The sequence below is a fragment of the Lycium ferocissimum genome, chromosome 2 (assembly GCF_029784015.1).
Source record: "Lycium ferocissimum isolate CSIRO_LF1 chromosome 2, AGI_CSIRO_Lferr_CH_V1, whole genome shotgun sequence".
Lineage (NCBI taxonomy): Eukaryota > Viridiplantae > Streptophyta > Magnoliopsida > Solanales > Solanaceae > Lycium > Lycium ferocissimum.
The window spans coordinates 70164137-70303684 of record NC_081343.1 but is presented as its reverse complement, the minus strand read 5'-3'; the positions used below and the strand labels follow the sequence as shown (position 1 = coordinate 70303684).

The window sequence follows — 139548 nt, the reverse complement described above, 5'->3', positions numbered from 1 at the left end:
ACCCCGACGGCCATAACGAGGGCAGGGGCTATCCCGTATAGGGAAAAACCCCCGGACACAACGTAAAACCGAAGCAACGAGGACCGAGAGAAAGAAGAGAGGAACGTGCCCGATGGCATTCGAGCTAAACCGGGAAGCGCCGCACGGAGAGCCGAGTGGGGTTACCATTTGTTCCGTGTAGCCGTTGTCCGTCGCCACGGCTCCTAGCCGTTGGTTCGCATAGCCGCCGCTCCGACGGATCATTTGGTTCGTATATCCGTTGTTCCGGTGTACCGTTGGTCCGTACCCGCGTTGCACGAGAGCCACGCGTCGAAGGCCCCCCCGCCATGGTCAATCGCCAACCTTGCGTGTGTCGACGTGGCGCCGTCGGGCCTAGTCCCACCAAATCGTTCGCACTGTCCTCGCTATGATTATTTTATTTATTTTCGCATTATACGAGGCCCATGGAGTAAACACTATAAATAGAGGACATCCTCCTTTTTTGAGAGGTTGGCTCCCTTTATCTTCAAAAGAATACCTTTAATAGAAGAAGCTCATATATCATTTTCTCCTCTCGATTCATCCTTGACCCGCTACTGTTTCTTCTTAATATTGTTGTTAATGATATGATATATTGTTCATGACGTTTATATCTTTAGCTATCTTATTGATGAACCTTCAAACCTCTACTTTCTTTTGTCTTATCAATCTCATGAACTAAGCACATATCCTATACCCGCATATAAATTCAATTGATTATCCGATTTCGGGGTAAACAAATATAACGATGCGGTTGTAATGGAAAATTATACTGATCAAGGTGGTGTGGCCAGAAAAATACACCAACTAGAACAAACAATTCAAGAACTAAAAGCATATATTCATCTTCATAATTTGTAAGTTTAGAATTCTTTATATTTTTTTTAGTATATGTAACTTAAATTTATTTCTTGAGTTTGGAAGTTTCAAAATCTTGTCCGTGAATTTAATCTATATTATTTATTTTCATCACATTTGCATTTACGTCATTTTTTTTCTTGTTAATTATAGTTACTCCACTACTGTATGGGTCCCACTGTATATCGTCATTTTTTTCACGTTATTTAAGAAACAATGATTAAGATAGATATTTTACCACAATACCCCTATTAACTAATACTCAATCTCAATAATTGAAACCCAAATTTCCATACGTAATTAACTAGAACTTTACAAAATTTCATCCATCTCTTTAGTGTTTCAAATTCTTTGAGCCAAACGATGCTTGAAGAGGTTTGTGTCAATCTCAATGCTATGCATTGGTTAAGTAAAATTGACTATTACGGCTTTCTAGAAGTCTTGGTAAAATAAATTAAGGGTAAAACAGGAAAAAGAAAATTGTCTAATCTTGATATGTGAAAAATGACAAGTAAAAATGAAAATCTATGTTAGAAATAGTGGACAAATAAAAGTGAAGGGAGGGAGTACGTACATTAATTGTGCAAATGGGTATTTTTCTTTTTCCGTATATATATAAAAATTTGAATTCCTTTGACACAAGAATTTCTTTAATCGTTGAAAAGGTTGGTTTAATTACGAATTGCTTTGGTTGTGACATACTCCCTCCGTTCACTTTTACTTGTCAGTGATATACTCCCTCCGTTCACTTTTACTTGTCACGTTTTGATTTTTCACGTTGTTTAAGAAACAATAATTAAGATAGATATTTTACCACAATATCCCTATTAAATGGTGTATAATTGTATTGGAGTTGGAAAAATAATTTGAAATGAGTAATAAATGCCAAGGGTAAAACAGGATTTTTTTTTGTCTTACCTTGATATGTGAAAATTGACGAGTAAAAATAAAAATCTATAAAAGAAATAGTAGACAGGTAAAAGTGAACGGAGGAAGTATATTAGTTAACTATAATTAGTAATAAGGGGGCGTATAAAAGACACGATAATATTAATTTGATTTAAACATTTACTAAAAATGATGCAATTGAAAATTGAAAATTCCAAATTCAAGACAGTTACACCGGTTGGACACTTTTCATGTATCCGTGAATTGCAGGTTGGTTGAAATAAAGGGATGATGTGATAGCATTTTCATGTCCGCTAATTTGTGACGGTGACAAAATATCCTAAGCAGTCGTTGGTGACGCGGAATAAGACGGCTATTCAAAGACAAAGTTTTGATATTAATTTTATCTTGCTTATACAGCGATAAATTTATCTCGTGATAATGTTATATCTTGTACCAAACAGAGTATAAATGAAGCCCAAAAGTAATCCTGGGATATCCCACCTTATTCCATCACAGGGATTATTTTATCCCATCTGAATCCCACGTTTCAGATGGGATAAATTAGTCTCAGGACTATAATTCCAGGATTATATCTACCTGTAATTTGGTCGCATACCAAACGACCCCTAAGTGGTCATTTGGTACGTAGACAAAATTATCTCAAGATAATAATCGTAGGACTAATTTATCCCATCTTTTGGGACTAATTTATCCCATCTAGGAGATGGGATAAAATAATCTCAGGATTAATGGGATAAGATGGGATATCCCATCTTTTTAAGTTTGGGATGCACTTTATACTTTGTTTGGTACAGGAAATCTATCCCGTGATAAATTTATACCTTTCGCCAAACATGGTACAAAATTAATCTCACAGTTAGTGCTGAGATATCCCAGCTAATATCGTGTACCAAATGACCCCTAAGAGTTTAAATTTGCTGCATTGTCAGTGTTATCATTTTCTTACACCATCAGGTAATATTAACTTGTTATAAAGAGGTTACCAACTTTCTCCTTTTTTTTTTTTTGCCCCCCCCCCCTCTTAAAATTTAGGATTGTTCTTTATTCTCTTCCCTTCAAATCCTATCTGGTCTTTCTTCCCTTTAACTCCTATGTCTTCATCGTTCCCAGAAATTTTGATCGGGTCTCTTGTCTTCTTTCTTCTACCACCGTGAGCTTTTATTTCTTCTTCAAACCCTCCTCTGATTTGTTTTAAAGTAACAAACTTTACAAACACATATCGAAAAGTGATATAGGTAATCAAAGCTTTCTATTGTTAAAATTAGAGACGGATTCTAATTTAAATTTAATTGTTCATGTAACGATTTTCAACATCAAAATCCTTGCAACGTCAAAATTATGAATTCGTATCTAATATTTATTGAGATTTTAATATAATGGATTGAACCCGTGTAGCCGAAAGACTTACGCCCGCCTCTACTTAAAAAATTAGTAAACATTAATAAAGCTTCAATTCTTACGGTTCCCTTCCAGCAAACTAAAGAGACAATAACCTTCAAATGCTTGCAGACGGAACACAAACTTCAAAATTTGTTAATAAACACTTATTGTTAAACAAGAAGAAATTCCTCAAAGTTCACAATATATGAAATGCTTAAAGAATTACTTATTACAAAGTTCACAATATTTGAAGGATTAAAGAATTACTTCAGCAAATATTTTGAGAGAGAAAGAACGCCAAATTGTAAACAAACTTTGAGAAGGAAATAATTGATTGGTAGTAAAATTAGGAACTAATTTTGGGTAGAGTACAAGTAGGATTCAACTTTCCTTAATTTTAATTACTCTACCATAAATTACAATTACATTACATATTTTTTAAAAAGGTAAACATATTTACTTAAGAAAGTTACTGTATTTACCTTTCAAAATTATCTGATAGTGTAAAAATATTGTACACCGACAAACCACCAAACTTAAAACAAATTATCCTTTTACTCTGCACTTTTTTGGGGTCAACATGTTCCTTATGATAAATTAAACACTTGAACCTGACACTTACTGCGTTCTTTTTCTTCCTTCAAGTATTTAAACTACTATTCTAGTGAGGGAAAGGGTAGGTGATACAAATGGCACCTTCTCTTTTATCTGAATCTCTTTCTGTTAGAAAAGAGAACAGAAAATAAGTAAAATAAATATTGTCTTGTCCTTTTATTTTTTATTTTTGAATTTAAGCACAGTATTTTAAGGTTTGCACTTCATTAACCACTATGAGCCTGTTTGGATTGGCTTATTTTAGATATTTTTTTACCAAAATAGTTTTTAAGCACTTTTATAGTATTTGAGTAAAATAAAAACGTGTTTTGAGCACTTATTTTTAAGCCAAAACAATAAAAATAGTCAAAAGCCATAAGCTATATTCCTAAGTTATACCAGGCAATGAGAAAGCTTTTACCAGAATTTTTACTATTTTATTTGCTGTATTGTTTGTAATCTCTAAAATACCTTTTCAAAATCAAAATCCTAACTCTCTCCCCACTTCTGTTGTGTTGCTTATCCTTCTCGTTTAAAGACTGTTTAATTAATAATTTTTGTGATTAACTTTAAAGATAATTTAATCATTTCAATCAACAGTTTTTTACAAATAAATAATAGCTTATTATCGGATTCAATATTTTTATCTAAACATAAAGATGCTGCTTATTCATAAATTTGTTTCGAACACTACTTATCAAGTGTTTTTCACAACTTGATGTTTATCAATCGCTTAAAATTAATTAAGTAAAACGTACTCTAGATCAAACAAATGACGTAAATCATGAACCTTTGCTCCTAAAAAAAATAATCATAATTTAAGCTGTAGTACACGATCTTTGGTGATTACACAAACTATAAGACTAACTCGACAATCAAATTAGAGTAGTGGAAAGACAATAGGGGGAGATACATACACACACAGACATATATATATATATCAAGATAACCCCTTCATGAAAAATTATGTGTAGAAAAGGAAATAAAAGAAAGAAAGAGCGAAAAATCATCTACTTCTTAATAGAAATATTTTAAAACTTTGATTATGTGTAGAAAAGGAAATAAAAGAAAGAAAGAGCGAAAAACTATCTACTTCTTAATAGAAATATTTTAAAACTTTGAACTAAATTACTCAAATTTTCATATTATTAAATAAAGTTTTTACAACAAAAAACCAAGATAATGTATTTAAAACACATGGCTAACATCTTATTAACTTGAATTAATGATCACTATTATATATACTATATGCAAACTATACAATATAGTACTAACTAGTTAACAAACAAAATCTATAAAAAAAAAGAATAAATAAAAAAAAAAAAAAAGGAAATTCGTGTATAGAAAATCTGAGCGAGGGTTTTTATAGAGAGGCATTTCAAGAATTCATCGCAAATCCTATGTTGGGCCTAAAATCCATGAAAACCATATTGCAGCAACTTGTTGTTGAACCTATTCAGTAACCTGTTGCTGCATTTGTTGTTGTATTCTAGTAACTTGTTGTTGAAAATGTCCAGCAAACTGTTGCTGCACTTGTTGTTGAAAATGTTCAGCAAACTATTGCTGCACTTGTTGTTGTATTTGAGCAACTCGTTGTTGAACTGTTCGGAACTCGTTGTTAAAACCACACTTGAACCTTAAAGGAACCAAATCGCATCCATCTTTTCTCTTCTCTACAGTTCAACAAAATTACCGTTTTTGGCAAATCTACCAAGTTAAATAATCACGCTCGAAAGAAGACAACAAGTAAAGATCTTGGGAAAACACGAGTTATTGCGCAGCTTAACTTTGGAAGTCCCGAACCGTTTACCGAAATAAGCCGAGCCAAGCATGTATTGAAAATCGTCTCTAATATGTACACGACTTTAAAGGTCTCTCTCCAATCTGGCCCTAAGTCTCCATGGCAACCGCGTCTCTCTTATTTTTTTTCGAAAAAGTCTGCCCTAATATGTGCACAGACTTTAAGGTCTCTCTCCAATCTGGCCTTGCCAAACTGCTGGACCATAATAGCAAACTGATGTGCTTTCTCTGGTGGAAAGTATGGTGTCCATGGACAGCCATTACACGGTTTCATACATGCACATTTTTTTTTTTTTGGGAGGTTTAGAGTATGAAGTCTTGGAGTCCTTTATTTAGAGTTCTTGTTCTTCAACTAAGGGAGCTTGAATAAAAAGAATAACAATATATTCAACTCCTAAGAAGAATTGACGAAATAGTTGAGAATGATATTTTTCCTTGTATAACCGACAAAGAAAAACTATCAAAAACTTGAAGGGATAACTAATTGGATGCAGAAGAAACCATTTAAGTAATTTTTTTTTTCTTGAATAAAGCTAGTAATTAATATACATAAGAAAAAAGTTATTCCATTAAACATCTGAAAGGGATTACTGTGCGAAAAAACAATTCATACGTATAGATACACCCATTTAAAAAATTCATCTTTTATAATTTATTGGTAATAACTCTTTAATTGAGCAATTGTAAAGAAATAGGAATATCTGCGTGATTGTTATAATTTTTGTAGTAATTCATATATTTTGTGCTATTTTTTTCAACAATTAAAATTACTAAATTATTTTTTATATTGTTTTTATTTAGTAGAGTTCATACTCATGTATAGCAATATAATGTTATATGTTTATAAGATTACTTCAATATATAAGTGTACACTCGAGCTAAAAGTGGTCCTATAACGCAAAAATTATTGGGTGCATCTTTACAACTCGAAATTGGCGGTTCAAATCACGTCAGTCTTGTTATATTTTCCTTTCTTTTTCTAGAATTGAGCCCGAGGTATTTTTTTCCTTTTCCTTCTTTGTTTGTTTGTTTGTTTATTCTTTCAAAAACTATTATCACCGTAAAAATTGTATAACTAAACCAAATGTCTATATTAAAGCTAGTAACAATGAAAAGATTTAGCATATAGTCTACTTGTTCAATTGATTTCAAAATTTTCGGGTTCCGATACGTGTGTATATATATATATGTATATACATATGTATAGATATATACATACATATATATATATATATATATATATATATATATATATATATATATATATATATATATATATATATATATATATATATATATATATATATATATATATATATATATATGTATATACATATATATATATATATACATATATATATATGTATATACATATATATATATATATATACATATATATATATATACATATATATATATATATATATATATAGACACACACACACAACAACACATACATATACACAAATGCGCGCGTGCGGGGTGTGTGAAAATTACTAACATTGTAAAAAGAATTTAATTTTGAACCAATAATTTCAAAAGTGTAATAAAGTTAATGTTAAACCCGTCAAATGTAAACTTTTGGATTGGTGTTTCATATATAATAGCGCACTCATCCTGTTGAAATTCTAGATTCGTCTCTGCTTTTGAATATGCACCAAACTTCATTTTACAACATTTCTTTTAATACTCTTTTTCATTAATAAATTTGTTCAAGAAATGGATCTTACACTTCCCCTCTAATCTTTTTCCATTTACAAAAAATTAAAGATACATCCAAAAAAGGAATGAAGATATATTAGAACGTACACAGGAAAAAAAAATAGTATAAAAAGAAGTAGGCCATACCTTGCTTCTGGTGGAGTAAAATGAATATTGCTATCTCCATATTGTCAGTAGTGTTAAAGTAACTATTTCATGCAAATATCATACGACAAAAATGAAACATGAAAGAAATCATTCATATTACTATTATGTAAGAATTCAGATAATACAATACACGTACGTATATGTAAATTAAAACAGTAAAATACTTAAATTGAAACACTATTTCTCCTGATTATGCTTATTGTTACCGGATGACTTGCATTTGTTTCATCAAAATAGCACATTGGGGAAGGCTTCAAACACAAAGCAAAAGAAAAACACGAAGCAACAGGATATGATCAGATTCTCAATAAATTGGGATTGAAAACATGATATGAAACACCTATGAGCACTATCTTAATTAGTCGGTATTTATAATAGAACACTAAATGTGAATTTATGAGAATAGAGAAAAATGGGGAGGTGAAAAAGCATCTAACTGATATGCAATTATAATGATCATTGAAATGTAATAAATAGGTTAATACAACGTGGGAGAGACTTTTGGTAATTCAATTAGTTAGGAAATTATTGTGTTATTTTATACAGAGAAATGGAGGAAAATGTCAAAAAAAGGAGAAAAAAAGAAAAATAGGAATGGTGGCCATAGAGTAGCGCGCTACATCACCTTATCTATGCTTTATATTATATATAGATATAGATTCATTTAGATTACATGCTAGTTTGTTCCTTTGTGCTTTTTCATTGGGTCATATTTGATTGGATATAAATTATGAATTTGATTAAATGAGTTTGATGAGTTAAATAAGTCTATTATTTCAAATATATGTGGCTCTAATGACGTGACATGTCAACTAGGAGAGAAATACACTTTTGAGTGTGTAGGTACTTTTTGAGGAAAATAGTGATACATGAGTGACTCATTGTCCTAAATGAAATAAAAATGACTTTTGTAGAAAATTCCCTAAACCTGAGTGACCATCTGGGCAATTAACTCAGAATATAATGTTGTTTTGTGTTTTTGAAATAGGGTTAAGCGTTGATGTAGTAATTCTATTTATAACTTTGTTTGAGAGTTAATTCCTTCGATGATCATCCAAATTTTGGGAATTTTCTAAAAAAATCACTTTTGTTTCATTTAGGACAATAAGGTCACTCAAGTATCACTATTTTTCTCAAAAAGTACCTAAACACCTCAAAAGCCTCCTTTTTTTTTAGTTGGCATGCCATATCACTAAAGACCCATTTTTTAATTTTATAATAGATATATTTAACTCATCAAACTCATTTAGCTAAATTCATATTTTATAACCAATTAAATATGACATGGTTGGCGGCAAAAGAATCAAACCATACTTTCTATTAAGCCACTTTTTTTAAATCTTTTTTTTTAATCTCGATTCAAATATATTATCTTTCAATTTAAATTAAAATTCAAGTGATTTAATCTTTCTATTCAAATTCAAGTTTTTTCAAATATCATTTTTTTTTTTTTTTTTTTTTTCCACATTAAACAACATATTCTTTCCACCTTAAAATAGAGCTACGCATAATACAAATATTACATTCGTATCGGGATAAATTTAAAAAATCTAACTAAATCGTATATTTTAAAAAATAAAGTTAGTGTAAATTTTTCCTCTTTATTTTTAGTTATTTGTTCTTATATATGTATTTTGTAATTTTTGGCATTTCCATCTCGAGTCCGGAACCAAAATGCCCCCCCAAAAAAATCATTTTGAACCCAAATACCCCAACAAAAAAAAATGTTACAAAAGTACCTTTAGCGCAGTAAAATACTGCGCTAAAGCACTTAACTGTAACGGCTCCGTTAAGTGCTTTAGCGCAGTATTTTACTGCGCTATAGCACTTCTATTTCTCTCACCTTTTATTGCGCTATATCACTTATTCTCTCACCTATAGCGCAGTAAAATACTGCGCTATAGCTTTCCACATAAAACCCATCGGGTTCCACCACTGGTCCCTCCAGTGGTTAAAAAAAATTTCAAAACGCCATTAAAGGCAAAATCGAGGTGGTCCCCACATCCAAAAACGTCATTTTCTATTAAATTTCGTCCGGAAAGTTTAGATTCTCGGTATATTCAAGTCGAGGAGCAAGATTCTAAGTTCAAATTTTGGAAAATAGCGGCGTACAACTCGATTAAAAAAACTCTACAAAAAATTTTAGATTAAGGTTTTTTGCTATGAATTTTTGTTATTATTTTGTTATATACATTATATTCTAAGCATGCTTAATATTTAATCCTTGCTATTTTCCAAAAAAAAAAAAAAACAATATTTTTTTTTGTTCTTGTTCGGAAATGGGCGGTGGCTTTTGCCAGCGTTCCGTTTTTTTTTTGTTTAATTCATTATTTGTTAAATGTTTATGAATTGTTAATTTGTTAAATGTTTATGAATTGTTAATTTGTTATATGTTTATGAGTTGTTAATTTGTTAATTATTTATGAATTGTTAATGAATTATTATTTTGTTAATTGATTATTTGTTAAATATTGATTATGAATTTATTATTTGTTAAATATTGATTATGAATTTATTAGTTGTTAAATATTGTTTATGAATTGAAAGAAGTTGATTGGTAATGAATTATTATGTTGTTAACACTTTGTTTGGATGATTGTTATGTATTGTTTTGACATTTATCGTATTGTGTTGTATTGTATAGGACTAAATCAGTGGTTACATAAAAAAGACCTTTTGTCGTTACATAAAAATAATATTAAAGTAACAATCAAAGTAAACATTGTATTTAAACTAACAACATAATATAATACAATAGGTAACAACCATCCAGACAAGTTGTAAATGATTATGAATTGTTAATCTATAGAATTTTAAAAGCGTGAATATATTTGTTAAATAAAAAAAGATTATCTTAAAAAGAATAGTTAAAGTTCTTCTTTTCATAAATACATAAGCTAACAAAAAAAATGTAAAGTTTGTAGGAAAATATGTGGTCGACGAATATACTCTTTTAGTTTAATTTTATCGTAGTTGTGTTGGCTATTTGGTCAACTAAAAATATATCACATATTCAAAATAGAGTTCTAAACAAATATTACTGCTGAATTTCGATTCTCAAACTAATTAACTTAACAAGTCTTTGCCATCACATAATTCAAAAGTAATTAACTTAAAAGTCTTTGCCATCACATATGTGTCCTTACTATCACATATTAAATTTACTGCATATCCGATGTTAATTATTCACAAGATATAATACTACATAATTCACATATTCCCTACAAATTATTAATTAGTTAATATAATTTATCTTTCATTTCAAGAATAATGACTAATTTTGTTTGTACAGACCGGACTCTTTCATGGATTCGAATGTTTCCTCTGGGCCCGATGCTCACGCGGGGCCCGATGATTACTCGGCTCCCTCTGTTCACCCGGGACCCTCTGATAGATCAGTATTATCTTTGCAAGACAATCATAGGTCAGACTTATTATGGGTCGGTACTATAGGGATATCTACTAGGCTCCGCCCCCGTAGGCTGCAGAGAGCTTGGACTCTTTTACGCGACACCCCCCACACCTCGCGTCTTGGAGATATTATTTCGGGGCGGCATCTAACGTTGCGTGTCCGTTGGTCGGGTACAGCATGATTGGGCGCTCATCACGGCCATGGTTGAGCGGTGGAGGCCAGAGACACATACCTTCCATCTTCGTACTGGTAAGGCCACGATTACACTTCAGGATGTGGAGGTCCTCTTTGGATTGCGAGTAGATGGAGAGCCGCTATACACTCGGTACGAGCCTCCTCCTGGTCAGACGTGGGCGACAGAGTTGACTAGGCTCACCCACTTCGTGCTTGATGCCCAGGGCCGGTTTCGGGACGAGTCGAGTTCGATTAGTGCACTCGCACTTATTTGGAGGGTCCGGATCCGGTTGAGACGGCACCCGCGGCAGACGATATTGATCGTCATTCCGTTTGTACCTGCTTATTATATTCGGGGGTATCTTGTTCCCGAACTCATCGGGTGCCGTTGTCAGCTTACGTTATTTGGTTTTCTTGCAGCATCTGTGTCACACCCTAATTCCCGATAGGGCGTGATGGGCACCCGACCCTTACTTAGGGCCGAGCGAACCCGCTGACTCTCGTCATACTCATAATCATGCTGGGCCCTTAAATCATGACATAATGCATAATGTAAGCTTTTCGAAAGAAACATACTTTTCATCTTTCTCAAATCAAGTGAAATCTGTAAACATATGAAATCTGTAATATAATGCATATTGATACATCGGCTTACAGAGCCGCTTACAAAACTGACATATTATATACATGACTCTGTCTGCAAAGTCTCTAACATAACTCAAGATACCATAACATACACACTCTGACTCGGCAGCACTCCGGGAAGAAATGGAGCTCGCCAATCCGGGCCAGAACATCTTCTACTCATCTATATTCACACGCGTGGCATGAAACGCAGCCCGGAGAAAAGGGGGTCGGGTCATGCGAATATGTACTGAGCATGTAAAGCATGAAACACAGTGAACAGGATCATACTGGAATAAGAAGCATAGAAAACCGGTACAATAACCAGAAAACTGTAAGGCTTACCTCTGAAGCATAAATCATATACATATGCATGCATAGCGTGTCCCGGCCCTCAAGTGAGGGACTCGGTAAATAAAATCATCATATACATATACATATAGCATGTCCCGGCCCTCTAGTGAAAGACTCGGTGGATAGAATCATCATATGCCATCCTGGCCACCATCCCCATATCATCATATCATCATACATATATATATATATAAGTGTCCCGGCCTCTAGTGAGGGACTCGGTGAACAATGCAGTGGAACGTGCACGAATGCGTGTCCTGGCCCGGGTCTCAGTGAAAGACATATTGAGCTTTGCACGAGCAGAGTAGTGAGAAACCATATGCACATAAATCATCTTTAAGACTCGATAGATAAGTAAATAGTCGACGCTCGAGAGTTAAAACGGAAGTCATGTTAAGTTCTTTCAAAAACAAGTCGTTAGGACTATACAAAGGAAAATCTCGGGGACCACGGATGTGCATCAAACCAATGCGGGCCCGCCCGCATGAAAGTTAACGTCATTTACGTTATAGAATCATTTGCGAGCATATCAAAGCAATCCGGTTCCGTCTATGAAAGTTACGGACATTTTCAACATGAAAATCCTTTTTGAAGCAAAACTCTTTATACCACATTTGAATTCAATCATACAAAGACATAAAGACCATGGTTCTACCACATTAAGAATGCTAACGCTAAGAGGTGGATAAGAATCGTAAACATGCTCGGATCATAAGAGTAGAGTTACCCCGAGGATCGTATCATAGCTTACTTACACTAAGACATGCCAAAAGAAAGAAAGGGGTAAGCTTCACATACCTCGTCCGCTTCCTAAGCTAATCCAAACTCAAGTCTCGGGCTCCCGAAGATCTACAATACGTCAATAAATACCAAACATTAGCTATAGGCACTTAGGAATTCAATCCTAAGTTAGCATTTGTCTACGAAAATTTGGGCAAAGATTTCCCCGTTTATATACCTAGCCCGAATTCTCGGTTCGATGACCAACAACACCAACAACAATACCAATAGTATTAACATCATTTCCAATACCGACGTATGCCATAAAACACAGCACTTTTTTGTTTTCTAAATTTCTCAACCAACCAAATTTGCGATATAACTATTTAATAATTTTATTTCCGTAAAGGAGTCGAAATTCATATGAACAACATCAATAACAACAGGCCTTCACATTTTACAAGGTAAATACATTTATTTTCATCCAAAATTCTCTTCAAATCTCCTTCCATAATTCACAACACCAACAAACGAATTTATCGGACTATTTTATCCGTGCTAATCCGTTAAAATTCTAAATAAACTCGTTAACAATGAAAAGGAACCGTATTCATACCTTAAGCATGCAGCCCCCCACGTTATCACTCTTCTCCTTGGTTGATTTTTTGCTCAAATTGAAGACAACGCGAGCGTACGGCACTTTTCTCTTCATGGCTTCGAATTCGGAGCTCGATTTTGGTCAAAATTGGTTTTTCTTCTCTCCAAGGCTCTTCTCTCTCTCTTTCCAGAATTTTCTGGTGTTCTTGGTCTGAAAAATGAGAGGAAAGGGCTGAAATTTCACTTAAATAGGCATGGGTCATGGGCCTAACCCGATTGGGCCGGTTTGGGCCTAGCCCACCGACCTTTCTGCCTTAAAACGTCCATATCTCCTTATCCCGATGTCACCTGTGAGTCCATGACCTATGGTTGGAAAGATAATTCAATTATCTACAACTTCTATCTTTGGTATTTTTCCAAATTCCAAACTTATAATACCGTTTTTGCCCCTCGAAGTCAGATCACCCGAAAACGTTACTTAAAAATATTTGCTTGGAGGACTTCCACTTTGATTTGGCTCAAGGGTCCTTCTTGATTTATGTTTAACTTCACATATGTGATTCATATAAATTGTCGCATGTCCCAAAAAAATCTCAATGTGTGGGCCCCACATCAGCTTGCGAATAATCCGACGTACAAGAATACGAAATATAATACTGTCAACGTGAGTTTAAATTATGAAGCAACAACATGATTGTCAGTTTTTAAGCACGTTAATAAGGACCTTCCAATTGGTTGGAACTGCTAGAAGAAAATAATTTTTCTTGATCAATTCCTAGAGCACCATATTCGGCCAAGCCATGGCCGAATGGTCTCTCTCTCTCTTTCTCCATGCTTCTTGAATTTTCTAAGTGTGGAAGGATGAATAATATGATTAATTTGTCACCTTCCGTTACATATATAATTAGCACATGTGGCCTATGGCCCACTCCTATGCCACACGGCCATATGGCCTTGTATTCATGAAATATTAAGTTTCAATAATTCACTTTTAACCCGAATCTTTTCCTTAATATTCCATGCCAATAAAATTATAAGCAACTTGTCTCTTAACACAAAGTCGGAAAATAGCCTTGTCCTTAACTTTTCGCAATTAGCTCGGAATATCCCAATGCGCAAAATACGGGATATAACAATCGGACCGCACTAGACTACGGTGGGGCGGTCTTTGTTTTGGCGTATCTTTACAGATGCCTGTGCCGAACGTCTATTGGTGTTGTCAGAAATGTGTGTGGATTTTTTGTTCTTCTCCAAGTAATATTTTAAGTGTGCCTTCCTTTAATGTAGACAAACCTCTTGAAATGACGACTTAAAAATCGTATTTTCTAATATCGCTTACAGTTATGGGCATAGGAGAGGATCTTGCCTTTTCGGCCGTACCACGGCATCACCTCGAGATTGACATGCCTTATGCGAGGAGGTGGACGGCGGATTTTGACCGGGATGTGGATACGCACCCACAGTGTTCTTCTATTCGGGACCGAACTTTGATCATATAACAGACGATGCGGTAAAACTATTTAAATTTACATTAATAATTTAATTAAACGTCTTTTCAACTTGGTGATCACTGATTTGTATTTATATGTTATGCAGCTATTTATATATGGACGCCGTACTGTATGCTATATTAGATGGTTTGCCGGCCTTACGTAGGGCGGTCGGGGGTTTGGAGGTCGCGGTGTCCATTGATACACACAGACATCGTAGAGGAGCACGTGCCGAGCGTTTCTTACGACGGTTTGGGCATACACGAGTATACCCCCTAACGTCCGTCATGAGCTCCGACACTACCGGCGGGACGATCGGGTGCCGTTGATGATGATTTTCGCTTTCATGGATGTTCGGCTCCGCCGTTGGGAGAATAGGTTGGGCAACACAGCGGTGGTCGGCCGTTTGACTCCCGTTGAGCATTACATGCGGCGGTATCATCGGATCACACGTCGATTGATCGGCAACCCGGCTTTGCGTCCCCACTAGGGATGTAGGATACTCGACGCTCGTGGGGCGATGCGAGGCATTGGTAAGTTTATCGTATTTAGATTTATTTAATTGCATTAATTGTTACGTTTTGAAAAATAACTTTTTTTTTTTTTTTTGCTGTTGAACACAAATGCAGCTGGTGGCCGTACAGCGTTTAAGCATCTTGGGGTTAGAGCATATGCCTTACCCTGGGCTTGCGGCGGAGATGGTACAGATATCGGAGAATGGTATCCGGCAGGCAGGCGAGATTAAGCGCGAGGAGGAGCCTATTTTGGAGGGCGGCTATCGAGCGGCGCCGGGGAGGAGGACGGGTGCTCTCGGATGAGGCGGCCGTGGCCGCGGGACGCCGTCTTTGCCGGGGGGGGACGCCGTGCGCGTAGATGCCCCGATGCTTTGCTGCTAGGGACACCATCGGGAGATGAGGCGGATGAGGCCGATCCCATTCCGAGAGGGCGATCACGGTCTAGTCCGTACGCGGCCGTTCCCGAGCCGTGGCGGCTCCGGGGACTCACCTACGTTTACGCCGCGCTCTTACTTGTTGAGATACACGGGTCGTCATCACAGCCGAGCCAGAATGCATACATGGAGGAGCGTGATAACGTTGATTGGGCGGCGTTACGCGCTTCATTAGCTGATAAGCGGCCTGCGAGGAATTTAGAGGGAGCCAGAATTATTGACTTCGATGAGTTTTTGATCCCGGTTAGTATTTAAAATACTTATTTGTTCATTTAAATTATTTATTTTAAATATATATATATTACTCATTATTTAGTAATATTTTATATTTTAGGATTCGGCGCCAACGGGTCCACACCGAGCCACCCGCTCGGGCATTTTCTCATGGGTCGCCGAGCCGGCGGTGTCCGCCTTACACATGACTACCGAGCCACATGTAAGCTTTTTATTAAAATTTCTTTTATTCAATATAAGGTCAATATTTAATATATATATATATATGTGTATATATATATATATATATATATATATATATATATATATATATATTGATTATTTAAAGTACTTATTTTAAATATGTATGTTACTTATTATTTCATTTTTTTGATATTTTAGGATTTGGCGCCGGTGGGTCCACGGAGCGACCCATTCGGGAGCATTCTCATCAGCCTGCCGAGGCAGAGATGTCTTCTTATGAGACTACCGAGGCGCATGTAAGTTTTTTACTTAAAACTAATTTTATTCAATATAAGGTAAATATTTATTTAATTTTTATAACCTTTACTTGGACTTCGAACAGCATCTCGTCCAGGAGACTACCTCATATTCACTACCACACCCATCTCAGGAGCCTACAGACCCATCTCAGGAGCCTACTCAGGCGCCCGTTGACACACAGATTTGATTAAATAAATAACGTTAATGTATTCAATATAAATAAGAAATGGTACTAATTATTATATACTTTTCAGGTTCATCCTTCGGCGCCTGAGGTGGCGACTCCCGACGAGGAAGATGTCGAGTTTCCAAACCTAACTCAACCTGAGGTTCTGAGCGTGCCAGCGGGACCAGATCCCAAGAAAAAGCACGTTCTAGTCAAGGGCGCACGAGCCAGGGGAAGAGATGATGATCATGACTTGGAGCGCCCAGTTATTAAAAGGAAAAAGGGCGATGGAGACAATGGCGAGGGCGGTGGGGATGGTATGAGCCTTAGGCCTAGGGATAGTCTCCGGCATACTACATGTGAGACCCATCCTCGATAGTGTATATACATTAGTGTTGTACAATTTATCGTAAATATTATATATTTTTTTGCATATTTATACATATTATCTTAGTCTTTATTATTGTTTATCGTTTCACATCCTAAATTGATAATAAAAAAAAAAAACGTGACACATTCGAAATAAAGTTAAGCATTAATTGAAAAATAAAGACGAAACCCTAAAAGATAAATAACGTAAAGCTAATGACTACAAGTCTTCAAACAAAAAAGGACTTCGAGCACTTTTCAATCACTAAAATGACAATCCAAAGTATTGCGTATTCTTGATGTATTGATCCTATTTTATTAATTGTTCAAATATAAGTAGGGTTCTATATAAAATATTGAAGTTCGGAGTCTCAAAGCATGATTAATATACGGCTAAACTACGTAAAAAGGAGTGAAAATGTAATAAGAGGTTGGTTTTGGAAAATGGCGGACTCTTATAGCGCGATAAAATAATGCGCTATAGATGAGAGATAATCATGTCTATAGCGCATTATTTTACTTGCGCTAAAGGACGTTACGGTTAAGCTATAGCGCGATAAAATACGCGCTAAAGCACTTAACGAACCGTTACGGTTAAGTGCTTTAGAGCAGTATTTTCTTCGCGCTAAAAGATTTTATAACATTTTTTTGTTGTTGGGGTATTTTGGTTCAAAATGATTTTTTTGGGGGCATTTTGGTTCCGGACTCTTTCCATCTCCATACCATTGAGGTCTTTTTATTTCTCATGCAAAAAGGTATAGAATTTCCACTACTATAATACTTTATTTTATGAAATTATATTATAACTCTTATTTTTTATTTTGAAATATTATACTATTAGTCTTATATGAAATATAATTTATTCTTAATTTATTGCATGTTATGATATAGATATTCCAACTTGTCATGTTAATATCTACCAATATATTAAACTAAAGCTCTAAAGTAACTCAATTTTTTTTTTCATTTTTAAAACTTATCTACAGATTTAAAAAATTCATCTTTTAATTCTAATGCATTTAGATTGCATGATAGTTTGTTCCTTCGCCGCTTTTTAACCGAGTGATATTTGATTGGATATAAAATATGAACTTGATTAAATGAGTTTGATGAGTTAAATATATCTTGTAGTAAAATTAAAAAAATTGGGGTTTAGTGACATGACATGCAAACTAGGAGAGAAGGAGGTCTTTGAGGTGTTTAGGTATTTTTTGATGAAAATAATGATACTTGAATGACTTTATTGTCTTAAATGAAACAAAAGTGACTTTTATAGGAAATTTCCTAAACTTGAGAATACAAGGAACTAACTCCTTTGTTTTGTTGTAGAAATAAAATTTGATTCCTACAAGGATTGGACTACTTTTTTGTTTAGTCAACGTAAAAGGATTCCACCGTATTCAACCAAAAAAAAAAAAAAAAAAAAAAAGGATTCCACCGTATGCTCAATTTTAACCTAAATAATTCATTATTTAAAATAGTTACAAAAGTAGCACAAGTGGGTTGGATTAGCTTTGCAATGCCAAAATTGACTTTTTTTTTTTTTTTGTCATTGTGTATTTTTCATCTCAATCTCTCCAAGCAGATGTGAGCATCGAATTTAAATGGCAAAACGGAACTTGTTGATTTAGACAAGGTCCATGGAAACTACAGACCAGAACATTAATTTCTTATGGCTAACAATCCATGGAGTGATAAACAAAGCGCCATTTCTGAAAAGGAAATAGAAACCGGAATTAACGCATCCTAACCTTTTAGTGCATAATACGTAAGAGGATTGATCGCATGTCAATCTTCTTGTATTGATGTTCCAAAGAATGGGCATCCGCGATATACTATCTCTTAATTGACATTGTCTTTAAGCAGATTCAAGTTATTTGAGCCTTGCAAGCAGATCCGCACAACACTTCTATAGCTAAGAAAATGTACAAATATTTGAAGACAAGACAACATTAATGCCGAATGTATAATTCAGTTTCCACCCCGTCTTCACAATCTTTGAGATGTTCTTTGAGGCTTTGTCCAGGAATATCCCACTTTTCACTATTCCATGTTGAATCTGCTTCTGGCAATGTATAGTCGTCAGGTTTGAGCGACAACTGGAATTCTGGAAGATCTGGCAGTACTTGAAGATCTCTGCAATTGCAAAGTCATCACATTTAAATGTAAGAGCCCATTTGGATTAGCTAAATAAAAGTAGCTAATACTAAAAGTACTGGAGCTGAATTTAAAGATAAATAGATACATGTTTGCCTAAAAGTGCTGAAGCTGAAAATAAGTAGTTCATGTGTTTGGTGAAAAAGTGCCACAGTAATAAACACTATTTTCTGTTAAAATGACTAAATATCCTTAAAGTTGCTAATACTAAAAAGGGACTGACTTTGTAAGCAGAAGAAGAAAGTATCAATATTATGTAAGCTGTAAGCCTCACTTTTCTTGGTCCAAAAGGTAGCCATACATCTGAGACTTCTTGGCAGCAGTTTCGGGGACTTTTTTGTTCAAATGTTTCATAACACCCCATGCTGGAGGAGTTCTAGGAAAACACAAGAAGGAATTAAAGTTAGTATTTCTGTAATGGTCTTTGTTTGCAATGTAACTAAAAAGAGCAAAGACATAAAAACCTGGTGACAGGTTCTGCAAGGCAAAAACTTAAGGAGGCCTTTTTACTCTCTGCAAGTAGTTCTTCAGCTGCGAGGAAACAAAGATACTGCACTGACGTGGCAGGAAGGTTCTGTGCCCTTGTCAACGATTATACCATGGTAGTAGTAAGTCGCCTGACAATGCCGTTAACATATGTATGAGCAAGCAACATGAGAAAAGCATAACAAGAAATCAACAATTTTGGTAGGAAAATAAACCTTTGCTTCGAGGTACTTCCATTTGATGAACGACATATGCTTTTTCGCTGTTCCATGGAAATTATTATCTCCAGACAAGCAAAGAAAGAGCTCGAAGGAGTTTAAAAAAAAAAAAAAAAAAAAAAAAAAAAGGAAAGAAAAAAGTTAGATATACAATCATATGATGCAAAAAGCAAACTAAGACAAAAATGAATAAGCAGGAATTGTCAAGTTGATTTGGAGTAATAAGGGGAAAAATTTCCAGCAAATAAATCAGCATTGATAAGTTGTTAAGTACCTGGCCATAGTAGCTTACTGCTTCACAAGCCAGTCTCCTCTTCACTGATAAAGTCGCATTCTGACTTTCAAGAGCCAAACCTAATTGAATTTCGGTTCCCTGAGATAGAGGAATCAGTCAATGAATTTTCTATGAATTTCAATAGCTTCTGATACAGCCTATGATGAACCAGCTAAGTTTTATCTTTTTATTGGCATCAATCTGTCCAAGCTAATAGTCATGGAATTCTACCAGAACAAGCTGTTAAGAAACTTGGATCTTATCATAAACTGAATTAACCAGTCCTGTATAAAATTATTTGGATTCATCTATCCCACTTAATCATCTTCTTATTGGAGATTGTTCTTATAGTGATCTGACTGGTATTTCCATTTCCATTTCTCCCAACTCTTTCTTAATGTGCTGCTTTGCAGTAACTACATGGATAGCAGTTGTGTTTTCATTGATTTTACTAGCTAAGGAATCAAAACTTGTGTTCCAAGTAATCATCGAGTAACATAGCATATACCTGGGCTAGTGCTTGGTTTGAGGTGGCTTCAAGAATACCCTGATGCAGATCTTTAGGTAACCTGTTCCTGGTCAAATTTTAATAACCTAATAAAAATGACAAAAAATAGATATATCCGTAGAAATAAGGTAGAACATATATTTACATACTTAACATCAGGAGGTAGGTGGACAAGAACATCTTGGACACAGAAATCCAAATAACCTGCTGCTTTCAGCAGCAAATCAACCACATCCCTCATGCAATCTGAAAAGGATACGCCATTAATAATTTCTGATCACACTTTAGAGTTTTTAAGATTAAAATTCATAACCATAATACCTCCGGATACAACCCGTTCAGTCATGTGACTGTCTTTCGGTATCAACTTCATATTTGCCTCTACTAATGTTAACATTGCCATCATGTGGAGGACAGACAGTAGTTCAAACCAGGAGTTTGCTACAGATATTTCCTGCTAATTATAAAAGAAGCAAAGGATCATATATAATGTCAGCAAGTGACAACCAGTCAGCAGATTCAAGAATTGATAAAGAGTTTGAACCTCTTGCCCATTTTCCAAGTTCCTCCACTTAAATCCAATCAATTCTTGAAGCCCGAATTCTATAAAATGATATGATCGATCGATTAGCACTAAAATTGTACGTTTGAAAGTGGAGATAACAGCATGAGTAGTGTTGAGAATATAATTAAGTAAATAAAAGTGTGCTCTCCCTAACAACTTAAGCTTTTGGATGAAATGGTCGCACAATTCAACATGGTTTCGGTGAAGGCCGAGGTCCTGAGATCGAATCTCACCACCACCGGTTATCAAAGGAAAGGGTGCAAACCTTTTCTAGTGAGGCCAACAAGAAGAGGCAAATACTCCTCGAGCGCTTGTTGTAATTCATCAATAGCAGAAACATCTGGAGAACATAATGAAGTAATCAAAAGATCGATTAGGTACAACTGATATATGTTCAAGTTCCCAATTTCAGTCCATATATACTTGTATCTTATGCGATCAGCACAATCTGGTTCCTTATAGAAGTTAGTCTATCAGCAAGATCGTTAGGAATCACACCCTTGAGTGTACTCTGTAGATCACATTGAACAGGAACTCGCATTGACGGGGCAAATATGCTGACCTCAGGGATAGCACTCTTCTTATTCTTCTTTTTTCCAACCACGTAGACAGAAACCGCACACCCCATTGTTCTTCAAGGGGACAAATCTCAACTTGTAACATCTTTCATATCAGCTACAAGGTGAAACTATTGAAAACATTGACACATTTATTGACTAGTAATGTTGATAAGAATGGGGAAGAATCCAGTTAAAACTATTTGTAATGTACTAATAAATGTTGTGAGCTTACTGCCAATGCCAGGCTGCTAGTGTGGGCTGACATCAAATGTTATCAGTATCACTATCACCTATTAAGTGAAGTGAAGCTTCCAGGATGGTTTAATTGATATACATTTATATATAACTAATTAAAAGGAAAAGAAAGATTGCTACTTGCTAGTGGATCTACAGTTATATAAAAAGATTAGATATCTGAGATTTGGAAGCAAATTAATGAGGATTACGAGAAATAAGCCACACGCGAATGCGCAGGAAAGACTTACAACTAGTCCATTATTTGTTGGGGATGACAAAAGTCACTGTCGCTTCTCGGTGGAAAACGTTTTGGATCCGGGTCCTAATTGTGGGTGGGCTTTATATTGGCCTATCACTATTTAATGGCATTTAATAGTAGGTCGCTACTTGTTTAAATTTAGGGCCATTTACGTATATATACATATGAATAGAGGAAAATATGTTTTTCAGCACAAAATATAACAATAGATTTCTTACAAAACATATACAAAAAAATTTCACTCAAGACTTGAAAAATTCGCTCAAATATTTGTGTATGAAATGTGTATATTTCGCTCAGGGCTTAAAAATTTCACTCAAAATTTTGTGTATGAAATGTGTATATCTCTCTCAAGGCTTAAGTTCGCTCAAATTTTTGTGTATGAAAACTGTATGAAATGTGTATATCTCGCTCAAGGCTTAGAATTCTCACATTTTTCGTATGTGAAAATTGTATGAAATATGTATATAACTGTGTAAATTTTGTTAAGTTCATGTTAGATTTTTGAAAATTCAAAACAACTACAATAACATTGTATACAACTTTTATCCAATATTCATACAAATTTATACTACTGCAGCAACAACAACAACATAAAAAACTTAATTTACAATTACAAACTCTACATACAATTATTATACAACTTAAATACAAATTTGAATCTCGCTTCCAAAATTAGAAAAAATCACGCTTCAAATCTCACATAGTGATGCAATTAAAAAGCTTTCTCACTGCTACACTAAGAAATAACCGAATCCAATGAAGGGTCATCAACCAAATCAAAAGTCTTTGATAAAAATGACGAAATTGATGTTTTTCCATATCTGTGTTCTTTAGATATGCAGCCAGAGTCATCAATCTATACTCTAACAGACACAAAGACTGGGAGAAGGGGAAGGTGGTGGAGTTCTCGGAGGAAATAGAACGGGAGAAGGGGAAGAGAAGTGTGGGCCAGATATGTCGAAACAAAGAATAAGGAAAGGTGGGGAAGGGTGGGGCTGATACGAAACAGAGAATAGGAAAAGATAGGGAAAAGGGGGAGGGGCGGGGATGGGGATGGGGGGTGGAAGAAGAGATCTGTTGAAACAGAGAATAGGAAAAGAATAGGAAAGGGGGGAGGGGTGCAAATCTGTTGAAATAGAGAATAGGAAAAGGGGAAGGGTGGGCTTACCTTTTAATTTTTTTAGATCTGGTATATTTTGTAATTTTGTTGGTATATTTTATAAATAAGGAAAAGTATTTTTATATTTTGTAATATATAGTCTTAGGTAGTATTATTAGGTAATTTTCCCTTAAATTTAAGGGATCGTTTGCACTTCTGTTCCTATAATTACTTAAAGGGAAATTTGCAGGATTGTCCTTCGCTGGGGGTGGTCTTTAATTTTTGGCCCTCAAATTGGTGGTCTTTAACTTTTGTCATTAAGGTCCAAATTGCATTTAGCAGTTTTGCAAATTCTGTCTTGCGATTTCTTTTTATTTTTTATTTTTTTTATACTAAGCTGGGGATCGAACCCACAACCTCGGGGATTAGGCGAAGGCCAAAACTTAAAGACCACCAATTTGAAGGCCAAAAATTAAATACCACCCCAAATGAAGGTAAATCCGCGCAAAAAAAAAAGTTACTTAAATGCACAGTTTGTTCTTCAAATGAACTAGTCTTTAAATTTTTCCCTTCAAATGGCTGGTCTTTAAACTTTTCCCTTCAAAATCGAGCTTATGCCTAGCAGGGCATAACTTATGGATATTATGATGTGTAATTTTGAAGGACAAAAATTAAAGACCGGGAAGGACAAAAATTAAAGACTAGCACAAAATAGGGACAAAAGTGCAAATGACCCTATTTTGTGCTAGTCTTTAATTTTTGCCGATCATAACAAAAAACTAGTGGGGCATAAGTTTATATTTTCGCATCATAATATCTCACAAATTATGTCCTACGCCCTTACAGAACTTACATTCACTAGACATAAGTTCGATTTTAAAGAGCAAAAATTAAAGACCAACCCATTTGAATGGAAAACTGTGCAATTTGTTCTATTTTGATCCCCGGGATCTTTTCATTAGAATAAGCAAATGATAGTTGCAATTTTAAAATCTTACCCGCGTTTAGTGTTTACCCCAAAGTAATAAATTAATAACACATGCTTCAATATTACTCTTATTATTATATCATAGTTCATTAATGTACATTATCTTCTTAATATAATTTAATCATTATCTTCTTAATATATAATTTAATTTTTGCCAATTGGTGGTCTTTAAGTTTTGCCCCTCACCTAACACTCCGAGGTTGTGGGTTTGAACCCCAGCTCAGTTAAATTAAAAAAAAAAAAAAAAACTTCGCAAGCTGCACTTTGCAATATTCTGCCTGAAGCAGAATTTTGCAAATTTGTCCAACGAAATTCTGTCTCAAGGCAGAATTTGGGCCGCACAGGCAGAATTTCTGTCCATGCAAATTCTGCCTTGCATGGACAGAAATTCCACCTGTGCGGCTCAAATTCTGCCTGAAGGCCAAAATTTAAAGACCACCATTTTGAGGCCTAAAAATTAAAGACCACCCCCAGCGAAGGGCAATCCTGCAAATTGCCTAGGATTAATCAGCATTATCATCTCATTTGCTCTTTATCTTAGTCCTAATCAAACTAAATATTTCATTGACTGCGGACTTTTTTACTCGCATATACTTTTCTCAATGCACTCGATGAAATATGAGAAAGAACTCCTATTATCAAATTTCATGATCATTTGAGATATTAGCTTTTAAACCGTTATTGATATATTAAGCAAATCATATTAACGTCTTAGATGCTTAACTTGATCATTACTATTGTAACATAAAGAAATAGGACCATGATGCTTCATGCAACTAAGTCTGAGAATTTTAGTTCTCTATTAACTGAAAATGTAGGATAAGATTGATCTCCGGTAAGTGAATTTAGAGACTGCACTGAATATTCGAATATAGCTCTCCGAAAAATGTTGGCAACATGAAAGAGAAACATAGTAGTACTACCTTTTACTAGCTAGTAGTAGTGTGGGAGGGGGTACCATGTTAGTTGTGGATTCAGCAAAATTTAATAATTTTATTTAAATTTTGTATGTATTAAAGAAATTTATTGAACATATATAAATAGTAAATTGCAAACCCAATAATCCAAATGATTATGAATTCAATGACATTCCAACCGCAAAATTTCAAATTTAGAATCCGCTCATGGTGACTAGTAGAAGATTGATAAAATAAAAGCTCAAAAGTAGAAAGGAACAAGAGCAAGTCGTATCAAGTAGCAAGTTGGAGCCGTCCAGCCAAAATTGCTGAATGATGAGGACACCTTCGTGGCCTACTGAACGTGACACTTAGGCACTAACTTCTTTTTCTGAATTTATATACTCTCTTTGTTTTAATTTATGTGAACCTAATATATTTGGGAAATTTATGAGGTGGTACTTTGATCATATTTTCCTTACATTTAACTTGTAGTACCACACTTAATAAATCTATGTCAAGATTTACAAAGTTTAATCTACTTTTATTTTTAATTGCCAAATTCTAAGCTTAATCACTCTTAATTCTAAGCTTAATCATACTTTGTATAACGAAGAAAAATCGTTTAATGATGAATATATATATATATATATATATATATATATATATATATATATATATATATATATATATATATATATTTATTGTAATAGTGTATTAAATGATCAAATATTTGGTCAAAATCTCTACACTTATTATTGGTAGTCATAGATATTCTATTTTTATAAAAATGGTTAATTATTATATTACTAAAAAAAGAATATAGCTGTTATATGGGGGGGTAAATTTACAAAGAGCGTATTGTTATAAAGTTGGCTGTTGCGACAATAGGTGAAATGCTGTTATAGAGAAATAAAATATAACATAAAAATCGGTTCCAAAAAAAGTTGGTTGTTATAGAGAGGTGCTGTTATATGCGGGTGCCGTTATAGAGAGGTCTGACTGTATATCATATTATGATGTATGGTTAAAATTTATCCTAACCGATTGATGAAGTACTTTTATTACATACAGTAGGACTTTAGCCTCTTAAGTGAGCCAAAAAAATGAATTTTGAGGTAGGCGGAAAATGCAGTGGGAGCATAATCGTGAGGTCTTAAGTTCAAATTCCAATAGAGACAAGGACCCATCTGGCTAAGCCTTGGGGGATAGAGTGATCCTGCAGTTGTTGCTAGTGGGAGGTAGCAGGTATTCGATAGAATTAATCGAGGTGCGCGCAAACTGACTCGGACACCATGGTTATATATAAAAAAAGGCAACGATAGGAGCATACGCTAATATTAGTTAAGAAACAACGTAAATATACATGTTCTTTTATTCACCAATTTGTTTGGAGTAAGGGTTGATTACCGAGGCGGATCCAAAATTTGAATTTTATGGATCCTAAATTCTAACCTTTTTGTTATTAAATCTTAAATTAATGATTTTTACATATTAAATGATTTTTTAAAATAAATACAACATTTGAATCAAGACTATTGAATTTTTGCATACCCATATCTTCAATGAATGTCACCTTCAGCGTGCAAGTGTATCTAGGCCATTCCCTAGTCAGAATTCCGTAACGTCAGAAGTTGTGCCTTCACACAACTTTGCTAAACACTTCCTTGATGCTTCAAAGGTGGATGCTTTTGGCGGACAAAATTTTAAGAGATGGCAGGAACGTATTTTTTCTGCTCTTGGTGTGGATGGTGTGGCGTCTGCGCTAACAGATTCAAAACTTGATGAGTTTTCTTCTACGGAACAAAACCAATGGGTTTATGCAAACAAGGTATGTAAGCTCACTATACTAAGTACTCTTTCTAACGAGTTGTTCGATGTGTATTGTTCTAATAGAGAAGCAAAGGAAATTTGGGACTCGCTGCATGCTAAGTATACTATTGAAGATGCTACCAAACAAAATTTTGTTATTGGTACTTTCTACAAATGGGAGATGAACGAGGACAAAGACGTGAAGATACAAATCAACGAGTTTCACAAACTAGTTGAAGATCTTAAGTCGGAGAAAATTATTTTGCCGGAGCAGTTTGTGGCTGGTATGTTGATTGAAAAGCTACTGCAATCTTGGAGTGATTACAAACAAAATTTGAAGCACAAACAAAAGCAACTATCTCTTGTTGATTTGGTGAAACACATCATCATAGAAAATACCAACCGAAATCAATCAATTTTTGCCAAAGAAAAAGAAATCACTACAAAAGCCAACCTTGTGAAAGACAATAAGTCTCGCAACAAAAATACCAGGTATGAAAAGGAACATGGTTACAATCTCAAATTCAAGAATCAAACTTTCAAGAAAAAAGGCAATTGTTTTGTGTGTGGCAAACCAGGCCATCATGCAGCTCAGTGTAGAAATGAGTTGGGAATAATGACAATCCTACTAAGCCAAGAGTAAATCTGGCTGAAGCAGATGATATTATTGTTGCGGTCATTTCCCAAGTGAACATTGTGGTCAATGTGGGTGGCTGGGTGATATGCTCTGGTGCTACTAGGCATATTTGTGCCAATAAAACTGATTTTGTGTCTTACACCTAAGTCAACGAAGGAGAAGAAGTGGTGTATCTTGGTGATATTCAAGGACTGCTCAAGTTCTTGGAAAAGGCAAAGTTCTTCTCAAACTTACATCTAGAAAGGCTTTGGCCTTAACTGAAGTGTTGCATGTTTCAGTGGGATTATTAGGAAAAGTGGGAGTGAAAGTGTCATTTGAAGCCGATAAGGTTGTGTTAACCAAGAACAACGTGTTTGTGGGCAAAGGGTATTTTAGTCATGGTTTATTTGCACTCAATGTTTCTCAAGTCATGAGTGAAAATGCTAGTACTTAATTGTTCTCTTTAAGGCATACTAGAGTTAGAAACTTATGGAATAAATAAGTTGTTTGTTTTAAGGCATGCTAGAGTTGGAAACTTGTGGAATAAATAAGAACTTTAATTGTTATCTCTCTTTATGGTTTAATATTTGTTATTGGATTTTTACTATATTAGTTTATTTTAGACTATACTGACTTTGGATTTTGAAAGTTGTATTTGACCAAGTGGATGGCTTTCATATAACAGTAACAAAATGTTGGAGAATTATATATATATGCTATGACTTAGAAATTGTTTATTTGTTTTTAAATCATTTCATCCATTAAAATATCTAAAGTCAATTGTTATATTAGCGGCACATGGGTCTTAACGTTATAGGTTATTCAATCTGCAATTATTTGAGTCCGTTCCTTCTAAATGTCAATTTATTGCTTCAATGGGATAATTAGTTGAATTCTCGTTTTTCCATTTTTGGTTTGTACCTACTTATTTTGATGGTGTGAAATGTGGTTTAGTGTTATGGAGAAAGTTATATTTTTTAGGACAATATTCTTTATTATAGTTTCCATACAAATGTTACATGTCACTGAAACAGCTTTAAATGAATTTGAATGGCCTTAACAATATTATAATAATGAACAGTGAAATACATGTTGCATCGTTATTAATGCTTGGGTTGGCAGTTGGTAATTTTTTGCAACTGCTTGATATAACTGTGAATATGCTACATGATTTTCGGGGAGAAAATCTATATATCTATATAATTGCAGAACATAAGCCCGGTGACATGGCGCTCTCACAGATCAGAATTGGCATTTATGTTTTTTCCTGTTTTTTGGCCTTTTCCTCACATTTTCTATTAATAATCTGTTGTTTACGTTAAAAAATAAGGCCGAACATGTGCAACTCTTCACAAAACGATGTCTGGTTAGGAACAGGGTTAGTGGTTCAAATATGTTTCCATTGAAAATTCCATTTACGCTTCCGCATTAATTCACTCTTCCTGTTAATCAGTTACAAAATAACTTCTCCCCAACAAATGAAAAGGTCCATCGGAAATAACTTGAGGCTTTAGTACAAAGAAGATGACGACGCAGAGAGCAAAAGGTCGTTAAAAAGGTTAGTTGCAATATTATATAGAAGTTGCAAAATTCATACTTTATTATCACTTTCATCTCACTATTTGTTATCCATGTCAGTCCATATCTGTTTTCTTATGCCAAATTGGTGTGATAAATTAAAAATAAAAAAAAAAAAATCTTACAATATTCTAAATTTCTGATTTTTAATTGTGTCATCGACTCATCGTGATCACTTCTCCCCTATTTTGGTTCAAGTTCTGATTTGATTAGCCTTTTTCAAGTTATTGAAAATTTAAGCTTCGCAAATTAAGGTACATTTGCGGTACTCTTATAAACTTGTATGCTTACATTATTTTCTAAAAAAACTTAAAGATGTTCTAAATTTTACAAAATCTATTGTTTGGTTATTTTAAGATTAGAGTATTTACAAAGTATCGTTTCATAAATTAAATTTTTGAAATTCTTAAATTGGTATAACAAATTCTACTAATTGTATATGCCATCTTTTAAGATATTTAATTTTTGTTATTTACTAAATAAATTTATTTTTCTAGATACTTGAGGAAATGCTATGATGCCTTTTTGTATATTCTATATATTAATTGGAGGTAATTATAAAAACCACCTTTCTTGTTTTACTTCATAACACTAGCCTTTCATGTGATTCATAAAATTACGCTTACCTCTCTTATTTTGACTTCTTTGTAATATAGTTTATTTATTTATTTCTACCATTAAAAATTAACAATATAACAAATTTACCTTTGCCATTGCCGTACCTATATATACGTAGCTAAAGGAATATATAATTTTTTTTATTTAGAGATCAACATGTACATACCAAACAATACAATGCGGGACAAGGATAGGTCAAGGTTTTGCCATCTTAGATTTTCTTCCTCCTTACACTTATGCTTCAAAAGAGATGGATTCAATGATTAATGATAGTGAAAAAGAAATCGCTTAGATTGTGCGCGGACATGAGCGTGAAATTGACGATTAATGAAGAACAAGAAGTCCTCTTTGACCTTAGAAGGTTAACTAAATGCATCGAGAATATTTTGGTTTTACCTCTTAGGCTCTTATATATTACTCTTTTACAAAGTGAAAATAAATTAAAATAGAAACTTGAGTTTAAATAGACTTTTAGTATGAAAAATGTATAAATAGTGTGTTCATTTTACTAATTATTTGTTCATGCTTTAATAAAATCATTGTCTTCTAAAGATATTAGGTAAAGAGAGTTTAAGTCTTTGTTTGCGTAATCTTATTGCAAGATTGATAACAATATTTCTTAATAGCGTTTAAACAAGAAGCAAGAGCGAGAAGACTTATATTACATAACTTTTCTCTCTATAAAATAACAGTTAGCTTCCCTTCTCAATAGAATTTTTTATTTATTTGAATTTGTGATTTTATTTTATTTTTTGCATATCTATTTTTTCCTTATACATTTAATTTTTCATCTTATTAATGTTTGTCTTAGATTAAATATTTTTATTTTTTGTATTATAACTTTTTTCTTATCTTCTTTACTTCTATTAATTACAAAATGAAATGTCTAACCGCACGAAGCGCGGGTCAATTAACTAGTTATATATATTTGAAAGGTGTCGCATTTATGATACTAAATATTGTGAATTTTTCCTTATTGTACTAGAGAGGTACAAGGATACTAAGTGGATATCAAAATTAACATGTAATCATATGTTTATCCTTGTAGAGATGTGAAACATAAATCACCTAAAGAAAGTTTATTATTTTGGAATCGGCTGGTAATGAGGTTAAGAAACTTCTTAGCGAGAATTCAAGTTGAGATTATAAAATTAACGTGTCTATATATTGTGGTTACCAAGCAGCGTTAGCTGCAGTGCAAAAACAAATCTTTTGTTTGAGACATAAAGTGATAAAACAGTTGTTGTGAGATGAAATATTTACTTAAATAAATTATGTGGAGTCAGAGGTGAGCTTGATCAATTCACGGACTATTAGAAATATCGAGGGGAGTGAGACTTTTGTCAATTTGAGAAGATCAACAATGGTGGTAACCCAACCTATGTGATTGGAAATCCCATGAATTAGGTTCATATGGGTAATAACAAGTCATTAGTTGATCAAAAGTATGCACTATTAACTTATGTCCCTCCTATGATGTGTGAATATAGTGCAATTCCGCAAGGCAAAATGAGGCTAAGTTAGACTCTTAATCCAATTCACATCATTTCTAGGTGGTGTATTGCTCTGCAGAATACACTTGATAATTGGAACTGTATGAGTGTGGGGTGGTGCCGCTCCTATGAAATTGTGACAGATTTCTAGAGCACTCATGAATACCAGGACACATGCACGGCCTCATAGAGCAAAACCGCAATAACGACAAAGATTGTGCGGGTAAAATGTGATAGAATAAGACCCTAGGCATACAAAAGAATTCTTGGTTCATAGAAGTTCTAAACTTCACCAATTATTCTGTGAGTTTAATCTTATTTTATCTAGGTCTGGTTCATAATCTACAAGACACCAGATTCGACGCATTATACTCATATGAGAAAAAATCCAGCAAACTTCTTATTTTATTTTTATATTTTATTAGTCTTTTTGAGATAAGTGGGGGATTGTCATAAAAATTGTTTTAATATCTCAAAAAGAAATGCCTAGATTCATTATTTAATGGGTATTAATATTTTCCTCAATGGTGTTTTAAAAGTTGGCAGATTGTGTCTAAGAGACTATGAGGAAAAATTGTGAAATTATCTGAACGTTTCTATTATCATTAATAGCCATTATTGGTCTTTACCACTATAATTTATTGTATTCACTGCTTGATGCTATTTGGTAGGGAGCTGTTAACTGCTTGATGCTATTTGGTAGGGAGCTGCGTTTTAGCTATTAACTGCTTGATGCTATTTGGTAGGGAGCTGCGTTTTACAAAAGATCTGAGATTTACATGATATTTATGTACACGCTATTTACATATTAACAAAATTTGATGCATTGACTTGAATGTTAGCCGTTGTGCGGACACATTTGTGATAATCTTTGGTAAGAAGATTGGGATCTGTTATATAAGGCAGGCAAAGTGAAAAGTTAATGTTTGTAAAAATGTAAGATTGCAAAAAGGATTGAATTACAGTCAAATGTCGAATGATATTTACCAGGGACATTTCTTGAAGTAGTCCAAAAATGTTTCACATTCTAGGAACCATTTTAACCTGTATAACATGAATACGAAACGCATTTCAGCAGCTTGGTTGAGCTACTAAAAAACATTCAAGATGGTAAAGAAACCAGATATGAAATTTAAATCAATAACGTATTCAGAGTACGTCAAGCAAAATCTAGTTCTCCACAAATCAAATGTCAAGTTACGCTATTTCAGAGGAACCTACGGGCGGGAATGAAGCCATGTTTATTTGAGATTCTCCAAATCAAAGTCAAATTATACGATTTGGAGTATAAAATAGTCGAAAACCAACAAAACTTAAACTAACAAAGCAACAAAGAAAGAAAGAGATAACAGGAAGAAAAATGCAGAGCAGCAAACAAAAAAAGTTAATATCATACAAATAACACTACCTGAATTCTGAGATTGTTTCCCCTTCTTTTGGTAACCTATCAATTTTCACATAAATGTCTGCATTGGCTGATCTAACTACTACTAATGGAGGTTTTGAATCTCTCAAGATTGCTTGATATGGGTTTTCTGAAGCAAACCAAGAGCTAGGTTTCACTTTTCTTGAGAGAGGGTTGTAGTGACTCTTGGCTACCCTTTTTCCGTGAAAATATACAAGAAAATGGAATTACTTGGTCTCTTGACTGCCCTTTTTTCATGAAAATGGAATTACCTTACTTGGTAGATGAGCATTTGAAAGCCAAACAAAATTCATGTTAGTAAACAAAGGGGACCAAGACTTTTGTAACCCAAAAATAAATTTTTGGAACCAAAATAACCTATTAAAAAAAAAAAAAAAAGAAACCAAAATAGGCTTCACGCACAGAATATGTGCATAAAAGGACCAAAGTGTACATTTACACCTAAGTTCTTTTACGCACAGATTCTGTGCGTAAAAGCACTGAAATCCAAAGATTTGTTCTTTGAAAATCACTCAAAATTAAGTTTTTTTCGATACTTTGTCCGAAAAATAAGTCATGTTTCTAAACTCCAGAATACAAATATTTTATATAGAACTTAATATCTTTTTTAGCTTACAATAATGTCGCCTCATTACATCACGTATACATATATGTTTGAATCGTCGTTTTAGGAGTTGTAAAGTGCTCCGAAGTAAGTTTGGAAACTTGTTATCTTTAGGTTACGTTAATCAATGTCTTTATTTGCCGTCATTATATAAATGGTGGTCAACTTTGTCGACATGTAACATGCAGATTGAGAAATGTGGCTCCGGAATTATGGTAGATGAAGATATCAAGCGGGAAAAGTTCGTTATAGAGTATGTCCAAGAAGGTGAAGTTCTTTCACTTTGTTTATATTTTATTGAAGTATTATTATGTTTTTGTGCATTCTAAAATTTCATTCGGTAAGGAAATTTAAAAATTCAACTTCATGCAAGTTAATGTTCAGTGCTTTTGGGAATAACGAAATTCTTTGGTTTTGCTTGTGTAAGATTAAGTAGGTGTTTAGCCATGAACATCAAATATTTTTCACTTTATTTGAAATTTTGAAGTTGGATCACATATTTTTCACTTTATTTGGAATTTTGAAGTTGAAGTTGAAGATGGAATTGTGTTTGGTTATAGTAAAAAAAAAAAAAAAAAAGTTAAAACATGATTTTAGGTTTTTTCCAATTTTAAAGTTGTATTTGAAATTTTCCCTGATCAAACATTGATTTTCAACTGGATATGTTATTGTTGTTGTAAACATTAATTTTCAAATAAAGTAAAAAATCCGGGAGAAGTGAAAAAAATCTGATGGTCATAACTAGAGTGTTGGAATGAGAGGATATGAACAATTGTGCTTTTGGGTAGGCATAGAGCTGGTCACATCAATCATTTTGGTCCTTTTTTTTCTTCTTCTTTTTTTTTCTTAATTTTAAAAGTTCAATACAATTACTTAGCTTTTTCCCTTCCTTAACATTTTTATTTATTACATATATATTTTAATATTCATTTCGGTTTTAAACTTCTTCCTTCCATTAACAATTTATTGCACTTTTAGTTTCTCTTCTAATGGTGTTTGACCTTATTTTCTCCTTTTCTTTCTAAACTGTTTTGTTTACTTTTAAATTTTAAAAGTAGCTTGCAGATATAAATTTATTACATTCTTTCTTATATTGTATTTTCAAAAAATTAAAATTTTTGAAGAGCTTTATTTTTTATTTTCTCTAACCATTTCGTTTTAAAAGTTTGCAAAAATCACAAGTAGTACGTAAAACCACTAAATAATCATTGAGGAGGCAAAAACAATAAGTATGATGGATCATTAGGATGTGACCCTCCTTAGATCAATTTTTTTGGGGGGGTTTTTGCACGTAAATTGAGAAAAAACCTCTAAAATCAATTACTAAAGCAGGTTTTATTTATAGTAATATAGATATATAGAATTACGATTTTATACTATAAAGCAGATTTTTGATAGTAATATATAGATATTGATCATATCTTTGACTTGCATATGACATATATCTTTGACAAAGAAGGATAGTGTTGAATTTTAAAGAAGTTCGTGATTGGGTTAATATATTACTTACTACGAAGTGTGACAACTGGTTCAGATGAATTCACAAAGTATTATTTCCTTGACCTATTAGAGCATAATTTTAGAAAATTTATGTCTCACTAAATGTTTTTTGAGAATTGAGTAATATTAAAGAGGAGCACTTCTGTATTAATGTTAAGGGCATAATTGAAAATCCTTGCCAATTTTTGTCTTAAATTCTTAAAGTGACTTATATTTTGAGACAATCTTTTTTTTCCCACTAAGGTGACACTTGTATATATTAGGACGGAGGGAGTAGTTCATTGTAGAATCACGAAGACATGTAGCACAACTTTGGGTATAACCAAAGCCACGAAGGATTCGAAAATGTATTACGATTTACCTCTACATAAAGGATAATACACGTGGCTTAAGGGCAAAAACGTTTTCAGTGTCTCCAACTAGATAAATCTTTGATCTCCGCAGATCTTTAATCTTTAACAACAAATATTTGTACGTTGCGAATTGAATATTCAATAACCGCGCGAAGCGCGGGTAACTTACCTAGTTTATATATATTTATCTACATCTATCTATCTATATATCTACATATCTATATTAAAATTACGAATAATTTTGGCTAAATATTGAACAACAAAAATATCCTTTAAATATTGATTGACTTTTATGCCCTTAATTATTTGTACTATAGTGGATATAATTGTCCAAAAATGACATTCCTTTTGAAGATGTCTTTTCAATTAAGGACTCATCATTCGTTTGTATTCTAATAGGGATCCTTACCACGATAACAGATGGACTGCTATCCTCATTCCTTTGGACTGAAATTTAATACTTCTCCTTGGACTCCATCTTCTACTTCACTATTTCTTAACTTTTGCATGCTATTTTTTTTAATAAAGTAAAAAAAGCTAAAATATTCTTTAACAAAGTAATATCAAAGTTGGATAAATTGTAATGGAAAATTTTCCCACGTACTAGGACTCTGAATTCTTAGTTATTTGACTAAAATTATGAAATTAGAATCCTAAAGCTAATATACTACATGTACCCACGTCATAACTATTTCAATAGAAATAATCCTAATTAAATACTATCTCTGGATTTTGGTGCCTAAATAAGATCAACTGCTAATTCTTTTAGCTCAACATCGTTTTTTTCGTCTGCCTTTAGAGACGATTAAGATGAAGAATCTGATGTTAGATCTAATTCAATGAGATAATCTTTTTTTTTTTTTTTTTTTTTTTTGTTGAAAACTTACTCTAACTGTTTTTTCCTTTTAGGTGTTTGGTCGTGCTCCAAACATTGATGGGATTACAGTTGAGGAATAGCTAAATAAACTTTATGATGGAGAATGTTGTTTGCTCGGCTTTGGATTGGCGAGTAATAGTGAGGGCATCCTTTCAAAGTACGTAGTTGTTGAAGGTTTACTTTCATCAACTTTTCACTTAGTTTTATTGGTTTTTTAGCAGTATTATTTATATCTGTTTTGATATGATGATATTTTATTCTTTAATAATAGGTTTTATCGTCCATTGTCGCACTAAAACAACACAAGTCTTTCTAGAGGTAATTAATTTAATTTCTTTCATGAATTTTCTCTTAAGAATAATTAATTTTACGTATCTATCCTGTGGAGAAAAACTAGAGTATATCGGCATGTGCAGTACGTTGTTCTTTCATTGAAGATGATTTTTAGATAATATTCATATTCTTTGTTTTGAGTGATCAGACGCTTCACTGGAACAGATCCAGTAGGAAAATTACTAGTATAATTTTTTGGCATGTTTCTGCAAATTGGGGCATGGAAGGTATCAGTCATCCAGTATACCCCTTAAAGGAACAAATATTATAGGGCTAAGACATAGGTGGTCCCTAAAACTTGGCTCTAGAATTCGTCATACTGATACAAGTGAGAAAAAAGGAAGCTTGGCAGAAAGTTATTACTAACTTCTTTTTTATTCCTTTTTACAGGGAGGTGGAAGGGAAGGAATGAGAATATTCTTAGCAATCGGCCTAAGAATTTTTACGGGTAAAGGATATATAGAATCATAGTTTTAATTAAGGTTTTCTCATTTTCTTTTGCATGGGGTGGTGGATAAGAACAAATATGTTTTTGCTTTTGAACTGTGTCGAGGATGTGTGCAGTATTAATTAGGTATATTAAAGAGTAGATATATGCATGCATTGTGAACTGCAAGTATTAATTAGACGACAACAAATGATAGTGGGTAGAGCACATATATATGTATTGTCTTCCTATTCGTGATTTTTATGGGAAATAGTTCGACCTCCCAATGGGGTGCGACAAGCAAACTAACGCTTTCGCATCAAATTTGTGTATCGTAACATTGAATTGTTGGTTGAGAGTAATGAAATTGAAAGGGATTTTAGTTCAGACGATTACGACATTATCCATTACTTTACAAGAGTTACAAAAAGTACTAACCTTAATCACTTTTCAATTGATAACTATAAATCTATAATGATCTATGCTAAAAATATCGAAGGTACAAATTAGAGTAGTTCTTGATAAAGAATTGGACATAAAGACTCTCAATAGAAAGCAGTCAAACTTCAATCTACCTCACCCATCTAAAAGCTTGGAGTTACTGCCTTTGTTTTTTGCGTATGCGGATGAGGAGTCCAGATGTTGGGCAGAAAAGGAGTACTTTTTTTTTTCTTCCAAACAAGGACTATTTTAAAAGATAGTCGCCCTTTTCAAGAATGTGTGATCCCATTAGAGGAAACCATCACAAGTGACTGGTAAAGCAAATCATGCATAAGTAGACCTCTCTAAAGTTAGGGGTGTATCGTACCTGTTGACCTCTGTAACGTAAGAGGAAAACTTAATTAAGACCAAAGTATTTTAATTTTCTAGTAACTACTTCACTGGTAATGATTCATATTGAATAATGATTCGTGCAAAAAAAGGTTTATCCACACTAGAATGTAAGGCAATTTGAACAAGATTAGCCGACCAAACAAAATATGATACGCTAGCTAGCAAAACACATATCGACTACTCTTTTATTTTAACCTAAAAAATTTTTAAAAAAAATTAAAAAAAGACTACTCTTTTATTCATAACACCTCTTCTTGTTTTCTTTTTATGTTTAATCCAGCACATAAATTAAATATCGGTAGAGAATAAAAGAAAAATTTAGAGCTGGAAAAAACAAACAACTAACTACCTTAATTTAATTATTCATCTTTAAGGTTCGAACTATATTGGATTGTGTTAACTTTTGATACTAGCTAGGTGACTACATGCAAGTAAAAGTTTATCATTTTAAGTTTTTAACATAACTTTGTAACAATTGACGAGGGATATACGTGGAACACACGTATCTATATAATGTTAAAGCGCTAATAATGATCAACTAAAATATTCTTGAAATGTTGATCGACTTTTATACCCTTTGAAAGCTAAATTATCTTTTTATAAGAAACAATTACAGGTTGTATAAAATTACGATTTTGACTAATATTTAGAATTTTGAAATAACTAAACAATCGGACATTTAAATTTTGTATCCGTATGGATTTACAATTCCAATTCATAGCTAATGTAAAGTCCAACTTGGAGTTTAAATCAAAAACAAAAAGACACAACTATTGACAATGCTTGACCTGAATATTAGGGGCTAAAGTTTATTGTTGCTTGGTATTAACGAGATATATTTTTAGGTAAGTCTCTATTTCACATGCCATAGAAATCCTATAGAGCAAAGTGTATCATCGATTTAATTTGATGCAAACTCTCCTCTACGGAAAAGTGGATAAAATTAGAATCCCAAATTATTATTTTTTGTTGGTAGATTCAGTTGGCGGAGCCATGACTTTTGAGAAGGGAATTCAAGAAGGTAAAAAGAATGTTTTTAGCGAGTTTCAGACCCACAACATTGGCAAAACATTATGCCTGTCGGTTGCTGAGTTGAAGCTCATATTGTGTTAAAGGGATTCAAAACTTAATATTTGTACATATATAATAAAATTGACCTTAAATATACAATGTCACTTTTCGACAAAGGGGGTTCAGTTGACCCCCTTGCATTGTAGTTCCGCCCTGAGTAGATTTCTATTGAAACTTTAAAATTTTAAGAGCTAAATATAATAAACATTAAGCAATAAAAATCAATTTTTATAAAGTTCATAAGTGTGTAAAATGCAAGCTAAAGGGATTTTGAAATTTATGTTGTCTTAATTCAAAGATCAATTTCAAGGAGATTTAGGGACTAATAACAATTATAACACAAGGATCAAAATTAAAATAAAGATATAACACAAGGATTTAAATTACCTTTTATTTTGTTTTAGGGAACTGTTTATTAAACTATGCACTTTGTACATATTCAATAATATGAAATTGGAAATTTATTATTTTGCACATATTCAATAATATGAAATTGGAAATTTATTATTTTCAGTCGGTATTTCTCGTGCAACGCACGAACATAGAGACTAGTTTTTTATTTTAAAAGCATGAATATAAATATTAATTGATCAAATTATCCTTCAAATATTGAACGATGTTTATGTCCTTAAGCTGTTAACTTTAACTTGTATTAGAAAAGGATAGAGTTGTCATTAAAAAGAGGTCATAACGTAGTCAGTTATTGATGTAAACACAAACTCTAAATTGTCCAATCCTATTTAGTTAGAATTTATAGAGTTTATAGAGGAGTTGTGTTGGTCTCTACCTTCGGCGTGTATCCATTAGCAAATATACGGACTCCGTAGCGTTTGGTTGAAGCTTTGCCTAGTTTTTAGAAGTTTGAAATCAACTACAATTTTGCCATATAAATTTACAGCTAGATAAACACGTCCTTTCTTATTGCATTGAAACGTGTATTCTTCTCTCTAAGTTGTTCTCACTTGTGAACCACATATCTTTTTTTGAATCAATATTTTTTAGAAGCTTGACTAAGCATTGCTTGCAATACCAAGAACAAACTTTCCGTTCGTCTATGTAATTTCAGAATAAAATTTTTATTTTCTTTTCAAATTTTAATAATTCAATTATCATATTTATTATTTTCTATTATTATAAACAGATTACCTTTTTGAAACAGAAAAATAACCGAGGGTCAGTGACACATTATTATTTCAGTAGAATTATAACAGAATATGAATTTGAATTGGTATATACACTATGACAAAAAACCAAGTAAAAAAACTAATTGAGAGAAGAATATTAACGTGCAATTCAATGGATCGACATAGCCTAGGCAACGTGGAATTTATAATATAATGGAGTTTTCAACAGGCTTAAAAATTGGTTGGGAATTAGACCTAGGCCAACGTGTAAAAAAAAAAAAGAAAAAAACTTCAATCCATAAAAAGAAATTATACCCTTTGAAAACTAAAATACACCGCATTGCATATAAGATAAAAATATTCTCAAATATTGAGCAACTTTTATACCCTTCAAAAAGATAAGTTATTGATCAACACATATTTCTTAAGTTGGATAAATTGTAACAACAATATAAAAGTGTCTATGGAGATATTAATTTCCCTCATGTATTTTGGTTAAAAGGTTGTTTTTATTCTTTTTAGGTCTACTAAAATGTTGTGTCACTTGGTAAAGTGGGATAGGAAAACTATGAGTTTTCACCGTTGGGTGAAACTTCTTGTCCCTATGATCTGCGTGAATTATTTGTGAACGAACGTGCTATCATGTATATTGTTTTTATTAGAATACATTTAACTTCTTCGGCAAACAAAATTTGATATTCTTTTAATTTTGCGTAATATAATAATTTTAGGTTTAATGAAAATAAATAAAATATATGGTCACGAGCTCAATTCATAATCTTGGGTTATTTTAGTCATAACATTTTTTCCACGTAGGTAAAAACATAAATGATAATGAGAAGTATTAAGTGGATACGATCAGACGATATTGTTGTACCTTATAAAATAAATCATATGTAATTTCAAATAATATCATCAAACATTCGAGAGATTGATAGGGAATAATGACGTGTGAGGCACGTTCATAGAAACTAGTTCAACAAAAAGTTATAAGTTGGTCATCTTAATCTCACGCGTTTTGAATTTATAAGCACTTTTGAATTGACTAATTTTTTTAATGAAGCTTGCATGCACCTCCATTATTCCACCTCGCACCTGTTATTTCTGACCAATATAGATACTGAATAACTACGTCCATCAAGGTCTAAGCAGCTAAAGAAAAATCACCTAGAAATTTTTACTTTTTGTTTTTGGATTTAAATACTGATCTTCATAATTTGGCACTCACTTTATTAATCACTATATCACACTCTTGAGTGGTCTCTTTAGAATTTTAGGTGGCAGTGAAAATAGTTTAGATAAATTTTTTACTATTTTATTTGTTGTATCGTTTGTAATGTCTGAAATTCCGTTTCCATAAAAAAATCCTACCCTCTCCTTTCCTTTTCCGTTGCCCATCCTTCTCCTCGTAAAGACTATGTTTAATTTATATTTTTTGTGATTTAACTTTAAAGATAGTTTAGTCATTTTAATCGGTCTTAGTTTAACAAACTCATAATAGCTTATTGTCGGATTCAACAATTCACTTCAAATTAGTTAAGTCAAACGGACTCTAGATCAAGCAAAGGATATAGATCATGAACCTTTGCACCTCAAAAAAAATCATAATTTAAGTTGTTTTTTTTGGTTAATCCTTTATTTATTTATTTTTTTTATTTTTATTTTTTTTGCAGGTTTCCACAATGAGTTTGTTGTAGTACACTAACTTTAGTGATTACACAAACTATTAAGACTGACTCGATAGTCAAGTTAGAGTGCTGGGAGAAAACAATAGGCGTAGTTACTTTAGCACGCGTTGCCTTCAATGTACATTCATTCCAACTTTGGCAGAATTAGCGCCATTTTGCTTACTATATAGGCAAGTGAAGCTAACCACCAAAATGAAATAAATATCCATCCCTATTAAAGTATAATTTAAGATAAATCCTTCATGTAAAATTAGGTGTAGAAAAGGGAATCTTTTAACTTTTTCTTATGTAACGCAGCTTTCTATGATTTTCAGTGAATGTTTTCACCTCATCTCTCATGCTACTCCAAAGTTGCAATTACTTTACTTCCAAATATAATATAAGAATATTTGTACATCTTTGTTGATGTAACTAGTACAGTATATATAGTACATAACAGTTCACTTCTGATTATAATACTGTAAGGAACACTTATACCCTTTTAATTAGTGTTCAGTACATAAAGCACAATAGCAAAAACTATATAACCACTAGCATATGAGTTGAGGTGACATTAATCAGTTGCATTTATCGGCTTTTGTACTACATTTGACATCTTTAATTACATATTTTATTTGTTGCACATTGATGATCGTTTTCAAAATAAGACGTGTAGAAAAGATTTGACTAAACTTATAGGCTGAGTCAAACTAGCATACGAGTAATTTTTTACTTAACTACGTACGTTTTTTATAAACATCAAAGGTGTTATAAGTCTGCTTACAAGCCAAATCAGTCATAAGTGATAACTTAGTCATCCTCGACTTACGATTTTACGGCTTATAAACATTTTTGTTTTGACCAACGATTTACCATTTTATTCCTAATATCTTTTGTAATCTCCAATCATTACATCGAGTGTTTGTTTCATTCGGGGAAAAATGATATAAATTTTCTCCTCCAGAGAGATTAAAAGAAAAAGAAACGCTTTATAAGTTTAACGGTGACAAGTTAACATCTAAGTAAGTTTATATGGGTCAAATTTTAAGTGTAGGTTCATATAATAAAATTCACCACAAGCATTCCACATAACAATACACACACACCCTTGAGTGTGATATATATCATACGGGAAGCGAGGCTGAGATGGTCTGGGCATGTGAAGAGGAGAGACACAAATGCCCCTGTGCGGAAGTGTGAGAGGTTGGCTATGAACGAGTTTCGAAGAGAGAGAGGTAGAGATAGGCCGAAAAAGTACTGGGAGAGGTGCTTAGACAAGACATGGCCCAATTCCAGCTTACCGAGGACATGACCTTAGATAAGAGGTTATGGAGGACTCAGATTAGAGTAGAAGACTAGTAGGTAGTCCCGCGTATCCCTTCGTACTAGTAGTCACAATTTTAATCTATAATTTATTGTCCTTTGATTCTTGCTACTGTATGTTATTTTTTGTACTTCGATTATCTTATTTATCTGTGGTACCTACTGCTTCTTTTCTCAAACTGCTTTATCATGGCTTTTTTGCTTTCATTAGTTTCATTTTCATATTACTTTGAACTGCTTGTGCTTATCGGACCTTGTCTCGTCATGTTTTCTCTTACGTAAATTAGTTTTCGGAACACCCTTCCTATCTTAGGCCAAGTAAGGATAAGATCGAATACGCGTTGTGGGATTTCACTGGGTATGTTGTTGTTGTACCCGGATATATATAAGATGACAGGGACCAAAGTCTTAGTCAATTGTAGTTTAGATTGATTGAGAAAAACGATCAATGAAAAATGGAATGGAGAATGCTCTCTCTTTTCATCTCGTCGGGAACTCAGGATTGAAACTCACATTCCCGTCTTAATAAATAGCCAACCCGCTAAAACATTCTTCCCAAGACATCTATGGCATATCCATCAGCAACGTCTTTAGACACTGCACACACATGTATATATACATTGAGTGAAAATCTAGACCACGACATTATATATGGCTTTACAACATGGAAAACAAATATAGAATGACAATTTAATGGATATCGTTCACTCTACTTAACTATACGGTCAAACATTTTTGAGTTTTGACTGAAAATAATACAAATATACAAAAAAGGCAAGACAAATCTCATTAGTTTTTCTTTCTACTTACACGTCTTCCCATTTATTACCTATATTACAATTTTCTGTAGGTAGTCAACTTTGTATATCTTCTAACAGGTGTTGAACTCGTAGATTGATGGTGTACTGTATTATAGATGTCAAGAGTCGCTCGTTTCTTCGTGGAAAAGTCCAAGCACAGACTGCATAGAAACCAGAGCAACAACCATTTGCAAAAATGGAAAACCGGATATGGAATTAGACAATATACAAGAAAATGGACAAAACAGTATGAAAGAAAAACTGTACTAGTATTTTTGCTACAGTGCATATATACGGCACTAACCATAGTGAGAAGCCTCAGAGCTGCAGGACGAGTGAACTTCCTTGCAAAGAGGAAGCAAGGGGCAGGTTTGTCCTTGCTGGTGCACCACTCTCTCCGGTATTCTGTCTCATAATATATGTTGTCTATGTCCTGTCAAAAGCAAATAGATCTAAGGTGCATATTTATCATTTTACACAGGACAATTCAGGGTAAGTCTCAAGAAGTCAACTTTTCCTAAAGTTGTGTGAACACTTGAAATGCCTTACTTCCTAAAATAGCTAATTTAGTGGATTACTATTTCATTATTTTCTCCTAATTGGCAATACATGAGTGATATAATTTCCTAAAATAATTTCTACCAAGTGTTTTACTAGTAGGCCTCCGAATTACTAATCTGCTAGTTGAAAAGAACCAACAGTACCTTGATAGATTGGATTAGTGTGGGAGTAGCATCTGCTAATTTATAGGTAACGGGATGCCATCCTTTCCGATCACGCTCCTTGTTGGCTAAAATATTCCATGAAGTGTGAGTCAGTGTCCTCCGTGTAATTTCATCTTCAAGTCCTTGGTGCTGGATTAAGTGAAAAACTACTCAGAAAAAAGACAAATTTGATACTTCAAGTACTTTCAAGTGAAAACTTAGGTTACATTTTAGAGCAATAGTGCCTCTTGCACTTATTCAGATTCCACTCATTAATAACTTTGCTAGTTACCCAACCTAAGATAGGAATGCAGCAAACTTGAAAACAACCTATAAGGGTTCACAACTAGCTAAACTCAATTAACAGCGCCAGATGAGCTAAACCTAAATTAGTACTTAGCAAAATAATGAAACCGACTTGACACAGCAAATGAGAACAAAACAGAACTGCTAAGGTTCTTTTTCTTTAGGTCCAGTTCAACGTTTAGTCATATTAGGACATTTATTTTAGGTCCAAAGTATGCTAAGGGTCTTCTAGTCCCCGTAGAAAATGTAGATAACCTATAGTATAGATAAACTAATATAATTATAATTTATCTTATTTTTTGAGAATAATATTATACTTAAGACGGGCTTAAAGTGCCTTATTCTCTCCTTTGCAAAACGTATAACCAAACACAACTCCATCTTCAACTCCAACTGCATAAATTTCAAAGAAAGTGAAAAATATATGGAATCTATGGCCAAACGCCTGCTAAATGTACTAGCAATCAGCTCAAACTTGAATTGAACTGTTGTAGAGGGTGGATTGCATTATGCTAGCAATGGTCCATGCAACGGATTTTCTTTGACAGGATATCACAGTTAGAAGTGAAACCTCTGTTACTTAAGGAAAAAATGAAGTTTCTAAGACGGTTTAGATCACGGAAGATAACTTACAGCAAGCAGAGTTTGGACATAGTGTTCGTCAGGTATACAATTATGAATTTTGGATGTATCTGGAGGCTGCAGAACACAAGAGGTATTATAGAACAGTTCAAGATTATATAGAAGAAGATCTTTTAGCATAAAGTCAACAGATCGACTAACAGTAGAAGAGAAGAAATACTCAAATAGCATGGATACTCACCACATACTGATCCCGCCAAAACTCAGGTAGTGGCTTTTTCTGCACAATGATAATGTAATTAAGGTGCGTACATTGAAAATATGAAGGTAACAAATGTTTTAAATTGGAAAGAACTCAAGACCACTCATTTTATTTAAAATTGAAAAAAAAAAAAAAAAAAAAAAAAAAAAAGGCTAAGACAAATTTCCTTTTGCATTGCTCATGAACTCAGGACCATCCATGAGCAAAGTAAACCAAAATTCATGTCCTGATTTTTGGAATAAAACTAAAGCCAGATTTCCAGGAAAAATAAAAAGTAACTTGCCTTGCAATGCAACTGAAACATAGGAAATAATCTTTCATCCTTCACTACAATATCTGCATGCTTTCTGTTTAAAACAGCCCACTGAAAAGACAATGTGAAAATAAATAGTAAGATCGACATTTTATAGAAGTGAAAGATACAGGTTACTTTTTTGCTCCATTTCTCCTTTGAGAATTTCCTTTAAAGGATTTACATTGAACTTCATGAAGCTAGAATTCATATTTCAGACAGTACCTGAGAACCTTTCCTCCAGCTTTGAACGGGAATAATTGGATCCATTTTGGGATTGTAGCGGCCTTGTTTTGTATCAGCAAAGCTGTATTCATGTTTGAAGAAACGACAGTTAGGTGACTGAAGCATGAACACTGTTCCACATTTTAGCCTGTGAAAGTAAGACGCCAGCTAGATATTTGCTAACAAAATGGATTCAGAAGTAATACTCTCTCCGTCCCAAATTATGTGATGGTGTTTTGCTGGGCAGGGAGTGGAGGGCTTTTGAAACTTGTGGTCTAAAATAAGCCATAGATATTTGTGTGGCTATAATCATCTCATTAAGGGTAAAATTGGAAGTTTAAAGTTAATTTGTTACTAAATATAGAAAGGTGTCATACTTTTGGGACCGACTAAAAAGGAAAGAGCGTCACATAAATTGACACGGAGGGAGTAGTTCTTTGAGAATGACTAATGCCCTTCCCAGAAAGAATGAAAGCTTACTTATTTCTTGAGTTTCTGACTACAGAAATAAATCATTTACTCAAGAAAGAGCAGAAATACCACCGTCTCTTACCTGTCAACAAAACTATTTGGCGTAGACATTATGTAGTCATATGTGTAGCTGAAGTTGTACAAAGGTATGCAACTGAAATCACACGAAAAAGCTGAAATAAATTTAATGACATTCACAACACAAATGTTAATATGATGCATATTATGGTAGAGATATCAATTTTGGAAACAACATAACAGATTGGCTCTCTGAGACCAATCTATGATTATGCTCAGTGATTGTATGCAAAAATCATCGTTTGAATAGTTTATTAGAACATTAATTTTGACTATTCAGACAATTTACCAAAATTAGCTTGAAAAACAAATAGGGTTATAACAAGTAAAAAGCTTCGAAAGTAGCTTACAATTATGGTTCTAATTAATAAACAGTCAATTAAGCTAATCAGTAGTACCAAATGAGTCAACTTGTGCTCCAGATTGGATAAATGAAGACATTAGTGAAATGGTATCTCACCTGTCTGAAATAAAAACAAATCGTTCATTGAGAGGATCCATCAATGCGTGCTGAAGTAAAATCCGCTCTGCCTGGATCATGCTTGCTTCTCCCCAATCTACCTGAAGGAAAACACACTCGCTAAATATTGCTGCGCCAGAAGTACGTGAAAGAGAAGAAGAAATATAACTTGGATGAAGTATACAACAGAAACTCAATAGGTAAATTACCCAACTACTGCATTAAGCGATGATGATATTACCAACAAAAAAAGTTCGGAAGAAGAAGAAAGAAACCTGTATACTATCGTTAACTTGGCGATTCAAGAAATACGCTGATCTTGTCGTTACTTTGTTAAATATAAACCCTGGTCGTGAGTGAACCAATATTGAAAATTTGTTTTCCTTATCACCCTGCAAAACATGCACACACAATATATAAGTCTGGAAAGCTAGCAAAAGTATATTGGAGAACTCTAAGCACTAAGCACATTTCATCTGCGCTCAAAGGACACTCAGATAACTTCTTTTAGAGCATACGAGACCTGGGAGGATTAAAATTAACCCTAAATGTTGCTGATGAATCAATGACTGATATATTGGCAAGTTCTCGAACTATAAGGATTTGCTAATGTCATTCAAAAGACATACAATCCCTCGAAATCGATACAAACTTAAGTAAGAACAAAACATAAAATGAAGCAAATTATCTATATAGGCAACAGCAAGTAGTAGGAATTAAGGCTTAATTGTTATTGCTGTACCTGCATCAAGTCTCCGGGGGGGGGGGGGGGGGGGGGAACTTACATTAAGTCGGGTTTTCCAGGAGTTTTTTGAGTCTTCTTATTACGGCTATTGTATATCAGTATAGGGTGTTAAAGTGTGTGACCATTTCATCTAAAGCTTAAGCTGTTAGAAAGAGCACACTTTTATTATTTGATTATATTCTTAACATAAGGTAAGCGCAAAATTTAGAGAAACCTTCAACTTTAGGGACTCCTATTTTTCCTTGAAAAGGCAAATTATTTATGATAGGATATAATGTGCCTGAATAGAATGGTATAAGAGCAAACGAATCATACAACTGATCTCAACTAATCTGGGATTATGGGACAGTTGATTGATTAAAGAGCTCAGCGATGGTAATATATTTGCTCTTCACAAAGCTCCAGGCCCCACTAACACAAACATTGAAAATCATACATTTGATAATATCCTTCCTCTTCAAAAAGGAAATGTCACACACTGCTCAAACACTAATACTAACAAAAGAAAGATAAACAATCAAAAAACAGGGTGCTTCTATTTCACACATCCTGGATAATTTGTTACCTCAGCAAGATCCAGGGTACCCCTAACCCCCCCCCCCCCCCCCCCCCCCAAAAACCAAAAAAAAAAGTCTTGCCAAAAATACTTCCTCTGTCCATTTTTACTTGTCCTGTATTAACTTGGCGGACCCCTTGAGGAACCATAAATAGAAAGACAATTTTACTATATCACCCTAATTTTAGCCCCCGTTTGGCCATAAGAATTATTCACTTTATTCCGGAAATTTTTTTCACTTTTTTCCGGAATAAGCGTTTGGCCATGAAAATTCCGAATACAACTTGAAGTTGTATTCCGGAATACCAAAAACTCAAAAAACTTGTTTTTCAAAAAAATTTCACTTTTTTCACTTTTTTACAACTACATTTCACCAAAAACTACAATTTCAAAACTATGGCCAACTCCAAAATTCCAAAAAAAAAGTGAATTTTTTTTTGGTATCTATGGACAAACGGGACCTTAATAAGTAATCTAATGGGTGAAACCAATAAAACATACTTTAAAAGTTGTGCAACCACTGACAATTCCCAATTCCTTAAAGTTTTTTTGGGCAGCCACTGACAATTCCCAATTTTTTAATTTCATTTTTGGCCCGTTGGCTGAAATTAATTACAGGTGCTAGCCAAAATATACAAAACCTATACACTGATTATTTATATTATATGTATATTTTGTGAATACAATATGTATGTTATATGTATATGTTGTGTATACTATGGTTATCATATGTATATTTATATTTATAAGTAATATGTAAAACTTATACTTTCTGGTTATTATTCTTTTGAGCGGTCCAAAGATGTAATTAGCCCATATTCTTTATCAAAATGTCTCATCTATGGTTTACTTTTCTTTTCTTTTAGTCGGCATTAGGGATTTCTTTGGTGTTTCTGAGGGTAGTGTTCCTGTAGGATTATTGGGAGACGTAGTAGGTGTTTGGCCATAGATTGCAAATATTTTTCACTTTATTTGGAATTAATGGAGTTGGAGTTGTGTTTGGTTATACTTTTTGTGCAAAGAATATATCAAATAGTGTTCATGTATGAACACTATTTGATAATCAAGGTAAAAGAGGTATGAAATGGTAAATTATCTCTTAATTTTCCAAAATGGACAAATAAAAGTTGACATCTATCTTAGTATGCAGTACAAGTAAAAATGGACAGAGGGAGTATAATCTATGCTAACTATACTAATATTGCAAGTCCGTATACAGTTTCATTGGGACTTTTAAGTATAGACTTGGTAAAGAAGCAAAAGTTCCTACAACACTCCAATTTCCAAATATGAGATAATCCAGGAAGTAATCAACGTTAACAAAAACTACAAATTTCAAGAGTTCCCGCACTTAAGGGAAACGACACAAGCATAATAATTAAGGCGAAAAGACAAAATCTGCCCAAAAAAAAAAAAATAGAAAGGTAAGGAAAAGAGAAAAAAACATGAAAAATTAAACTGCCACATAATTAATACCTGAAAAAATGCGTCCCAAACGATGTCCAAAGACAGACGATTCCGAGCTATAAACAGAAAGGCAATTTTGGGATTTTGAACTGTAGGAGTAGAGAGCAACGCTAACATTCTAATTCTACTATACTGCGTCTCCATTATTATTAAAGTCCCGAAGAAAAAAACAAGTAAAATCATAACAAACACCTTTATCTTCCATCTTTGTTGAGATTTCTGGGAATTGGACCTTCTCATCAATTTCAAGCCCATATTCCCAGCCCTCTCTAGAGTTTAAAGTAGCTATTTTAATTACATGAATTGAAAAAAAAAAAATTGGATCTCTAGGCAATTGAGTTGCAAATTGGATCCAACTCCAAAGGGTGGCTCAATAAAAGTAGGAGTAATTAGGAGATAATAGGATCTGTGAAAATATTAGACTTTGGTTCTATGTAAATCCCGTGAACTGACACTATATTGAAGAGAAGAAAGGGACAGAGAACAAGAAAGTTAAAAAGAGTGTGAGTACAAAGCTGACTTGAGTCTTGACTTAGCTTAAGTTGTTGAGGCCTGATGGATTTTTTTTATTGCGTGAGTGAAAAGATTAGCTCAATATCAACTTGGTTGAGTGGATTGCAGGCCCCCTTTTGAATGGTGAAAGTGAAACGAATCTCTCTTTGCCAGCAAATCTACCAAACTTGGGTCTGTCTCCAATTTGAGGGCCACTTCAGCCTTTGCCTTTACTCAATATTGATCCTTTTTTTTTTTTTTTTTTTTCAATTATTAACTGTCTTGTTTTAGACATCTTTTATCTTTTTTCTCATGTAACGCAGCTTTCTATGATTTTCAGTGAATGTTTTCACCTCATCTCTCATGCTACTCCAAAGTTGCAATTACTTTACTTCCAAATATAATATAAGAATATTTGTACATCTTTGTTGATGTAACTAGTACAGTCTAGTACATAACAGTTCACTTCTGATTATAATACTGTAAGGAACACTTATACCCTTTTAATTAGTGTTCAGTACATAAGCACAATAGCAAAAACTATATAACAACTAGCATATGAGTTAAGGTGACATTAATCAGTTGCATTTATCGGCTTTTGTACTACATTTGACATCTTTAATTACATATTTTATTTGTTGCACATTGATGATCGTTTTCAAAATAAGAAGTGTAGAAAAGATTTGACTAAACTTATAGGCTGAGTCAAACTAGCATACGAGTAATTTTTTACTTAACTACGTACGTTTTTTATAAACATCAAAGGTGTTATAAGTCGTGCTTACAAGCCAAATCAGTCATAAGTGATAACTTAGTCATCCTCGACTTACGATTTTACGGCTTATAAACATTTTTGTTTTGACCAACGATTTACCATTTTATTCGTAATATCTTTTGTAATCTCCAATCATTACATCGAGTGTTTGTTTCATTAGGAGAAAAATAATATAAATTTTCTCCTGCAGAGAGATTAAAAGAAAAAGAAATGTTTTATAAGTTTAACGGTGACAAATTAACATCTAAGTAAGTTTATATGGGTCAAATTTTAAGTGTAGGTGTATATAATAAAATTCACCACAAGCATTCCACATAACTATATCCCTACTCTCCTGGTCTATACATACACAATTACACATGCCTCACTTTCTCTAGGAAGTCTATACATACACATGCCTCGCTTTCTCTAGGAAGCTGGGGATCTATTTAAGACATTGCAAGCGAATGATTTTTAAAAAGGGCCCTTAAAATCATGGTCAACAATTTTCCAGTGATTCCATCGGATTTGGCTGTGATAATGTCTTTCATATGGGAAATTTGGTAAGGGAAAAACTGTTACTATACTCACTCGACTTATTTTCAACAAAAACATCAATGATGATGGAGTAGTAAAAAAAAATCTGCTCCATGCCTTGAAAGTTACTGCACAACTAACAAAGACAATGTTCCATTAATGCCCTATCTCTAGGTGCTTGACTTGCTTAGGAGGTCATTGATTTTACATCACACCGCACACCAACCCAAAGTAAGTATATGAAAACTTTAGGTGTGTTTTAATCAAATTACATTAATTTAATATAGTTGAGTGAATATAAATTAGAATGCATATAATGAGCGATGGTTAAATGATAAAAGTGTAACCAAACAGAACATATTACTATTATGTATTATCAATTTGATGTACAAATATATATAAGTTACTTTCATCATAACACAGTTGGTTGGCTAGGTTGCTAGCTGTCTCTATTGATACATGAAAATTGAAGAACTTATGTAAATCCGAAGCTAGCATCATTAATTAACACATTCCATTGAAATAATTATCCAATCTGGTAGGAGCACCTACTTAGCCTGTTTGTCCTTTAATTTATTGATACCCTTTTTCATCCTTCTATGTTTTCTCGCCAAAGTAAAACAACCATTATCTCTCGAGTAAGGTCTTGAGATAATAATACCCTCTGAAGCTCGTGGATAAATTCAAACGCCCCTTTACAGTATATGATACTCTTATTTTTGGAAGTATTTGTGAAAAACCACACCCAAAAATGAAATAAGAAAAAGAGAATGGCATGTGATGCTAGCAGTGATTCACCTGTCTTTCTTTTTCACAATTTTTAATTGTGGCTAAACAATATAGCTCCTACACATATTGATGTATTTTGTAGTAACTGACTTTTCAAACTGGGATCCGAATAGTGAGCTGGATATATTGTGCATTCACTTGCACATGGCGCACCCTTCGATGTTGGATGTCATGTGATAACCGCAATATATATAAATTTTGAATAATTGATTAATTCCCCACTCGTCAGGAGAGTATTTCTCCAATGAAAATAAATGAAGTTTTTGAATAATATAAGGAAAGAGTATCCCCTTCCTAGCTACTCCCAAAATGTTTTAAAATAATATTAATAAGAATCTTGATAATCATAGTGCTAAACAAAACTGGTAAAGACAGAATTTAAGAATCTCGATTATTATAGTACTAAAAAGAAACTAATAAGACAAACTTGCGCATCAAAAAGTTATTAATTAGAATTGGGATAAGATTATAGTAGTAGAATTTTTTGGGGGTATTTGATGTAATTCTTTTACTAGATCACGCTCTTGCGGTACTTTTGTTGATGTGAAAGTAGCCAGAGGAGCAATGTTGATATAAAAGAGGAAAGATTTTGTTTGTGAATATCTATTAAGTCATTACATAAATTATTCCAGCAATATAGTGTGGTCAAAGAAAGGCATGCCAGTTACAAATTTCTTTTGTCAAGTACACAATCATTAATGATTATGTGGTAGTGGAGGTTCTAAACCTTCAGAAAAATAACAAGTATATGGAGTTATATGTTACACCCTTTCTAAGTGATGCTAACCTAAAAAGTGAAAAGACAATGAGTAATTTATATCTTATTAAGATAAGCCACCAATGACCTTACTAGTCGAACTACAAATAGCACATTTTAATTTCGTTTTAATCTAAAATTTGAACCCAGTTCTATTTGTTATCAGTTATATACAGTGCACATGGTAAGTTCCGATTTGAACAATTTTAAACTTTGTAAAATATTCTTTCAATTAACGTGCAGCGTCGAATTAGGATATTCAATTTCCTAAAATGAGGAGTAAGAAAAAGAAAAAGGTATGGACAGCTATTGGCCAGAGGTTGTGGGCCTTTTGGCCCGTTTCGCCATTCAAAAATGGTCTTTCACGCCCTTTGTACTTCTCATTTGGGGACTTGTACGTTTGCTAATGACCCCTGGTGAAATGTTTCTTTCGTGGGCCTTCTCTCTTCGACTGTTAGACAAATACCTCAGATATCGTAATGGGTTTTGTGTAAATTACGGGGCAATTTGCAGGGTTGTCCTTCGCTGAGGTGGTCTTAAAGCAGAATTTACATGGACAGATTTATAAAATTAAGGTAGAATTTGCATGTTAAGGCATAATTCTGCAAGTTTTGCTTTGCGACTTTTTTTTATTGAACTGAGTTGGGTGGTGTGGGGTACTTGTAACTTCGGGTGGGTGGTATCGGCAGGGGGTTGATGACAGCAGGACAAAACTTAAAGCAGGTGGGTGGGTGGTGGGGTGGGGTTGGGCGGACCACCTTGGGGCTAAAAATTAAAGACCACCCCAAATGAAGGATAATCCGCGCAAAAAAAAAGAAGTAAATTACGTATTTTTAGGGCCCGTTTGTCCATGAGAATTATTCATTTTTTTGGTATATTTTTTCACTTTTTCATTTTATGGTATTTGGCCATTAAAATTCTAAATACAACTTAAAATTTGAAAAACAACAAAAACTTATTTTTCACTTTCAATACATTTAGGTGTCGTTTGGCCATAAAAATTATTCACTTTTTTCCGGATTTTTTTTTCACTTTTGGGCATTTGGCCATAAATATTCCGAGTACAACTTGAAATTGTATTCCGGAATACCAAAAACTCAAAAAACTTATTTTTCAAAAAAAATTCACTTTTTTCACTTTTTATAACTACATTTCACCAAAAACTACAATTTCAAAAACTATGCCCAAACACAACTCCAACTTTAAAAATTTCAAAAAAAGTGAATTTATTTTTGGTATCTATGGCCAAATGCCTACAAATGCCACCCCAAATGAAGGATAATCCGCCCATAAGAATTATTCACTTTTTTGAGAATTGTTCATTTTTTTTTTTTTTCACTTTTTTCACTTTTCAAAATTTATTATAAATTACATTTAGGGTGCCGTTTGGCCAATACAACTTTCGAAGTTCATAATATTCAAATACCAAAACCTCCAAAAACTTTTTATTTTTTATTTTTTTACAACTACATTTCATCAAAATTTACAATTTTAAAAACTATGACAAACACAACTCCAACTCCAAAATTTCAAAAAAAGTGATTTTTTTTTTATATCTATAGATAAACGGGACCTCAAACAACTAAATATTCTTTGCAAAAACTATAACAAAAGACAACTGGATCTTCAACTCCAACTACAACTCCAAAATATCAAATAAAGTGAAAAATATTTGATTTTCGTGGCCAAACGCCTACTGACAGCTGAAGCATCTCTATGTACTTTATTTTCTTCTTATCAATACGCACAGTAAGCTTTTCCCTTTCTATGCCATAGTTGTCTCATGGTACTCATGCTCCTCCATTGAAGTAAGAAAAAAAAGATTGGGGGTAAGTCTTTTCAAATTTGATATCTCTTAATTTATTCCTATCTCTTGTTCTATTTTTCATTTTTTTTGGTGTTTGTTTTCATTATCTGGGTCACGTTCGTTTATTGTCTTGGATATTCAAGAGGGACATGGGTCGATGGGTTAGTTTTAACATTCAGTATTTTCGATAGCCGTGCGAGATAGAGAAGGTGGGGTGTTTGATTGTCAAATACTTCGTCCAATATAATTCATCTTTAATTACCAAAGTTCCCAAATACAATATTGTTCCCTCCAAATTGGAAATCTAAATCTTTTTCACTTTTAACTTCAGTTTTTTTCTATTAACCCTACCTCAATACATTTTTGTGTTAATCTTGACTTGTCATACTTACCTGAAGTTATAGTTGATGCAAGATAAGAAGATACTGATGCTAAGATTAGTGGGATATAGGAGCATATATGGATAACTTTAGAGCTGCAAAATTTCTTTTGGTATTAGAAATAATTTACCTTTTTTCATAAACCTCGAAACTTCATTATTGGCCTTACACGTTGTCCCTGAGCTCTCTTTAATGCTGTGTGCTGAGGAGCCTTGCGCAATTGAATATCTGGCTTCATAGCTTTAATATATTCTAAAATCTATATACGAAGAAGCATGTTGATTATTGAACATGATGTAACTTCGTTTTGGCTTTGTAGGACTAGATGTGTTCCTTGTACCATATAGAGCAAAAAGACTTTGCACACGAGCGCTTAGCACTGTAAACGTAAGAATCTGTCTCATCCTGATGCTTAAGAATATATAGTTTTTCCATTGGGAGCAACAACTAAATAAACTTTTAAGAGAAAAAATAAGCGAGCAAACAAACAATACAATGAAAAGAAGTAGGTCAATTTTAGGATTTCTCCATATTTTGGTTGTCATTGGTAATACCCAACTTGAATCCTCAAAAGGATAAGTGATATCGCAAGTATAAAATTGAATTTGAGTCCGAGTCAATCTATGAAGAGGGAAAGGGTAATGGGTCGTCTTTACTTTTAAACTACGCCAAATACTTTGAATTAGGTAAATAACTGCCGACTACAACAAAAAACAAAAACAAAAATGAAACAGTAATAAGTGATTGGAAGAACAAGGAAGTAAAGCTCTAGAGTCTTAAACTCCACTAAGTTTTTCAGGGGCTTCAAAACTCTTGTATAGTGATGATTGCATACTCAAGTGTGGCGATGTCACCCTTCATAATGCTCCAATTCCAGAGTTTCTGCCTTAAGCTTCTTATGTTAAGTGAGTGTTACTCTTCATAGTGCTCCCAATTCCAGAGTTTCTGCCTAATCTTCTTATTTTAAGTGACAACCATAGTGATGATAGTGACGATCACCAGTCTTCTTAATTCCTGTACCTGGCCAATTTCAGTTATGTGACGATCACATACTTTACCCTGCTGATCCTTACTCTTCTTCTTCCAGCATTTTTTCTAGACTTTCTGCTTGAAATGCTTCTTCTTCTTTCCACTTTGACATAGACTTCTTTCAAGACTTATCATGAAATTCACCAAAATATATTATTCAAGTATTAATGATAACTTTAGTGCTTCAAAAGCTCAAAATAGATATAAATTGGTATAAATCCAAGTATCCAACTTATTAGTCGTCGACATAGTTTGCCAATGAATTAGCCTAAAGTGAGGCACAAAATATTTAGTCCTAAATTCTAAAATCATAAATGGAACTTTTAATGTGTTTTGATTGAATCACTGTGAAAGCCAACAATAGCAACTATGCTAGGTGTTTTGGGTTGGTCTAATTATTTTCCTTCTTACTTTTGGGAGCAATTAATACTTGAATAGGAAGTAGTTCGCTGATAAACTTGATCTATGCAAAGGCATGGGATAATATTTCTGGTTTAATAGGTTGAATGGGACCAAATGGGTACTTAGAAGTAGCAGGGCTTCAATGAAAGATTGCACTAAATATGTTTCCCTTATCAATTATTTTTTTCTTATAAAAAAAGAATGATTATAATAAAATAACTAAAAAAATCACATAATAATGAGCCGTCGTAATAAGTTTGCTTGGAGTGGGTAGACTGTGGTTGTACAGCTTGCGTACTTATGTAATTTTTAATAAGTTTTAGCAATTCTTGAACTTGATGGTGTAATGTTTACGGACAAAAAATTCTCTACACTCCTATGAAAAATGTTATAAGGGAGAGATATTATGACCCAAAGAATTCTTGTATCTATAACATCTCCGAACCTTATCAATTGTTTGAATACTGTGACATAAGCTGTGTTTTCTTACTTTGCAGCCACAATTAATGTTTTTTTTTATGCTTTATGGACTTCAGTGCTAAAGATGAATTCCTCATCTTAAACATTGCTAGAATTTTCACTATCTCAATTTATTGTAGGTTTCTATTTGCTTGTGTTCTCAAACAAAATATGTAGAATTCTCACACTTGTCTCTAGTGAGTTTTTAAGTTCCTCTTTTCAATATATTTCATGATTTTTATCATTTCATCTTCAGCTATATATAACAACTTTTTTTTTTTTTTTTTGACATAGCCAGTTGCTTTTACGAGTGCCCCCTTTTTCCTTATTGATGCAATCTGGTTTGTGGCATTTACATTTGGTTGCTTTTAATTTGTCTCTGTTGCTGCTGGAAACAATGATATCGGAAGTTGATTATTACTCGGATATACTTCATATTGCTAATGATGTGAGCCTTTTAATACAATGATATAAATGGGAGTTGTTAGCCTCCAGAAAATGATACTACTAGACATTGTAAATGATAGCCCACAAGGGGAAAAGGAAGTTGTTACACAATATTCATCTTTCTTCAGGAAAATGAGGATACAATGTTCTGTCTTTATTCATGTCTCGACATGAGAAAAGAATTTGTTTAAATTAACAGGCTTAGAAACTGAGAATTTGGAAGTATAATTAGATAGAATAAAGAATGTTCTATTCCTCTTTCTCCACGCTGTTTCTTGAACTTGCTTATATTTGTGTATCATGTCATGTGTTTTCCATAAAATGACATGGAATATATTTTAAGATTCTACTGGGAGGAGCTTGCGTCATTTGGTTTGCATTTCAGTAACTTTAATCTTTTAGTTGTTTTCCCATCTTGGATAGTTAGCTCCTCCTTGCCTAAAGATACATAGACACTAAAGCTCCCGCTATGCGCGGGGTCCGGGGAAGGGCCGGACCACAACGGTAATTTTTCTTTGAGCCAATGAAGCCTTGCTCAAGTGGCAAGGTGGAGGTGCTGACACTTCAAGGTCTCAAGGTTAAGTGACACCAAAACTGCGGGTATGTCCAACCTTGTGTTGGTAATGACAAAAAATCAACAAATTTTTTTTTATTGAGATTGGGCCCCGGCTTTGCACGGGCTGTCAGTCTCTTCAATAATCAAGGATCTTTACATAAATAGCCGGTCGAATTTACTATTTATTTTTCTTAATCCCTATATATAAATTATATACTGATTATAAACAATTACACACACACACACACACACACATATATTATATATCCGCCTGCTATTTTTAGTTTAATTGGTTGAAACGGCGGCTATGTAGGTTAATTCTTCAATAATTATCAAGGCTTCCTTGATTCAGTTGGGCTTCTACGACGCCACAATCCACAAATAGAAAGGAGTTTATCTTTTAGTACTGGCTAATGGAAGGATAATCTAAGCGGTCTTGGAAGAAGTGAATGGATTCGTTGTCTTTTCCCTCTCATCTCAGTTTGAGGAGGTAGTTTATAGTTCTCTTGTGTTTTCATATAACAGTTTCTTCATGTTGTAATTATCATAAAGTTTAATTCTTGATTAGTATTAGTTCATTAGGCACTTTTAACTGGAAATTCGTATGAGTAATTCCTGTTCTTTTGTTTTGTTGAAACGATGAAAGCTCAACCAGTGCATACCCAGCTAGAAAACCTGGAACTGCAGTTCCTGCATTTGTAAAATTGCACAAGGGTCCTCCAAAATCCAGATATTTACCGCAAAGGTATCGTATGGCCACTGCGAATAGGGAGGGGTTGAATGGGATTGAAGAAGGCGATGGAGTGATAATTGTGGATCATGGGTCCCGCAGAAAAGAGTCCAATATTATGCTAAGTTAGTTTCTGGCACCCTTCATATTTCTTTTTTAGTTTCTGTCACCCTTCTTTTTTTTTTTGCCGTCCAATTTATGCTGGTTTCTTATGAGTTGCTTATAGTTGTAGTTTTGATGGTAAATGTCAGATGAATTTGTAGCAATGTTTAGAGAGAGAACCAAATACCCCATTGTGGAGCCTGCACACATGGTAAGAATGTATTATCCTTATTTGATGGCTATTTTTTGGTTATCAAAAAAGAATGTATTATCCTCTTCCTTTGTATGATTTCTGTTGTCAAGCTTGCTGTCTATTTCGTAGTTAAATTCTTGATTCCTTATCTGTTTATCTTTGTTTTACAGTCTGTCTGGAATTAGAATAACATTGAGGAAAGAAAAATGCAGTGGAAAAGGATAAGAAATGAGAAGTCTGAAGTATGTTTGGGTGTTAAAGAGCAAAAGCAAAGGAAAATGAAAATCAAATCTGGTATCAAATCTGCGTATAAGAAAATCATCTTAAAGTATATCTCATGAGAAAATCTAGGAACATAAAGCAAATATTATGGGATTGAGAGGATAGAGGGATCCCTTTAGGGGGGTTGGGAAGTGGTGATAGGAGTAAGAAAATCCTAATATTTGGATGTTAAAAGCAAAGGCAACGGAGCATAAAAATCAAACTTTTTCAGAAAAAGATATCAGTGGTTGAAATGATATCAAATCTACCTGTTGAGAAAAATAATGCAGATTGACGTCACTGAGAGGATAGAAGGACCCCCCCCCCCCTTTTTTTGGGGGGGGGGGGGGGGGGGGGCGGGGGCGGGGGCGGGGGCGGGGGGGGGGGTTGTTCTGTTGGGAGTAAGATTGTAGTAGGAATAAGGAAATTCTAATGTTTAAAAGGGGGGTGGAGGTGGTGGCAGGAGTAAGAATGTGGTAGGAGTACAAAAATCCTAATGTTTTCACTAGCCTTCAAATACAAATATAGATTTATTTTGTTATCCATAAGAATACCTAGTGTTTAGAACACAGCCTTAATCTCTCTATTGTCCTTTCTGTTTAATCTTCTGAAAAAGTTGGGACTTTCATATTTCCTCTGCATCTCTTCTCTGATAAAGATTTCCTCTGTATCTCTTTTACGACAATTAGGAGCTAGCAGAACCATCTATCAGAGATGCGTTTAGTTTATGCGTTCAGCAAGGAGCACGTCGAGTTATTGTGAGCCCCTTTTTCCTTTCTCCTGGACGACATTGGAACCAGGTATCTTTCGTCCCATGTAGTCTGAAGTTGTGCCAGGCCATGTAGAATTTGCCGATGATGTATATTGCTAGGTCTTGACCTGATATCAGAGTTAAAGCCAACCTTATCCCAGAAAAAAAAAAAAAAAAAAAGAGGAGATATCTGAGTAAAAGCCAAGGAGCTTGGTGCAAAGGCTTACGGCGTTTCCCTTTTCAGGATATTCCTTCTTTAACAGCTGAAGCTGCAAAGGAGCATCCAGGAATATCATATGTCATTACAGCACCTCTTGGCCTTCATGAATTACTTGTGGTAAGACTTTTTTCTTCTCTAGCTTTACTTTCTCACCATTTATTCTTTTTATTTACATATGGCAGCCAACAATAATGAAACCTTAGCTTATTCCTACTCCATACTTTGCATTCAAGCTGGTGAGATCAACCAAACCTCGTCCTTATAGTTGCTCACATTCCCCTCTTTCCTCAGCCACTGGCCCTATAACAGTTCTTGCCTAACCTGAGGTTTTGTTATTTTAATTGGTTTGCAGTTTGCCCTTCTTTCTCAGGCTAATGGCACTTGTATTAGAATGCTTTTTTAATGAATGCTTTGTTCCATCTAAGTTATCATTCTGTTCTCTTTTGTGTCAATGGCTTTACAGCTTTATTTTTAAATCCCAACACTTTTATTGCTCAAGTAACTAGCAAACTTTTGTTTCATGGGGAGATTGTGATGGTCAGATGTTTTTGCATTGACATCCTTCCGTAATTTTAATCCTAGAAGTTTGATTTAAAAACAGCTAAATGTTTTCTCATTGAAATTCTTCTATAGAAAGCTTGTAGGTTGAAATTCTAATTCTTGAAGATTGTTATTACAGGATGTTGTGAATGATAGGATCGATCATTGTTTAAGTCATATTGCCGGGAAAGCAGATGAGTGTTCAGTTTGTGCTGGAACTGGAAAATGTCAGCTTCGCCAGTGACATAATTTTGAAGCTTAGCAAGACTTTTTTATGTAGAGAGAATCTGTTGCTGATGCCAGTTGCCTTAGTTGGATCTGGATGCTGAGTTACTGCCGCTTGACAGTATGTTCAATTATCTTCCACTACTCGAGCATCTAAGTTACCACAAGGAATTTGATATTTGCGAGTTAGTAATAGCTTTCAAATACAAATATCAACTGGAGAGTGCTTAGTTTCTCCACACAGCTGATGTAGTTGGGGGAGCTGGACCGCATTTCTGATTATTCTCGTCTTTAATGAAATTTAATTCGTTGCTGTTGTAAATCATTTAGGGTGGTCCAGAGTAGTTATTCTGCTTGTTTTAGCCCCAACTATTGTAAATCGTCATTTGTCCCTTTGAACCCATGGCTGCCCATCAGATGCTAGTAAGTTGCTCTTTTTTTCTCCTCTTGTTGGTGGGCTGCTCTTTATTTCTTAAAATATTGAGTCTTCCCTTAATATCATAAACTAACAAGGATTTTATTCACATGGGTTGTAGCTGAAATTGTTGGGTATTGTATTTAACTTTTCTTGTCAACAAGAAGAATTTTCATTTTTTTCATGATGACAATGCTCGCTGCCATACCGGGGCATCCGTGTTTGAATTTGACACCATGTTATGTGCAAAAATGGATGACCCAGAATCTTTAGATTAGCTTCACCTCATGGCATGCCACTTCCTTCAACCAACTCCGGATTAAAATATTTCATCTCCAGTTTCATTCCTGAACAGTTGCACTAATTCGAGCTTGTACTCTGGCTGGAGTTTCGCCCTCGTTTTGTGTTGCTGCAGTTTCATAAAATTGTGATTAATAACAGAGGATTAAATAAAAGAAGAAACAAAATATACAGTTGGACGAAGCGATTCTGGGTTCTGATTCAGTAGTTAGTACTAGGGTTTAAATCGTGACCTTTACCGCTCAAAGAAAAGGTAGGACTAACGAAAAATGGAAATCCTTCATATTGAAAAGTTAATCTTAGATTAAGGATTGTAGATTACGAGAAATTTTATTTTATGTCTCACATAACCAACACTATTTATGTGAGCTTAGCTCATTGCTTGACAAGTGGATGCTTACTTTATTTAAGATAAAACAAATAAGGCAACATTAAATTCAACCATAATTATGGCTTAATTAGACAACAAAAATAAAAAAGTAAAAATAGAAAATAGAAAACCTTAAAGGATCAACAATAGAAGGTAAAGAAATGAGGACAACTGGTTATCTAACGTCGTAATATTCCCAAAGAACATAGAACTTCTTCACTTTCGTTAAAATTCAGATCTTCCATCCTTCAAAAGTATTAATTGCAGTGGTCAAGAGAATCAATGTTTGAAACTTAACTTGAATTGAGTTTAGAATTATTGTGCTACAAGTTCGAATAAAAAGTTGTTTCAAAATGCATAGATCACTTCTTCACTTTCGTTAAATGGCTCCACATATTCATTGAATTGTCAAAGCAAAAGAAAAATCCTTCATCATAATTATTTGTTTTAAAATCTTATAAAATATTAACAAAAGTGAAGAAAACAAAATCAAGAGAATCAATGTCTTTTAAGATTTTTTATTTTTTACTTTACTTGTTATTATTGTTGTATAATTAAGACTGTGTTTAATGTTGCCTCATTTATTTTGTCTTAAATTAAGTAAGTATCCACTTGTCAAGTTCTCACTCAAGTAGTAAAAGATGCAAAATGTTTCTCATATTATAAGTGCGATTGTAAATCTCAAACATTCGGACAATTTCAAAAAGCTACTGCTTTGTTTGCTGTTTAAAGAGAATAAACAAAAAAGGAAAGTAAAACTGCTCCTTTTCATAGAATGTAAACGGAAGGGGGTGGAATTATTTCAATCACATTGACGGAAATAAAGATGGCTCCAGGGAGCAACATTCATAAACAGTGTTAATGGGCTGGGTTTTTTGACATTAGCTACTTGTGACAAACAAAGCAAAAGAAAAATTTGCAGAAGCTCTTTCTCATCATAATTGATTTGTTTTAAAATCTTATAAAATATTAACAAAAGTGAAGAAAACAAAATCTCTATGATTGCTACGTTGGATAACGTTTCGTTACCTAAAAAAAAAAAATTGGCCAACTTTATTGCAACACTGTGTTATTTTCCATGATCTTTTTTAAGATTTTTTATTTTTTATCTTTACTTGTTATTATTGTTGTATAATTAAGCACTAATTCAAGTTGGAATTTAATGTTGCCTCATTTATTTTGTCTTAAATTAATCTAAGTATCCAAATTGACGACCGTAGTTGGTTGATAGTGGACGCGAAATTTAAGTGAATGCGGGGGTCAATTTACAATGAACTGGGGGTAAATAAGAAATAAAATCTTGACTCTTCATTGCATGAAACTTTGAAGTGTTGGGAGTCGATTTATGACTGGGAGATAAGAACTAAATTAGGGGTAAAACGAAACAAACTAGGTGTCAATTGTAAAAAATAAAAATAAGTAGCAGTAGTTTTAAAAAAAAAAATTGATCTAATGTATAAAGTTAGATTGTACATTGGCTGAAAAAGCACTGACACCAATCTAAGAAAATGCGGGGAAAAGCTACAGATAGCTTTCTTTGCTGTTAATAAAAAGAAAAACACAAGTAGCAGAATAAACAAAAAAACGGAAAGTATTTTCTTCAAACTGCTCTTTTCATAGAATGTAAACGGAAGGCTATATAGTTAATAAATTGCTTCAAATATATCAGGAAAGATGTATTTGATTTTTCAATATCCTTACACCTTTTTTCATGACATTAGGAAATAAAAAAGACAAGCAAGGTGCTGAAGTGGTATAAAAAGGAAGTAGGGAGCAACATTGAAATACACATAACTAAACAGTGTTAATGGGCTGGGTGGAAACTTTTTGACATTAGCTACTTGTGACAAGATATTACAATGCACCGAAGAATATAAGCTTGGACGACAGCTGATTCTTTAGAGCATTGTACTCATCTTGCTACATTAGTTGGTGAAGCTTGATCTGGCACATGATGGTTTATCTTCCGTGCACATCAAATTTAAGTTGGGGGGACGAGAATAGGCCGGAGTTGGTTGATAGTGGACGCGAAATTTAAGTGAATGCGGGGGTCGGGGGTCAATTTACAATGAACTGGGGGTAAATAAGAAATAAAATCTTGACTCTTCATTACATGAAACTTTGAAGGAATGCGGGGTGGGAGTCGATTTACAAATAGACTAGGGAGTAAATAAGAACTAAATTAGGGGTAAAACGAAACAAACTAGGTGTCAATTGTAAAAAATAAAAATAAGTAGCAGTAGTTTTAAAAAAAAAAATTAATACTAATGTATAAAGTTAGATTGTACTGCTGGCTGAAAAAGCACCGACACCAATCTAAGAAAATGCGGGGGAGCGGGTCAATTTACAAATAGACAAGGGGGTAAATAAAAAATAAATTAGGTGGTGTTAATTGTAAAAAGAAAAACACAAGTAGCAGTAAAATTTTTAAAAAAATGAATTATTACTAAAATAGAACGATGGATTCAGGCTGCATTGGCGTAGTGGGTGAAAATTATGGTCACTTCGACTAGTACAACCCCTTATATTTTCTTCATTTACAAAATTCTAAATAAAAGTATTTGGTTTAAGGGGTAAGATAAGTTATGCCATGTAATAAGTAATATATTCTAATCTCACCTTATCCCACCAATAATATCTTGTTTGGTCCCATTGGATTAATAATCTATCCCTCCTACCAAACGACACCTAAGAGTATTGCAATCAAACAATTTTCTTTACTCAAATTACAACAACTACCAAAGATTTTGTCACATTGGCATACAATTGTAACTGATATGGTTGGTATTGTATTTAGCTTGCCTGTCAATGAGAATAATGCTCCTTTTCTCTCACATTTGTATATACATGATGAACATGCTCTTCCTTAACCCAACTCCAAATTGTTGAACTTCTCCATCTTTGGTTTCATGGTAGGCTAGTATTTATTTACTAAAATTGTAAATCTTAACACTGATATAATTTGAAAAAGTTACTTATTCTATAGCTACAGCTTCAATTCTAGTTTAAGAGAGGTTGTGTGAAAAAAACAAAAGAAGAAAAACAAAGAGCTGCTCTGTTTCATATAAAAGGACTAAGGAGGGCATAGAAGAAGTGTGTAGTTTTGTCCCACACAGGCAGAAACAAAGATAGGCAAGGTGATGGAGTGATATAAAAGGAAAGGAGGGAGCAACATTATAACATACTTACCTGGACGGGGTCAATGGGTGATCATGAAGGCCCATGGCCTAGGTTGGTGACCTTTATTGCACTTTGAAGGGGCGCCCGCCTAAGGTCGGCCCAAGTGGCCGAGCCTACGTCATAATTTGTGGCAGAGGGGGCCTGCGTTCGCGCGGCCCCTATCCAGTTCTTAGTTCCAAGATTTTCTTTGATGGGCTTGTAGTTTATTTGTTCTGGCCCAGTATTTAAGTATCAGATACTGCAGTTCTGGTTATTTGGGCGAGTATGTAGATGAGGCATCAGTTTATTTAACGATTACCGGCGAAGTGAAATTTAAATTGCCGTTTCAATTATAATTAAACTAAGTCAATAAGTCCTGAAAATGGGTATGTAAGCTCTTATTTTCCATCTTTAATTCAATCGACATCTGTCCATTCATATACTTCAACCTCTACAGTCGATTTGGTCCCCTAAAGATTTTTAACCTTAAAAACTCTTTTAAGTTTCATGCTAATAAATTTCTTTAAGTTACACGCATGCCCTCTTGATGTGTGTCATGATTGATCTAGTAATAAAATCCCAGCATTTCTTTGTTTATCCTTAAACCTTAATCACATTCTTGGTTCAAATTTCATTAAATTTACCACTTGGCCCTCCTATTTCTTCCGCCAATATCTCTATATTTTTTAAAAAAATTCTTTTAATTTTGGTTGCAAAAGCTTTTGGAAATCCCTGTTACACTTTTGAGTTTTTACAGAAAATGTGTTTAAACTGAAAATCTTGAAAATGTATGGTAACAAGAAATTTTGAACCCAAGTAGACAAGCAACAAAAATATAGGCCTAGCTTTCAGTATGAGAAGTATTATGAGGTCTCTCTTATCTAACTCAAGAGAGAACTTGAAAGATAATGTACACAAGATTGTCTCCATTCTGAAAGACTTCACGGATAAGAGATTAATAGTCCAAGGGACCATTTTTCATGGGCATTTGATAAAAAAAGGCATTTCATCTCAGAAACATATTGCCGTTAAGTTACTTATTATGTACCTTAAATCCGGAAAACCAAATGACATTAATCAGATGCTTAAGGAGTTTGATGGGTTTAACTTAGTTGTGCATAATTGTCTAATTACTGCAAATCTTGAGTGGGGAAAGCTGCATGAAGCTCGTCAATTGTTTGATGAAATGCCTGAAAGAAATGACGTTTCTTGGACTGCTATTATTTCGGGGTTGTTGAGGTTTGGAAGAGTTGAAGAAGCGATTTCGTACTTTGAGAGGAACCCAATTCAAAGTTTGTTTTCGTGGACAGCAGTTGTCAGTGGGCTAGTTCAAAATGGGCTAAGTTTTAAAGCAATGAAGCTATTTGTAGAGATGCATCAATCTGGAGTATTACCCAATAATGTCACTTTTACTTCTGTTATTAGAGCTTGTGGAGAGTTGGGTGATTTTAATTTGGGAATGTGTGTATTGGGTTTGATTGTTAAAGTTGGATTTGAACATGACTTGTCAGTTTCGAATTCTTTGATCACGTTTAACTTGAGATTAAACGATACTGTTTCAGCTAGGACAATTTTTGATAGGATGCAGAGTAGGGATGTCGTTTCTTGGACAGCGATACTAGATATGTATGTTCAGATGGGAGAATTGGCAGAAGCTCGTCGTGTCTTCGATGAGATGCCAGAAAGAAATGAAGTTTCTTGGAGTACGATGATCTCGAGGTATAGTCAGAGTGGTGACGCAGAAGAGGCAGTGAATCTTTTCATTCGCATGGTCCAACAAGGGTTTAAACCAAATAAGTCATGTTTTGCTAGCTTAATAAGTGCATTGGCCAGCCTGGAAGATTCCGTAATGGGACGGGTTGTTCATGGACATATATTAAAAACCGGGATGGAAAAAGATGCTTTTATTGGTAGCTCACTTGTTGACCTGTACTGCAAATGTGGAAGCACTAAGGATGGACGTGTAGCATTCGACTCAATCTTGGAAAAGAATGTTGTTTGTTGGAATTCCATGGTCAGTGGCTATAGTCTCAATAACCAGCTCGAAGAAGCTAAGGAGCTATTTGGAAAGATACCCCAAAAAGATAACGTCTCATGGAATTCGCTAATAACAGGTTATTTGGAGTATGAAAATTTTGATGAGGTTTTTGAAGTTTTTAGTGACATGCTTTTGTCTGGAGAACGACGAAGTAAATTTACTTTCTCTAGTGTTTTATGTGCTTGTGCTAACTTAGCTTCACAGGAAAGGGGGAAGAACTTGCATGGTAAGGCTATTAAACTTGGTTTTCATTCTGACATTTTTGTTGACACTGCCCTTGTGGATATGTATGCCAAATCCGGTGATATTGAAAACGCTAAGAAAATCTTCAAAAGGATGCTCAAACGTAACGAGATTTCCTGGACAGCTATGATTCAAGGGCTTGCAGAAAACGGCTTTGGAGAGGAAGCACTTGCTGTATTTGAAGAATTTGAACGGACCAAGTCCATTGCACCTAACGAGCTGCTTATGTTAGCCGTTTTATTTGCTTGTTCCCACTGTGGCCTAGTAGATAAAGGACTCTATTACTTCAATTCAATGGAAAAGGTCTATAATATACAGCCGAATGATAGGCACTATACATGTGTAGTGGACATGCTGTCTCGTTCAGGACGTCTTTCTGAAGCAGAAAAGTTCATCTTGGATATGCCCTGTGAACCAGAAGTTCAAGCATGGGCAGCTCTATTAAGTGGTTGCAAAACATACAAAAATGAGAGAATGGCAGAAAGGGTGGCGGAAAAGATATCAGAGCTGGCCGAAAAGCATCCCGAAGGATATGTGTTGCTATCAAATGTTTATGCTTCAGCTGGCAGATGGTTGGATGTCTTACACACGAGAAAACAGATGAAGGAAAGAGGATTGAATAAAAGCGGGGGATGTAGTTGGATAGAAGTGCGGAACCAACCCCATTTCTTTTATTCCCAGTATGGTTCTCACAATAAGTCCAATGAGATTTATTTTGTTTTGGAAGTAATGAGGTCAGAAATGCTGCTTACATAGACTGCTTCATGTTTTGAAGGACAACTAATTGAAGCCAGATGCAGATAGGTGGTCAGTTTTGGGAAAATTGAAGGTCAAAGAGCTTTAGAAAACGTCTGTGGAGTAAAAAAAAGGTGAATGGATCCGACTGAATTGAATTGGGTCCATGAATCTATGAAATGGTGAGAATCCTTGATCACCTCAATTCGAAAATCCAGGATTTGAATTGATGTCCTCCTAAATTGAGCGTATAATGAGCCCGTGGATTAAAAGTGGGAATCATAGCTGCAGAAACGCTTTGCCTGAAGTTGTAAAGTGGAAATGACATACAAAGTAGGGAAAGCTCTCTCTTCATTAATTTCAATCCCTTCACATAGTGGTTGAAGGTTTTTATTACTGCCAACAAAAAACAAGGCTGGTAAGTAGGAAAGAAAGAGTTTCCCTCAGGGTTTAGCTCAATTGGCAAAGGTTGGGACTTGTGGTTGGTCACAGGTTACAGTTGAATGAAGAAGGCGGGCCAATCATCGCCAAGTTTCAAAGGCTCTAGTTGGCCCAGAGGGGTCTGCTCCGGAGGGATTTCTCAGTCATCAAAGAGTTGGAAAGAAGAGTCAGCAATAGAAACAAAAAGGAAAGAGCGACTCATCCCAAATAGTTGCAAACGTTCTCTAAGTGTAGTTTTTGACCCTTTTCCCAGGGGCAAAGCGTCTTCAGATCAATGTTCATTGATTATTCCATTATTATATATTTCCTAAAAGATGATATTTGACACAGGAACAGCGATTACTTGTAAATGCCTATAGGAAGTGGCAAATTTTGGATATTCGCCTGTTGAAGGTCTCTAGAGAAGACAGTGCTGGTATAAGACATATCTTTTTTTTTTTTTTTTTTTATAATTTCCAGGATAAGTGTCCTGGGGTGTTGTATATCATTTTATGCAAACACAAAAGAAGGGGAGGGCTAGACCATACCCCTGATATACAAACACAGATTGCAAGGCAATCTAGCAAAAAGGAGAATGTTAAAACTAGTTAGCTATACATTCTCTAATATACATTAGACCTATACACTTTAGCTCACAAAAAAATATTTGTCATATCTTATCCTCATGCTAGGCATTTGACTCTTGTCTAAGTAGTAAGCACCAAAGGCCCCTCTTGGCATCTGTTGAAGGTTATGACTCAATGATGGATTCTCCTTAGATGATGCAAATTTAGCCAGAAAATCAGCAGTTTGGTTACCCTCTCTGTAGCAATGTTTGAAAGTAATCTCCATTTGATCCCCTATATCCATAGTTTCCTCAATGATATCCTTTATAGTAAGATTGTTAGAGGTCCTGTTTGTTAACATTTCCATCAATGAATCAGACTCTATAATTTGTCTGTATCCATTGTTTTTGATCCATTGAGCAAAAAATTGCCATAGCTTCTATCATGTTATGACTAGTACCTTGAACTGGGATTGCAAAGGCAAATAAGTCTCATCTCTAGCTAATTTCTGGCCATGATTGAATAGTGTTAAATTTTCCCAGTTGGTGGCATGCTCCATGTTACTTGTGTAATATTTGCTCTTGGTTTATCTCCACTAACACAGTTGATGCCAAGGCAACTCCATTTTGAACTTTGGGAATGCTTTGTCCATTGCTGCTTTGAGATACCAAATCACTTCTTGTTGCATTCTCCTAATGTAGAATTTTTTCTGATCTCCATATCTGCAAGAACATCTGTTTGTCCACATTACCCAACATATGATAACTGGGATAACATGAATTATCATCTTGTGCATTTCATTTTTGCTCCGGGTTTGCCACCATTCATGTAGAAAAGCTCTAACAGGTTGGACTTGATAACTGATTCCAAGAGGTTGTCCAAAATATTTCCACAGAAATAGAGCAGGCTCACTTTCGATGAAAAAATGTTGGATAGTCTCTCTGGTTGATCAACTGGCATGTCCACAAACCTGCAAACAGAGTTGTTAGTGAATGGTATTGTTTTTAATCAATCTCCAGGTAAGAAATGAAAATTTAAAAGGGATTTTTGTGCTGTTGATTAACAGGTTTTTTCTATGAGTTCTTATCCCATTCCAGGCTTGGTATAAGACATATCTGATATCTGATATCTGATACAGTGGTGTTTTAATAGACAGTAGCACTCATTGATACTCCACTATACTCCCTCCGAAGCTTATGGACTACCCCTTAAAGAAAGCGTCACTCCTAAAAAATTAGGAGTATTTTTATTAACCTACCTCTAATTAAATATCTAGAAAAGAAAAGCTACTTAATGATTCTTGATTATGTAAATAAGGGTAATTTTGGAAGAATAAAATCAATTTTTTCTTAAAATTCTAAAGCACCACTTGTTTTGAAACAAAATGAAAGGCCTAAAACACCATTTATTTAAAAACGGAGGAAGTAAGTACCATTCAATCAACTACGTCTAGTTCTAAATTAGTTGAGGTTGGTAGTATAAGATATACTATAGGTAATTGAAGTTTCTAAAATTTGTTCAGACTTTAAGCTTGTACTTCTCCTAGTAGTTGCTACTCCCCGGTTAAAAAAGAATGTTCACTTTAGTCATTTTCATACCTTAAGAAAATACCAACTTCTAGAAAAAATTATATAATTTGACTAAACTATCTCTAATTAAATAAATATTGAGATTTGGTCAGTTAACACTTAATAAAGATAAATTAGAAAAAACACGGTTAATTCTAGCTTGATTTGATAGGTGAACACTCTTTTTTAACCCAAAAAATAGGCTAAGTGAACACTATTCTGAATTAACACTAAAGAAATTAAAGAAACCCTGTCTGTTAATTATTAGAGAGATGATTTAGTTTAGTTTCCTCAAAAATAATTGATGGAGTTTGTTTGTTGTTGTTGTTGTTGTTGTTTTTTTTTTTTTTTTTTTTTTTTTTTTTTTTTTTCACCCATACAAAAGAAAATAAAATTGTGTTCAGTTGCCGCTCGCCATTAGTCTGTGGGTTTATATAAGAAAAATAATTATAAATGTTAGAGCAACAGAAATTTTCTGAATTAACTACAAACAAAAAAAGGTAATTAGTGAATTGTATACAATTCATTTGGCGTGTTTTCTGGGGCCCATATAGATTTCAAATTCAACGAGACCCATCCAATTTAAATCGGCACCAATTTCGAATTAGCCTCATTTTATTCTCATCGAACTCACAGTGATCACTGAATTTTCTCACAGTAGAATTCTGAGTTGAGTTGAAATATTCAGTTTTCTCCCATTGTGACGGTACAATACGAAGTAAGTATTTCATAATGTTGTTAGTTTCAGATATTTTAAAGTAAAAAAAAAAAGGTAATATATCTATGAAAAAAGTTACAAGCATAAATATTCCGGTTAATGCTTTGTGATTTTTCATACTTACATGACTAGATCAATTCAGTAGCCTGTAATCCATATCAGCGAATGATGACTGTGATCAGTAATAATGTAATGTGATTTCGATTATCTGTTTTTTCTAATGTATTTCATAATGTTGTCGGTTTCAGATATTTAAAAGAGGTAATATATCAATTAAAAGGGATACAGCCATAAATATTCCAGTTAATGCTTTGTAATTTTCATCCTTACATTATTTAGATCAATTCAGCAGCCTGTAATTCATATCGAGGAATGATGATTGTGATAATAATAATGTGTTTTTGATAATGTATTTGATTATCAGGAAATTAGATAATCATGGATGGATTTGCGCTTAAGTCTGTGTTGGACTTGCCTCCTGTTTTCCGTTCAACTTTCAGTTTCAGGTACTACTCTTTTCAGTATCCTATCAATCCAATTTCTATGCGCTTTTGTGTATTCGAGTTCTAAGATATTTTATTGTTTGTCTGAGATATTTTGTGTAAAATTTTAGTAAGGCTTCCGTTAGTCAACGATACTGTCAATTGAATGCTCAAGTGTGCTTATTGTATTGGAATCCTTGAAATGAAAAAGTTAAATACTCTCTTAGCGTCAAAATTTGTATGCACGTGTAGGGATAAAATTGGGATATAGGGAACCTCTTAGTATAGAGATCGATTAATTATTTTGGGGAAAAATTACGCTCTATGTCTACTGGGAGAAAATATTTTGTGCCACATAGCCCATATTTTGAGTTTGTTACCCGGTTAAGCCCATATTTGTGTATAAACACCTTTATACACTTTTATACAAGGTTGATACATTATGTATAATGCTTTTCCCCTAGGTGTAATGTTGTATAATATTGTGTAATGTTGTATTAAATTGTATATTGGGCTACGTGCTGTAATATTTTATATTGGGCTGTATATTTTTGAAAATTTCCCTTTTTTAGAGATAAGTAATTGAGTATTTGAATGAAAAGAGTCCAAATGGGTGGAATGAGATACATAAAGGAATCGTATACTGATCTCAACTAGTTTAGGGTTGAGGCGTAGTAATTATTTTTGTTGTAACATAAATCATTTAAGAAGCTGCTACACATAGACTAGCCACGGAGCATGTACACCGTTTCCAGACTCCTAGAAATGCCTCAAAATCAAACTGTCGAGATGACTGTTTGATCAGCAGCTTCACATCTGCGCTAGGCTATCACTGTATTACATTCTTTAGTATCCCAAAGTAGTTGGTGGTGTTTTAAGTACTGTTGTTTCTACATGCAGATATTTTAACTCGCTGCAGAGCGAATGCTTTCCTGCTTGTTTCCTGTCGGATGTGAACATGGTAATCTCAGCACCAACAGGAAGTGGGAAAACAGTGCTTTTTGAACTATGCATTTTGAGGCTTCTCTCAAGGTTTATCTCAAGAGAGGGAAAATTTATTCACGTAAAGGGGTCTCTGAAGACTGTAAGTTTCTATCCATGTTTTGCGCAAGATAACCGAATTTGCAATTTCAAGGAGAATGATCCATTGAAATGTGCTGGAAAACTTTCATTTATGATGCCTTAACTGCATGCCTTGTATATTTTATTTCATACTTCCAGCTTATTTCCGACTCTCTTTTTGCGACAACTTTTTATCTAACATTTCCAAGCACCGAAAGGATCATCTTTTGGGATGAAAGAGTTAGCGCACCTCAATAATGCACGCTTTTATTGGTCATTCCTACTCACGTCCTGTAGATTGATATATTGTTTCAAATTGCATATGTCAGTCAGGACATTCACAACGATGTTTGCCATTTTTGCCTACTCCTGCCCGTGCAAAGACGATTATGTAGCCATTGGAAATTTTCATCATCTTTTAGTCATTTAACACTACTGCAGCCTCCTTTTTTCTTCTGATATATAGATATATGTTGCACCCTCAAAAGCATTGGTACAAGAGAAGCTTCGTAATTGGAACCAGAAGCTTGGTTCATGGGGGATAAATTGCTTGGAACTGACAGGGGACAATGAGTACTACAAAATCAGTGATATACAGGACGCCGATGTAATTCTTACCACTCCTGAGGTCAGACTATAGATGAAAACCAGCCATCACATTTTTTTTTTTTTTTTGGTTTCTTGTCTAACTATGTGTTCGTCCTTGAATTTTCTATTTTTCTGCAGAAGTTTGATGCTGTGACTCGTTATCGCATAAAAGATGGAGGCCTGAGCTTTTTTGGTGATATTGCATTGGTGCTAATTGATGAAGTCCATTTGTTGAATGATCCTCGTGGAGCAGCTTTGGAGGCAATTGTCAGTAGAATTAAAATGCTTTCTCGCAAAACTGAACTGAAATCAAGTGCTCTAGCTAATGTCCGTTTTTTAGCGGTTTCTGCAACCATTCCCAACATTGATGACCTTGGTAAATTTCGAGACAGTTCAAACAAGCCAACCTTTTATTTTAATCGCTGATATAGTAGTTTGATTGTAAGTCTCGCTTTATGCAGCAGAATGGCTCATGGTCCCCAGGCAAGGAGTAAAAAGGTAGGATTCAATATATATTGCATCTTTTTATTGATCAAAGGAAGTGTCACTTTAATTCTATATGACACTGTCCAATATGCAGGTTTGGGGAAGAAATGAGACCCGTGAAGTTGACTACCAAAGTTTTTGGTATTTACTTATCCTTATGATGGATATTTTATTTGATTCAGTCCTGGTTACACCCTAACTCAAAATAGGTGTCATTTTTTTGACTTTTCGCAGTTTTAAGATCTAGAGTTAAAATCCGCATTGCTTGGTATTAGTTAGGAAGGTGGGCAGGCTATGCTTGGGAGTTTGAATTTATAATATAGTAAATGTAAAACCTAAAAAAAAAAAATGGAAGTGTAAAACTGAGTTCAAACAAAAAAATATTAAAGCAGGTCCTAGTTAGATCTTTGAGTTGGACAATATTGTGAACCAAATGCCAAGTAAATGACAAAGTACTTGGGAGAGAGGATACTTTCTGATAAAATGAGAGGGAAGTACAGTGAGGAAACTGAGTCACACATGTCGGTATAATTCCTATGAGATGTATTAAGCGCCTTTGTAGGATGTGCATTGACATGTCTCCGGGTAACCACTGCCTTAACTTCTTATAAGTTCTGCATTGCCAACCCCTTGTCTGCAGGATACACTCCGGCGAAGAATGACTTTCTATTTGAAAAGGTATGTTGTTTGTTGGCTTTTCTTTTTCAGTTTTCTGTTTATGCCTCTCTTACCCCCTTCAACGGCTAAAAGTTTTGGATGTCTCCCTCCTCCTATCCAATTTCATGTCTTGCTATGTCAAGTTTAGAATCTTTTTTACGGGATGGCTAGTGATTTTCATTATTACACCTTGAAATACCTCTTAATAACATTACCAGTTTCAAAGAACATATCTTGACGATATTGTTTGATTTTCTTTTCCAGCGCCTACAGAACTATGTCTTTGGTAAGCATAGAAGCTAGTTGTGACATCATATACCTCCTACTTTCAATTTATACTCCTTCACTATGTTCTATACAATGTCTAGCACTAAGCATGAGAATTTGTACAGATATTCTCATGCAACATTCTAGAGGAAAATCAGCTCTAGTTTTTTGCTCAACCAGAAAAGGAGCACAAGAGGCAGCACAACAGCTCTCTCAGACAGCAATGACCTTTGGTCATTCAAATCCTTTCATCAAAAGCAGAGAACAACAGGAACGGTTGAGGGAAGCTTCACTATCATGTAGTGACAAACAAATGCAGTCTTATATCCCTTTTGGTGGTATGTACTATCCTCCTACCTTTCGTTGCGGCCCTATCAGACCCCATATTGAAACAAAAATGTGTTTTTTCATTTTATCACTCTCTTTTCCTTTGGGGTGGGAGGTTGAACATGTAGGTGTATTGAGCATAGACCCTGCAGATTATTGATTATCTGTGTTGTGCAGTTGGTTATCACAATGGCGGTCTTTCCATGAATGACCGCAACCTCATTGAAGGCCTCTTTCTAAATGGTGATATTCAAGTGCTGTGCACTACAAATACTCTTGCCCATGGAATTAATCTACCAGCACATACTGTTGTGATTAAATCAACTCAGTACTTGTATGTCAACCGGCAATTATCTAATTTGTTTATCAGTCGCATGTCATCTTTGTAATTGTATCATGTTCTTTCCAGCAATAAGGAAAAAGGGATTTACATGGAATATGACAGATCAACCGTCCTGCAGGCACGCTACTCATCCCTGGGGTTCCTCTGCTAAGTCATTTGTATTCTGCAATACAAAATTGTACTCTATGTCTAGCATTCAGAGATGATTTTGTCCCCACTCGGAAAAACCTACGACTAAATTATATTATTCTTAGTTCCAAATAAGAGCTATATATTGTCCAACTATTGCAGATGTCAGGAAGAGCAGGTCGACCACCGTTTGATGACACAGGAATGGTCGTAATCATGACCAGAAAAGAAACTGTGAGTCTTCTAATTGTGGATAATCTGCTGTGCTTCTCTTGATCATTGCTGCTAATTTTCCTACCTGATCCCTTTCAGGTTCACTTGTACGAGAATTTATTAAGTGGATGTGAATTGGTGGAATCACAGTATGTAATTATTCCTCTTGTTAGTTAGTGATGCTTTCTGATCTTGGGTGCATGCAAAAAGGACTGTCCTACCAAAAAGCTGACGTGGTTTTCTTTCACTTTAGATTGCTTCCATGTGTTACAGAGCACCTAACAGCAGAGATTGTTCAGCTGACCGTGTCAGATATAACAGGAGCAATTGAATGGATGAAATGCTCATATTTGTATGTAAGAATAAAAAAGGTATAGAATCCTGAGCTGATAAATGGAGAACATGATCTATCTGTAATTTCTGTAAAATTTATTCCTAACAATTTTCAGTCAAATTATAGAATCCAGAGAAATATGGAGTAAAGAAAGGGCTAACTGGCGACCGTTTAGAGCGGCATATGCAAGGTGATAAAATGACATTGGGAAACTATGAATTTCTTTCAAGCTTATTTAGCCATATGTGCTCACTTAAAATATATTCCAGATATTTGTGTTCAGAATGTAAATGAGTTGTCAAGGTATCAATTGATTTGGACAGATGAAGATGGTTTCCTCTTAAAGCCTCTCGGTATGGAGATTTCAGAATGCAGTATAGTCTAATATCCATGTTGGAAATCTAAATTTCTGCCTCTTGTATATGCAGAACCTGGAAAATTGATGACGAAATATTATCTGAAATTCGACACAATGAAGCACATCATGCAAGCCCCTGGAAACTGTAGCATAGAGAATGCACTTCAAATTATTTGCCGTGCTGAGGAACTTGCCTGTATCTTCTCATACTCCACAAATTGAAATGTTTTGAGTAATTACAACAGCTGTTATATCTCACTTGCCTGTAAACTGAAGGGATACAACTGAGGCGCAATGAGAAGAAGCTCCTGAATGACATAAACATTGATAAAGACAATCGGCTACGCTTCCACATCATTGGGGACAAAGGGAAAAGAAAAAAGCGTGTCCAAACCAGAGAAGAGAAAATATTTGTTTTGGCAAATGACTGCCTAACGGGGGACCCTTTAGTCCATGATTTATCCCTTAACCAGGTTTCGTCATCAAGTTCATGTGTTATATTACCATGCGCCAAGAACATTGCTATGGGCTAATTGTCTTCCAATGATGTAGGACATGAACTCTATCTGTGCAAATGGCTATAGAATTGCGAAGTGCATGAAAGAGTATTTCGTATACAGGAAGAACTATCGAGGGGCTTTGAGTTCAGCACTTCTAACCAAATCTTTGTATCAAAAGGTCTGGGATGACAGTCCATACGTGCTGAAACAATTACCTGGTATTGGAATGGTGACAGCAAAGGTTTGTGGTTTATATTGATCTGATAGTCCATGCTTTGGGATTCCTAAGGTTTCTCATGATGTAGACTTATCTTCCTGCATAGGCACTGCATTCAATGGGAGTAAAATCATTTGTCTCACTCTCTGAGGCAGATCCAAGGAAAATAGAGATGGTCACTGGCAGAAAATATCCTTTCGGGAATCATATAAAGGAGTCATTACTATCATTACCCCCAGAAGTTGAGATGAGGTTTGAGGAAATTGAGAGGCAAAGGCAAGGGAAGTCCAAGGTTATGGTAACACTGACTAGGCTGTCACAACCTGTGCAAACAACTAAACGACATTATGCTGATATGGTATGGTAATTATAGGGAACAATTCGCCTGCGTGCGATTTGTTACATTTCACACTTATTTTGTTGTAGAATTTACTCAATGACATTCAGTTGAAAATTTTCTGATAGGTGGTTGGCATCGAAGAAGATAATCTCGTTCTGTTTCATGAGAAAATAAGGTAATAGATTCTTAAAGATAAAGTGGGCGCTTTAAAATGCCATCATTTTTCTTGAAAAAGAGAAAAGTTTCCCAACAAAATATGAACATTTCAAAGCATGTTTATATCAGTTCAAATTTAGAATTTCAATATTTTTCTTGAATTTCCTTTCTTTGAGCCAAGGGTCTTTTGAGCCTCTCTGCCCCAGAAAGGCAGGGGTAAGGTCTGTATACATCCTACCCTCCCTAGACCCCACTTGTGGGATCTCACTCGGTATGTTGTTGTTGTATTATTTTTCTTGAAAAGAAAAAAGAAAGAAGGTTTCCAACAATTATTAACATTTTTGAAGCATTTCTATATTAGTTCAAATTTCTAGGTGTCCAGCATCTACGTCGACTAGTCATACGTTTGACGCCTTCTTAATGATTTGCTTTGGCTGTTCAACTTATTACCTTAGTGTCAAGTTTCTCTTTAAGATTCTTTAGCCGTTCGAATGACTTGATTTATTTTTTCTTGCTGCAGGGTGGATGACTTTCCTAGGTACTCTTAGAAGCTTGGTCCTCATTTCCAAATAAGGCCTGAGAAACTGCTAAACAACCAACTAGATTATCATTCATGAAATTCTTTTGAGTTAATGCATATTTAGTAGTGCTCTGCACTGATGTTTTGGATTCTTTTACAGCCCTTATAGCAAGACAGTTATGGTGCCAAGTCCTCAGCAAGGGAAGCTGACTGTTAAAGCAGATCTGATATTTAATGAATTTAGTTAACTCCTCACACATTCTATCTGTAGTTTCATTTATGTGTACTCCTGTGCCCCTTGAGTTTTATGTGACCAGATCACATCATTTTTCTGCAGTTGGTGTTGATCTCCATCAAAAGATTTTATTGATAAAGGAGATGGACCATAATTTTGTGATGAAGTACAGAACCAAGCAACCCTCTTCCTTCCAGAACAATGATGTCTGCATCATAGAGGACACAGAGGATGCAGTTCAAGCTTCATGCCAAGTGTCTCACAGTTTAACTGAAGCTGATAGGAGCTCAGACATGTGAGAGCTAACTTTTCCTTTTAATGGATGTAAGGTATATGATAACCATGATGATTGACAATATGACTGCTAACTTTTGTAGTTTCTGTTTCTTATTTGGATTAGGGGTGTCATATTAGATATTACCTCATATAGGAGTGGCAAGTTTAAACTTTTAGCAAATTCCTACTGTATTTGATGGGACCATATGAAATAATTCTGTGGTGTCTGTTTTGGGGAAACAGAAGGATCCAGATTCTATCATTCTCTTTTACATGTATTGACAGGTTGAATCCCCTTCCACACTGAATACTAACTGGCTTTTGTTTTCTGTTATCAGGCCCAGTTTCAAGCTAATAGACGAAGATCTAGACGAAGGTAGCAATTTAAGTTCTACCTTAAATGTGTTACTGTTTTATGTATGTCAATGTGCCACTGACTTCTGCCGCTATATACATCAATGAAGCGATACCTGCTGCTGCGATTGAAGATGATGAATGCAGAATCATAAACGAAAAGACTATATTTGACCATATACGTGAAAAGGCTAAAAACCTCCCTGCTTTGACCTCACTGAGAGGTACATGCTCACCATCATTAGAGACTTTGAATCTCATCAGAAAGCGCACTCGCGAGAAGCAGCGTCTTGTTGAGAATGAGGTAGGAGTATATGAAGAAGTGAGAAGAACCAAAGTTCCATGTCACAGCATGGACATTCAATCTGCAGAATATATCGATCTAGAAGATAATAGACCACTTTCTAACAAAGATGAGAGACCATATAGCCATCACGTCTCTAATGCCATTTACCTGGCTAGTGACACAGGTAATATACAGTCCTTGGTACTAATATTTATAGATTATATGCAGGCTGACATCAAATTATATTGTTCTAGGTAACTTTTCCTTTGAAACTGGGAGTGTTCCATCTGAAACAATGGCTGAGGAAATGATATTCGAGTATAAGCCTATGGATTCTAAGATCTTCCACAGCTTTGAGAATGTGAAGAACACAGAACCCAAGTTACTCAGTATGTCCAATGAAACCTTCATAATTCACCAACCTCAGCATAATTCTGCCATCTTTGGCTTTCAAGAGACGACAACAACAAAAGTTGCGGAAAATGCAGCAGTTACTATGGATCTTGAGCCTGTGAAGACAAAAGGAAATGCAATTAAACAAATTAAAGAGGTTGAGGATCTAACTCTTCATGGATACACAAGAGGTACAGGTGAAAAAACTGATCTTTCTTTGGAGACCTCAAGAAAAGATGCCGAGGAAGGATCAAGATTGTTGTCACCTGCAGATGCTTACTTTATAATGAATAAAGTTGGATATCCACTACGTTCTCCAAGCTTCCAGGAACAACAGTGCACTTCTTCAGTACAAGTGGGAGAAATCAACCAAGCAAATTCCTTTCTTGGGTTTAAAAGCATTTTTACGTTTCTGTTTGAGTAAGCATGTTTGATTTAGTATGTTGAATCAAATTACTTGCTCTGTCAGCTATATTGAGAACGATAATGAGATATTACTCTAGGAGGTAGAAGTAAAAAATTAGCTGAGAAATTTGTTTGGTCTCCTTTGCTTAGTTAACTAATCTCCACAGTAATGTTCTTTCAGAAGAATCTGTATTTTCATGCGATTTATGATATATATGAAATTTTACAATATCCATGTATTTTAACTTGTTATACCAAGTGACTATACTTATTTTCAAGGTTACTGTTCCCACTTTCTATTAGCAAAGGGAAAAGAAAATCCCACTTTTATGGACTTGTAGTTATCATTTCGATGATCTCAAAGCGTAAAAGAAATTATATATATGAAGTGTATAGAAGTTAAGCTCGACATCTAATAGTGGATCATAGCTGTACTGCTTTTCAACTGTTCTGAGGCTATGCATACGTTTTCGTTTAGATTCTATCATTTTAAATGAACAATATTGATTTAAAATGTTACTTGAGTATACTTCTTTTTTATTAAGGAATGTAACAGAATATTTTAGTGTTTCTTTCCGTTTCAGATAACATTTGAATTTTCTGAGGATAGTTTTCACTGGGAAATGTAATGCTTTTGAAATTTTATAACTGAGCCTAGCATATGTGGGTTTAGACTTTAGCATGAATATGTTTTGTGTTTTATTGTCTGCCTAGTGATATTTAGTGCTTTCGAGCTGGAGAAATTCCCTTTTCTTGGGCTGGCAATTGTTATAACCTAGAAATTCTCGAGAACCTGTGACGCACGGTTGGAAACTTGATGGTTAATGGGTCCGCTACTCTACCCTTCTCCACTTAATACCAAGCATTTGTATGCAACAGCGTTTAAGCCTGTGACGTGAGCCTAATCAAACACATCATAAGTTGTGCTCTTACTATTAGACCCATGGCTGGGGCATGTGGCTATTACGAAGCAGATTGTAGGTTTGTTAACTGCAATCATGAAGTTCTCTCCTTCCATAATCTATGAGGCTTAACACTACGAGCCAACAAAAGCTTAACACTACTAGCCAATAGATGCATACAGTGCAAATAGTTGGTCATAGCTGTGATGATTGTCAACATTGTTTGCTTTAATAGAACTTAGACATATCCAATTTAACTTAGCAACCCATTGAAGAATATGTTCTAGTATTCGTCACATCGAAGTGAATTATCTAGGAGCCGTACGAACTAGGCAAATAACTAACATCTTGTCAAATTTATAGGAAGATTACTTAAAAGAGCAAAAGCCCCTTAGCTCTGCCGGGCACTGGACAGGGGTTAGCTCTGTAAAATGTGTAGAGCCAAGTGTGTGTGGTGTAGTAGTAGGCACTTCTAGGCCCCTTCCCCGCTACTGGATCACTATTTGTTTATTTCCTGTGTTAAAAATGATTGAATGAAGTATAAAGAGAGCTAAGTAAGGGTATATAGTTTGTGATTTGTATAACATCAAGAATAACAGTAATTGCACTTTAGCTCAATGCTGGTGAAATTTCACTACAAATGTTATGTTAAACACGAAAATATTTTTGTAAGCTGGGTCAGAAATCTTAAAATAAGGGCCAACCAACCAAGTAAAATATCACATCAACTGAGTAGAGAAGCAGATATCAGACATTACCCATAAATGTTGGACTAGATTTGGTGGGGTGCGCCAGGCCCAAGCAGCAGTGCAACGCATGGGCAACACGTGAAAGCCCAAGTAGCAAGCTACCTTAATGGACTCTCCCCTTAAAAAATTGAGTTAATATCATGTGAATCAATGGCTCACATATCAGATATTAAACTAATAAGAACAGATACTACACTTGATCTTAGCCAAAAGGCCGAGAAAGGTATGCTTTTAAAGAAGAATGGGCCTCAATTTTTATAGCAGTTAGTGGCTATCTACGCATTAGCTCTTCCCGATGTGGGATGAAATAGACTATACAGAAAACATTCCCGTTGCTCTCTCTGAAGTGTAAAGCACTTGGCTTCATATGTATCGGAGTCTGCCTAACATGAGAATGAACACCTCAGTGGATGATTCGAGTATTTCCTGATGCCTAACTACTAATGCTTATTTCACTTCATTGTGGTACTGCAGATCCCTAAAAGATTCATTCATTGCTGTAATACGAAATTTGAAACCTTCCAAACTAGCTCGATGTCTAAACTTTCTCTAATAACTTCCAAAAGATCCTATATGGATAATGTGTGTATCAGGCAAAGGTACTTCTAGCCTTTTTTTCTTTTTTCTTTTTTTAAATTTAAACTTGTAGTGTATCTTGGAGAATATAATTGCAGTATGTAATTCATATCATACTCGTTTGTCATGAGTATGTGTTAAAATCCAAAACTCAGGTCGAATTGATGAAACAGAGAAGGAATTTTAGAGAAAGGAATAAGGGGGAAATTGTTTTCTTCATTTCATATTAACTGCTTTACAAATAATGAGCTGTACAATATATAAAGGCACTAACCGACCTCTGAAAATATCTTAGATAACTAACTATTGACTAAGCAGCTAACTAATCAAGCTTGACATAACAATTAACAACTAACTCAGGCAAAGATCACGTGGGCTTATCTATAAGATTGGGGTCTTCAGATGGTCTTATAGCTGGAGAAGTAGTAGGCCAAATATTTCTAGCAGTATGTTAAGACAATTAAAAGAACGATGTAACATTAGGCAGCTAATGCAATTACGCAAACATCCATACCATGCTCCACGAGAGGTTCTTGAAGAAACCAAAGAGGGAACCTGCAGTTTTATAATTTAATTAAAGAAAAAAGGAAATAAATTAATAGAGAAAAGACCACGTGATGTTAATTCACCTCACCTTTATTTCCAGGCAGCCAAAGAACATTGAGTGTCCACTCTGTTTTGTTATGTTTGTGAGCTATTTTATGTGGCAGGTTTTTAGTTGACATTTGAGGATCGTTTGGTCCAAAGATAGTGAAGTCCCAACTGCTAATGCTATGGTCCTTCGACCGCAAGCGCTTATCAGCCGAATTGCATATATTATTATATTTCATTCTCACGACATGTCAACTTATTAATAGATTTTCTCAAGTCTTCTTCAAAAATCATTTTCACCATAAAATATTCATTTACTTCATTTTAATGATAAACTTATAGTTTCTCAGCTATTGCCTCAGGGCTTAGGACTAGTGATAAAAGTAAAGCGCATGATATATGGGTCAGGCGCTTATGGGTCAGGCACACATCATGAGTTAGAATCTTGCCATACAATAATCGGTATTTAAGTGGAGAAAGGTAGAGCGATGGCGCATTAGGTAATCGAGTTGTAAACTATACGTCAGTTAACCCTCTGAGATTTCTCAAATTATTAAAAACATCTCATATATTAATTTTGATATTTTTACTCTTGATTTAAAATCACAAATAAACATAATGTAATTGAGTTCCGGAATAAAACTACGCAAATAAGCTAAATATTAATTGTCTCATAAGAGCTACCCTTCAAAACGAATAAGGACAAAAAAGAATTGTCTCCTTAAATCTCTTACAAAATATATTCTTGGGTAGCAAATACTTTCAAGTCAATACGTAATAGATTTTAGCTCGATTATAATTAGACCCACAAAAGCAGGTGGTTGAGGATAATGAATTAGTCGGCATTTAATAGCTCAAAATGGGGTCCAAATGAACCGTCCATATCCACATAATTTATAGTGACAAAAAGTTAGGACAAACGGATTAGCTTTAAGCACTTCGCACAACTCTTCGAAAACGATATATGTCGCTCTGCTCCTGTCTACACCTTTTTGTATCATTACACAGCAACAAATCCAAAATAAATCATACAAATGCACTACTATTTCATAACTGTACAAAAAATATACTGCAAAATTTCCGACTTTTTTGTCCTTGCACTTATTTCCTATTTTCACTCTTTTAAAAGGAATTCATCACTTCTATGTGGTCCAGTTGATGAGCTTTGCATACTAGAGGACCCTGTAGTATTAGTATTATAAGATGATGACTCATCAAGTTTAAAGTGTGGGTTTGAGACTAAACTTCTTATGGTGGATTTGATAGAACCGCCAGCTAATAAACTTGAATTCAGGAAAGGTGGTTGGCATGGTTCTGGTATTTGATAATCCTCACACGTTAACATTTGGACAACTTCACTCATTGATGGTCTTAAAGCGACTGAAGCTTGAGTGCACAACAGCCCCACTTTTAGGACCTTTGATGCCTCTTCTGCTGGAAATTCACCTTTCAAGAGAGGATCTAAAGCTTCAGTGACCTGATTTGCTCTGTAGAGTTTCCACACCTGAAACCAAAAAGACAATATACTTATTTCAATTTATTCTAGACAAGGTTAATTTTCGCGTATTGCAACTGAATTCCACTCATTATAATAGTAAAGTCACAAAACTATTCCTTAGGCACTAACTTGAGTGACCAACTTTGCTCACTGTCACATCAAATTAACAAAATATTACCCACTATGATAGTAAACTCACTGAACTCCGCCCACTATAACAGTTTTATTTTGACATTATAGTGAGTGAAGTTTAGTAGCTTCATTGTTGTAGTCGGTAAAATTCAGTTACTTACATATGATAATAATGGTTTTGTGACTTTACTGTTATAGCTAGAGGATAAAGTCAATGATCATAATGATGATGCTAAAGAGAAATCTAGAGCATTCTTACTGTTTGTAGTAGAGAGCCAGAGTCCTCCGCAAAGGCACTGTTTTTTCTGCCACAAACAATTTCAAGAACAAGCACCCCATAACTGTAGACATCAGCCTTCTCTGTTAGCTGTCCTTTTACGAGGTATTCAGGAGCCATATATCCCCTGTACAACAAGAAAGTAAAAAAAAAAAAAAAGTAAATAACCATCCAAGTACTAAGAGAATATTGTTGGTAAGTTGTGAAAAGAAGTATTTAACTTACAATGTGCCTGCAATTCCAGTGCTAAGATGGCTTTTATCAGGTGCTAAACACCGAGCAAGCCCAAAATCAGCGATTTTCGCTTCAAGATTTTCATCAAGAAGTACATTGGAGCTCTTGATGTCCCTGTGGATGATTCTGATCTCCGAACCTCTATGGAGGAAATCAATGCCTTCTGCTGTTCCAACTATAATACGGAAACGTTCTTCCCAACTTAGAATCTTTACCTTGTTTTTATCTACAACAGAAATTCAACAACTCAATCAGAAGTCTGCGACTGTCACTACATAACGACTTAGAAATGTACAAGTAAGAACAATGCAGTGTCATAGTTTAGGTTCAACTGTCAAGGCATTTTCCGCTCTGCCCCAACCTTTGAGGCCTCATGGTTTTTTCCCTTGGGGCTTACGCCAAAAGACGTCCTGACAATTAAATTCCTAAACTCGCCCTTTATATCTCTAACTACCCTCAGGGGTCGTTTGGTTGTTGGTTAGTAAGTGAATTATTCATTAAAACCAGCATAACTAGTACCTTGTTTGGTAGCATTTTAGTAGCTATGCAGACCAAGTATGGTGTTCCGTTACCAGTTTATAATCCCGCATAACTAAGGAATCTATGTATTATTTTATGCAGGATAGAAGATGGATTAACTAATACTTACATGAATAACTAAACTCTGCAGCACTAATACTTGCATAACTCTAACTAGCAACCAAACGACCCTTTATTGTATGGAATAAGAAAAGACAGATAATTACCAAATATATATTGGTCTAGACTTTTATTGGTCACAAACTCGTACACGAGCAGGCTCTCTGGGCCTTCAATGCTACAACCCAACAACTTGACAAGATTTTTGTGTTCAATTCCATTGATGAGATTAATCTCATTGAAGAACTCATCAACCCATTGCCTTGTATTGAAAAACAGTCTCTTGACTGCAATAACCTTCCCATTAGGCAGAGTCCCTTTGTATACAGAACCATTTCCTCCTTGGCCAACTTTAGTTGAGGGATCAAAATAGTTTGTTGCCTGCTCAAGATTTTCATACTTATAGTTCAAGCTTGACCTGTTGTATGAACTCGATATCTTGCCAAGATTCATGCGTTCTGCAACAATGCAAGTGTACGTATTAATATACAGTTCGTTGAGTGTTATCAATGGTAACAGTAAAGTTATAAAACTATTTTATTTTGTTCTTTTGATTATACCTCGTCTTCGCCTTAGTGATCTTTTACGAGCTGTGTAAGCAACAGAGAGAACCAGCATGGTGAAAGCTGTCACTCCAAGAATGATAGCTACTATCACCCCTTTGCTTAGCCCTGAAAATAAGAGCATTTCATTACAAAATGCAGAAAGATGATTGGCTTTGGGTTTTTTTTTTTTTTTTTTTTTTTTTGGTGTGGTGGGGTGGGGGGGGGGGGGAGGTTGGGCCGTGGTGGGTGGGTGGGGGGGGGGGGGGGTTGTGGTAGACAAGTCTAAAAAGTCTCAAGAGGGGCACAGAAAGTAACGTAGGTAAAATTGTAAATGGCCATAGGGACCATTTTCTTTTTTAACAACCAAAAATGTCAATTTTGTAATAGGAAAAGTTTGAATTTAAGGGTCACGAAACTTTAGAAATTTATGGCACTTCAACGTTAAATCGTAATTAATGGTGCCATCAAAATTAAAGCAAAGCACCAACCGCCAAAAATAGTAAAGCAATAGGAAAATCTGACCAGAGGTAGATGCAGCCACATTTAGTTTTGACATGGAACATATATTTTTGTGTGAAAATTACTAAAATTTAATAAATTTTAAATTTTAAAAAGAAATGAAAGGTAAGTGGAAACGTGCTCTTGAACCAAATTCGCCTTGACAGGCCACCGTTTAATATATTTTAATTAGTACGTCAACTAATAAAATATTAAGTACAAAGTAGTGTAATTTACTAAATTACCCTAAATTTTCTAAAGGGAAAAATAGTTTAAAACATTTTCTAAGTCTAAAAAGGACACTTAAAATGGAAGCGAGTATATGAATCACATAATAATATCTTCAAGTGGCAAGAAATTGTAATTTTTTGCATTAAAATTGTTTTAGCAGTAAAACCCAATTGATTAAACGAAGAAGAAAAACAGATATAATTCGGTTTCAACATTTCCATTAATTTTCAAAAAATCTATTGATTAAACGAAAAAAAATTATTGAAAAATGAATAAGAAATTACTTACCGCTACTACTTCCCTCATTTGGATCATTGATAAAATTCTGTGTAGAATATCTCAAATAACAGCCAGCCATTAAAGCTCTAGCATCTTTATTCGGAAAACAACTCTTAATATCTCTACTTGCTTTATCCAAACATTCTCTACAACCTGTTTTATTCACAGTTTTCCAACATTGTGCCAATCCATAAACTCCATTCAAATGCGCCACAGCATAACCACTGTTATTCACCGCTGTTACCGTCAATCTTTCAATCAAATTACCAGCAGTAGCCTTTAACGTGGTCAATTCTTGTCCACTAGCCAATCCAATTGAGCTACTACAGTTAACTTTATCTTCAGCAGCATCAGTTGTCTCATTGAAAAAATTATAGTAATCGTAACGAAGAAAACATCCGTCAAGATATATTCGACCTGATTTACCAGGAAGACAACGTGGGAGTCGTGTTCGACTTGCAGCGTAACATAAAAGACAATCTTGATGTGGAAGATCTTGATAACAATTTGCTAATGCATAAATTGAAATATTTGGTGAAGTTACATGATGGTTACCCCAATCATGATCTGTCACACGTTGTGAAACAACTTCCATTAGTTTAACGAACTGTGGAATTATGATTGCTGGTGTTGTCCTGTTCGTGCCACATACAAGTCCAGCTTCTGAAATTCGAGGATCGGCTTCACAAATTAAAGCATAATTCACCAAGAAAATCAATATCCATTTTGGGAGTGGGAAATTCATTTTGTTTTTTTGAAACGATACTGGCAAGCTGTACTGGATGCGAACAAAGTTTACTAGAACGACGATTGGAGAAGTCTCGTTCTACTTCTCCTTCGTCTTACTCTATGTGATTACGTTTTGGTAGTTGATATGTTATGATGATGATAATAAGAAAAGAGAAATATGGTAGTTAAGAGATTGGAAGAAGAAGAGAGGAGAAGAGGGCAGTGAAACGAATAAATGAATTTTTTTGACTAGTGTTGTTCAAAAATGATTTGGACCTTACAGCCAACCTTTGTCTGCTACGTGCCCTTTTTATGCGTTCCCATATGCTAAATTTGGACCTCTTTCTACGATTTTACTATTCAAAGTCTTTGTCTAGTCTCTAGATAACTTTTTTTAAAAAAAAAAATCATCTTATAATCTGTCAAAATAGTGGTCGTCTATACCTACTTGCTAATATGTCTAATATTACTACTTGTTAATTACTCAAGTCATAGTCAATTAAATTGTTATTTGGTTGATCGTGTGCGTTGGCCCCTTCATAGTCATTTAATAGTGATTTAGGAAGTTTCTACCTCGCTAGTAGTTTAATAACATGCTTTGTCCCAAGTAAAAACCATTAAAAAAAAATACACAATTAAGAAGAATTGTCGAAAGGCAAATTGGCCATCTTACTTGATACATCACTAATGACATCTTACTTGGATGCCAAGAAAAAAAAATAGATGATGAAGAAGAAAAACGATTACACAATTAAAATGAAATGTCGAGAGCAGGAAAATTGTCCAAAAAGAATCAAGTATTGGTAGTTGATGGTACATCACTAATGACATCTTAATTACTTGGCTACCAAAAGCTATAATTGTAGTTGTAAAAACATATGAAAGTCAAGTAGTTGTATCTGTCAACATGATGATAAATGGCGAAATTCACATGGTAATATTAAAATAATGAAAACAAACAAAAAATGATTCCTAGCTTGCACCTATGTCCATAGATTCTAGTGATCTACACCTCTGTCGGATGATCAGATGGAAGTCAACATAAAGAAATTCCAGTATTATATATGTGTTAAAAATTTAGCCACATTTTTTATTTACATCAAAATAATAAATGCAAAGTATGTGTTTTTCATTTACACAATTAATTAAGTAATATGTTTTACCGCTACAATTTGTAACTACTCAAATTATAGTTTTTGATTTGGTGCAAATACTGACGGTTAAATTTTTATCTTATATATTGCAGTCATGCTTTTCTATACACTATGAGTGCATTTCAAATTATTATAATAGGTGATCTTTCTCATTTTTCATGTTGCAACTAATCCAACATAGTATGAATATGTACACAGACTGTAAATTTTAGGAATGTGAACTCATTTAATTAATCAAAAATCAAAATTAAACTCGGATGTCATAATTTTCTCTATAAAAATAAATTTAAACTAGATTCTCAAAAAATATTTTAAATACATTTTCAATTGTCACTTAGGAGTATATAAGTCAAATTGGAATTTTAAACTCCATGTCTATTGAAATGGTGCAACATAAATAATACTACCATTTTCCTGTAATCTGTCTGTAAACGAAGAGCCAAACTGTGAACGCAAAAGACAGTATAGTAGTTGAAACTACCGACGAAATTTTTTTTTTCTTTCTTTTTAAAAAAAAAAAACAATCAGACAAATAATCCATACAAAAAACAATACTACCACTCGTTGTTTTTCTTAAGATTAACATTGCTTTTGCGTATAAAACCGCTTTTATGAGTCGATTTTTGTGCCATTTAAGTAGAGTAGTAGATACATCGTTCTCGTTGTTTTTCTTCAGGTTTACTTTTAAAATAAAATCTCCTTAACTGTAGGAAAATATACCAATTTTTCTCTTCTTTTTCTCCTGCTCTCCTTCTGGAACCAAAAAAGTAGAAGGTCCCGCTAGTAATAGCAATATATTATTAGGAAGATGAATTGAACGTCAACTAATTACAACAAAAGAAAACTCTTGTTTATTGTCGTAATTAATTACTGTATTATTCAATCCCCGTCATCATCTTATTAGCAGAAGTTATTGACTAACAATACATTTTCTCAGGACAATCTGGGATTAGTTGCAAATTGGTATTGGGTGAGAAAGGAACAGGCTTCTAGAAAGACCGGGGGTAGTAATTAGAATGTATTTGGATGAGTTTAACGTTAAATTAATCACTAGAGGTAAAGCTTTGGGGCTATTAGGGCTATTTATAGTTTACCAAAGTTTATGGCTATGCGGGTGTACACAAATATATTGGGCGGCTATACGTGAATTTTTCCCTATTTATTAGTACGCCCTCCGTCCATTTTTACATGTCCATTATACTAAAAGTAGATGTTCATTTTAGAGAAAAGACATCATTTCCCCCTGGAACTTGGCAGCAAAACTCACTTTAGCAACTAAACTTAACTCTGTAATTATTTACCCCCTAAACAACTTAATCGATAATTATTTACCCCCTTAATGGTGACGTGGCAAGAAAGTGTACTTGTCTCTTAAAAGCGCGTGGGAGGAAAAAAATAAACACTAAAAGTGATCCCAAAAGTCATCTTCTAATGATATATTAAGATTTTCTTAATATTTTATATTTTAAATTAACTTTTTCCTTTTCTTTCTTATTCTTTTCCCTTCTTTCTCGTTCTACTTCAATGTCCCCACTATTTTTTCTTCTTCTTTGTTTCTTTGTATATAGATTTAATTTATGGGTTTGATTTGACACAAATAAAGAGATTAAATTTGTTGAGTTAACAAACCCGGTTGCAAATAGCTTATGATTTCAAATGCATAAAGTTGGCATTTGCATAAAATTGACATTTGCTTTGGGTGTTGGTTTCTCTCTCTAGTGTTGTTATTTTGTTATTATACTTTAATTTCTTATTACATATTCAAGAACAATCTTTGTATTATTGTTATCAATTGAATGCACCCACCGTTTTGTCTGAAGAAGAGGGGGGCGGAATACAGTATCGGGACTATTGTTATTTGTGTTAACAATAACAATGACTCAACTTCTCTTGAACACGAAAATCACCACCAGGTCAATGTATTAAGTTTTCCTAATACTAATAAATGGATATGAGAGGTAACTAAACATAACTAAAAGTAGTAAAAACACAACTAAAAGTTTGATTTAAAAGTCCGCCTTGTTTAGTTAAACACATGCTTAATCTCGATTTACAAATTAATAACAATTAACATAAGGTGTCAAACAAGAAATTGATTAGGTTGACACACAATTTCATTATATCGTACATTAAACGTTCTTTTAGTGTGTTATCCTGACATTGTCCTTTTACATTTGTTCTTTAAAGTATAGAGTAGTATATTTCTCCTCCACCAATGAGCTAATCTAATAAATAATTAACTTTCGTAGAAGGAGCCCAAACAATAAGCATTAAATATCTGGCTAACTCGACCGATTAAGCATGTGAGTTGGAACAATATCTGCATAAGAAGATTAAAATGCAAGCTATATACTTTCTTAGAAATACTTTGGAGGGCACAGTTATATTTAGTTATCACGGATCCTAGCGGACTTTTAGTTTTGTTTAACTAAAAGATTCACTTTTAGTTGTGTTTAACTAAAAGAACTTTTAGTTATGTTTAGTTATGCATCGTTTCTTATATTGCAAATTATTCACAATGCGAGTGGGGTGGGGGTGGAGGGCGGAAGAAGGTGGGTTTGGTTGTTTGGTTGGGGGTGGGGGTTGGCGTGGTGGTGGTGTTCTTCATTAAGAAATCACAATTATGCGAGGGGGTGGGGGTGGAGGGGCGGAAGAAGGTGGGTTTGGTTGTTTGGTTGGGGGTGGGGGTTGGCGTGGTGGTGGTGGTGTTCTTCAATAATGAAGAAATCACAATGCAGCTGGGGTGGGGGTGGAGGGGCGGAAGAAGGTGGGGCGGCGGCGGTGTTGGTGGCGGGGCCGGCAAATGAGGAGAAAGTAGAAGAAAGAGAAAAATAATAAATAAAATGAAGAGTTGGTAATTTTTGACGTCAATGATGTGGCAATGACGTGGCGCGAAAACACTCAAGCTGGTCCCGGAAGCCGCTAAGGGGGGTAAATAATTATCAGTTGTTTAGGGGTAAATAATTACAAGTTTAGTTGCTAAAGTGAGTTTCTTTGACTAAGTTCCGGGGGGGAAATGATGTCTTTTCTCTTCATTTTACTTGTCCAGCTTGGAAAATCAAAAGATAATTTATCATTTCATATATATTTTATCCTTATTATTAAATATTGGGTTGAAAACTTAAAGGAATTGTTAGTGGTTACATAGCTTATGAGGTATGTATGGTTTATAATAATTAGGGGTGATATAATAAAATTGTCATTTTGTTTATTGCTCCTTAAGGGGTGTGCTAATTAAAAATGGATGGACGTAGTAGTAAATTTTGATTTTTGTCCTTATAATACTTTAGTAAGCATTTTAGACCTCAATGTGTGTGTTTTGACCCTTTAGCTAATAGATATATATTATGTTTATATTAAGTATCATTAAAGATTTAACATAACATATGGTTAATACTTCACAATTAGTTAAATTTGTGAAGATTCACTAATAAAAGAATCAAAAGTGCAAGTTTCAATTAATTAAAGATCAAACGCTTCTTAACCAAGTATTTTAACAACCAAATAAGAATTTGTCAATAGGACTAAAACAGCAAACTACCCTTTTTCCTTTTTTTACTTTTCTTCTTATTCCTTACCGTCTTTATCTGGCAAATCTACGAATCTTATAGAAGCTTCTGTCTGTGTTGTTTTGTTCTGTAAATATTGCCTTGTGAAATTTGAAAAAGAAGGTACAAAAAAGACTGTAAAACCAAAATGTAGAAGCAAATTAAAGGAAAAATAAATAAGTGACAGAAGAATCCACAGGGAAAAAAAAAAGGACCAAAAGAAGACTAACAGAGGAATATGAAATTTTGGAGCCACCTATAATTAAACCAAAAGGAAAATCCAAGAACGCTAATAGTAGTTTATATGTGTAGTCGTAGTCTTAATTTGGACATTAAACAGTAACCGGGAGTATATTAATTGAAGTAAACAATTCATTAATAGTACTTCCTCCGTCACCAAATAAGTGTCATCGTATCAAAAAATCACGCCCATTAAGAAATCAATAAATACAACGTGAAGTTTATTAAACTGCCCCCATTTATTAGATGTTTTTGAGAATTAAGCAATATTAAAGAGGACTACTTCTTTAATGCGAAGGGCATAGTTAGAAACACTCGCTAATTTTGTATTGAATTCCTAAAGTGACACTTATTTTGGGATAAATCTCTTTTGCTAATGTGATATCTATTTTGGGAAGATGGGAGTAGTACACATATGAATCCAGGATTTCATGAGGATGAGCTCACCATTACTTTAATATAAGATATAAATTTTTATGGGGATAATTCACATTAAAAATATCAGGGAATCGCACCCTTCCAAATTTGTAATACATAGAGGAATCACACCCCTTTTGCATTCAAAAATAAGGGAATCACACCCTTCCAAATTTGTAATAAAATAGAGGAATCACACCCCTTTCTCATTCAAAAATAAGGGAATCACACGCTTCCAAATTTATAATAAAATAGAGGAATCACACCCCCTTCGCATTCAAATATAAAGGAATCACACTCTTCCACATTTATAATAAATTAGAGGAATCACACCCCTTTCGCATTCAAAATTATAGAGAAGTGTTCATTACCGTCTATCGACCTCGAAATTTAGTGCAAATACGATCTAAGAGATCCAAAACTTTAAGGCCACAGTGCAAATGGTACTTCTCCTTCAAAACAAAATGATGACTCTAACCAAAAAATGAAAATTTGTCAAATTCCTTAAAACCCATAAATCCCAAAATTCAAAAGAACCAAGAAAATAAGCTTTCAAAAGTCAAAACCCACAAACCCCAAAATTTAAAAACTCAAAAAAAAAAAAAAACAATAAAATTCAAAAATCAATTAAAAGACCAAAAGGGTGTTCGAAATTCGAATTCAAGACTTACCGGACACTTTGTTGTTCTGAGATATTTTGTTTTGGGATTAGAGAATAATAGTATAATAGAGAATAAATATGGGAATGGAGAATAGATTTTGCCTTTTGAAACTTGGGACTTTAATTTTACTTGATGGATTTTGGTAGGTTCATTGCTAGCTTGCAGCTAAGCTATCAACTATGGGTTTCTAAGTTGGTAAAATACATCAAAACCCCCCTGAACTATACCCGAAAAGTCGATATCACACCTAAACTATACTAACGACCTATTACACATCTTAACTTAGTAAAATTGAATTAAACTACCCTCGACGGACCAAAACTCGGGCGCGTTATTATCCACATTTTGAGCGCGTTGAGCCGTAAAAGGACGTATAATTTTTAAAAAATGGAAAATTTCTTGCTAAAACCTAATTAATATTACCGTTCAAATCATTTTCATCCACCCTACATTTACTTCACCCACCCACATTTACCATACCCGTTTAAACCCTGTCTCCTAAATTTGGTGAAGAACACGCCCAAATCGGAGCAAAAGACCAGTTGTTTTTGAATCAAAGGTAACTAAGTTCAACTTTATTTAGCTTGTTCTACTGTATTTTGCCCGTTTTCTGTCTCTTTTTTTTTTTTTGTTGCATTTGTCTGTACTCTTTAATTTCGTATGGAGCACTTGTTAAGTTGATTTTTTTTTTGTTCTTTTTTCTGTTAAAGATTGTTATGCAATGGCTAAAATAGGCTTAAGTAAGTTTTGTAAGCAAGAGGATGATCATGAGTTGAAGGATGTGCGATGCAAACATGGATTTCTTTTGCCATTGTTGACTTCTTGGACCCCAAGGAACCCTGGTAGAAGATATTGGAGTTGTCCATATTATGGTGTAAGTGAATTTTATTTCAAAAATTGAACTTTGAAGAAGTGAATTTGCCTTTGAAATATTGAACTTTGAAAAGTTGAAAGACTGATTGTTTTTAATTCATTTTATTACATTTTAGGGTGCTAGATCATGTGATTTTTATCTTTGGAAGGATGCTGACATTGATCCAAGATCCAAATTTGTTATTCCTAAATTGGTGGGAAGAATTGGTGAACTTGAAGCATCATTGGAGTCTTTTGGAAAAGTGATTACAAGCCTTCTGCATGTGGAAAGCAAAATTGATATGAACAACATAGAAATTCAACTAGAAAATTTTGGAGAAGACATTAAGAAGATGAAAGGAAAAAAAGAAGAAGTGGAAGAGTAAGTTGGCTAAGTCCAAGAAAAGGAGAAAGTTCTTTTGATTTCATTATTGTGTATTTGTATAGTAGTAGTAAGTTTTCTATTTCAAAACTTTTTTTTTTAGAGGTGTTTCAATGAAGTTGCCCTAAGCTCTTGTTGTAGTTTGGCATGTCGTTAGCGGCATTGCACTTGTTAGTGTTGTAAACAACTTGTTAGTGTTGGCATTTTGTGAAATGAAATGGCAATGTTGGCTGTAATGTTGTTGTTGTGCAATTCTTAGTCTTGTGCAATTGCTTCTCAAAATTAGTAAGTATAAGGCATAAAACAGTGACAACATTTCATTTAACATTGAAAGAACTTTCATTAATCGAAGGCATAAAACATGAAAATAAATAAAGAGACCTATTCTATGATTACGATCTCCCGGTGCCTTCTTATTAACGAAGAAGCATATGCGCCCGCCGACCTCGCAAGCTTGAAATTCCAAAACATTTCCTCTTTGCAGTCGTTGTCATCAACAAACGCCTTCCATCCTTGGCAAAGGCGCTTGTATGCACCCACTTTATATTGCATATAGTAGGCGTGAGCATTGTGAAGAACAACCGCTTCACGGTCATGGTTTGGAAGGAATTCGAAAGTATGGAAAGGAAATATGAAGTCATCCTTGTCAACGTATGATTTTGTTAACTTCTTCTCAAATGTTGTTAGGATGGTAGTCATTTTTGGTTTGAGGGGTTGTAATGAAAATTAGTGGAAGAAGTATGATTTAATAAGAAGGCGATTTGGGTGAAGCATTAACCACCAACCACCTCACTTAAAGAAGCCAAAGGAAATGGTCAAAATCTTGAATTAAAAACAGAGTACAATGACTTCAAAAAGTGTACCAAGACTTGACCAAAACTGAACAAAATCAGTGCCATTCAACCCAACAATTAAGGCTAACAAAACTGCCAACAATTAAGGCTAACAAAACTGCCAACAATTAAGGCTAAAGAACTAACGTTAAATGCAAACACGGTGATACCCATTGATCAAAAGAGAGTGACTTTACATAGACAAGAACTAACGTTAAAGTACACAATGCTAATTCAAGTGCGGCATCACAGCTGCTTAATTAAAGTGCAGTCACAACATAATTCAAGTGCGATCAAATACAAATGCCTAAAACAAACTTAAATACGCAACATATCTACCAAAACACTACATATAAGGCAAAATACATCAAATCACAACTTAAACTACCCAAAATATAGATTTGATGTATTTTGCACGTAGTAACCCCAACCAAATGCATCCACACCGCCTAAACAAAGTATTTAAAAACTACATAAACAAATTCACAAAGCATTCAAAAACGATCAAGAGAGAGATAATGGTCAAATTCACAAGGCAAGGTGTTCATTTGTACGCTTTAGTCCTGGTTTGACCTCGCTTTTTGTTCCTTCCTTGTCACCTGGAGGTCATAGCTTGTCTTCCTTGCCATTTCACACCACCACTTGCTTTGTGCTGCAGTTCACCAGTGACAACTGCACTAGATTTGATGCTTCGAACCCTTTCACTAGGCAATCCAGGCTGCTCAAATGAATAGAACTACTTGTTAGTGGTACTTAATTTCGAAAAATGTTATTTAATTGTTAAACATAGAACGCACATTGATGCACTTTGTGTGTGCAACACTCCCATTCCAACCATCTTTGGCCTTTTAGTAGCAACACTCTACAAATTATACCAAAATATTAGCAACTAGTTCAACAACGAACACATGAAGAATATGAAATTATTTACCTTTTCGATCCTTTTGGCCTACCCCTTCCTCTACCGGTTGAGGTAAACTTGAACTTGGGCGGAAGCACTTGCGCTTGCACTTGGGCGATTCAAGTTGAAACATTCGGCCCATGTTGTTGTCTATAATGTCACACTTTGTGGTATATTTCATGTAAACCTTGCTCCACCTTTCGTGTTGTAGTACATCAACTTATCAAGGCATTCTTCTCCCAACGGTTTCATGCAAGCCTAAGTTCTCATTCAAGAGACTCAAAAGTTGACTTTGCACACCTCCGGAAAGCAATTCTTCCTCTCAAGGCCTCACGTATTTTTGGGACCAATTGGCTAAAACATGCCTAGCACACATTCTATGTTCAACATTGGGCAAATTGCTCGTTATGGCACTTTTAAGACCCATGAGGAATAAAAAATAGTAGCTTAGTAAAGTAAAAAGAACATTAGGGTAAAGAGTTATGAAATGGAGTGAATTCAACACTTAAATCTTACCTTCGCATATCTCGTTATAAAAAAAATTTCGATAAACCAAGTCCAAACCTCAACTACCGACTGTGCCAGCTGCATCATCTCGATTGTTTCCATCTTTACAAACAAAGAACAAGTAATTGACCTTTTGAGATTCCCTTTAAAAAGCAACCATCCAAACCAATGCACTTCCTACAACCAAAAGTATGACTTCTTCATTGCATCAAAACATATGTAGAATCCTCTAAACATTTTTTTCCACCTTCAAATGTCTCATCACTAAGCCTAACTACACATGTACTACCCGGATTTGATCTTAACAACTCATCCCTATAATCTAAAATCCTCCTAAACTCCAAAACATGGTCACCCCTCAACTCGCCCAAAAACCTTGTTTCTTGCTCTTCTACTTCCTAATGTTTGGTTGTTCCTTTATTCTCTCATTATAGTGACTAGATAAGAATTTGGTATTGCAAAGCTTGTTCCTATTGGTAGTGGTCACACATGTGAATTGGATTATGGGTCTTCACCACAAAGTTGTTAGTCCTAGAGTCAAGACTAAGCAAATAAAAGCCAAGACAACCCTCTACACACCTAACCCTTACCCTTGTAGGTTCATTAATACATTTTTCAATGGCAACATGCTCATGGATCGCATACTTGGTATAGTACTTAGCGGTTCTAAATTCATTAACACTTTCAAATTGGAGGCTTTGTTTCCCACACTATTTTCTTGGGGTTTATCAAACACAACTCGTTTGTCAACTTCCTTCTTTTTTGCTTTTACTCTTTGTTCAACTACTCCTTCATCATCATCGTATATGTCATCCGGATCGGTCTCAAAACTCGGCGCCATCCGAGGGTAATAAGGCTCATCACCCGCCAACTTACCTTCCATGGTGTCTCTATTAGCACCTTCGTATTCATCATACCCCACATCCGGCCCTTTTGGTCCCGAACCTAACTTAACATGTTCGAACAGCTCTTTCACCCTCTTTCCCTTCTTTTCTTTTCCGGCTCTCTTCCTCCCTAAAACCCCTTAGCTCCTCATCTATCATCACTTACTTCTCCTTCATCAAACAATCCATCTAGGTATGAATCTAAATCACTACCGATTTTAGGAGAAAAAGTAGGGGCATTGCTAGTATTAGGGGCGGGATTTGGTTCGATTAGTATTAGGGGCGGGCTAGTATTGAAAAGATTTGATTCGAATTATCAACGAGTTGGAGGAGTACAAGGGACGGAACTTGGAGAGTTAAATTGGAGAGGGGCGGTATTTTAGAGTTGGTTCAAAAGGAGGTTCATTGAATGGCTCTAAATCAAAGACTCAAAATGCATCGAAAAGATGGAACACCACTACCCCCCAAAGTCTTGACCGTTTATCAAAAGAAACATCACTTTCCTCCTCCACATGGGTTACATATTCTAATAAGGGTGGACAGCTAGGGGGCTCCATGTGACTTGTACAAAATGGCTATTAGTCAAACGAAAAAAAACCTGACTAGTGATTTGGTTTGACTTGGTTTGGTGTTGAAAAAAAACCCTGACCATAATTGGTTTGGTTTGGTTTTAGCTAAAAAAAAGTCAAACCGAACCAAACCAATCCGACATTACATGTATTCAATTTTAAACATATTTTATACAGAAAAATATTTATTTGTAATGTAATTTATAAATATTTCTTAAATTTTTTCGGTAGTTTTTAATCTATTATCATATTATTCAAGCTTGAACTTAGAATTTTGAATGTCAATAAGTTTTATATCCTATGGATGTTAGTAACTCATATAAAGTCCAAACCAAAACTAACTCAACACTAATACTAACAAAAGAAATTCAATTTACCACTAGGAATGTCAATAATGTTGGATATCTATTCTTTAGTTTGCATAATTAGTTTAGAGAGTGAAAATACATAACTTAAGTTTTTTTTCTTGTCATGTAATTAATACTTATTAGCCGTATTTATTTTAGCATGACTTAGTATTTTTAGTTCATGGTCATTTTCTTTATGGCTTATTAATTAGCAATATTTATTTTAACCCATTTTATTATCTTTTGTTGAGTATTTTAATACAATGTCATCAACCTTCTCACATTTTGTGTTATTTTCTTATGAAACACCTTAATTATATAGCTGTATCTTACTAGGACTAAAGAAATATTTGAAGTAAAAGTTATATGTTTTGTATCAAGACTATTCCGAAAAAAAACCCGAAAAACCCGAGAAAACTGAATAACCAGAGAAAACCCGAGGTTGGAAAACCCGAATTTTATTGGTTTGGTTTGGTGTATAAATTTAAAAACCCGACGCAATTGGTTTGGTTTGGTGTTTAAAAAATCCGAACCAACCCGGTCCATGTACACCCCTACGTGACACACAAAAGCCTCCAAAATATCCCCATCCCCCAAACATGCAGCAACTCGGGTTGTATCCCTATCACATTTGATTTCTACCAATACCACACTATCGATAAATTTAACATAAATGGTGCATTTATCAGGGTCATACCCTAATTCTTTCACACAATCAAGCAATTCAAAGTAACAAAATCTATCTAAATCCATACGTGTAAATTCGAGTTACTTGTCCACCAACGTAGGGTTTTTTTGTCGGTCGTTAAATTACCACCATGGTAAAATTGCAAAGTAATCAGTTCATAAGACATATTTCCACTGAAAACAGTACAAATACTTCAATTTCATAGTCAATGAAATACACAACAACCAAATCGGCATTTACATTTTCAAGCATTTACCCGATCATTTACACCGTGTAAATTTGCGAAGAAAAATTAAAGACGCAAAAAAAAAAAAAAAACCTAGTTCTAATCGCACAATACAGAAACAAAATGAGACAATGGACTAACCTTTTAGTAGCACAGCCGATTTTTGTCCTCCAAACGTCAACAAAAAACCCAACTTGGAATCATCCAAGTTCAGACAATCACCAACACTTCGATTAAAGGTTTACGATGAAGAAAAACTAAAAAAGCGTATGAAATCCGACAATATTGAGCAGGTAAACTATAAAAATATATGATTTAGGACGAATATTGAACGATTTATTGTTTTGTCTTTGTCGTTTGATTTTCTACATTTGGGCGTCTGATGTGTGTGGGTTTGGGTGGGTTAGGGTGATGAAACGGGTTTGGGGGTGTTAAAATGGGTATGGGGGGTTAAAAATGGGTTTGGGTATTAAAATGACTTAATTATGTTAAATATATTATTATGACGTGATTATAAAATAAATTAGTTCATTTAATACGTGGCTTCATCTGGGCGAGTGTGCCCACGACATTCAACGATTGGGGGTTTTGGTCCGTCGAGGGTAGTTTAATTCGGTTTACTAAGTTAAGGTGTGTAATAGGTCGTTAGTATAGTTTAGGTGTGATATCGACTTTTCGGGTATAGTTCAGGGGGGTTTTGATGTATTTTGCCTTTCTAAGTTCCTTGATTATCATGACTCATGAGTTCATCGTTGCGGTGCAGCCATGGATTATTATTATTTTTTTTTACTTTTTGGGACTTGGTAACCCGTGACCTTGAGAATACAAATATAACCTTTGAGCAGTGCTCCACTCAGCCTATTATGATCATGTGTTCATTTAGTTAATATTAGATATATTTTCAGAATTATACACACAATATATCGAGATTAGTCGAGTGACCATGTGTTCACGTGACCCAAAATTTACACACAAATTCGCCCCTGCATATAGCGATAGAGACACCCTTTAGTAAAACTTATCGCGATACCGGCTCCCAAAAAAAAAAGGCTTTCTTATATATGTGTGTAATAACACTATACCAAAAGAGGCTTTTAGTGGCAATATATTTTCTTTTTAGCGGCAATAGTTATTGCCACAAAAACATTTACCAGCAATTGGTTAATGCCATTAGATCAAAGGTCGCTAAAGCCTTTAGCGGCATTTATTGTTAGGGTTAAAGTTTGGTATTGCCGGTAATAATTGATTCTAGAATATAATTAGCGGCAATTAAGTTATTGCCGCAATTTAATTGCCGCTAAAAGCATATTCTGTTGTGGTGTAATAGCAGTTTCAAAAATTACATGTATACATGCAATAGGCTGACAATACTTAAAACTAATAAGGATTTTACAGATCTGAAAAATGTATCCCATTTTCCAATTTGATCTTGCTGAAGCATATTAAAAGGGATCATCTGAAATATGTTTTTCTACATAGAAAATGGTAATTCGACTAGATAAAAGACTTGATACGAACTCGTAATTCGTAATATTACGATTCAAATTGTGATATTATGAATATTTAGCTGTCCAAGTTAGGTCACCTTAAGCCTTTTTGTCTAATCTTATCAATAAGACTAAAACAATCAGATAAGTTCAAAGTAGGCATACCAAATAAGACACTGAAAAAAATTGAATCCTTTGATCATGTGAACACCGAGCCAATTTGCGATAATTAGCCGCTATATACTTCCTTTTTTTGGAGGGGAAGGCTTGCTGGAACTTGTGGCAAAACTTGTTCGGTTTGAAATATTCACACTAGATATTATAATAGTAATAGATATTTGGTATATATTTTTATACAATTTTTTTTTTATCACTTATGCATGATTATTAGCGTACATTCTAACCTCATTTTAACACTTAACTATAAAACTAATCCGTCAAAGTAATGAATGTGCTCAAAAGCACCCTAAAGCATGAAAGGAAGAACAATATATATCCAGTCCAGCTGCTTTAGCGGGTGCAAAATCTATAACAAAAATTGAGAAAATGTTGTTGATATGGTATCATATAAATATCGAATGTGAATAAATGCGATTTGTTGTTCAGATAGTTGTTTTTAAAAAAAAAATCAAATAACACTTTAGCCAGTGATAACTAGACAACAATTTCTCTCTCTCTCTCCTATTTCAAGGGAATGTAGAAGACTCCACTGAACAATAATGTCCATAAAATTAGCACTTCATGTTGATTAGGAAGTCGTCTCCAATTGGACCCGGAGCAGAATAAATGGACTTTTTGCTCAACAAAAACGCTATCGGATGATAACAGTATTTATCTATCGCGTGTAACAGCAACAATGATAGTACAAATTAATGGATGGGAGGAAACAGGGATGAAATTATCGAATCTTAATCAGAGATTTTTTGTTCGAGCCTTCTGGTTTAGTACTGGACGTTATGTGACGAAGTTTTAAATTAGTTGAATCAAGAATTTCAAAAATCGAATGCATAAAGGAGAAAAAAAAAAAACACACATTGGTAAACATTGCACCTTATATTAGTACCAAGAAGAGTGGGTCGACATGTTTATTTTGGATTGATATTGCAATTTAGAACCAAAGTCAAAAAAAGAATATTTTTACAGTCATTTTCAGATAAATGGCACACGCACAACGAGTCTTTGAAATGGCGAGTAAACGCCAATCCACTAATATTGAAAATAAAACATTTTTGTGATGCTTGAGTACGTTGAAAATTTTTTTTTTTTTGACATTTCTAGTAAGTCTTGCAAGTTGGGATAATAGTGAGGGATGCTGAAAAATATGGCAAATTAATTAAGAAAATATACAAACTAAGTCTTGGCTGAGTTTTGTTCTTCTTTTCGGTGGGTTGGTCAAGATTCCGATTTATGAAACTAGAAATGACTTCAAAATTCAAAAACATCGGCTGTTAGATTGAAGGTTAGTGCTTCTACTTTTCGTCCTCTTTCTTTTTTCCTTTTTTCCTCTCTTTTAATAATAATTAAGGTGTTCAAGACCGCTTCTTGTGCGATGCGACAATTTCCAAAAGCATTTGTAGATAATGAAGTTCAAGGTCAACCGAGCCCCACATTGAAGACATAAAACTTAGATATATGCGTGAAAAATTACTAAAAATTTCAATAAATTTTATATTTTGAACTCACATTTTAGAACTACAATGGGTTCGGAGGTAATAACATAAAGATTTTGTACCCGTCATGTTTAATATATCATTAGATCCGCTTGCGACTATTCTATCGAAAAGATCACTACTGTTTAGCTATCAGCAAAGGTATTGGATACGCACCAAAACTTGGATAAGTCAAAAGTGATTAGCTAGCCTTTTTTTTGTCTTTGGTGAAATTTGAACCTAGATCATCCATAATTCTTATCTCACTTCCTTTTTTTTTAGGAAGAAGTTTCTACTTTTAATGAGCGACTTGTTCTATAGAAATGATCGTTTGGTCTCAAAGACCGCAAAGAAACTGAGAGCACAATGGAAGACTATTTTGTCAAAGTCTCGAGTCTTGGAGTACACTGCACAATGCACAATGAATAGTATAGTGGAGCATGGAAAAGGAATAATTAAATGGTAATGTGCAACATATTACTAGGATATTTTCACACTAATATTTTAGGTTAAAACTAAAAAAAACCATTGTAAGTCAATAAAAAGTTTAAGGCTTTTATTTAAGGGAGAATAGCAATTTTGGAGCCTCAATTAATGATAAATTCTGTTTTTGATTATTACGATATATGATTCAAAGACACTTAACCTTCAACTAATTAAAATGTATTTTTGATCCCTTTATGTAGAAAATACGTTATATTTGAACTATTTTTAAAAGTATATTACCCTCAAATATATAGTAACAATGCAAGCTTAACATAATACATTGATAATTAAATAGTGGAAGGATTAATAATTCTAAAAATTTGTAATATTCATAAGAAAGTAGATCAAAAGTGCATATTTCAAGTAATTAAATATTAAACGTACTTCATCAGATATCACAAAGATTAAAATTAAAATGATCTCTAGAAACTTTAGAGATCCATATTTAACTAATATTCAAGTTGTTCAAAATGTTATATTCATCTAAACTTTTGAGCTCATTTTATTTGAATATTATAAAATTGATTTTTAAACATTTTTCTATATTACTTTTTAAGGGTGAAACAAGAAACAAAAGTTATGATTACCGTGTGGAAGCAAGACTGACGGCATAACCAATTTTAAGTAAATCCACCACTAATTATAGCCAGGTGGAGAAAAATGATCAGAAAAGGTTAAGCGTAATCATATTATTAAACTAATCAAACTTCTTTTTATCCCAAAATTTCAACATACTTGAGCAAAAGGTGTCACTTCTCTCGTTTTTAGATTTCCAAATCTAGTGCGATTTGATTAGCAACAAATTGTCAATTTGGATTAAAGGTTTATTATGATATAAACGCAGATAGAGGCAGCTGATTTCCATAACTTTGCTTATTCAATTCCCAACCATCCAAAAGTTGAAAAACATCAAAAGAACCTTTATACATGTCTACCATAATTATTTCGACTTGTTTGGTTAAAAAAAGACAAAAGTCATAGATAGCCTCCAAACTTTGCCACATTTTTCTCTGGGGTACTTAAATTGAAGGTTGTACCTATTGGTACCTAAACCCTTCTGAATTTGTACCATATAAATACTTTTTGCTGATGTGACAAAAAAAGTGAATCACACTTTCCTTGAGCGCGTGACCCACTCTTAAATGTTATTTATTTATTTATTTTTTGATTAAAAACTCACCTCTTTAACTTTAATTAAATTTAAGAAAATAAAAAACATTGGCCCCACTCTTCCCCCTTTCCCCCTTGCGTCAGTCATCTCCCCTCCTTCCCTCTTCGTCTTCTCCAGTTCTGTCTTCTTCAGTTCTTCTTCTTCTTTTTTTTTTTTTTTTTTTTTTTTTTTTTTAGTTTCTTTATATTTTGTTTATAAAAATTAACTTAAAAAAAAGGAGGAAGACAACTGGATCGGTCTTACTCCTCAATTCCTCCATCCAACTATTTTCCCATCCCTCCATTTCCGGCGAAGCTCCATTTTTTCCTTCCTTTTTTTTTTTTTCTCTTCTTCTTCTTCTTCTTCTTCTTCATTATAACACTTCATTTCTTTTAATTATTTATAGAAAATTAATTTGTGAATTGGATGTTATTTCTTACCACCAATTTTTTGTTTTTTTTAGATCTGAAAAGTAGCATTATCATCTTGTTCACCGGAAAAAGTGGAGATTCATCATTACTATGACTCTTTTTTTTATTCATCATTAAAGGTTGGTGGGTCTTGTAAAGACATTGATAGATCTAAATAAGAGAAGAAAAAGGGAATAAATTATTGGTGGGGTGAGGGGATAGCGGTTGGGGGTGGTGGTGCGGCAGCGGCGGCTGGTTTCTTTTGCAGTTGGGGGGGGGGGGCGGTTTGTATAATTTATTTTTTAATTATTATGGTGGACCCACAGCCACGTGTCACGTTTTCATTTGATAAAGTTATCACGTCATGGAGAGTGTAATACACTCTTAATTTCTTGATTATTGTGAAAAAGGTACCTAATAAGATCGAATTTGGACTGGTTTAGGTACCCATGGTATAACCCTCGATTTAGGTAATCAGGAGAAAAAATGTGACAAGTTTGGGCTTTATCTATGACTTTTGCCTTAAAAAAAGAATGACAATAATCCTATATGAAAAGTGAGACGATTTTTTAAGTATGGTGGTTAATTTATTTTTTGAAAGATAAATATTAACTCTAGAGCTAATAGCACTTTTACTCCTCAAAATTTTAATTTTAATTCTTATTTCTTATGATAACTGATTAAGCATATCTAACCTTCAATTACTTGATATGCCTTTTTGATTCACAGATTTTCAGAATTATGAATTATTTTACCATTTATTTTCCGAAAGATAGATATTAACTATAGAGCTAATAGCACTTTTACTCCTCAATTATTGGTAAATTTTAATTTTAATTCTTATGATAACTGATTAAGCATATCTAACCTTCAATTACTTGAAATATGCCTTCTTAATTCACAGATTTTCAGAATTATGAATTATTTCACCATTTAATTAGCCATGTGTTATGTTAAACTTGTATTGTTACTTCATATTTTTGCGAGTAATAACTTTTAAAAATAGTATAAAACTATAAATATAGCATAATTCATACATAAAGGAACCAAAGGCATACATTTTAATTAATTGAAGGTATGCATTGAGTCATATATTATGGGGACAAATTCAAAATTTACCAATAACCGAGGGATCAAAATATTATTATTCCTTAAGACTATAAATACTTAGTTATGATAAAGTCCTTTCTTAGTTCCCACGTATGTAATTTTATGACTAGTTTCTGACTTTCTTTATTAATTTGGAGAGTTGTTTGTTTCCTTGACATAACGTATTAATGTCAAGTCATGCAATTATAAGTATCTCACTGCAACTCAACTCTCTTCCAAGTTGTCGACAAGTATAGAAGCAAGTAGTAGCTAGCCTGTAGTACTCACTTCAGTTCTTAACAAAAGCTGTACAACAACATAAAATTTTTGAGAAATCAACGTTCAGCATCTACTGATCTAAGTCGAACGTCTCCTCTCACCTGAAAATATATTCAAGCATTGTGTAAAAGTGATACTAACAACTCCAGTATCATAGTCTTTGGTATCGATATAAAAGTGTCATTATTAGGAGAGAAAAAAACACATATTAATGAGACGTAGCTATCACTACAAAAAAGCATCCCCAAAACCCCCCCAACTGTTTGCGTAGACAAACTTACTATAGAAAGAGCCATTAAAAGAATGATTTACACAATTAAAACCTACCACCTGTGAAGGGCTTGGAACAACCCCGTTCCGGGAGGCTACCCCATTTTAGGAGGCCTTCTTTTTTGTTTATTCTCGCGATCCAACTCATAGCAACGATCTGCAACTGCTCTGAGAAATGCAGGCTCTTGAAACAGATTTCACAAGCATCGACGTCTTGTGATTTCCTGTCAGTATTTTCTCAGTTGACGTTTTTACAGCCTGCAGTTTTATGCTTTACTTTGGAATAATAGCTTTAAATTACTCTTCTTTCACCAAAGATAACACTGGAATCCCTTTGGTTGAAAAACTTGAACACTTCACTCGCAGCTCATCACCCACCTCAAAGTCCCTCTTTGCACCAGACTGCACCAAATAGGAAAAATTTCATTGAACTTGGAATTAGGATCTCCAGTTGAGATAAACAGGAGAAATTCTATTATGAACATCTAAAAGTGGTGCAATGCAAAATAAAACCTACTAGGACCATCATAATATTTACTACGGCTTTTGTGACTATCAGATGGTCAGACAGAGGTGGATAAAAGATTTAAACTCTAAGGGTTCAAAATTTAAGGTTTTTAACTGTGAACCTATTCTATTTTAAAATTATGGGTTCAGACACTAATTGGTGCAGTTCTAATGAATTTTTACATATAGATTTATATTCTACGTCGAAAGTACCGGGTTCAGATGAACCCACTGCTATAAGGCTGGATATGCCTCTGCTTGCAGAGCAGAGCAACGACAAAATAAGAAAAGAATGGCAAATATTTTGACCACCACTTGCAAATAAGGCGTTTCACATAAAGCAGACTTAACGTAGAAAGTTGAAAACAATAGAGAACCTTTGACACAGTAAAGTCAAACATACCTCAAAACGATACATTCCCCGAATTCCACCACCCAAATCAAGCACCAAACCAAGGGCGCGAATTTGATGCACTTTTGCTGTTACTTTCATACCAAGCTTTAGTTTATTAGCGCTCATAGGGGTCCCAGACGTAGCATCATCCTTATCACTTTCATCATCACTTATTAAGTCAAGAATGGCATCGTTGCCTCTTTTGGACTTCTTAACATTTCTAGAAGAAAAACCAGATTCCGAAAGTGAGGACGATATCCTTGTCTTATCATATTTAGAAGCACTTTGAGATCCATTATCACCTTTTGAATTCAGACTACCACTTTTTTCCTCCTCATCGCACTCGGCTGCACTTCGGATTAGAACTGCTGGTGTAGCGGACTTCAATCTTGAATCATTTGTTTCGGGTCCCGCAGTAGCACCTTGTTTTTCTTGCTCATTGGATACATCCTCAATGGCAGTCCAAACATTGACCTCTTGCTTAGTAGGGAGAACGGGTTCATCAATAGAAATGCCCGTCTTGGATTTAGGGCTAGGCTGGGTGGCTTTTAGTGATAACTTAATATTACCACGAACGTCCTGTCCTATACACATTAAAGAAAGCTGCTGTCCCACAGATACCACATCTGAAACTCGGGACACCTAATAGTAAAAAGACACAAATTAATCACAAAACAATAACAAGGACAATATTAGCTATTTGACTTATGTTTGTAAAATAGCTTTACAAACTATAAATCTATGCATGACTTAACAATTTTTACATACCTTTGCTGAATGAAATAATTTGAGAGGAACCACAGAAAAAATCTATGCATGACTTACATAATTCTAGTTAATTTCAAATTTTCAAAGAAAAAAAATTCACTTGCCCTTGAAAGCAAAGATATACTAATCACAGAAGTCATGATTATTTCTGCAAATAGTCCCAAGCTCTATTTGCAAGGTAGGGGTGAGCAATTGCAAATTAGTAAGGTAATATTGACTCTTGTAGAGTGGGCACTATGACTGAGCGAGTTAAAAAAAGCATTAAGTTTTAAACTGCTAAGATGCTTGGCATTATAAAGTTTTGATCCATCATCCATTACATTGAAAGAGTTGTCATCACCCAAAATCAAAAGAAACATAAGCTCACTATGGTCCTTCACAAATAAATCCAACATTTTACAGGCTACTAGGTGGTTACAAGTACAACGTACTAATTTCGACCAAAATATCTGTAAACCAACAACACTTAACTTGTTTACTCATCCTTAACCATACTGCACATATAAGTGATAGAGAGAGAGGGAGGATGGAGGAGGGAGGAAAAAGAGAACTTACTGGTTCGTGTGACAATTCTGAAATATGTAAGAGGCCCTGTTGTCCACCATTAAACTCCACAAAGGCACCGTATTCTTTAACAGATACAACACTACCTTTATATACACCTCCAATCTCAATTTCACGCCCAATTATAAAATCAACCTGTCAGCAATAAATTACAAAAGATGAATTTGGTTGGTCAGAAACTTTTCAAGGATGGAGATAAGCCAAAGGAAAGTGAAAAACAAGGTATAGAAACACCTAGCACTTGAGGAACTTTCACGACAAACCTTTCTAATACCTAATTCACCATTCTAACTGATCTGTTCTCCTTACTTCGGTTACATGATTGTGCTCAATCTCTAAGAAACAAGTTACATGCTAAAACAAGAGGCAGTTTTTCTCTAAATGGACAAACAGTGGGCCAAACAAATGCAATTGCCATCTAACTGAACGAATAGTAGGCCATCAGAGCAAGACTGAAGTCTTAAGCAGAACCTATGGCAAGTAAACAGAAGGCTAAAAGAAAATTACCTTCTCCAGTACTTTCTCCATCACTGACTGATTTTTTGCAACTATAGTAAGTGTTCCATCACCAACCGAGATCCGTGCACCTACATTATGAATCAGCAAGGAGAAATGAACGCAATCTTAGGAGCGACAAAGGAATTAGCTGGAGAAATTAAAAATGAAAGAACGCCATCACAAAATGTTTACATATGAAAATGCAGTGTGTGGACTGTATGGAATGAAAGGAATCAGAGGTGCTTTGCGAGCAAACAATGTGGTCTACAGAAGTTCAAGATGAATTGTCTAAGTCTTTTTTACTTTTGGTGTAAACAGGTAGTTTTAGTTCAAACAGAAGATATTTTTGATGTTTTGGAATTACTGTAAGAGGAAGATCATGTAAGGAACAAGCTGTAAGATGTAACTTTTTTAAGGGGGACTACACATTTGGATGCAGTATACCTGTGGATATATAGATTAACTGTTACCATTTTCAAAAAAAAAATGTCTCTACGTATGTTTATCCATTGAAACTTAACAAGGCAAAGTGATAATATAGATAAGCAATATGAAGTAAAGAAAAACTAATTCACATTCAGCACATTAAAAGCCAAAATAAGTAATTTTGCAACAAGTTTTAAGGAAAGAAAATTCTGCTTAAAAAGTCAAGCAGCTGTGAACATTAGAGCTACATCAATGCTCATAAGCAAGAGAGAGTGGAGTGAAAACATTACCAACCAACCTCACGTCAAAGTGACCCAAAGTGACCAGGTAAAACAGTAAAAGAAACAGATAACTCAAAATGCAAACTGTTGACTGCACCTGATTCATCTTCAATTTTCCTCCTCAAAGCGCCAACAGGACCAATGAGGCGACGAAGCGCTTCGTTGCTGTATTTTAACGTAACTGTATTTGAAATCAAAATATAAGCAAAGGAGACATGTCAAATGAAGCAGAACTAAAAAGTTTAGAGAAATCTAAGATCAATGATTAAAGGTACTTACCTAGCCGAGGAGAATATCTGTCATCCTGAATGCGTGGAGCACTTATCTCATGCTCCATATGCTCAAGGATTTGAAGCCTCCCCTTAAGTGCAGGATGTAGAGACTCACATATGATATCCAAAGGAATTCCAGCAGGTTTTATATCTAATTGTATTGCAGTTATTCCATTACGGGTACCAGCAATTTTAAAATCCATGTCACCCAGATGATCCTCCAGACCCTAGAAAGTTACTTATTCAAGTTAGCAGAACTCACATCAAATTTAGAGGAAGACAGAGACCAGCCTTAGACAAAAGAAAATCCGTCCCGGAGAATCTAGTCATTTAGTCAGTCCATGACTATCTCTATAATGCAAGGGGTAAAGCTTCAACGAAAGCTTCCCCTGAGGATACAACTTAAACCAATAAGTCAGAGGAAGAGCAGTAATGTAGACTACATAAGTGTTGATGGTGAGTAAAGTTTTGAAGTTGATAACTCTGTTTACATTTTTTTTTTTTTTTTTGATAACTCTGTTTACATGATTTGCAGTTTCCATGACATTAAGGTTTTATGAGCATATAGTTCTGGTATGAAGTAAAATGTATTCATGTAAGTCCAAGTAGCACATCGGCAGAAAGACAAGGTACAGACTGGGAGCTGCTAAAGTTGATGCATAAACACACAAAACCAAGCTAGAACATGAAACTAATGGAGACACTCAACAGCGCACTCCATAATATAAGTTTATACCAAAACAAAGAAGAGCAGCGTTTTTATTAAATTTGGTGAAATCCTAGAGGAAATAAAAGGCATAATGAAAAGTCTAAAAGTTTCATATTACAATCATTAAGCATGCAAGAGAGTATTGGTTGAATAGTAGATACACTTCTTATAGCCTAGGCCTTCAGTGACTGGATGATTTCACAACTTTAAAGCACATTTTCAAGGTGACCAAAGAAATTGGTCTTACTCCAGTAGCCGGTATTTGATATGGAGCAATATTGAGTTACTATTTGAATTGCAAGTTACTAACAACAACAACATATGTTTCTCCGAAAAAAAGAAAAAAAAAACAACATACCCAGTGTAATCCCACAAAGTGGGTAGAGGTACAGACCTTACCCCTACCTAGGAGGTAGAGAGGCTGTTTCTATAGACCCTCAGCTCGAGGAACGAATTGCAAGTTACTATCTTGACAAAAAGGTAATAAATCCTAACATCCACTTTGACTACTGAACAAGGTCAATTTTACCACCTAGCTTACAGAATATTTACAAAATCTTATCTGTTTGTTTCTTCATCCCTTTGAGGACATTCATTAAAAGATGCTTTCTTTTCCCTTTTGTTTGTCCCCTTTACTGAACTTCACAGAACTAAGACAAACATGCCAAAAGATTGAAACAACAGTTCTCACCAGAATATCAGTTAATATACGATAATCCTTGATTTCACCAGTTGATCGGTCAACTTCACTAATAAGCCCCACCGACAAACCTGCTACATGTTCTCTTAGTGGAATGCCAGCATCCATCAAAGCCATGCTGCCTGCAGCAACCAAATAAACAGCAAGCACAGTCTTAGATCAGAGAAATCTGCTTTGAGATTTGTCCACTAAAAATCGTGAAAACGCCTGACTAACATTTGTCAGATTGAAAAACCTTGAGATCAAGCAAATTGAGAAATTACCTCCACAGACGGTTGCCATTGATGTCGAGCCATCGGATGCCATGACTTCAGAATTTATCCGGACTGCGTATGGAAAATCATCTTCAGGAGGTAATACAGCAAGCAGAGCCTTTTCAGCAAGAGTGCCTGTAGAAGATTAAACACCAGTAACAAGAAAATGATTCACAAATTACCCTGGTGATGCTATCATAATACAAAAAAGTAACATGAATATAAATTTGATGAGCAACAGATTTATCATCAACTAGCTGCCCATCTTCACCAAGCAGATTAAATTGGGTGATTATAAACAAAATCAGAACTCTAACTACTAGATCTTTACCAATGCAAAAATGCCTATAAGTTAGCTATATGGCAAGGCTTATCACATACGAGGCCACAAGAACTTGTGGCCAAACGGTTAGATCGCCTTTTGAGTTAAGCATCATTAAAGCACAATTTCTGAAAGGAGGATAGTAAGGTGCATAAGTCTGCTCTTCACAGTTGCATTTTCATCCTTTGTTTACTTTTTGGAGTTCGTAGCAAATGAACAGAAAGATCAAGAAACCCAAAAGATGATCCAAGTGGAGAGAGGTTCAAAAAATAGAACCAGTTATACGAGATAATATAAATATTTATTAATCAGACATATAGAAATAACGCTCGCAACCCTGCCCCCCTACTTTAAGAGCTTGCACGAGAGAGAGAGAAATAGGATCTACTCTCTTTTTTCCTTTAGCCGGTATTTGGTTTTACATGAAATAAGGAAACAGCAATAAAACAAGACAACTAAGGTTAGTGGGAAAAGGGAAGAGAGTAGATCATTAACATTTCTCTTCCCTCGTGGTCTTGTTTGTACAAAATGGCATAAACATTTCCACATATTGAGGTTGATTACAGCTGCAATTTGACATTCTAGTATTAAGGTCTATTTACAGCTTTCACTAACCTCAGGAGCAGACCATATTATAAACCTGCAAACCAAATAGCTTACCATGACCAACTTCACGCCTATTCAGACCAGTTCGCTTGCCAACTTCATTCGTACAAAACGGTGGAAAACTATAATGCAGCATGAAACGCTTGCTTGAAGGACCGACCAGCGAATCCAGACGTTGAGCATCCCCAGGGGCTCCAAGGGTAACAGTGCAAAGGACCTGTATAAACATCCCATACGAGAAAATGAAAGGCAACAAGATTACATATTTGCATGTGATGATAACCCTAAATCATAGTACACCCTGTATTCTTCGTGAAAAATGAATGTACTAACCTGAGTATCCCCTCTTGAAAAGATTGCAGATCCATGCAATACAGGTAAATTACCAGCTTCACAGTACAAAGGCCGAACTTCGTCAAGACGCCTTCCATCCACTCTAACCCCTTCCGAAATGATCCTTCTGCGAACAACCTGATGTTGTCAGAAACTTGAGGAGGTTACCGTCACGAAGTGATAGTCAGAACCTTAGTTTAGGATGTAAAAAGAAGCCCAAACAAATATTCCTCGAAATGCAGTAACTGAAGATTGAATTCTTTATTTAGAATGTGTCGATGTTCGCTAATGGACTTATAACTCCAAAACACATGCAACCTACTATTAACCTATTATAAGGGAAATACACACTAGTTTTAAAAAGATCATATGCATAACCTAGAAGGCCAATCATTGACCATGTGTTCCTCTGCAATCAACAAAAGGAAAAGAAGAATCAAAATTCTGCTGTCCTTTGATGATGTATAACAAAATCTCAAAACCGGAAGCACAAAAGATAAACTTCAGCATCTACAAGCATACCTGCTTCCTCACTGTATCAACTGTCTTTGGTAGAATTTTTAGGCCTTCATCATCACCTTCTTCCTCAAGGACTCTTTTAACGTCCTGTGTGATTTTTTCTAAAGCTTCTCCACGCTCAAACTGAGTTAGAATGGAAAACATAGTATTAATGAGATGGAAAGAAGGTCCCTGCTGTCTTTATCAATAGACTATATAACATGAATAGTGAAAAATAGTGAAGTCCCCAAATTCATCTTGCACTAAGAAAATACGAACCTTTCCATAAGTAGGGTCTGTAAAAACAGCTTCTATAGGTTCTTTGGCCAAATTCTGAATTTTCTCAAATGTTTTTTCGGATACCATAGACAGCTTATACTCTTTCTTCTGCTTACCAGCTTTAGCTGCGAGTCTAATTTGAGGGTCAAGATACTTAACAGCCTGACTATTCAAAAATCAAAATTAGTTGTTTGCAGTAGCGGTGCAGTAATGACAAATTGATAGCCAGAAATCTCTCACCTCTGGATGAGCAAGTCTCAAAGCAGCTTCCAAATCCTTTTCAGAAATTTCACGAGCTTGGACGTCTATCATCAAAGTTTTATCCCTCGTACATGCATATACCAAGTTAAGATCACTGATGCTAAGCTGCATGACATCCAATATGAAGACTTTAATCAAGGGGAGGACCACAACTACTGTTGAGCATAATTGGCATCAGAGTCAGCAATTAGCATAAGAGATATTAGTAGTTGGAGTTGGAGTTGAAGTGGCTTTTTGTTTTATTATCTTAATATGTCGTTCTTCCTAATACTATGTAAGAGAAGTGCTTTGCCTAGTATGCAAATTCTTCGAAAAAGCTTTAGGTTGTAATAGAGAAGCTACAACCTCTGCATAAGACCCAAAGCTCCAAATTCTTACACTTAGTTCAACCATCTGCCAGTAGAGTGTAAACATGTATGGCACCTAAGGATGTGTCCTAACTGTCAAAGAAGTTGGAATAGACTATGGGAGACTAGAGTTCATATCCAGCACATGTAAAAAGACACTAGGTGATTTCTTCCGATCTGTCAAAGCAGTTACCCGGTACCTTTCTTTTTTTCTGATAAGGTTACTCGGAACCTATAATGGGAGGTAACAGGTACCGATGAATTAGTCAAGGTGCATTGACCTAGACACCGCCAATATATCTTTTGAAGAAAAAAAAACTTATGTGTGTTATCATGCTTGTTTTTTTATAGTTATGTGTGTTATCATGCTTGTCCCCTATAACAAGCATGTGATAATCACACGAGGCACCTCAATATGGTAGTCGCTCTCTTTTCTCCTTTTGAATGACTTCAAAAGTCATGTTGCTTTTTTTTTTTTTTTAATGATTGAGAAATTCGTCTGGAGTCACCCTTAAGACCAACCACAGCCTTGGAAACTAGGGGATAATGGCCCGGCCCCTCTACCCTTCTCCACTAAATACCACACTTAGTTCGCATGGCACGGGGACTGAACCTGTGACCTAAGTAACAAGTCCCTCAACCTTTGCCCCTTGAAGCTTCTCTTACATGGAAAATGTAAATATCCAGAAAATCCGTGTTTCTCCACTTGGTTTCGCCTTCAGCAGGGGTGAAAGTTAACACTATATCCATGTTTATGCAACTGAGATCTTCGCTGCTAAAGTTCTAAAGCGATTTGTTTAAGCTATGTCACACACCAGGATATCAAGGTTAACTGAAGGTAACATAATTTTTACTCCTGATATAAACTGTTTTCAAAATCTCCATCAACTTGGCCCTTACTCTAAAAATTTTCAGACTTTGCCTAAAAAAGACAACAAGAACAACAACATACCCAGTGTAATCCCACAAGTAGGGTCTGGTGAGGGTAGAGTGTACGCAGACCTTACCCCTACCGTGGGAGGTAGAGAGGCTGTTTCCGATAGACCCTCGGCTCAGAATATTTTTCCTAAAAATGAAATTCATGCTAAAGTTGAACGCTTAAGTTCTCATGATGTCAAAGTCGTAACCGCCACCAGAATGAAAGTCGCCTTGATGAAATCGGAAAAGTCTTAATGTAATAAATTTATCCTGAGGATGCCAGCTAATATAAGACATTACCTCATCCATGCTTGGATTTACAACAAATTGACCAGAAATTCTTCCAATACGTATTACTCCAATTGGCCCGCCCCAAGGAATATCTGACAACATTAGAGCAGCGGATGATGCATTTGCTGCCATTATATCTGGATCTTGTTTCCCGTCAGAAGAAAGCACACTTGCCATTATCTTGGGAGGAAAAAAAAAAAAGTAATGAGAGACAGAGAAGCTTATAGCCCTCAATGAGTTCAAACAAAATATTACTAGCAAGTTTACTGCAATAACAAGACGCCAGCTTACCTGCACCTCGTGGTAAAATCCAGATGGAAAAAGTGGTCTTATGGGTCGATCAATAAGACGACCACATAAAAGTTCACGTTCTTTTGGAGCACCCTCTCTCCTCATGTATGTTGTCGGAATAACACCTTGAGCAAATTGTTTCTCTTGGTAATCAACCTAAGAGAAGCAAAACATTATCAGAACTCAATGAACAAAAGCTCACAACACTTATTTACAAGCAAAATATATAGGAAAATGGAGACGGTACAAAAGGCATGGGAGAGAAGGAAAACGAGAAAAAGGGAAACATGGTCTAATCTGCTACATGGTCTAATCTGCTCCAAGACGTTGAGTCATAAATAGTACTCCATATAATGTGCAACACCAATTATTATCAATCCATAAGCCACTCTATTGTAATTTGACCTCCTATTGCCATTTGTATTGCCACATATTTCACTTCTCCAACATTACATGAAAGCAGCAGAAACTCCTAAGTCTTTCTGTCTGTACTATCAAGCTTGCTGCTTTAACTTTCATTAGGTGAAACACCAAAATGCTACATACCAAAATCTCGAAAGAAAACGTTGGATATCTTGGCCCTATGTTAGAGCTTGATGTCAATTCTATGAAAGCTAGAGCAATAATGCAGATTGAGGGTGTGTTTGGTATGACGGAAAATGTTTTTTCTTTTTTCCCTTGTTTGGTTGCACTAAATATCAATATCTTGGAAAATGTTCTATGGAAAAAGATTTCCTCAAAATAGGAGAAAATGTTTTCCTTAAAAACACACCAACGCATCCCCCAAGCCACCCCCCACACCTACCCCAGCTACCCCCCCTACCTCCCCCCCCCAACCCTACCAGAAGTTGCGCGCAAAATTCAAAAACCTCATAATGTTTGCTCTGAATATATGCAAATGCTCTTAAAATGACATTTTCCAACTTAAAAATGAGTAGAAAAATCACTTATTTCCCGAAAAGACATTAACTTGGAAAACATTTTCCGTCATACCAAACACACCCTGAAGTTATGAAAAGTAAACCAGTTCAAAGAATCAAGAAGACTTCTGCAGCTTCACTTCCTTCAAGCAAATATCTTCATTTTATCTATAAGTCTGCCTTTTAACTTTTTTTTTTTTTTTTAACGTGATGTTGCATGCAAGATAAGGCTGCGTACAACTGACCCTATGGTCCGGCCCTTCCCCGGACTCCGCGCATAGCGGGAGCTTAGTGCACCGGGCTGCCATGATGTTGCATATTCAGAGCCTTCATATGAGCAGTATTTATTAAAAGAAAAAAGGAATTCAGAAATGTGGTGAACTACATACTGTAAGTGGCAAAAAATCACGAACTGCATCGCCTTTAGATGAAGCAACAGTAGATAAAACCTTAGTCTCTTCCATTGCTAAAATTACAGAGCCATTAGCAAACCTCGCAATCTTTCCAGTTTCTAAACTAATTTTGCGTGATCCAATTTCAAATTCCTCAGTAAATGTTTCTAGAAACTTCTTTCCAGCTACAGGTGTATCTGTATCAGCGAGTGATGGTGACGTGGACGAAGCAAATCCAAGACGACCACTACAGATTGTACGGAAACCAAATCTTGGCCATGTGAGGACGTGAGGTATGTTACAGAGAAGTGGATTTACTTTGTTTCTTACAGACGCCATTATTATTAGAAAGTGAAAGGGACAAATGGGAAGTGAAAAAGGTTTTGTAGGGTTTAAGGTTTTTTCCTGTTGTTGTAGTCACTGTAGGAGGCCTGGGGTTTTAGGAAACTCTATGAACCGGTGAAAACCACCGGTCTAATAACCCCAATCGTGACAAATTGGGAGTGGCCTTTTCAATAAAACTAGTAAAATTAGAAGAAGAAAAAAAAAAGAATATGCTACAAAAGTCTCTAGAGCATATAAAATTTGACTGAGTATTATTTAATTTCGGATTTCCTAGTCATTTTTATTTTTATATAATTAATACTGACATTATTAATTATATGAGTAATGTCGGTATTAATTATATAAAAAATAAAAACGACTAGGAAATCTGAAATTAAATAATACTGAGTCAAATTTTATAATTTTAGAAAAAAGTGACAAATTTGCTCCTATACTATATAAATGTCCGTTTGAATTAACTAAGTGTGAATAGCTGATAAGTTTTAAGTAATTTTTTTATTTTTTGGTATAAGCTTTAAGAGTTGAAAAGCATTTTAAAATGACAAAACTGATTTTATAAATAAGCAGCTACTGGTTTTGATAGAAATGCTGAAACTGCTAATAAGCAATTGATGTGCTTTGGTAAAAAAAAAAATGTTGATAAGCCATTCTTTTGTTATAATGATTAAAATAGTTTTAATTTCTTTGCAAAGTATTTTAAATTAAAAGTGTCTCTGTAAAGAAAAGGAGGAACAACGGATACAAAGTGAAGAAAAATATTTTAAATTAAAAAGTATCTTTGTAAGGAAAAGCATGAATGATACAAAGTGAAGAAAAACGTTAGGAATTTTGTTTTGGGAAAGATAATTTGATGATTAGAAATTAATGATAAATAGTAAAATATTTGTTCAAATCAAAAGTGCTTAGAAACGAAAAATCATAAGTTGGGGATAATCAACTTATAATTTTTGGCCGATTTTGACTTATAAACACTTGTTTATATATTTTGGTGTTTACCAAACATAAGTTAAAAGTTATAGTAAAAGTTAGAGGGGTAAACTTGAACAAGTTTTACCTATTCTTTTGACACGTAAAATCCAATCATTTCGTTTTGCTATAACTAAAATAAATACAAGACTATTTACTAAGGCATGAATATGAATGAACTCAAAGAATAATAGATAATAAAATAATTCAATTCAGGATAATACAGGGATAAATTGGCCATTTACCCCCATTTTTCATAAATCAATCCCTCCTAAGGCTCCAACAAAAAGTGTGTAAGGAGCCATTTGAATCATGATGATTTTAAGTTGAAGTTTTGTTTCGACATGCAATTCGATTTTTTTAAGTTGTATTTTTTCTTTTAGACACAAAAAACCCCAGAAGCTGTGAAAACCATTAAAACTTTCTCAACTCTTATACAATCTTACCAAGTGAGCAAGTCATAATTCATAATAAAATTAGTAAGTCACTAGAAGGTCTTTCTAAAAAACACAACATCAATTGATCAAACTTTAGTTCAATAAAATGAAAAATTGAACATGAGTTGTAGTCTAACTACTCTGTAATAATCCTCCCACATGATTCGTAAGAGTAAATTTATTATAAATATACTACCAACTTGTAGATCTTTTAATATTTGATATAAATACTTGTAAATCTATATCTATCAACCTATGAATCTATTTTTATAAAATATAAATTTATGGATCAACTTTTACATTTAAAAAATGTGAAATTATGACGTGCCTTTTTGGATGATTACATGTCCAAACCCTACTAAATACAAATGGAAAGAAAAGAAGATGACTTGGTGGTGGAAAATTCCAAACGAGTCCAAAGGATTTATTAAAAAAGAAAGAAAATAAAAAAGCAAGCGTCGAGGCTAGTCGTGCTCGGTGGACACACACAATAGAGAATTGCAAACACAAAAAAGTGTTATGCTCAAACTCTGTTGTTCCGCCATGGCCGGCGTTGCTTCTTTTATCTCATCTTCATCTGCTTCAGCATCTTCCATAGCTACCAAAAAGCTCTATTTTCAAGTCAAATCCAATCGGCAGCTCTTCAATAGCAGAGTATCACTCACAAGTCGAATCCCCAATGCCTCCATTCGATGCTTCGCTTCAACAGCTTCATCCAAAATCCGTGTTCAAAATCCCATCGTTGAAATGGATGGTAAATTTTACTGCACTTGAAAAACACATCTTTAATTATTCATTTACTAACTCTGTTTTTTTCTTTAATTTTTTTGGTAGGTGATGAAATGACTAGGGTTATATGGAAAATGATCAAAGACAAGGTATATTTATTGCTAGCTTTTTTAATATACTCCATCTGTCACTAAATGCATGTCATATTTCACTTTTCGAGAGTCAAACTACTGAACTTTGACCTACGTTTTAACATATATTTTTTCCACCATATTGATATGACAAGTATTGCAACATATAATTATTTTCGTATAGTTTTTGAATATCTATATTGTGGTTTTAAACTATTGAATTAATCTAATCCAATTTAGCTCCGAAAATTAGTCAAATTGACTCTAGAGAAGCGAAACATGACAACTAATATGGGACGGAGGGAGTATCTTTTAATTTTGTTTTGTCAATTTTCTATCTCTTTCTTATTCTGCTTCTAAGGTTTATCTTTTAACCTTTTTTTTTTTTTCATCTTCTGGTGGCAGCTAATATATCCTTATCTAGAGTTGGATACAAAGTATTACGATTTAGGTATATTGAACCGTGATGCTACTGACGACCAAGTTACTGTTGAAAGTGCTGAGGCAACTCTGAAGTAAGTTCAATTAATTGTTGTTTTTACTTCCTTCCCTATGTTTCACACTGAAAAATGCACTGCTTTAGGTGATCAAATTTTGTTTTTTCTCCTTCAGAATTGACAACTTATAATTTATTAAAACCATCAGTTGAAGTGGATTAATGTATTGGTTTGAGAAGTTATCTATCTTTATCTTGTTGTTTTTGTTGTTGTTGCAAATGCTTCTGTATTTCACACCAAAGCTTGTTGTAGTCAAATTGCAGTTAATTGCTCAAACCATTATTGTTCCAATTGGTTTATAGTCTTTGATTGTGCAGGTATAATGTTGCTGTGAAATGCGCTACTATAACACCTGGTCAGTTGTCTTTTTTTCTTCTTCCGGTTTTAGATATGCTTTTAAGAACGTTTAAAGGAGAGGAAATAGCTGCAAAATATTTAAATAAAAAGGCTCATGCTTTACTTCAAGTGTTTCATTTGAATGATAGTTTTCCAATTCACTTATGTCTCTCTCAAGGATATTTGAGAGTACATGGGATTACATGGAAGGTCGGCAAATTGCACTACCACATTTTCTAATTCACCAACTGTTGATGTTTCAGATGAGACCAGAGTCAAGGAATTTGGGCTGAAGTCTATGTGGAAAAGCCCCAATGGCACGATCAGAAACATTTTAAACGGTGTGCATGCAATTCAATTTGTTAGTACTTAATACTGCAATGACAATATGTATGATGTGCATCCATCATAATATGATAGCGTTTTTCTCTTAATGGGCATCTTATTAATGCAGCAAGGAAACCTTTCCTCATCTATAGATGTTATTATGTTAATCTCATAAAATGGTCTTCACCTTCATTCTACCCTGTTTTCTTATTTGTTAGGAGTATTCCAGAAGTAGCTGGTTCCCGTTCAAGCTTTCTTCTTGTAAAAAATAGGAACAAATAAATAAATAAATAAATAAATAGATGCGATACTTTTCTAAGTTCGTTTTCCTCAATTGCTAGAAAGATGACACTTTCTGCCTTCAGGTACTGTTTTCCGGGAGCCTATTCTATGCACAAACATTCCCAGGATTGTTCCTGGTAACATTTTCTTGATCTACTTTGTGGTATAAGTCCAATATCATCAGTCTCTTCAGTACTTAACTTCTGAGATCTGCAGGCTGGAAGAAACCCATTTGTATTGGTAGACATGCTTTTGGGGATCAGTATCGTGCCACAGATGCAATTATTAATGGACCTGGAAAGCTCAAAATGGTTTTTGGTGAGCTAATTGATTTCTGTCCGTATTTATTTCATGAGGCAAAACGTACACATACAAAGCATACTCATGCTAATACTCATTTTCCATATTTTTTTTATTTTTTTTTTTTTTGTTTTCAGTGCCAGAAAATGGGGAAGCCCCAATGGAACTGGATGTTTATGATTTTAAAGGTCCGGGTATTGCACTTGCCATGTACAATGTTGACCAGGTTCTTCTTCACTATGCTTGGATAAATGATTATGTTATTTCACTTTCAAGCCTTTTCCTCTCTCTTGTATACTTATTCTTTTTCTTTGGTGAAATTTGCTAGTCAATTCGAGCGTTTGCTGAATCATCAATGTCAATGGCATTTTCAAAGAAATGGCCTCTTTACTTGAGTACAAAAAATACAATTTTAAAGAAATATGATGGAAGGTATCCTTCAATTTATGCTGGTCTAATCATATCCCTTCCAGCCCTCAGAAAATTTCCCCCTCTTCCAATTGAAAGGGGGGACACTGCTTTGAATCTTCAAGAAATATTTTTTAAGAGTTTAGATGAATTATTCATATGATTGTGTCAGGTTTAAGGACATTTTTCAAGAGGTATACGAAGAGAAGTGGAAGCAACAGTTTGAGGAACACTCGATATGGTTGGTTCTCTATTAGATTGATGAGCATTTTTTGTAGTTTATTTCTGGAAAATTGTGGCATTATTGGTCAAACACTGTCACTGGTATATAGGTATGAACATAGACTGATAGATGACATGGTAGCTTATGCAATAAAAAGTGAGGGTGGATATGTTTGGGCATGCAAGAACTATGATGGAGATGTCCAAAGTGATCTGCTCGCTCAAGGTGATCCTCATGATTGTACTCTGTGACTTCATTCTGTTCTTCTGAAATTCATGTCTTAGTTGAAGATTTTGATTTGGTGTGAGGATACAGTTACCATATCAACTAGTTAGAGTCTAACTAAGTCTGTCTTGGTTTATGTAGGATTTGGTTCTCTGGGCCTCATGACTTCTGTATTGGTTAGTATCTTCCCGTTAAGCTTTCTTTATATCATATCACACCCATTGGTCTTCTGTATAACATAATGTATCTACTCTGCAGTTATCTTCTGATGGCAAGACATTAGAAGCTGAAGCAGCTCACGGCACAGTAACCAGACATTTTCGGCTGCATCAAAAGGGTCAAGAAACTAGTACAAACAGTGTTGCTTCTATTTTTGCATGGACAAGGGGACTTGGACATAGGTGAGTTGCTGCTATTCCCTAACCCCTTGTTGCTTTTACTAATTGTAAAATTTTGTTCATTGATACATGGGACATCCCTCTGTCCCCCTGCTCTCTACACAGATGCGTGCACACACTCTAGAGTGCTCTTCTCTTCTTTCCTGAATTTCTTGGGGTTGGGTGAGGTTGCATGTCTACCTCAACAATAATACATTTGCTTGCCCCATCATGTGACTATTACTAAGAGTAGGTCGAATGATGAACTTATTGCCTTGCTTGATTTCATGTTGGCACTATAATTCGAGAGGCAAAATGGATTCTGTACAAATTTTGTGTTACTCCTGTGTCCCATATTGTGGGTCATGGTTACTTCTTTCCACATATGAAGAAAAGTTAAAAGTTATTCCTGCTCTCCATTTTTGCTCCTCATAAATGAAAGAACTCTCCCTTGAGCAAGAGGTATACCAGAAAAGTTTGTGTTTGAGGGAAGTTGAGGAATAAAAAGGCCTATTGTTGTTATGGTGACACAATTTGGTCACTCCAAAAGCAAACTCAATACTGGTTATATTTTACTTTTACGGAAGTGGACGTTATCTGATTTGGCAGAAAAAATAAAGTTGGCTTTCGCCTTTTAATTCCTTATGTATGAGATGGCATTTCAAGGAGGAAGATCTTAGTTTCTTCAAATGAGATCCTTGTGGGGAGCTGTGTTGTTTCTTAGCAATGATTTTCAGCTTTAGACGCACCACTCAATTATATTTCCTCGTCAATTTTTATGGTATCCTCATTTCAATGGATCTGTCTCTCAATGCCTGAAAGTACGCACTATTCTCTCTGCAGGGCCCAGCTTGATGGGAACCAAAAGTTGTTGGACTTTGTTCACACACTGGAAGCTTCTTGCATTGGGACAATAGAGTCCGGGAAGATGACTAAGGATTTAGCTATATTAGCTCATGGACCCAAGTAAGTGATGGTTTCCGTTTTCAGTGTCATCTGCACGGAATATATAGTCCTGCTCTTGTTCTTTACTCCACACTTGGAATTTCTGATATCTCCTCTAACTGATCATAAACCTTCACCCTATTCCTGGGTACGGAAAGGACGGGGTCGTCCTTTTGGTATTTGGTACTCAAAAATATTTCATGGAAATGAGATTATTCTGGACAAGGACTTATTATGTGAACAATAAATTCTACTTGATTAAAATAAAATATGTGAACAGTAAATTCTATAGTCTAAGGCCTCATTTGTGTTCATTAAGATTAAGACGTCTGAATCTGAATGCACATCTGAATGATTAAGATGTTGTGTCTAGATCTGAACACTAAATGATTAAGATGGTTTGTTTTTCAACATCTGAATGTGCGTAATGTATTTATTTAAAGATAATAAATATATACAATTCAAATAAAAAAGTAACTAAATATTAAAAATAAATATATATCTAATAATTGAAATTATTAATTGATAAAAAATGAAATATTTATGTTCGCTAATGATGGCGGAGATGCTTTGTAGTGGTGGTGATGGTGATCGTTTTGATGATGGAGATGCTTTGTAGGGGGGTTAGGAGGGTGAGGGTGGTAGTTGTTGACAGTGGTGGTTGGGTGGCTGGGGGTGATGGTGGAGGTGATGAGTTGGTGGGGTGATGGGGTGGGGTTGGAGGGGTGGAGAGTGGGAGGGTTTTGGGGGTTGACAGTAGTGATTGGGGTGGTTGTGATGGCAGAGGTGGTTAGTGGTGGTGGGGGGGTGGATGGTGGGGGGTTGGAATGGTGAGGGTGGTGGGGTGGTGGGAAGGGTGAGGTTGGATGGGGTCGTTGACGTGGGGGTGGAGCCCGTGGTAAAAATTATCCATACAAATATAGCTCTCAACGATAATAAGACTTTATTCAAGATCTTAATGATTAAGACCTATTCAGACTAAATAAATGGTTAGATCTTAATGTAAACAAATGCACTTGATGGCCCAAGGTCTGAACCATTCAAATTCAGACCTCAGTTGCAAACAAATGAAGCCCAAGTCACCTTGAGCAGTTCTATGAAGAAGTTTTTACCTTGTTACTGATAATTTTTTTTTATGAAAAATGTTTTTGACATTAAGACTTGATTCAGTTAGCAAGATAAACCAAATGAAGAGGCGTTAACATGAATAGTCTGTGACTTTTCTCTCAATTATAGTGAAACTGAATTTCTGAGTAATTATACGTGTGCAGGGTATCAAGGGAATTCTACTTGAACACTGAAGAATTTATTGATGCTGTAGCACAGAAACTTAAAGAGAAGCTTCATGCCACCACACCTGCTTAAATTATCACGGATTTTGTGTGGTCATGAGAAGTGAGAACACAGAAGATGTATGAGCTGAAGGAGATAATGAGCAGCAAATCATCACGGATCTTTTTGCTTCCTAAACATAACCTTCACTGTGAACATAACTCTACGCACTGCCCATTGACATTCTTTACTCTAGTTTTTGTAATCGTTCAGATAGGAAATAACAGGTATTCAAGGGGTCCATGCTTACTGCTCCTCAAAGGGCCGTGTATATCATCTCGTTTGAATTGGGATCCTTAAATAAAAATCCATTTTTCGAGTCCATCTGTCAGCATTATGTCAGTGGTGGGGGTGCTCCCAGATGTACTTGGTTACTATTGCAAAAATCAGGCAAGTCTCAGCAAGAAGGCATAGCTACTTTTTTTTTTTTCGCTGTATTCATTTTTTTTTTCAGCTGTATACATTTTTTTCGCTGTATTCATAAATACAACGATTTTTTTTTCTTTTTACACTGTATTCATGAAAATGACTATCTGTATTCATAAACAGGCTCGTTGTATTCATGAATACAACGAGTAAAACTGAATACATAAAAACATAGATACTCCAAAAATTAACAAATACACCCTAAAAAATATGAATACAATCTAAAATATTAACAAAAAAAGCTCAAAAAAGTGAATACAATCGTCTTATTCATGAATACAACAATACCAACCACTAGTTTCGGCCAGATCTGCCGGAAATTTCACAACAATGACGCTTAAGCTAACAAGTACACCCTAAAAAACTGAATACAATCGAAAAATTTAACAAAAAAAGCTCAAAAAAGTGAATACAATCGCCGTATTCGTGAATACGGCAACTTGCGGTTAGATTTGATTGTTTCCGTCCAAATCTGACACCGGCACCACCAGATCTACAAAAATATCGTCGTCACCAACAACTGCCGAAGATAGTTGAAGAAGAAGAAGAAGGTGGGTAAGTACAGAGAAAGAAGAAGGTGGGTAAGTACAGAGAGAGAGTCAAAGAAGAACGGACATTTTCAATGCTTTTTTCTTTCTTCCCTTTTTCTTTTTTACTTTATTTTATTTTAATAGTTATTAAGTGTCATTAAGATACAACTATTAGCTATGAGATGTAATTAGTTGAAATTATAGCTACTAAATATAATTAGATAGTAACAGTTAGTTACGTCCCGTAATTATCCCTAGAAAGAACCATATGATTACTTATGCATGCTCCTCTTGACTCTGGGCATATAGCTCAGTTATAGAGCTCAATTCTTGCAATTGGGTTTAATTTGTTACTGATTTACTGTTACCCTTTTTGTTGCAAATTAAGCTTTTACTTGTCCGTTTTACTTGTCCGTTCTCCGACTCGTCTTTTTAGCTGTGAAGTGTTATCTATTCATCTTTTCATTCTAAAGAAATGATGAATCCGATAGTATTTTCAAACTAGTATAAGACCCTTTTAAAAATATAAACATATTATTGCCTCAAACGGATTGAAAAGATAGCCTTCTAAATGAAATGCATAAAATTACAAACAAACGTAAAGTTTAAATGGTTTGAATTCGAACAAACTAATGAAGTCCAAGGTCAATGCAACAACATCTTCGTTAAGTTCAAGTTCCAAAAAGAACCATATAAATGTAGGTGGTGGTCTGTGACTTCTACATCACCAATAGACCTCATAGCTTGGTTCCACTTATAAACATTGCGAGATCACCACTTGAATGATGGGTACGTAACAAGAAATGCTCCATTAAATTCTTATTCCTCCGTGACATCTCGATTATTTCATCAAATCTTGTTATCTCCTATCAGTACAACTGTATAAGTATCGGTTAACTCAGCTTAGACAAATGAACAAAATCAGAAATTTGGACATGATATTCATGATTCTCCTCCCACTATACAACAGGCAATTAAAATACCACCATCATCTTATTTTGTTGCAAAATGAAGAAACTTTATACAGTATATTATAGCACCCGAATATGACCACCATTTTCGAGACTTCAAATTTTCGAACAAACTGGTTATTCATCTGTTGTAAACAATTAAATAAAGCACACTCAGTGACGATAATTAAATTGCGGTGCCGTTTGGCCATACTCAAAAACAAATTCACATTTTTTGGACATAAGTAGTGACGATAATTAAATTGGGTATATTGGTTAATAATTTTTTACATTTTGTAATAATTTCCTGGGGGAAAAAAATTAGCTAATAATTTTTATGGCCAAACGGCTACTGCGTATATTGGTTAATAATTTTTATCATTTTTTCACATTTTGTGTGGGGGAACGAGTGGACGCAGGTAATGCCGCGTCCCATCCATTAATCCTGTACAAGGACTTTGACCTGGTGTCGTTAATGGGCCGGCCACGGTCTCATAAAATCTTGTGGGCCCACAATATTTTGGGACATATTCGTCATTTTACTTGTTTCTATTGCGGTAAGACAAATTCACGTCGTCGTCAACTTGTATAAATAGAGCTTTTTGAAGGCATTGTTAACCGAAAAAATCGCAACTGTCCTGTCTAATCTAGGGTTTTGAAAAAGCAAATCAATCGAAGATGGCTCTCGCTAAGGCTAAGGAAATCGTTGCTGCCAATCCAGTTGTGGTCTTCAGGTAAGCTCTCTATTTCTGTTTGATTTTGTATTTGTTGTAAAAATATTAGTGAAAGTGTTATTAGTGTAATTTGTTTGATCTGAAATGTTTGCAGCAAGACGTACTGTCCGTTCTGCGTTAGCGTCAAGGAGTTGTTGTCTAAGCTCGGTGCCTCCTTCAAGGCCATTGAGTTAGATTCTGAAAGTAAGTTGTTTCGATACATTTGAATAAAAAGCTATATTCATCTTAATTAAGCAAATTCAGTTTCGTTTTGTTTTGTTTGATCAAATAGAGATAATTAACAAGATCTTTTGGCAGTCGTTCTAACTGCTGCTTTTTTCTTCTTCTTCTTTTGTAAATTGAACTTTGTATGTCTCGACTGGCCAAGAGATTACAGTTCCAATTGACCACGAGATAAGCTACTGTAATTTGGATGTCATGTTTTAACTATGTGAGAAAAGTAATCACTTAGGGTCGTTTGGTTGCTGGTTAGGAAGTTAATAAATTTGGTAGCAGTTTTAGTTGTTATGTATATAATTCATCGGGTATAAATTACGAATCAATTTATGTATGATTTCATGCAGGGTAAAGATGGAATAACTAATTCATGAATAACTAAATCTGCATTATTAATACTTGCATAACTCTAACCCACAACCAAATGACCCCTTATTGTTTGGAGTGAGATTTGGTGCATATTCCTTACGATATATTTGGATAGGAAAGAAGTGCAATCGGGAAAATCTTGATACTCCTTCTGTCCTAATTATGTGATACTTTTCGCTTCCCTTTTACCAGATTGATATGAAAAAAGTTGCAACTTATAGTACTTTTCAAGGCTCGAAAAGCAAAAGTATCACATAAATTGAGACAGAGGGAGTAGTATCACATAAATTGAAACAATTTGCTCCTTCAATGACTAGTTTAGTTGTATTTCCTCCTGACGGATCAAGTTTTCTCAACATGTATTTGTTTTCTTGTCCATAGTTTCCAACCAACAATATTCTTCAATCTAAAGTGAATTTATTCTCAAAAACATACGATCACGTAAGTCAATCGGTGAAATTTTCTTAGTGTTGTTTCTTGTCTATTGAATCTAATGTTGCTGCTGATTATGTAGAGGATGGAAGTGAGATCCAGGCAGCACTGGCTGAGTGGACTGGTCAGCGAACTGTGCCAAATGTCTTCATCAGCGAGAAGCACATTGGTGGCTGTGATGGTAAGGATCTCTCCTGTTTCCTCTTTGTTTCCCTATTGTTAAAATTCCTAGACATAATTATCATAAAATAATCTTAAGAGGTACTTCGGAATTGATCTTTATGAATTCCAGCAGAAGTTAATTTTTTTAATTTTCATTTGCAGCCACAACTGCCTTGCACAAGGAAGGGAAGCTTGTTCCTCTGCTAACTGAGGCTGGAGCACTTGCTAAATCTTCCACAGCTTAATGGATCAATTAGTCGGCTGTTTAATGAATCAATCCCGTGAACTTATCCCATAAATAAAGTGGTTTGTGTTCTCTGTATGTTAGCTAAGCGGTTATGTGAATGCTATTTGATGCTTCAAAGAAGAAAGTTGAACGAGTAATAGTGCATATGAAAATTTGTCTTGAAGCCTGATTCATTCTTTTTCCTTACGGACGTTCTGTGTCAATTCTTGCCAAGAAAAACAAAAAACATGCAGAAACTATCACGGGTTTCTAAGCAGTAGGCAGTGCCACTCTTAAAGTTTACTTCACTTGATTCAGCTTCAATCTATCCATCAGAGTGTCGAATCATTTTCCCAATCTCTTTGTTAAAAAAGGTGCTGACGCTTTTGAATGTCAATTTGCATGCTGATTGCTACAACGGACGCCTAAAGCACAAACAATCGGCGCCTAAAGCACATTGAGGCCTTGTGCTTTAGGCCGCCAAGCCTCAGTGAATGCCCTGCTAATTTATGGCTAATTTATGGCAGTGAAGGTATAGTTTTATCATGCCCCCAACTATCTATCCATCAGAGTTTGTATTTAAAGGCATAATTTTAAATTAAATGAAAATAAGTCACCAAAAAAACATACAGACAAGCAGATTAAATTATTGAAATATGTGGCACTATATAATCGATTACGGAAAACTTAATTTTGTTGTAATCAGTTGCAACAGAACTCTGAGCAAACTAATCATAGTAACTAAGGGTAGGTGGTCTGAACTGTAGAATAACCTGTGTGCAGTTTGTTCCGGTCAATTTGTCTGGCGTAATTCGGTCAAAAGAGACAAGACGCCAAGTTTCCATGTCCAAGTCCTAGCTGAATAGGCTGTGCAGACCTTGTAAAATGTCGGGGAAAATATGAATATTGATTTATGGTAATTATATCATGCAGTATTGTATGTTGGCATCTATTCGAAAAGCAAAAAATGAAGCCTCATCCTTTGTGTACAAATCCATCAAAATTCTTAGAAAATAAGCAGGTTTTGCCTGTAACAGAAAGGTATACAATTTTGAATCAATTGAACTTAGTGTCCAGAAAATGTTACAGTTGAACATCCAAGGCATTACAGGGTGGACAAGGTGCAGATAAAAAGAAGGTTCGCATCGTACTTCACAAGATAGCTACTGATTTAGTTCTTGACTGAATCAATACCCACTTGGCTGACACTTTGCAGGAAATCCGCCCCAGAAACCCACTGATCATGCACTCAAACAACACTATCTTCACCATTTGAAGAACATGAGATGCCTTGGCTTCAGAAGTGACCAACTAGAGATGATGATAATTTCTTATACACTGCTATGATTGGGGGAACCATCTCCGTAACACATAATGTTTTAGTCTAACAACTAATGCAAATATTCCGTAGCATGGAATATGCAGTAAAGCCACCAACAAATACCTGCCCCAGCATCAATACAGAAACAAATTAGTTGTGCAAGAAATAAGTTTGCCTGTATGTCAAAGATTACAGATCAACAACAAAAAGAAAGTTTTAGCACTTGAATTTTCAAAGGAAAATGAGAAGAAGTGTTCAATACGAGATTTAGAAATGAGAAGCCTTGAATGTGGCTATTATAAAGCCTAAGAAACTGAATGTTACAATTCTGTTTGCATGAAGGATTGGTAAATTTATCATACTCGCCTACCATGATAAAGAATATATCCTACAAGAACACATACCACGCAGGAGAATATTTTAATGATAAGTCAAGAAAGGGGTACGGCCACCTGAAAGAAACAGAAAACGAAGGGGAAAACCAGTTAGAGGAATGAGATGTATTCATTAAATCATAAACAAACTTAGATGAATCTTACCAAAAAAATACAGAGGCATGAACTATCCACTGGAAGATGACATAAACACCAGTCCATATGACAAAATAAGACATCCGGAACCAAGGGAACGGCTGGAAGAACAACTTGAAAGTTAATAAGAAAACGTCCTAAATGATATGTTCACAAGAACAACAGGGAAGAAGTAAAATAACAGCAGCATTTACCAAGGAATTCAGAGCTGCATCACCAAGAAGCAGGACAGCATTTAGCGAATGCGTAACAACAGTGAACTGGAATAAAAGAGAAATATTGTTTAACTTAACAAAGGGGCAAAAGATCCAAGAAAGACTAATAGAATTAGACTGATATGAGTCACTTCATATTTGGGAAGACCGCAAATATTTGACATACTTTTCAGAATCTGTTCACACAACTTCAACGATGTTCAAGGATTTAAATTGATTACACAGCTTAAATTTAAATCAAGAAGTGATGGTTTTCATATCAAACTAATTTTTAGACAACTATTAATATATTGAAACTATTACAATTGATATAATATGCAAGAAAATTAACTTAGTTTCAGCATCTTTTCACATAAAAGGCCTAAGGTACCAATAACAACATGGGGAATACGGAGAAGAAGGAGCTCATCGCTTATAACTCAATGAGGTTTGAAGATATAACGTCCTAATCCTTAACTCCACCAATTATACTAGAAGGAACAAACGTGTTTCAGAATTTGGTGAGAAGGGGATCCCAGTGACACCAATGGCATAGAAGAATTCAGAGCAAATGCATTAAAAAGAAGTAATGTATCCTCGTATGCCTGGATAACATACTTATCGACTAGCTCCGCGAAGACTATCCCGGAAAATAATGCAATAACATCTTAGAAGTGGTCACTGCCCCTAGGAAACAAAGTGAAGACTGCTCTTAATCCATGTAAAGGAGTGGATAAGATTCAAGATCCGAGACCCGACAGGGAAAATCAGAGAAAGAAGCGCCATTTAGGTCTTTGTGCTCTAGAAATAGCAGACCAGAGAAGACTGGATAAGAAACCAAAGCCTCCTCCTTCCAACTCAACGAAACCAACAAGAACAACAACAGCAACAGCAAAAAGAAGAGGATCGGAGAGAAAGAAGCAGTTCTGCATGTTGAATTGCTTCATCTTTTCTCTTGAAAATTTAGAAAGGACTGCATCATAAGACCAATTCAGTCATCCAAACAAGTTTCTAAAACATTCATGACCAGAAAGCAAACAATTTCATAATCGGCTGCACTGGCAATAAGCGGCCATATTAGAAACTCATGGTTATGTGTCTAAAATAAAGCCAAATATCTCAAATCAAGTTTTAGAATTTTAGCAGTTGATATTAAGCATCCGACAAAAACAAAGAACAGAACCAGAGAGATCCTTTGAAATATTAGATACTTACAATGTTAAATTCGTAGTTTTTGAGCGTAAGAAATGGGAAGATCACGAACCAGTAAACAGAGTCAGTGAGCATCACAGCTCCAGCAGCCAGCTGTAGAGGAAAGACGGGCATGATTTGAATTATACAATTATCTCCAATAAAATGCAAATAAAGCCACTAACTACATGAAACTTCCAGGAACTTAACTGCTAACAAAAAAGTACTTTTCTAACAGTAGGTGCAGAGACCTCTTTAAGAAAACTATATATGTCAATGACTACGAGTTGAGTGATTAAATTTCACAAGCATACAAGTGGGAGGATGTTCTCAGAATCAACAAAGAGCACACATAAGCAGGCAGAATAAAACTACATCAATTTCTACTTTCTACCTGTTGGATATCTGGTTTGGGTCCTCTAAGAAGAATGTTGTACCTGGAAAAGAATCTGGAAGAGGTAGCCACATCGTCCAGCAACTTCAGGAACTAGAAGTATTCCCTTGTACTCCACATTGTTCACTATCTTGACTCCATTCATATAGTCTGTGCTTATAAGGGACTCGCGTAACCCTTGCTCCATATCCATCTGCAGTTTGCTGACACCACTGTTTGCTTTGTTATACCGGTAACAGCCATAGATTGAAAGTACTGATCCAAACTACAGACAGTTACAAAAGCATGATGTTAGGGAAAAGATATTTCACTAGCAGCATAATGCAAGCCAAGTAAAGGATATCTCAGTAGCATGCAATCACATGCACATATATTTGACAGGTCAACAACATCTAGTATGTACTAATACAGTTAGGAAATATTATAAATTCAAGGAAGTAAACTGGAACTAACATACATACCCCGAAATAGATGGTGGTCAAAGCAAATGTCCACCTGCAGAAACCAAAACATCGTGAGCAGCAACTAAAGAGAGGCACTCCATTTATAGCACATAGTGTTTTCTTTCCCTAGGTAAAGCAGTAAAGCTTATACATTATGTGAATATAAGATACAAAAGTTGCAAGTCATAATAGGATACCTTCCAACAAAAACAACCACTCTCGATCTACCGATCAGGAAAAAAAAAAAAAAAAAAAAAGGCACCCACTTACAAGCATTATAAACAGGAATACTTACTGAGTATAATAGTACATCATGTCACTTCCATGAACAACAAAATCAGAGACAAGCACCAGTGTGAGTAAAGCAAGTGCAAAAACTCGGAAAGCCGCCAAATAAATTGGATTTATTCTTTTCACACATGGTCTCCAAGCTTTGTCAAAATACAAAAGCCAAGACCTTTTCTCACAATCCTCCCTTCCATCAGATTCTGGATTGACATTAACTGATCGTTCATATTTCCATAGAATGATCACTGCTGTAACCGTTGGTGTCAAGACCCATATTGCACAAAGCAAGAACCTCCAGTTCAACCAATAACTTAGAGCAGTAGTATCAGCAGCTGGCTGGACCTGCATCCTGCTGGAGACACATGGTATTAAGCTTTTGCTGCAGTAATAGCTAAATATTTACTAATATCGCAGCAACACATAAATCATAATGTTAAATTGTTGAAAGGCTCTACATTAGTTCTACAATTATTTTTCTGGTATATCCCAATCAGGACGTCAACTAGTAGTAGAGCATGGAATCTGTCACCTATCTCCATTCAAAATGGCGGAAAATTTTGTTTCCCTTTTGCCTATTCGGCAAAATCTTTTTTATAATTCTAAGTTCAGAAAGACTGTAGACTTTCAGATGTGGAATTCTCAACGTTCAATTTACAAGACGGGCTTAAATCTCAGGCAAGATCATGCAGATTTCTGTTAGGTCGTAAATATATCTCTGAAGGGACATTACAGGCAATCATTTCATATCACTGCGGCATCTGGAACTTAATTCTGTTAAATACATATCATTGCCATATATGAATTCACCTCATCAGTAAAGTTAACACACTACAGTAGAAACACACAGATAAATTGAATTCTGCTGTACAGATCATTTACCATTTTAAGTAGAAACGCAGATATAAATTAGCAGTTAAGTTTAGTTCTGCTATACAAATATCATTACCATATATGATTTCACCTTATCTATAAAGCTTACTTCACTATAGTAGAAACACATAGATAATTATCAATCAAGTACTTCTACTTCGTAAACATCGAAAGAGTTTGATGCCGAATCGAATCCTTCATTCTACATTTCTACTGCTACTTCGTATATCATCAACATGCTATAGATGAATACATTCCGTCAATTAATGCAAAAACAACATCAATACTTTCCAAACACATAGATAAATAGCAGTTAAGTTTCACGGCAGATTATTTACCATGTATAAATGTAATTCTGCTGTACAGATCATTTACCATATTTAGTAGAAACACATAGATAATTTAGCAGTTAAATGTAATTCTGCTATATACAGATCATTACCATAGATAATTTCATCTGATCAATAAAGTTACCTCGCTCCAGTAGAAACAGATAGATAATTATCAATAAAGTTACCTAGCTCCAGTAGAAATGCATAGATAATTATCAGTAAAGTTACCTCGCTCCAGTAGAAACACATACAGTAGATACTCCCTCCGTCCCATATTACTTGGCCACTTTCCCTTTTGCACGCCTCTTAAGAAATCATAAATAAAAGATGTATTTTACTACCTTAACCCTATCTCTCTCCAATAAATACATCCTAATCAATATTGACTATTTTCAAGAACATTTAATACTAAGGGTAAGATGGAAAGATTTAATTAATTTTATCTTCGTTTTGTAAATGAAAAAGTAATTTGGGACATATATTTTTAGTAATGTGGCCATGTAATATGGGACGGAGGGAGTAATTATCAATAAAGTTACTGCTACTTCGTAAACAGATCATTACCATATTTAGTCGAAACACACAGATAAATTAGCAGTTAAATGTAGTTCTGCTATACACAGATCATTACCATATATGATTTGACCATATCAATAAAGTTACCTCGCTACAGTAGACATATAATAAATTACCATGAATTAAGTAGTGCTACTTCGTAAACATCGAAGGAGCGTGATTGCATTCATTCTACTGCTACTTCTTATTATATCATCAAATGTTGACTATAGATGACTACATTCCACCAATCAATGCAACTCAAAAGTAAGTACTATCGATCTTTTGCCACGAATATATATTCAAATCTCTGACTATTTAACAAGCACCTAACACACAGATATACAAATTACACTTTAAGTAATCACAAAAATGGAAAACTTTCAGTTTACAGTAAAAAAATGGACGATGAAAACAAAGAGCTATAAGCACTCACCGGCCAGATCGCACGGCGTATGTGTCGAGAAAGATAGAGAGATAAAATAGGCAAAATTACATGCGCCGTGCAAATAGCCAAAAGGAAATATGGATTTTACTTTTCTTTTGTGCTAAATGGAATAGTTATTAGTCTAAGATAAAAGGAGAAAAAAGAAGGAAGAGTGTCAAGTTAGTTCTCCTCGTGTTGAAAATTCATTTTATCGTGTCAAGACTATAGTCCAGGAGCAGCACACATGTAACTATCACCACGAAATTAGTAGGAAATTAGAATTCCTGAGTCGTTAATTGACACCTACCATTTTGCCCCACCTGGTCCCCACCGAATTTAGTCGTCTACTAGTGTCATGGACCAAACTAATCTATGGGAGCTTGGATGGAAAATTGTCAAATTACCTTTGGGATCTGGTTAAAAGGAGCATGTGCACTATGTGTAAGTATGGCTATATGTAGAAGGAGAATTATTCCATTAGGGTTATGATATACAATTGTCTTTTTTTTACTTAGGTTAATTATGGAACCTCCCTTCCTTCTCCCTTTTTATGTTTTTCTTCCCTTGAAAGATTTGATTACTAATTTGGAGATGAACTCTCATAATTGTACGTGTAATTTGAACTATCCATCTCAATATAATATGGGTTCGTTACATAGGTCCATCGACAAACAATATCTCAATCAACACTAATACTCATACTCCCTCCGTCTCAATTTATTTGACACTTTTCGTTTTGAGAGTCAAATGAATTGCTCTTTGACCGTAATTTTTTCATGTATTTTTTTAAAAAAAATTAAACTATTAATTATGGTGCCTTATAGTACTTTTTACGTAGATTTCAATTATGTAAACTTTATTTCGAAAAATTTAAAGATTCTATGTTCAAACACACGGTCAAAATTAAGAAGTTTGACTCTCAAAAAACGAAAAGTGTCAAACAAATTGGGGCATAGGGAGTATTATTTTTAGGTTACTAGTTGAATTTTATTTATTTATAATTAAATCTTAAATCACATGATAACGGAAAAAGCTTTAGATTAACTATAAATACAAACTCATTTTTATTTAGAAATAATCACGTGATACTTGTTTGTACTAATTGTTTGTGCAAGTTAACAATTGGAATATCACTGACAAGTTACGAATTTAGAAGCTGTTATATGTATATTGTGAAAAATGAAAAACATTTTAATTTTTGGAACACTCAAAAAGTGAAAAATGTAGAGAACAAATGCAGGACTTAGATAAAATTATTTAATTTGATTCCTTTTCTTTTATATTTCTAACACAATTAATAATTTTTCGACTAGCAAAACAAGTGTATTAAAAGAGAAACGTGAAAGTGGATTTATTGCATAAAAACTTACTCGTATCGTATATTTATACCAAATAAATAGATGTATGACATGTACACTCTATCGCTTAGTCATGATTAATTAATACATGTTTTTATTGTATTAAATCACTTAATCATGATAATTTAAGTTGGTTTGGTGTAAACACCAATATGAGTAAATTTTTACTGTCAATTGAAAGCTTTTACAATCTGAATATGAAAAAATGATCCCGTAAAATGTTGTGTTATAAAAATTTGCTTATAAGAGACATAAATTTATAAAAGCTACAAAACCAATTAATCCGAAACTCTTATCCACTACAAAATTCAACACGTTTGTCAATGTGTATTTTATGCATCTCCAATCATTTAATGTCATGATTATTATTATGGAGATGAAATAGAAGATGGAAAAGAGAAATACGATACAAGCTGGATTTATGAATTATGATTTGTCACTACCTTTTCCACGTTTTGGATTTTATTCTCGGATAGACCAATCTGACTACTTCTCCCGTCATCAATGACGAATCTATGATTCATTAATATTTTTTGGACATGTCATTTCATATCATGAGATGAAATCAGCGTTTGAACATACGATTTTATCTCATGAGATAAAATTCTAAATCATCTAAAAAGGCATAATTTGAGATATCAAATCATGATTTCAAAATTTTTAAATGTAAAACTTGACTCATAAGTTTATATTTTGTAAAAAAAGACTCATAAGTTGGTAGATATTTTTAACAATTACTCTCACCAACCATTTACTAGCCTCATTAACTTCTACCAACATTTATTTATGTGGGAGAATTATATTAAAGAGTAGTTACATTACTATTTATGTTAAATTTTCTTTTTTATTGAACTAAAGTTTGATCAATTGATATTGTATTTTTTAGAAAGGCCTTTTAGCAGCGTATTAATATTGTTATGAACTATGACTTGCTCATTTGGTAAGATTGTACAAAAATTGGGAAAGTTTTGATAGTTTTCACAACTTGTGGGGTTTTTATGTCTACAAGAAAAAATACAACTTTAGAAATCCAAATTGTATGTCCAAACATGATTTCATCTCATGATTTCAAATCATGTCCAAACGGCTCCTTAGAATTTAGATGTAAATTTTGAAGGGTATTATGTTTGGATACCGCTGTTTAATTTGTACTTAATTTTTTAAAATATTTGCACATCCACTTACTTTGAAACAACTTTCAACTTTAGATATATGGTGTCTGAAGGTTGAAGTTATATAAAAATACAACGA

The 139548-nt window shown here is 34.6% G+C and overlaps 11 protein-coding genes, 1 long non-coding RNA gene and 2 other non-coding genes across 17 annotated transcripts; 7 read left to right on the top strand and 7 right to left on the bottom strand.

Moving 5' to 3' along the window:
* Nucleotides 1–18608: 18608 nt before the first annotated feature.
* On the bottom strand, nt 18609–21987 carry LOC132047228 (uncharacterized). The gene is given in 12 exon segments (XM_059438197.1): nt 18609–19139; nt 19435–19536; nt 19625–19707; nt 19709–19777; nt 19862–19951; nt 20139–20237; nt 20647–20713; nt 20796–20892; nt 20968–21100; nt 21191–21249; nt 21477–21551; nt 21635–21987. Coding segments are annotated over 12 exon segments (1263 nt in total). The 5' UTR covers nt 21840–21987; the 3' UTR covers nt 18609–18955.
* Nucleotides 21988–43513: 21526 nt separating this feature from the next.
* Nucleotides 43514–50593, bottom strand: LOC132047227 (glycosyltransferase BC10). Its single transcript, XM_059438196.1, has 11 exons — nt 49867–50593; nt 47365–47481; nt 47090–47190; nt 46634–46705; nt 46081–46162; nt 45847–45927; nt 45543–45581; nt 45353–45418; nt 44414–44563; nt 44014–44142; nt 43514–43870 (listed from the first exon to the last, which is right to left on the bottom strand). Exons 1-11 carry the CDS (start codon nt 50110–50112, stop codon nt 43829–43831), a joined length of 1125 nt encoding a protein of 374 aa, XP_059294179.1. The 5' UTR covers nt 50113–50593; the 3' UTR covers nt 43514–43828.
* A 4290-nt stretch (nt 50594–54883) lies between these two features.
* LOC132047226 (sirohydrochlorin ferrochelatase, chloroplastic-like) lies at nt 54884–61501 on the top strand. Its single transcript, XM_059438195.1, has 7 exons — nt 54884–55015; nt 58580–58756; nt 58913–59121; nt 59248–59309; nt 60242–60352; nt 60548–60640; nt 61203–61501. Exons 2-7 carry the CDS (start codon nt 58716–58718, stop codon nt 61305–61307), a joined length of 621 nt encoding a protein of 206 aa, XP_059294178.1. The 5' UTR covers nt 54884–55015; nt 58580–58715; the 3' UTR covers nt 61308–61501.
* Nucleotides 61502–65554: 4053 nt separating this feature from the next.
* LOC132048421 (U1 spliceosomal RNA) lies at nt 65555–65714 on the top strand. The gene has a single exon (XR_009412967.1). It is a non-coding gene; the product is annotated as a U1 spliceosomal RNA (small nuclear RNA).
* A 525-nt stretch (nt 65715–66239) lies between these two features.
* Nucleotides 66240–69409, top strand: LOC132047225 (pentatricopeptide repeat-containing protein At2g13600-like). The gene has a single exon (XM_059438194.1). The coding sequence runs from the start codon at nt 66386–66388 to the stop codon at nt 68567–68569; it is 2184 nt and encodes a 727-aa protein (XP_059294177.1). The 5' UTR covers nt 66240–66385; the 3' UTR covers nt 68570–69409.
* Nucleotides 69410–71736: 2327 nt separating this feature from the next.
* On the top strand, nt 71737–81006 carry LOC132047224 (DExH-box ATP-dependent RNA helicase DExH17). 2 transcript variants are annotated; one of them, XM_059438193.1, is made up of 28 exons: nt 71737–71808; nt 72245–72326; nt 73203–73386; nt 73831–73992; nt 74091–74328; nt 74417–74450; nt 74533–74579; nt 75079–75116; nt 75360–75381; nt 75488–75700; nt 75867–76023; nt 76099–76150; nt 76324–76395; nt 76474–76523; nt 76628–76745; nt 76835–76898; nt 76978–77061; nt 77137–77262; nt 77343–77539; nt 77619–77807; nt 77890–78141; nt 78249–78298; nt 78800–78817; nt 78960–79042; nt 79137–79329; nt 79649–79686; nt 79775–80134; nt 80205–81006. In XM_059438193.1, the coding sequence occupies exons 2-28, from the start codon at nt 72259–72261 to the stop codon at nt 80765–80767; spliced, it is 3672 nt and encodes a 1223-aa protein (XP_059294176.1). In that variant the 5' UTR covers nt 71737–71808; nt 72245–72258; the 3' UTR covers nt 80768–81006. The 2 variants fall into 2 exon arrangements, with proteins under 2 accessions (XP_059294176.1, XP_059294175.1); XM_059438192.1 differs by having other exon boundaries at nt 74414–74450.
* Nucleotides 81007–81857: 851 nt separating this feature from the next.
* On the bottom strand, nt 81858–83797 carry LOC132048393 (uncharacterized). Its single transcript, XR_009412959.1, has 2 exons — nt 83610–83797; nt 81858–83530 (listed from the first exon to the last, which is right to left on the bottom strand). It is a non-coding gene; the product is annotated as an uncharacterized LOC132048393 (long non-coding RNA).
* On the bottom strand, nt 82432–82626 carry LOC132048427 (U2 spliceosomal RNA). Its single transcript, XR_009412973.1, has one exon. It is a non-coding gene; the product is annotated as a U2 spliceosomal RNA (small nuclear RNA).
* A 590-nt stretch (nt 83798–84387) lies between the features above and the next one.
* On the bottom strand, nt 84388–88919 carry LOC132047223 (cysteine-rich receptor-like protein kinase 42). Of its 2 annotated transcripts, XM_059438188.1 has the most exons (6): nt 87909–88918; nt 86907–87017; nt 86454–86804; nt 85699–85933; nt 85456–85600; nt 84388–85070 (listed from the first exon to the last, which is right to left on the bottom strand). In XM_059438188.1, exons 1-6 carry the CDS (start codon nt 88642–88644, stop codon nt 84681–84683), a joined length of 1968 nt encoding a protein of 655 aa, XP_059294171.1. In that variant the 5' UTR covers nt 88645–88918; the 3' UTR covers nt 84388–84680. The 2 variants fall into 2 exon arrangements, with proteins under 2 accessions (XP_059294171.1, XP_059294172.1); XM_059438189.1 differs by lacking the exon at nt 86907–87017 and having other exon boundaries at nt 87909–88919.
* Nucleotides 88920–95174: 6255 nt separating this feature from the next.
* Nucleotides 95175–95887, top strand: LOC132047915 (uncharacterized). Its single transcript, XM_059438888.1, has 2 exons — nt 95175–95523; nt 95639–95887. Exons 1-2 carry the CDS (start codon nt 95371–95373, stop codon nt 95885–95887), a joined length of 402 nt encoding a protein of 133 aa, XP_059294871.1. The 5' UTR covers nt 95175–95370.
* An 11437-nt stretch (nt 95888–107324) lies between these two features.
* LOC132047222 (polyribonucleotide nucleotidyltransferase 2, mitochondrial) lies at nt 107325–118979 on the bottom strand. The gene is made up of 16 exons (XM_059438187.1): nt 118487–118979; nt 117178–117333; nt 116896–117066; nt 115310–115435; nt 115070–115231; nt 114815–114934; nt 114293–114430; nt 114014–114176; nt 113041–113166; nt 112769–112899; nt 111376–111595; nt 111194–111277; nt 110399–110478; nt 109883–110026; nt 108569–109201; nt 107325–108060 (listed from the first exon to the last, which is right to left on the bottom strand). The coding sequence occupies exons 1-16, from the start codon at nt 118826–118828 to the stop codon at nt 107956–107958; spliced, it is 2901 nt and encodes a 966-aa protein (XP_059294170.1). The 5' UTR covers nt 118829–118979; the 3' UTR covers nt 107325–107955.
* A 1681-nt stretch (nt 118980–120660) lies between these two features.
* On the top strand, nt 120661–126673 carry LOC132047221 (isocitrate dehydrogenase [NADP]). Its single transcript, XM_059438186.1, has 15 exons — nt 120661–120991; nt 121072–121115; nt 121503–121612; nt 121912–121949; nt 122194–122271; nt 122623–122676; nt 122756–122857; nt 122977–123065; nt 123168–123271; nt 123420–123488; nt 123580–123695; nt 123837–123871; nt 123954–124096; nt 124916–125038; nt 126289–126673. The coding sequence occupies exons 1-15, from the start codon at nt 120757–120759 to the stop codon at nt 126380–126382; spliced, it is 1434 nt and encodes a 477-aa protein (XP_059294169.1). The 5' UTR covers nt 120661–120756; the 3' UTR covers nt 126383–126673.
* Nucleotides 126674–128827: 2154 nt separating this feature from the next.
* On the top strand, nt 128828–130584 carry LOC132047219 (glutaredoxin). Its single transcript, XM_059438185.1, has 4 exons — nt 128828–128989; nt 129084–129172; nt 130089–130187; nt 130331–130584. Exons 1-4 carry the CDS (start codon nt 128934–128936, stop codon nt 130411–130413), a joined length of 327 nt encoding a protein of 108 aa, XP_059294168.1. The 5' UTR covers nt 128828–128933; the 3' UTR covers nt 130414–130584.
* Nucleotides 130585–131375: 791 nt separating this feature from the next.
* Nucleotides 131376–137129, bottom strand: LOC132047218 (uncharacterized). Of its 2 annotated transcripts, none has more exons than XM_059438184.1 (9): nt 136949–137129; nt 134763–135107; nt 134486–134519; nt 134068–134289; nt 133655–133744; nt 132440–132505; nt 132255–132346; nt 132120–132167; nt 131376–131838 (listed from the first exon to the last, which is right to left on the bottom strand). In XM_059438184.1, exons 2-9 carry the CDS (start codon nt 135101–135103, stop codon nt 131736–131738), a joined length of 996 nt encoding a protein of 331 aa, XP_059294167.1. In that variant the 5' UTR covers nt 135104–135107; nt 136949–137129; the 3' UTR covers nt 131376–131735. The 2 variants fall into 2 exon arrangements, with proteins under 2 accessions (XP_059294167.1, XP_059294166.1); XM_059438183.1 differs by having other exon boundaries at nt 134763–135104.
* Between the last annotated feature and the right edge of the window lie 2419 nt (nt 137130–139548).

Excerpts from the sequence above, each read along its gene's own strand:
- LOC132047219 (XM_059438185.1), top strand. The coding sequence starts at position 128,934 with ATGGCTCTCGCTAAGGCTAAGGAAATCGTTGCTGCCAATCCAGTTGTG. Across the intron at positions 128,990-129,083 it reads AATCCAGTTGTGGTCTTCAG|CAAGACGTACTGTCCGTTCT; the intron begins GTAAGCTCTCTA and ends AAATGTTTGCAG. Across the intron at positions 130,188-130,330 it reads GCACATTGGTGGCTGTGATG|CCACAACTGCCTTGCACAAG; the intron begins GTAAGGATCTCT and ends TTTCATTTGCAG.
- LOC132047226 (XM_059438195.1), top strand. The coding sequence starts at position 58,716 with ATGGATTCGTTGTCTTTTCCCTCTCATCTCAGTTTGAGGAG. Across the intron at positions 58,757-58,912 it reads TCTCATCTCAGTTTGAGGAG|CTCAACCAGTGCATACCCAG; the intron begins GTAGTTTATAGT and ends AAACGATGAAAG. Across the intron at positions 60,353-60,547 it reads CTGGACGACATTGGAACCAG|GATATTCCTTCTTTAACAGC; the intron begins GTATCTTTCGTC and ends TTCCCTTTTCAG.
- LOC132047218 (XM_059438184.1), bottom strand. The coding sequence starts at position 135,103 with ATGCAGGTCCAGCCAGCTGCTGATACTACTGCTCTAAGTTATTGGTTG. Across the intron at positions 134,290-134,485 it reads TGACCACCATCTATTTCGGG|TTTGGATCAGTACTTTCAAT; the intron begins GTATGTATGTTA and ends AACTGTCTGTAG. Across the intron at positions 133,745-134,067 it reads TCTTCCAGATTCTTTTCCAG|CTGGCTGCTGGAGCTGTGAT; the intron begins GTACAACATTCT and ends TTTCCTCTACAG.
- LOC132047224 (XM_059438192.1), top strand. The coding sequence starts at position 72,259 with ATGGATGGATTTGCGCTTAAGTCTGTGTTGGACTTGCCTCCTGTTTTC. Across the intron at positions 74,580-75,078 it reads GTTGACTACCAAAGTTTTTG|GATACACTCCGGCGAAGAAT; the intron begins GTATTTACTTAT and ends CCTTGTCTGCAG. Across the intron at positions 75,382-75,487 it reads CCTACAGAACTATGTCTTTG|ATATTCTCATGCAACATTCT; the intron begins GTAAGCATAGAA and ends GAATTTGTACAG.
- LOC132047227 (XM_059438196.1), bottom strand. The coding sequence starts at position 50,112 with ATGGGCTTGAAATTGATGAGAAGGTCCAATTCCCAGAAATCTCAACAA. Across the intron at positions 46,706-47,089 it reads TTTGTTTTTATTTCAGACAG|TTGCATACCTTTGTACAACT; the intron begins GTGAGATACCAT and ends GTGTGATTTCAG. Across the intron at positions 45,419-45,542 it reads TTTGGCGGGATCAGTATGTG|CCTCCAGATACATCCAAAAT; the intron begins GTGAGTATCCAT and ends TGTGTTCTGCAG.
- LOC132047915 (XM_059438888.1), top strand. The coding sequence starts at position 95,371 with ATGGCTAAAATAGGCTTAAGTAAGTTTTGTAAGCAAGAGGATGATCAT. Across the intron at positions 95,524-95,638 it reads GGAGTTGTCCATATTATGGT|GGTGCTAGATCATGTGATTT; the intron begins GTAAGTGAATTT and ends ATTACATTTTAG.
- LOC132047223 (XM_059438188.1), bottom strand. The coding sequence starts at position 88,644 with ATGAATTTCCCACTCCCAAAATGGATATTGATTTTCTTGGTGAATTAT. Across the intron at positions 86,805-86,906 it reads ATCACTAAGGCGAAGACGAG|AACGCATGAATCTTGGCAAG; the intron begins GTATAATCAAAA and ends GCATTGTTGCAG. Across the intron at positions 85,071-85,455 it reads CTGGCTCTCTACTACAAACA|GTGTGGAAACTCTACAGAGC; the intron begins GTAAGAATGCTC and ends TTTTGGTTTCAG.
- LOC132047225 (XM_059438194.1), top strand. The coding sequence starts at position 66,386 with ATGAGAAGTATTATGAGGTCTCTCTTATCTAACTCAAGAGAGAACTTG.
- LOC132047221 (XM_059438186.1), top strand. The coding sequence starts at position 120,757 with ATGCTCAAACTCTGTTGTTCCGCCATGGCCGGCGTTGCTTCTTTTATC. Across the intron at positions 121,950-122,193 it reads ATGCGCTACTATAACACCTG|ATGAGACCAGAGTCAAGGAA; the intron begins GTCAGTTGTCTT and ends TTGATGTTTCAG. Across the intron at positions 123,272-123,419 it reads TTAAAGAAATATGATGGAAG|GTTTAAGGACATTTTTCAAG; the intron begins GTATCCTTCAAT and ends TGATTGTGTCAG.
- LOC132047222 (XM_059438187.1), bottom strand. The coding sequence starts at position 118,828 with ATGGCGTCTGTAAGAAACAAAGTAAATCCACTTCTCTGTAACATACCT. Across the intron at positions 117,334-118,486 it reads GTGATTTTTTGCCACTTACA|GTTGATTACCAAGAGAAACA; the intron begins GTATGTAGTTCA and ends TGCTTCTCTTAG. Across the intron at positions 115,436-116,895 it reads TAAATCCAAGCATGGATGAG|CTTAGCATCAGTGATCTTAA; the intron begins GTAATGTCTTAT and ends GATGTCATGCAG.